The sequence below is a fragment of the Amphiura filiformis genome, chromosome 7 (genome assembly GCF_039555335.1).
Source record: "Amphiura filiformis chromosome 7, Afil_fr2py, whole genome shotgun sequence".
Taxonomy (NCBI): domain Eukaryota; kingdom Metazoa; phylum Echinodermata; class Ophiuroidea; order Amphilepidida; family Amphiuridae; genus Amphiura; species Amphiura filiformis.
This window is the reverse complement of record NC_092634.1, coordinates 8,663,557-8,807,735: the sequence shown is the minus strand read 5'-3', so window position 1 is coordinate 8,807,735 and position 144,179 is coordinate 8,663,557. Positions and strand designations below refer to the sequence as shown.

Here is a 144,179-nt window from a genome sequence, read left to right as displayed (position 1 = left end):
GGTCTCATACACTTGAAAATACGTGTTGAACAGATATGATGGTCGCTAGAATGCGCTTTGAAAATTGGCCGTGCGCTTTGAACTCAAAATCGGACCAAAACTCTAATTTTATATTGTGTTGGTCCTGTATGGACTACATCGTGTAGTACAGCTGCACTAGTACTAGGCAGTATAAAAGTCGATGACTATTGACTTCAATGGGGTATACAAGCTTATTCACGCACAACCAAGATCAATAACCCGGCTATTGTGAGTAGCCTTAGTCATGTCCCTCGACTAATTATTCGTCTCAAAGAGCTTCAAAGGTCTGAACCAAATGGCCAATCGTGGCTGTGGATTCAACCTACCATGGTGATTTCTCCCATGAAGATATAGGGTCGATGACACTGTGTGGCAATCGCAGCACAAGATATCAACTAGCCTAATTCATCCAGGCTAAGTAAATACCACCCTCGTTTGAATGTTGGTGAAACACAAAATGATTATAGCTTTTCTTTTATTGTTGGCGATATTTTCTCTCCTTTTGATTTGTACACTTTCATGACATTTATGTTGAATTTGAGGTGTTAGTCTGTTACAATATCTTCACATACGCCACTGGTTCTCCTAGTTTCTATGGGTAAGTTATTGAATGATTTATTGCAGTAACTACATTTTAGATACGGCACGATTTTAGGGTCGAAAAAAAGCGGACATGTTTTGAAAAGAAACCCTAATACCTCATACTCATTTGAGACACTAAACAATATACCGTATATATAGGATAATGCGGGATAAAGTAAAAGACAATACACAAAACATAAGATATAAAGATCTTACTTTTCAATAAATTTTCAATTCTCATATTTTTATTTAGATTTACAAACCCTAATAAAACAAAGTCAAACATAAGAATCACATTTTTCTAGATGCTTCTTTTCAATTCTATAATTTTCCTCATAATTCAATGAAAAAAGAAAAGAAATAGATTTTCAAACACTAATAAAACAAAGTCAAGCATAAGAATAACTTTTTAGATGCTTATTTTCAATTCTTATAATTTTCCTCATAATACAATGAAAAACAAAAGAAATATATCTACATATCCTAATAAAACAAAGTCAAAAATTAGATTTTTTTTTCTAGATGCTTATTTTCAATTCTCATAATTTCACTCAAATCTATTGCTTTTGTTTTTCATTGTATTATGAGGAAAATTTTGAAAGTTGAAAATAAGCATCTAGAAAGAAGTTATTTTTATGTTTGACTTTGTTTTTATTAGGGGTTGTAAATCTAAATTCTTATAATTTTCCTCATAATACACTGAAAAACAAAAGAAATATATTAACAAATCCTAATAAAACAAAGTCAAACATAAGAATACCTTTTTTTCTAGATGCTTATTTTTACTTCTCATAATTTTCCTCATAATACAATGAAAAACAAAAGAAATAGATTTACAAGTCCTAATAAAACAAAGTCGAACATAAGAATAATTTTTTTTCTCTAGATGCTTATTTTCGATTCTCATAATATTCCTCATAATACACTGAAAAACAAAAGAAATATATTTTCAAACCCTTATAAAATAAAGTCAAACATAAGAATAACTTTTGTAGATGCTTCTTTTCATTTCTCATAAATCCCTGATAATACAATGAAAAACAAGAGAAATAGATTTGTATTCTTTTTAAATTATTATGTTTGGCTTTGTTTTACTATGGTTTGTAAATCTATTGCTTTTGTTTTCATTGTATTATGAGGAAAATTGTGAGAATTGAAAATAAGGATCTAGAAAGAAGTAATTTGTATGTTTGACTTTGTTTTATTAGGGTTTGTAAATCTATTGCTTTTTTTCATTGTATTATGAGGAAAATTGTGAGAATTGAAAGTAAGCATCTAGAAAGAAGTAATTTGTATGTTTGACTTTGTTTTTATTAGGGGTTGTAAATCTAAATTTTCATTATTTTCCTCGTAATACAATGAAAAAAAACCAGATTTTCAAACCCTAATAAAACGAAGTCAAACATAAGAATAATTTTTTGCTAGTCGCTCATTTTCAATTCTCATAATTTTCTTCATAATGCAATGAAAAACAAAAGAAATATATACAGATCCTAATAAAATAAAGTCAAACATAAGAATCACATTTTTCTAGATGTTTATTTTCAATTCTTATAATTTTCCTCATAATACAATAAAAAAACAAAAGAAATAGATTTTCAAACCATAATAAAACAAAGCCAAACATAAGAATAACTTTTTAGATGCTTATTTTCAATTCTCATAATTTTCCTCATAATACAATGAAAAAACAGAAATATATTTACAGATCCTAATAAAACAAAGTCAAAAGTAATAAAAGTCAAACATAAGAATTTTTTCCTAGATGCTTATTTTCGATTCTCATAATATTCCTCATCAGTCAGACGGCAGGACACGATCTATGCATTACGAGGTCACAGTTTCTATGCTCGCAATTTCTCAACCCAGTCACCGCGCTGATTTTTCCGAAGTTTGCCGAAGTAAAGGCCCATCTTAAAACCATTTTCTGATAGTTATGGAGTAGTCATCAGTTGTGTTAAAAGCCTCAAAAGTATGTTTGTAGGTTTTTCCTTGTCTAATCATATAAACAACTGGTATTCATAAAATATTTCTGGAAAATAATTGCGTTAAGATTATGTTAAATTTGAAGGTTTCATGAACTGTGCCCAAATAAACCGTGGACCTGACCGTTTACAACCTCCCCCTAGAAAATAACCAAAGGTAAATTGCTCATAAAACATTGATCTGACAGTTAATAACAAAATCAGAAGTGTTCAACGGTTTTCATTAAGACAAAATTGGAAGTGAAAGTATTTAAAATTACGACTAGCTCGGCTTTTTACGCCATAGAATATTATGGAATCTGCACCCTCATAAACATGACAAAGTCGGGCAGTATCACAATGGATTTTAGTCTAATAAAGCCATTGCGACTTTATTCATGTTTTGTTGTAGCAGGTCTGATATTACACAGTTTTCCGAATACCACGAGTCAATCCGATCGGTTGAATTCACGCGCCTGTATAAACTCCACGCACGATTGGTTCTATGTCCTTGTCTACTACAAAAGCAATAGGCCTATATGATTGATTCCGTGGCTTCCACACAGACGAATTTTGACAAAATATTTTATATGCGTTTTTTGGACCATTTTCAACAGGGATTTATCTCAACACGGACTTAAAAAATCCACTTTTTTCTTAAATTAAAAAAGGGGGAAAATGGAGAAGAAAAAAACATCTGCAAATTGCAACAGATTTTGATGATTTAGGCTACTAGGTCTAGAGTTCTGGCTATAAGACATAAGGTTAGGGTTTGAAATTATGATTTAGGGTTAGGGTTTAGATTTAGGGTTATGTCAGAAAGTTAGAGTGTAGGATTATGATTTAGGTTAGGGTTTAGATTTAGGGCTCAATGCTCTAGAGTTAGGATTACACCCCCCCCCTGTATAAAACATATTGTTCCATGCATCTCACAGGTACATGTATGCATGGCTGGCTATGTAAACAATGACATGTATCTGTGTGTTGACACTGCACGAAAAGGTGTGAAGTGGCTAGAGTTCATGTTGGCTATTACATAACAAAGCTAATACTGATATAAATTATGGGAAAGTCAATGACTTTGAAATGTAAAATTTTAAACTTAGAACAATTTTGTTGGTTTTCATTTTGTGGCAAATTTGCACTCATTTTTAAATAATTGTCACTCTGACTGTGTGTGTTTTTGTTGTAAATCCACAGGCCTTTTTTTGCCAATGACTGGTACGTCAATGTTTTCCGAGTCGTAACATTATGCGGCATGTTGAACCGTAAAATTGTGCGTATTTTCTACAGAATGGCGCAGCACCTTTAAACGAGTCGTAACATTACGCGGCATGTTGAACCGTAAAATTGTGCGTATTTTGTACAGAATGACGCAGCACCTTTAAATGAGTCGTAACATTACGCGGCATGTTAGACCGTAAAATTGCGCTTATTTTCTACAGAATGACGCGGCACATTTAAAAGAGTCGTAACATTACGCGGCATGTTGAACCGTAAAATTGTGCGTATTTTCTACAGAATGACGCAGCACCTTTGAAATCGAGTCGTAACATTACGCGGCATGTTGAGCCGTAAAATTGTGCGTGTTTTCTACAGAATGACGCAGCACATTTTTTGATTTGCAACATTACGCGCGGCATGTTGAACCCTTGAATTGTGCGTATTTAGCAGATATGCTCATTAATATGCACTTACTCGATTTCACATTGCTATGGCAAGCTATTAATAGCATTTATAAGGGGGGGTCAGAAACCTATAAGCTTACCAAATATGTGTGTTCAGCCCTGTCATACCCCTACACGATCCTAGTTTATAATACTCACATGCCTATAGCAGACTTCCAAATGTCCATAAATCCATCATGAACATGGAATTAAACAGGCTTTTATAAATATAATGGTTATCCTATCTGATATCACGTCCATGTTCATACACTTTGTCATGGAGCTGAATTCGGCAGCCGCGACATCCACAACCGTATCAAAATAAATTTTAATTTTCCAACTGAAAAATATTATGTCAGTCTGATCGCAAATACCGTAATTATAATCATGCATTATAATTAAAAGCAAAACAAAATCACCAAAATGCAGATTGTGCTTCAATTCAATGAGTTTAAATTCTGCACTATAACGAGTTGCACAACTTTTGCATTTCCGGTGTGGAAGCTTGCCCATTTCACCCCCCCCCCCCCTTCACTTGCTTTTTAAATACGCTACGCACACCATTAAATTCTTTAGAGTAATTGCACAGATTTGTGCCAAGTCTACATATTTTACAATAAGCAATGAACTTTTTAGACTGCAACAAGCCTGTTTTAGGCTGATTACATGTCTGTCCTTTAAAAATATAAACTTTTTTTCATTTTTTATATGATCAAAATAAATTGCAATTTTTAGGTAATTTTTTTGTTTCGATTTCAAATCTGGACATTTTTGAGTCCGTGTTGAGAATAAATTCTGTTTTTCGTGGATTTGACCGTTTGCAACGTTAATATCATATGATTTTCATGGCTTTTGGAAGTCAATGATGTAAAGTTTGTACACTGAATAAACCAGAAGTATCTGTCTGCTGCAGGTATTCTTTAAGACAAAAAAACTACCCGACTTTGTACCAAAAATTCAGCAATCTGTTTTGTTCCAAAGATAGATTGGACCCTTTACAACCAGAAAACCTTTATTATTTGTCATTCCAAAATTAATAGCATTGCAAAATTAAATAAATACAAGGTTATCTCCACATAATTTGAACAATTTCACAGAGGATAGACCAAGTCAGATGCACTCAGAAAAAAGAAACCAAGGCCTGTATCTGTGACCGGCCGGTTGACTGTCATAAAACAATGAAAAATCAAACCCTAATAAAATAAAGTCAAACATAAGAAAAACTTTTGTAGATGCTTCTTTTCATTTCTCATAATTTTCCTCATAAGGCCGTATAAAATTAATGTTTTGGTTCTCGTCCAGAGGATTTTCATGAATTGATGAGGGAGGGAGGTGTTTGTTTTTTTTTTTCCATTGTAAAATTAGCATTGTCAGTAGTTTTCGGTCTTCTTCAACAGTGCTCGAGGAAACGATGAGGCCCTTTTTTTTTTTTCAAATGTGAGATTCTGAGGATAAACCCCTAGAGTACCACAAAAAGACTTGGAAGTGATGCTTGTTCTCTAATAAACTTATTTATATGTATGAAGATTTCATAAATCATTCCAAAGTCTAAAAAATTGAAAAATCTAAAAAAAAAAAAAAAAAATCTGACAAATCCCAGAAATTGAGGAGGAGGGGACGAGAACCAAAATATTAATTTTACACGGCCTAATACAATGAAAAACAAAAGAAATAGATTTTAAAACCCTAAAATTTTAAGAAATTCAATAGAGGGCGTGAATGTGAGTGAGGCTTGCAAACCTCATCGTGCCATAGTTGCTACATTTGTGAAGTTTCTCTCGTGATTTTTTTCATGCCTGGTTTTGCTTCTCAAAATCCTGAATGATTTGTTACAATGGCTACATTTGTGGGGTTTCTCTCCTGTATGAATCATTTCATGTTGTTTTTTGCCTCCCAATTGTATGAATGATTTACTGCAGTAGCTGCATTTGTGTCGTTTCTCTCCTGTATGAATTTTTTCATGCTGCTTTTTGTTTCCCAATTGGCTGAATGATTTATTGCAGTAGCTACATTTGTGAGGTTTCTCTCCTGTGTGAATCTTTTCATGCTGCTTTTTGTGATCCAAATGGTTGAATGATTTGTTACAATAGCTACATTGATGTGGTTTCTCTCCTGTATGAATCATTTCATGTTGTTTTTTGCCTCCCAATTGTATGAATGATTTACTGCAGTAGCTGCATTTGTGATGTTTCTCTCCTGTATGAATGTCTTCGTGCTCCTTTTTGTATCCCAATTGGCTGAATGATTTGTTACAGTAGCTACATTTATGAGGTTTCTCTCCTGTATGAGTTAGTTCGTGCCGTTTTTTGGTTTCCAATTGGCTGAATGCTTTACTACAGTGATTACATTTGTGAGGTTTCTCTCCTGTATGAATTTTTTCATGTGTCTTCTTGTTTCCCAAACTATTGAATGATTTATTACAGTAGCTACATTTGGGACGGTTCTCTCCTGTATGATTTTGTTCATGCCGCTTTTTTTGCACCAATGTGATGAATGATTTGTTGCAATAGCTACATTTGTGGGGTTTCTCTCCTGTATGAATCATTTCATGTTTTTTTTTGTCTCCCAATTGTATGAATGATTTACTGCAGTAGCTGCATTTATGAGGTTTCTCTCCTGTATGAATCATTTCATGTGTCTTCTTGTGACCCAACTGGCTGAATGTTTTGTTACAATAGCTACATTTGTGAGGTTTCTCTCCTGTGTGAATCTTTTCATGCTGCTTTTTGCGTGCCAAGTCGCTGAATGATTTGCTACAGTAGCTACATTTGTGACGCTTCTCTCCTGTATGAATCTTTTCATGTATCTTTAAGTTTCCCAAATGGCGGAATGATTTACTGCAGTAGCTGCATTTGTGAAGTTTCTCTCCTGTATGAATTTGTTCATGCTGCTTTTTGTGTCCCAAATGACTGAATGATTTGCTACAGTAGCTACATATATGAGGTTTCTCTCCTGTATGGATCTTTTCATGTGTCTTCTTGTGACCCAACTGGCTGAATGATTTACTGCAGTGGCTACATTTGTGAGGTTTTTGTCCTGTATGGATTTTTTCATGCTGCTTTTTGTGTGCCAATTGGCGGAATGATATATCACAGTAGCTACATTTGTGAGGTTTTTCTCCGGTATGTGTCATTTCATGTAACTTTTTGCTACTCATGTTTCTAAAGGCCTTATTACAGTATCTACATAAGAGTTTATCTCTTGTATGAATACATTCATGTTGGCACTTTGCTGATGAGGATGTAAACTTCTTTCCACAAAACTTACACGAAAACATATGGTCAGTAACAATGGTAGTATTTTGCCTTTTAGAGTCGCGATCACCTGGATAACATTTGGGAGGTTCTTCTGATCTTCTCTTCTGGATCCTGTTTTGTAGATCCACACAGCCAGCCTTTGGTGGTAACTTTGGATTGGTATACCAATAAGGCTTAATACACAACTCATGGTTGCGGAGATGGGACATGTAACGAGGAATGTTTCCAATAAATCTTCTTGTGCAATACTTGCATACAGGATCCATTAGTATATCCCATTGGCGCTTGGGTCGAATCATGGTGTCTGAAAGTGAAAAACAAAACAAAAAAACATTGTTGACAAATACGATGACTATACATGTAGGTTCTTTTACTATAAGCTGGAAGACGCACATACCACCATGTTGGGCGGGTAATGAAAGAATAGGCAAAAAGCAAACAAATTATCAGTAAATGCTAGCAAAACTAATTACATGATATTAGGAACGCCCCATATGACAACAGTTAAAGTGCAGTCTGATTTAAATATTATTTTAGATGATACAAGTTTGGACAGAGTGAAACAAACCAAATTCCTAGGTATCATAATAGACGAATGTCTCACTTGGAAACATCATGTTGATTGTGTTTCCAAAACACTAGCACGAAATATTGGTGTCATGAACAAATTAAAACATTATGTTCCAGAACGTATTTTACACACTCTTTATTGTACTCTAGTAATGCCTTACCTCAACTATGGAATACTTATTTGGGGAAGCACCTGTAAAACCTATCTTGATAAACTTGTTAAATTACAAAAGTGGGCAATTGGAACAGTGTCAAATAGTCATTACAGAAGTCATTCAGGACCCTTATTTGCAAAATATAACCTACTAACTGTTAAAGATATGTACTCACTCGAACTGGGCGTATTTATGTATAGATATTCTATGAATGATTTGCCTGATTTATTTAATGGTTATTTTACAAAGCGCTCTGACATACACGGCTACCAGACAATACATGTAAATGATCTCAACTTGACGAATAATAAAAAAGCATTCTCTGATCATTCCATCCGAGCTACTGGACCCACTTTTTGGAACAGTATAAATAAAAAAGCAAAGACTTGCAAATCCGTTAAACATTTTCTTAATCAGCTTAAACGAACTATGATTTCAGTTTACGAATAACTTTTTCTTTTATTTTTTTCTGGGCACTGTCCGTCTTGTCTTATTGGCCTTGCATGGTAGGTCTCATGTTGATTTTGTTTTTGTTATTTTTGCAACGAATTTTGTTTAGGGGTTGGCTTATTCAGGCCTCATTGGCCTTCCGGTCAGCTCCTCCATATTGTCTTTTTTTGTTTGCTGTTTGTTTTGATGTACAATTTTTTAGATATGTATAATGTATATGTATAATGTATATGGAAATAAATAAATTTGATTTGATTTGATAGGCCTGATGTGACCTTGTTTGTGGTGACATTGGACAAGAACCAAGGGGAAAATGAATCAGTAAACTAAAGAAATAATAGATAAATGGAGGATGGGGGCACTACCCATCCAACTCATTATTGTTTTATGCATGTCATTGTCTCAATATTTGTATCACCCGTGCTGCATTACAAGTTGTCAGGGGAGGTAGTGTTCTGCGGCTGATCTGATAAGGAATCTCCGTGTTGTCTACTGAAGATAGCAGAAAAATAACAAATATCATTAATCAGTTTTCTTCCATTTCTTGAATCAACCGATGATGCGAGGGGAAATTATAGGCGGGTGGAGAAGGAAGAAACGGTGACTATAAGTCATATTGATTGTTGAAGAAAAATTACTGGCTAAATACGTGCCCTAAGTGGGTCATCATATGGGGGGGGGGGGGGCGGGCGGCACCGACCATGTGGGGGTCGGGTCTGAATCGACATTTTCCTATGGGATTTTCTATTTTGCAATCCACGTGCCCCTATGACGCTACGTCACTGTAGATGCCTGCAAAGTATAGAAATGCGCTTTCTCTAATTCTGTGGAAATGCGTCCAAAAACCTCGAAAATAGGGTTTTAAGGCTTGATAGACATTGTTACTGTGCATTAAGCAGTTTTGCTTCAATAAAGCAAAGTTCAAAGCAAAGTTAACACTGAAACGTGAGGAGGCTGATTATAGATTTTGGCCTACTTCAGACTACTCTCTAAATTCTAAAGAGTGAAAAAGGCAATCCTCCTCGGAGTGACTCTTCGGGTCAATCGAATACAATCTACCAGGAGTGAAAATCACATATTTTTCTCCATACGAGTACAATTTTCACTCTGCAAAGAGTAAAATTTCAATCTTTTTAGAGTGAAATTTTCAATCTTTTCACAGAGTGTTCCCTCAGCACAATCTCTCTCAATTGAAGTTTATTTATGTTTAATAGAGACATTGCGATTTTCGTGGCACGTACGTTTTCGCGTACGTTAATACGGTGTTGAATATGGCTAGTCTCTGTTCCAGACTGGATTGTGCTCATTCGTCACGATGGAGAACAAGAAAGTCAGAATAAAGACTATAATATTTGCTCAATATCTAACAGCTTCTAATCTAGGTCGATAGAGGGCATAGTGATTGAAAAAATAACAGTGAGCTGAGACTATGCCTAAATTCAAACAGACCGCTTTTGATTTTGATTAAAATTTTGACCTACATGCTGATTAAACCTAATTGTTTTTTGTGCTCCCCAAATATTATAGTTGCCCCAAAACATATATTTTGGTAGATTAAAGATCACTACATACATACATCATGACTTTACTTTCAAAATGAGACTTTTTCGTCCTGAAAATTAGGCGCGTTACATGGACTTAGACATGAGGTAAAATCAGCATATTTCAACGTAGCATCTGCGTTTTTATTCTACGTTGGAATCCAAGATGGAAATCGCATTGTAATTTTTTAACGCAAAGTATCACACACATTTCAATGGGCAATCTCTGCGTGTGAATATTGCGTTTAAATTTAGTCCATTTTTAACACATCGCTGTACCTTTATTATAATGATTTGTTACAAACAAAAAGGATCATAATAATGATTAGACTTTCCTTCATATGTTCGTTATCTTTGACTGTCTTTAATATATTGGGAAATGGACAAATTTTGCGAATTTTCAACGATGTATCTACGTCGATTTCGCACGTGAAATATCTTCAAAAATAGCTAAATACGTGACCTCACATCGATACAGGAGAGTGGTTTTGAATAGATCAACGTACGTCCGATGTCTACATTTGGAAATCGCAATGTCTCTAAGCTGAGGGAACACTCTGTGAAAAGATTGAAAATATTTACTTGTATGGAGAAAAATATGTGATTTTCACTCTTGGAAGATTGAAATGTCAATCTTTTCGATTGACCCGAAGAGTCACTCCGAGGAGGATTGACTTTTCACTCTTTAGAATTTAGAGAGTAAGTAGGCCTACTAAATTATATCCAAAAAAATACCACTTATAATATAAAAAGAAATTAAACTTGATTTAAATACATGCTAAAATTCTTGAAAGTCTCTTTAATGAGTTCTCTAAATATTAAATTCGCATATAGTTGGAAATGTCGACTCGAAATGTGCATAATTCTGCATTTCGGTTGATCTTTAAAAGGAAAAGTCGAAGAGACATTGAATCTCAGTTCGGAGTAGAACTTAACTTAGGAACGCGTTGTTTTTACAGTTTACGTGCAAAATAAAAAATGCGTTTCATCAGATAGGGGTGCTAACCTTTTACCGGAATACGCTTCACATACTGATTTGGTGTCCCGGTTTGGTGTGGTATGAACAAAAAAGCGCTACAATAGGGCCTAAGCCTAATCGCCAAATGTTGTAACCTCCGGTTTTTGAGAGCACTTTTGGGACACTTTGACCTCTGACATATTAACAATATTTTAAATCATTAATCTATATCACATTCATATTTTTAATACTTAAAAAATTATTCATTATTTAATAATTGTCCCAAAACTGCAAAAACTGTCCCACAATGCATTTCAAAATTTCAATGCCGATTTGGCTTTATTCAACCGCTGATTCTGGATGACGCTAAAAGTGCGCGGTTTCCCCCCAAAAAGAGTGAAAAAAACCAATTATCGGTCGTCTATCAAACTGTTATCTGGTTCAGGTGCAGTTCTGTCGAAAATAAAGTGGAACAGACCAGATAAACTCTTCCCAGGAGTGAATATGAAAGTGATCATAGGGTAAGATGGGGTAAGTGGGACACTTAAGGATATTATTGGATATAAAACTCAAGTAAGTGAATAAAGATTGGACTTATGTTGTTATAATTAAAGTATAATTCTAGGACAATGTCTGGTGTTAGTTTTTGGGGCGATACTCCAATTAATTCAGTACAGAATGGCAGGGCCAATTATGTAATGACTCAACTGTCCCACTTACCCCAACACTTTGGGGTAAGTGGGACACATAATGGGTAGGGGTAAATTTGACACATATATTTATAATATTATTACATTAAAAGAACATATTTTACAGCAATACATATTTATATTGGAGCAAAAAAATAGTAATATTATTCTGTTTATTGATTTCATCTGAATACATGAGGCAGATCTTTTTTCTTGGTTTTTGGTGACAAAATCCCCCAAAACCGATTTTCAGCCACAAAATCAACAATCAAGTCATTCAATAGGTGTTTTCAGTATTAATTTAATTTTTAATCGTCATGTCTGCAAAGGATATTATCTCTAAGAATACAGTGGACTTCTTATAGGACATAAAGAGTTGTCTGACTTCACTTTAATAATTAGCGGCAACAAACTTCAATTTCAAATGGAACGGGACACTGAGCATGAGAGATACAGTGGTGGAGGAGTATCGCGGATTCCGTTATTAGTAACCGTCAAGTTTATAGAAAGCATCTCAACTAGCTTCAACTTCCTAGCCCGGGCTTCCTAGACATCTTTTAAAGTTATAACTGAATTTATATTAAATAAAATTGAAGCGGCCTCCAAAAAAAGGCAGCGATAGAGGACGAGAAACATGTTTTATTTTTTACTCGAACAAAATCCGCGGACATAAATACTTGAAGTGGTGTTATTAGTATGATTAGTGGTCGCTGACCGTCAAGAAATTCATTCTTTAGGCTATTTATATGATACTTTGTACAACTGTCATGTACACTAGTATATATTTTAAACATGGAATAACGAAACTTTAAATGAAAACTCACCTTTATTAATAATTATTAACTTCAACTTGACTTCTGACGGTGCAGTCGATAGTCTGCGTTGGTCCAACTAACTTTTAATAGTACTCCTTACAATCGATGAATTCAGTGATGTGATATCATTGCCAGTAAATAGCCGCAGCAGTGTAATGTGTAAAGCTAAAACCACAGATAAGCAGCAAATACCAATATCTTCAATTCCAAGACAAAGCAAACCATAAGGTTAAAGGTTAACTTGTTCACACCAAGGTGCAATATATATAAAATTTATATGAGAGATAAGACGGAACTTGCCAGTTGAAGTTATCAATAGCTATCAATTAAGCCAATTAAAGGCCCATTCAGTTGCTCATCTGGGAGCTAGGAATGAGAGCAAAAAGTAGGAAGTCACCACGGTACTTTCCATGGAAACTTTTACCAAACCGACAAAGTCTCCACGGAAGAAAAATCAAGAAGCACAAAGTCACCACGGATATCGATCGTGAAGGACGCTATGGTGTCTTTTGAAATGTCCACGGAAACTATTACCAAACAGGCAAAGTCACCACGCTGATCGATCGCTATTTGCATAACAATGAAACAGGAAACGGGGGTGCTGGATGAGCTGACCTTTGACTGTTGTCTTGTCACAAGCAAGCTAAAGCTTAATCAAGTTAATTAGTCGGGTGGTGGAGGAAGTGGAGGAGCTCTGTGTAATTCCAATGGGAAGTTGGTGTGCATAAAGAATTTCTGCACTTTGGTGCATCTAACTTAGTACAACTGCATTTTCATAGTGTTAATCTTAATTTTAAACTTAAGCAATTAAGAATTTAACATTAAGCTTTTAATTTATGCAGTGGAATATGTGTGTCATGCAATTCCGTAGGGTTTAAACAACTTTTAAGGCATAAAAGGGAAAACTTGAAGACTGTAACATGTATAAAAATAAATTGCATGATTTATTATAAGGTTGTTTTTGTTTGATGTTCAAAGTACTTAATAAAATAAGAAATTAGAAAAAACCTTGGAAAATCAATATTATTTGATATCAGAAGAATTCAATTTGATATGTCTGATGTTCTCTCATGTCACACAAAAAATATTGTCAAAACGTTCATACCAGAGCACTTAATGTAAAATTTCCTTTGGCTAAAACTGGCATTAGGCCTACTTTTATACATATAAATATCTAATTCACATATAGGGTGTTCAAAAAAAATCTGGCATGAGTACGGGTCCGGGGACATTGGAAATTGGGACCCAAGTACGGGTACTATACAAGTTCTGCCTTGAAGTAAACTTTATATTAAATCTAATGATATGTACTTAAAGTATATGAAGCTGGGATGAAAAGCCGATCAATTGAAAATTGTGAACTTTCAAATATACATTTTTTTCCCGAAAAGACCTAATTTTTTTGTGTGTTTTTTTAAAAAAAAAAAAATCCATACGGTATATCTTCAATATGTGATGTCATAATTTTCAATTGATTGTCTGCTTTTCTTCCCAGCTACATACACTTAAAAGAACATATCATAATCATTAGCTTTATAAAGTTTACTTTACAATCCTGTGTTCTACACAGTGCATTTATCTAATTCCAATCCTGAGGGTGGTGTAACTCAAAGCTCGTACGTATTGGTCTGTGTGAGAAGGTTTTCTAACTTAGACTTTTATCTTCACACTGCCACCACTAACAACGCGATATAAATGCGCTATAATTTTTGAGAAAAATGCAAAAATAGGCACAAAGCTGGCCAGCGGTGTAGTACCCGCTTAAGCATTTCAGTCCAAAGAAAATATGCGATAGCACAAAATTTAATACAACATTTAAAACATGCTCCAAATTCACTAAAAACATCAAAATCTTCGTCTGGGCCTAAAGATCACAAAATGTAAGTAACACTGCACATAGAACATAATAATAGTTACTAAGTTATGAAGCTCAGCATGTCTAAGATCAGTTCAATTTGCATGTTGTACAGGCCGGTTGAAAAATGAAAGTTGCTCCGTTTTTTGTTAAAGTGGGGGCAAACTGTTCCTCAAGTTCAAGTGATTCAGGGAAAGAATAGTTACTATGTAAAGTTCAGAAGAGAGATGATAAATAAATATTTAATCCTATTTAATCCAACATTATTTAACTCTTTGCCGTGTACATACTAACTAGACATGGTAGATGGTGCAAACTTTTCATTTTCTGAAGCCTCTAAGCTAGATGAACAATTTGTCTTGATTTTTACTAAAGTTGGAGCAACTTTGGACCCATTCACAACAAGCAATTCGAACTTGGACCTTTTGTGTCCCATAACTTCTTAACTGTAGATTGTATGCGCACAAACATTTCTGGGATCCTTGGGATGGATGAATAATTTGACATCTTGGAAAGTGTTCTTGGTATCAAATTTGCCCCCCTATATACTATCCTATTGGGTCTTTTTGAAGGTCACAGTCTCAAAATTCTGCCTGGCAGACAATTGAATCAAATTCAGTATACCCAATAAAAAAAATTAAAAAAAGCTGGTTGTCAACTTTTACGCAAACTTGCTGGTTGGAACACGGTCTAGTAGGCCAATCAAATTAAGATGAGTAAGGGGTTAACCCATCACTAATTGCAACAGGATCCATTTAATCACCATTCATTTCAAAAAACATTATTATTAAAGAAGTCCCCGAAAATCCAAGTAGTGGAACAGTACCTAATTTGCATAAATCCAAAATGGCTGCTTATACAGGGGTGGAATTTCAAAGTTGATCAAATCCTGTTACTTGCTGTTAAAGTAAATTCACACCAAACCTCAATCCTTTGTGCATCCTTTTAAGGTTGGTCTGAACCCTGGAATTATGGAAACTTTTGGGCCTCATAACAGGGCTGTCAACTTTTTTTTTTTTTTGGCGTGAGACAGAGACGCACCGGGATTTGGCGACTCTAATGTTCATTTTGACCCATGATTATTTGAGCCTAGTACACTACCCAACAAACACACTTTTACAAAAAACGTTAAAATGTCCGGTTTTATAAAGGGTATAAAATCGTTTAAATAACACTCAAAACATTTTTGAAAACGTTTTTAAATCAAGTTATGTTATGTTTATTAATGTTTTTTTTTTCTAATGATTTAGTAATGTCCACATCTCACATTGTATTACATTTTCATGTCATAATTTGTATTATTATATATTATATCATATTTTATTATATTATTTTATATTATATTATATTGTATTATATATTATATTATATTATATTATATTATATTATATATATATTATATTATATTATATTATATTATATTATATTATATTATATTATATTATATATTATATATTATATTATATTATATTATATTATATTTTATTATATTATATTATATTATATTATATTATATTATATTATATTGTATAGTATTATAATTATTCTTATTATATGTCTATTATAGCATATGGAGGATAAAGTGGTCGGTGGTCACAATCAAGAAAGTGTGACGTGATTCAGTATGCAAATTTTATATAAACAATAGCAACAATCATTCATTCTGTTAACACTAGAGGTAGTGTAAATGCCGATTTATATGTTCCAAAGTGCAATACAAATTATGGTAAAAGCTCTTTCCAATACAAAGGTAGCGTATTATGGAATGTTATTTCGAAAGATATTCGTCAAGTCAACTCACTAATGCAATTCAAAAAGAAACTCAAAGAAGACCTGAAATTGTAGCACAACTAATTCTGCAGCTCATACATGTCAAATGTTTTTAAATACTTCGTGTTTCTCTTTCAATTATTATTAATTACAAAAACTTGGTTTTCATGCTGTATAATATTTATATAAGGTATTTTAATGCTGTGTAATGTTTATGTAAGCTCAATTTCTTATGGTTTTTAATAATGTATATTCTACGTGTATTTAATGCTTTTATATGTTTGTCTCAGGGCCCTACTGAAAATCAACATTGTAATATTTGTTGAGTAGGTTACCCTGCTTAAATATGGTTAATAAATAAATAAATAAATAAACAATAGGAGGATATAATTCGATTATCAATAATATATATTGTTTGGTTCATATCTACTGATATAAGAGCTTTTAACTATAGAGTATCATGATTTGAAGTGGTCGGAAACCAGGAAATTTGATCAACTTGACCAAGGTATCAGCTCATATGCAAATGCCGCACTGTATGCATAAACAATAGCAACAATAGCGGGGTATTATTCTATTATCAATAATATTCAATAATATTGTTTGGTTCATATCTACTTAAATAAGAACTTATGACTAAATAATAGAGGATAATTATTTGAAGTGGTCGGAATCCAGGAAGTATGATCAACTTGACCAATGTGATCGGCTCATATGCAAATATCCTATTGTACACGCAAACAATAGGAACAATTGGGGGATATAATTCTATGTTATTCACTATAGGCCCTACTACTTGATACTATACTACTGCAAAAATATTTGTTTGCTTAAAATTGTATTATGGTAAATTAAGATGGGTTCTTTGTTTATTTATTTATGTTTATGTGTATATTCGTTGTTTTGATTAAATTATAATTATTTGTTAATTAAAAGGTGGTACATCGTTATCAGGCCTCGGCTTTGTGATGTACCTACCTTCATCAAATCTTGTTAATACACAATAATTGTATATAATAATGCTATAATGTTTGTATGAGATTGATAAAAATAAAGATTGATTGATTGATTGATGAAGATAATTAGGCCTATAGGCCTATGATATGATAATATGCAAAATATAGGATAGGCTTTTACGACATCTAATTATTAAAATATGCACTGCATACATTAATAGAAAATAATGATTTACAATATCTTGGTGTAGATTATTCATCCAGTAGTTCAAAACATTATTTTATAATTATATTCAATCTAGGCCTAGGCCTATATAGTAATAATATTGGAACTAAAATTTGCAACTCGCTTTGCTACGTTGCTTCCGATCAGATGCCTGATGAAATCCGAAGTTTTCGGACGCAACACGAGCAAAGTGAGTTGCAAATTTTATAGTTCCAGTATGGCAGTATTAGATTGAATTTATAAAATAATGATTTACAATCTTATAAAGATTATAAGATGTGTATCTTTAATGAATGAAGGAGTGAATGAATGAATCTGAGACGAATATATGAATGAATGTATTGTTGAACGAGCGGATGGATGAATGAACGAATGAACTTGTATATGAATGATAGACTATCACCACACCACCACCCCCAAAAACCCAAACACCCCCACACACACACACGTGACCACCACCACCAAACACTATCAACATTATAAACAGCAATGATAAAATATAATGTATAATTATCGTCGCACAAAACAGTAGTTTCGAGGATTCGAATAGTGCACTGTGCAACCAGCATTACGATTTTCAACAAGCGTTTCAAAGCGACTGGATTGATAGACTACCGTGGCTACTTTTACAAAAATAGAGAAGTCACCATGTCTACTTTTACCAAAATGACAAAGTCGCCATGGGTGTAAAATAATGTAAAGTGAGCTCAAACTCTATTTTTCTGAATTCTGCGCTCAAAATCAAAAGCTATAAATTAGGCCCTATATACATTGAAGATATAGTTGATGAACGTGGGGTCTGCAGGTATACATGTGTGGGGTGTGTGGGTTTTTGTTGTTAGTGTGAATATACGCTTTACATGCTTACTCCAAAAAAGTTGAGACCATTGTATACTGTACCACCAGAAACCCTCATCGGTGCTATCTACTGTAGATAGCAAGCTACATAATCTTACATGTGCTATCTCAGTAGAGATGGTATTAATTATGTATCATGCTGTGTTCCATATGTATAGAAAATTATAATATACGAGTGTGTATAATTATGCCCTTATAGTCCCAGTATCTACAGTATGCAGTTCAATTGCGGTACCTCTTCAGGTTCGTATATAATTTATAGGTCTTTTGGTGTCAAGTTGATCGCTAATCTTAAGGGGCACTTCGTATAATCAACATCATCATCCCCCATCATCATCTTGCTCCAAGGCCATAAGATGGTATATAGCCAGTTTTAATTATCATATCAAAACCTTTAGTAACATTTCAGAATCAGTGAATCCACGGCAGACTTGCGCTATACAAAACGTAATAGAAAACTGGTTTAAAATGGCCCAATTTTTTTTTAAATCGCCGTCAAATTCGAACTAGTGAACGCAGAATTTTTGCGTCCAAGTCTATATGACCGTGAGATATTCCTTATCCCTAAAATTATTTTTTTGAAGCTGTAGGTGCTTCCATGAACCCGCCGTGAATTTTTATTTATTCTGTCTTTTCACTATATTTGGTTTCCTTCCTGCGTGCAATCAAGTTTTTCTGTGTTTTTGTGTCAAACCTGCCCTGTTCCCACAGTCACTCTACGAAATAGCGCTACGTTATTAAAAATGTCCTCGGGTTTATCGACTGTATAGACATTTTCCCTAATGGTCATCTAAAAATGGTTATGATATACCTAAATTTGGTGTCGCAGCATACAAAAAACTATGGGTACCCCTTAATCAGAAGTCAATTCCAGTCCCTTCGATAACTGGCCGGGTCGTCTAGTCTTAGTCACAGCCAATATGCCACAGCATAATTCGCATTACAGTGAAATGCGACCAAGCGTAGACTTTGCGTAGGCTACGTTTTTTTCGCTCAGGTTACACGATCTATTTTTAGCATGACTCCACAGAGCTCGCGTTGATCAAGGTCATGCTCGCTTTTCATTGTATAGCGAATATTATTTTGGGTAAAAAACATGTTACTTTTCACATAGAAAGGTTTTGATATGGTATGACATGGTATGTAGGCCCTACTATCATGCTTTTTAATATAGAAAATTAGGCTATAATATGCGAGTGTATAGGCCCTAGACCCAGCAGTGTTCACGTCACAGCATGCATTTTAAGTGTTCAATTGCGGTATAGGCCTACCACTCTAGTCTAAGTTCACTATATGATTTATAGGTCTTTTGGTGTCAAGTTAATAGCCAATCTTAATCTTCGTAATCACTGACATCATCCCCACCCGTCTTGCTCCACAAAACTTATAATATTATACCATCAGAAATCTGGGAGTCATAGTTTTGTGCATGGGCTTGTTTAGCATAGTCATGACTTTGAGTACAACTTTGTAAACAAGCGATCTGCTAGACACTAGGCATACAGTCATGGAGTTATGTGAGCAAAGTCATGGAGTTATGTGAGTCATGATAATACGGTGCTATCAACTGCATGCGGTATGATAATAATCATTTAGGCCTACAAAGCGGTTTAATAGCCATATTTGGCGGTTCTCGGCCGGGCGCGATTACCTGGCTGATGGTGACTGTACCCACTAAGTTTCATGCCCAATATGACAGTTTTTACTAATTTGACCTCAGAGACCCCTGGTGACCCCAAAATGACCTTCCAGAAATTTGGCTCTAAATGTTGACTGTAGGGCCTACCCACCAAGTTCCATGCCCATACGACAGTTTTTACTAATTTGTGACCTTCCAAAAATGGGCTTTAAATGTTGACTGTACCTACCAAGTTTCATATCCACACGACACTTTTAGTAATTTGACCTGAGATGACCACTGGGAGGTGGCCTGGGGTCAGATGACTTAGTGAACATAAACTTCTTCTTGCCAGTACAGAACTACGACTTAACGAACATAAACTTCTTCTTGCCAGGACAGAACTACACCCACCCAAAAAATGTAAATGATTTGATCATAAGGATATTCTTCGTATTCAGAATGCAATTGTTTTGGTGTGTCTGATGGCTCCACAAAAACACCATACAAACGTTGTTGTCCAATTAGCTCCAATTCCTTAAGCCTATTTCAATATTATATAGGCCATATGGCCCTACTTTATACTGAGTCGGTTTATACTTTTTTTTATAGTCTTGCATGCTATATATCACGCATCTTACGTAGGCCTATAATTAGGCGTATTATAGCACTAACCGATTCGTCACGAAGACAAAGCATGAGGATAATTATTAAGTATAGGCTATATTGTGTGCAATGTAAACGACAGGAGGATAAAATTCGATAAATATAATTATATTGTTCGCTTCATATCTACTCAAATACGAGTATATCCCTTTCAAGTTGAAAAATGTTGCCAAAAAAAAATTAACACAAGTCCCTTCAGTTTATACATGAATTAACTTAACAAGTTTTGTCAATTAGGCCTATACTATTTATCTTCAGGCCCGGCTTATCTACGGCCCTGCTTCAGTCAATTTTTTTAATAACACATTATTTTCTTGAATGTTGAAGACTATAATGAGCAACCAGTATTAATACGATTTTAATACGTTTTAAGCGACTGGGTCAATAGACTACCGTGTCTACTTTTACAAAAATGACAAAGTCACCACGGCGTAAAATAAAATGGACTTGTTATACCGCCCTCATACACGTGATCACTCTCGTGGCGACTTAGCTATTTCTGTAGGAGTTTCCATGGCGTCTTTGCCATTTCTGTTCTATATTCCGTGGAAGCTTTTATGGAGACTATGTCATTTTAGTTAAATTTACTACCTGCATCTGGACGATCGATCGTAAAAATTACCTTTGTCATTGTCATAATGTGTTAACATAGCCTGTTATAATATTACTGGTGGTTCAGCTAAAAGCCGTAAATTTGCATGAATCTGTAATTTATATACTGACAGTAGGCCTATTATAAATTAGCTATATATATTTGAATGGGGCTTCACCTTCGTCAATACTGCTGTTTTCTTCGTTTTTTGCCAACTTTTACACTTTCGCTGTGATCACTGAATGGGTCTTTAAGCCGCGGCTTATATAGTACGTCAGTGCAAGCATGGAAATAGTAGATGCAAGTAGCTCCAGAAATCCCGACCCAGTCCTTTGAATTTGGTGTTTCTTAGATATATACTGCGCCAATAAAGTATCCTTACACTTGGAAAAATAATCACAATTTCAAAACTGAACAATATTGCATTGGGGTAAATTTATTTTTTTAGTAGATCCACTATCTAATCCTGCACATTATGACACCATATCATGATATTGAATCTAATGTGACCTCAAGAAGTAAAGTTACAAGCACTTGAATAGACGAAGGTCCAGTTTTAAAAGGCGCAAAAAGATTCCAACAAGCGCAACAAAGAGACAACACAGTTTCTTCGATGAAGGGTTATTTAAAGCAGTTTTTATTTCAGCATTTACTTCTCTGTACTTTTATAACTTTCATTATATTTGTCAGTTCTTTTGTTTCAGATTTCTTGTGTTAGGGTAGGTGCAGGTAATATGGGACAGCAGGTAATATGGGACACCTGTTTTCATTTTAACAAAAAGTAGCTTAGAGAAGGTACACACTTTAGGTTGATTTGTTAAGTGTTTAGAGACATCAATTGTGCTTCTAGAAATGCAGTTTTGGAGTCTGTGTATCAAACTCTTGGAAATCAATGCCAAAAGAGTGAAATTGCCCAAAAATTTACGTCGTTTTTTGGCCTGATATAAAATCAATGACGCCACATTTTATGATTGTGTATCCAAATACTCTGGTACTGAGGGTGCATTTGTCACTTTTTATGATCTTTAGGTGATGGGTTAAGCTTATCAGCAGGTAAAATTCCACTGAAAAGTGGCACTTTCCTTTATAAATGATTATTTTCTCTGATTTTCAACTGAATGAGTGCAGGTAATATGGGACACATAGGAAATTGTGTGCATTGTCAATGCGAAAAGCAAAACTATTTAGAAAATTGAATTTTCTTGTTGAAATTTGCATTTAACATTCAAAATCATGTAACAAAAATGTTTTTAGAACAAAAGAGTGATTTTCTGAACATTTTGATTTTCACCATAGAGATAACACAGTGTCCCATATTACCTGCACATGCAGGTAATATGGGACACTTGACGATGACGTCATTTTGACGTCATAGCGTCCAAACAAACATAAAAACAAGATAACATTGCCTGTTTTATTAATCTTAAAGGACAGGTTGTTCATCATAACAATCTCTTTTGGGCATGTCTTCTATAGTTTTTATGCACATAAGCTAAACGTCCTTAATGGTCCCATATTACCTGCAGGTACCCTACTTTTGTTTTAAATTAAAGCCAACCGCATAAATTAGCCATTCACCCGGGCATTCACCACTCTCAAACCAGATGTCTAGTCTGTGGAGTTTTGAATAGGAGCTAATAGGTCAGTTTGTCGCTTTTAAAACTGGACCGTCACCTTCGTCTAATCAAATGCTTGTAACTTTGCTTCTTGAAGTCACATTGGATTCAATGTGGTGTCATAATGTGCAGGATTAGATAGTACATCTATTAAAAAACAAATTTACCCCAATATTGTTCAGTTTGGAAATTGTGATTATTTTTGCAAGTGTAAGGATACTTTATTGGCGCAGTATATTAGAGAGCACTTTATTTGATTTGATACCTGTTCTCAGTGACTTCTGGTTTTTATGTGCCTATCCACAGACTTATCGCTTTTGTTTGCCAATCACGTTTGCAATTTCCTATGGGAACAAATATTTTATTGCCGCATCGAATTCTTAATTTTTTTTATCACCAATCGATATATTGTATTCGAGCTCTTAAATTATTAATAATAGGCTATATTATAATAGACCTAGCCTATGGATACATTACAACCTACTTGATGGGGATGGAAAGGTAGTTTTTGGTGGGAAAAGGTCAACAGTGGTCTAAATTCAAAATTGCTTCAATCTTTTTAAGAGCGGCTACTGCACCATAGCTGAATCATGGAGCTTTAGCAGTAGCCTATATTGTAGTAAACCACTATTACATCTTTCTGACATGAGGAGTGTCACCCCCGCGGTGGGGAACACATTTTCATTATATTCTGTACTTAGGCTCTTTCATTTGACACCACCCGAGGGTCATACCTTCTTAACATTTTGATATATAGGCTATGAAAAGGACCCAAAATAACACTATTGACCCGGGTGGCCGGGTCTTATTAGGAGTGTCACCCCTGGTAGGGAAAATATTTTTATTATATTCTTTACTTTGTTCTCTACCATTTGACACCACTTAGGGGTCACCTTCTTGGCATTTCGAGATATGAAAGGGAGCCAAAAATATGAATATTGACCGGGTCTTAAGAGTAGTGTCAGCCCCCCCCCGGTTGGGTTTTTTTTTTCATATTTTTGACTTTTTCTCTTTCATTTCACACGACTCATCTCCAGGGGGTCATATCTTCTTGGTATTATGAGTGTGAAAAAGGACCCATATGAATATGACCCGAGACTTATGATGAGTGTCACCCCGGGTGGGAAAATATTTCTATATTCTCTTTCATTTCACACCACCCGGGTGGTCATACCTTTTTGGCATATGCCCATTTTAAACCAAAAAGCGAGCAAGTAAGTTAGATTGAAACCATTACATGGCACACCGACATCGCCTGGCTAATAATTACTTTGTTAGCAGAGATACTAAAATAAATACCCGGGATCGATACACGTGAAAGTGCTATGCACGAGTTTGATATCAGACGACAATCTTTGGATACCGGGGTAGAAAATGATGAATATCTCCCGTAAATGATTTCGTATAAAGAAACCAGATGTGGTTCCTTGCACTTGAATATATATTTTGAACAGATATGATAGTCGTTAGCTTGCGTCTTGAGTCAAAAACTGACAATAATTCTGATTTATATGTGCCGAATTATATAGCGCAATGTATAGGCCAATCGTGGTGGTAGTCTAAAAGCATATGACCTATGGAGGTACCATGGTCACTCACACACTAGCGAGGTCAGTCACCGGGCTAATCGGGGCTATTGTCAGTAGCCTAAGTCAGATGTCCTTCGGCCCATTATGCGACTCAAAACTATTATACAGGTCGATACAAAATGGCCATGCGTGGTGGTGGATTCAACCTACCATGGCGATTTCTGCCATGAAGATATCGGGGCGATGACACTGTGCATGGTTCAGCAAAAACTATATACCCACTGTGAACTATACCATGATACCAAAGCAAAGGATTCAGAAAAAGTATACTTTATTATATCTGTTAGCAACCATTCTCAAGTTAAAAGCAAAAAGGTCAAAGGTCATATTTTGGGCTCCACGTGGATCAACTTTGAAAAAAATGCTCTGATTTGTTCATTCTGGAAAACCCACTCCAAGAATAGTTTGCCATATTTTGGATGTTTCGTTACCTCGGTAGAGCAGGGTAAAAGAAGTCAATGACCATTTAACTTATTTGACCCGACCTATTTTTTGATGTTAGGCCTACCTACTTGATTGAACAGTGCAAAAAATCATTGATGAATTGTGTTTGCAAGAGAAACAATTTGAGACTATTTTGGTGAAAATCAGACAATTTTTAGTTTTTGACCTTTGCTGTACCCAACATTCGAAACATACATCACAGATAGGGTAAACTATACTTTTTTTTAAATCCTTTAATACTAGAGGAATAATTTGGTATAGTTTTTAAAATGGTTGGGAGCAATTTTGAAATTTGACCCCTGTATGACCTTTTCCCACGCCAAAAATACCTTTCTACCAAGTATAATTTAATATACTTTTTTGTATGCTGTTCATGGGACATCTCTCAAAATAATATCAGTGAAAACAATTTGTTGCAATTACTTTGACTGGACTACTTGAGGGGGTCAGCCTCCTAAGCACTTTCATTTTAATAATGTCATCAAACTTTTGGTTTGTTCACTTGCTGCAAAAAGGGAAATTTTTGGTGGGGGTTTAATTTTCGCGAATTTCGCGATTGGAGCTTCAACCGCGAAAATAACACCTTGCGAATATATGCAACAATGTATTACAAGTATAGGGCAGGACTTAGCAATCACAAAAATAACATTTGTGAAAATGTGTCTCTTACTCTAAATCACGAAAATAACTGCTCGCGAAAATATCCCCTTTTACAGTAGTACAGGTATACTATTACAAGTGCTAAGCAAATTACTGATTAGTGGCAATCAATTAGATTTACCAATATATGAAATCACAATCTAGGCACTGGTCATTTATCTCATTTATAGTTAAAATGAAAACGGCACATGTTTGATATCTCATTAATCTTTTTGTGAAATAAATGTCAGAAAGTTTATAATATTTCATTCAATAAAAAAGGTGCGATATGGGTTTTGCACAAAATAACATAACTTTTCGTTTGTTTTATGACACGCATTGTCTTTGATATTGGATCTTTCCATTTATTATATTAAGAAACAGTGTTTTTATGTTACACATAAATTACTACATTATTTTAACTAGTAAAATATATTGCTTTGATAGTACAAGTGGAATGTATAATACATAATGAACAGTGGCGGCGCTACGGGGGCAAGGGGGCATTTGGCCCCAAAAATTTTTATTGCCCCCCCACTTTTGAGGCAAAACCCCCAAAATCATGTCAATTTCCACTTTTTGCGGAAATTTTGCGCAAAATTTGCCAATTTTGCCCCCCCTGAAATTCACTTTGCCCCCCTAATGCCCCCGAAAAAAATTTCCTGGCGCCGCCACTGATAATGAATAAGCACATCCCAAAAAGTTACCTCCCTTCATTACATCAAAATGACCCCCCTTCATTACAAGATAATAACGCAAAATCTATGCCTCAAATTTTAAAACTGAAATAGCAAAAAGATACCATGCTTTGTTCTGCAACCACATCTCCACTTTTTTGAGATTTTGGCATAAATGAAAAAAGCCCATATTTTTCTTGTTGGTCCTCTTGATATTATTAGGGTTGAAATATATTTTGTTGAACTTGAAATGTGAACTTGAAAATGGGTTAAAACCTTCCAATTCAAATAACATTTTTGGCTCTCGTATCAAAAGCCCGGATCAAAACCAAATGAAACACTGGGAAGAAATTCAAAGAATCACAGTCATGTAGAAGTAGCATGTGATGAAAACAGACTATCCTCCTTTTATCTGACAACACTGAAGTGTGCTGAGCCCAGGGATGGGTTCTTGATGTTGGATAGATGAGGATTCTGAAAACTCGCCCCAAAATTATACCACATTTAATAGGATACCACGATTTGAGCTAGATTTTAATTATAGGTTAATAAATGTGTTTCACTTGTTGGGAGTGAAATTGTACAAAATAATGGACACACTGAGATACTTATGCATTTAATACACAAGCCCCGAAGGGGGGGAGTGCATTAAACACATCAACATCACAGTACAAGTGCATTATTTTGAACAATTCCTTGAGCAACAAGTTATACCCATAACCTATTTCATACACAAGAAAAAAATCCTGTGATTTTTATAACACAATTGAATACCTGAGTGGAAGAAGGGCCCAACTCCAATTTTTAACAAAAATGAGTTAGACCCAGCATGTTATTGCCAGCAGACTGTTCTTCCTTGTGTGTGAAAGATGAGCCAAAATCCACTCTCTAAATAGTCTTCCACGTACACTTAATCATGGTTTTCATGGAAGAAAGGCCCAACTCCATGGAGTTGGGCCCTTCTTCCACAAATATTGGGTTAAAGAGGAATTTTTGTTCCTCCATGAAATCTGCTTTTCACTACAATAAACTTTCTTGCTAACATACGGTATTACATGTTTCTACTTGTGCAATTAATGGATAATTACCAAATTTCTGTAGCTATTTATAACACATCTGCTTACGGAACTACCGCTTGCAGCATATTAGTGGAAGAAGGGCCCAACTCCAGCTCAGATTAAGACATGTACCGTTGCCATGGAAACATCATATATGATTTTGAATGTATGTAATAATGTATGGCCATGTATTAAAGGTTCCCTGAAGATGAAAACATTCTGTCTATAAAACTTTTCCAAATATTAAGTTTTTTCTTAATATCTCAAAAAACAGTTTTGATGGAGTTGGGCCCTTCTTCCACTCAGGTATTCAATTGTCACTACAAATGTTGGAAAATGCAAACATAGTGCGCGCCCGTGCAATTATACAATATTTATGCATGGCTAGTAATTTACTAATGTGTGCTCTGATTGGTTCTCACTATCTAGAAGTGTATGAATACGAAAATAATAATCCATCAGTTGGTTATATCATGGAGGTATATAAATAAATGGAGAATGATCGCCAGAATTTTAATCTCCTAAGTGGAGATTATCCCGTTACCTCTATTCAATGAGTCACCAAACTTCAATTGACCAGCCACTTCAGCCAAGCTATTGATCTCCACGATGGTTATGAGCCTCTACCATGGTTCATTGATTGTCACTCCCAAAATTTCCTCATAGGAATTGACCCTACATTGACCCGCATGCGGAAGCCTTGTAAAAGAGGCTGTATAATGACGTCAGCTAGTCAATCAGCTAGTTCAAAGTCACCAGTTTTGATAGCTTATAGTTTCAATGTATGATCGTACGAAAACCCGAAGAAATTCGGATGTTCTGTTCTCAAGTTATGAAACTGTTTTTCTACACTAGTTGTGCCGTAACTTGACAAATATACTTAGTTTTCATGTTCATATATTAAGCTTTTAAGGGGGTCTGAGGGAGTTCAAATATAGTGCAAATGAAAGCAAAACGTTTTTACTTTCCGATTGTGAAAAAATTATGTTGGGCCAATTTGGGCCATTTGAGTTACTGAAAGCGAGCAAAATTTACGGAAGTACTTCGAATTCAAGCAAAAGTGATGATCAGACAATCTTTTCTAGAGAGAAATTGATATACGGAATGTATAGGCCCTACATACTTTGTTTAAACAGTTTCTCATAGTTTAGTGTATGATAACCGTGATTTTGGTTGAAGCTTGGGTCAAATTGATTGAGTGCCATGACGGATGACTTTTAATTCTGTATTGTCATGAAATCGTATAGGCCGCATAAATCATCATCATTAAACGTCTCATTGTATAATAAATAATTATCAGTATTTAGGCCTAAATGATTATTAATATTATTAGGAGGCTAGGCTATCATTTTCTTTGGAGGAGGGGTTCCAAATATACGGGGGTCATAACTTTTGGAAAAAAAAAAAGTCATAATTCAATTTTTCATGACCAAAATGTAGGGAGTCACAAGATGACAACAGATAATATAAGGTGTTTCTTTTTTCAAAAAGACTGATTTCTTGATGCAATTTAAGCACTCAATTTTTGGCGAAAATGGGATTTTGATATCAAATAAGTATAAACTTCATTTTACCCTATTGAAATCAATGGCCAGTGAAACAGACTTCACAATGTAATCAGCTTAGCATAATCAATATAAACCTGAAATTGCCTATTCAACAATAATTGGTCATAACCAACGTAGTACAAAAGAGGCTTGGCTGGATCATTCTCCATTTATTTATATACCTCCATGGTTATATACTTTGAAAAATCACTACATCTCTAAACCAGTTTACTGCCATTTTACAACCCATTAATGTTATACCTGCATGTAACCTTCCAAGCTGCAAATCCCTGTTCAACAACTGCCCCCATTTGGGGTGAATCCTTACACTATACAATAAATTCTATTTGAATGAACACAGCCCCGAGGGGGTACTCAGTACAAATGACCATACGGGACGTGCATAAACATGGGTAGCATTTTCAGCCTTCTGGTATGTCAATGACCCCTTTTTCAAAGCCTATTTTGGTATATGAATGGGTCCTTTTTTCACAATTTTCTCAATTTTTTCGGAAAACAGCCCAATTTTTCTTTAATCTGGCCAAAATTTTCCCAAAATTTTGGGAAAATTAGTAAAAACTAAGACAATTTCGGTAAATCGGCCGAAAATTTTGACTTTTGGTATATCAATGGGTCCAAATTTCTTGAAAAATTGGTATATTTATGGGTCTACTTCCAAAATCTCAGCGGCACGTCCCTACCAAAACCAAACTTGAGTACCCCCGGGACACAGCCTGACATAGCGTGACAATTTTTCGCGTACACTGTGCGATGTACACATACAGCTGTTGAAAGCCGTGTTCATTCAATTGAAATATCTAGTATAATTTTCTCTTGATAGTGAGTAATTTAAAGGGAACTGTCCCACCACCACCCACATAAATGTACACATCCATTACAATTTTGATCTAATTGCACTCAAAAATATTGATTATATACAAATTATTTTATAAAGATATTACCTCAGCTGCATGTACATAATTATACATATCCTAAAGCTTTTATGGCAGGTACCTCTTTAGAAACTAACAATATTATTACTATATGCCAATTGCACCTAGAGAATGAAACTACCACCTTTTTTGGCAAAACAAGCTTACAGAATTGCATTGAGATTTGCATTATTGTTATCACCATAGTTATCTAAGAATTTAGAAGACATAAAACAAAATAACAAATATATTGCATTCAATTGCTTTCTTTCAAATATCATTCAAACATTATTTAACATTTTCTAGTCTGCAGCATTTGATTTTCATAAATTTTCATGGTGTATTTATTTCTTATGTCATTTTATATTTCGTATTTGACTTTGGTGAGACATTCAATGTCAGAGACTGTTCTCTCATAATTAGGGGTGTGAGTGACCACATAATTATTTTAAAAATGGTAAGTATGAAAAGTATGAAAAGCTCTGCATTTTGGAAAGCTCCTATACTTTTTACAGAGAAAGTGCAGAAAAAGAACTGAAAATCAAATTAAAAAGTTCTCTCTCTTATATAAATCTCTCAAATTGTAAACACATAATCTTTATATACCCTACTCTCTATACATACATAAGAATTTGTTAATATCCCAGCAAACACAAAATGTTTTGTAATAATTAAACATCAGGTTATGTAAAGGGTATAAAACGTTTTTAATAACATAATGTTATTAAGTGTTGACAAAAATATTTTGCCAACAGGTTTGCCAAAAAATATTTTGCAATAATGTTTTTACAGGATTTTTAAAAATTAATGTTGTTGTAGTTTGTTTTTTTTTTTTTTTTCATATATAAAACGTTTTAAAATGTTTTCATGACCTTCATATATAACCCAACATTTAATTGTTTTGACCAAAACCAAAATGCTTTTATAACACGATTATAACGTTTGAAAACCATTTTTGTATTTGCTGGGTATGGCACCTTGGCATGCCTACCATACTTTATAAAACATTTCTTTATAAAAACATTAAGTACTTTAAATTATCAGATTTACTTTATAATATCTTTGGTTCAAAATGGTTTGGGTCACTGAAAACTTCCTGACAATAATTATAGATTTGAATGTTGCTCACACTACAGCAATCTACTCCAGAAAGCAGACCTGCATTACAGCAATATGTGATGTAATTTGTGAAAACCTTATGTCACATTATCCAATTTTGTTTTATAAAGATAATAAAGGCTAAACTCTTGAACTATTTCTTTATTTTTTCAGGTTGCTCATAACTTTTGATGTTGAAGTCAGAGGTACAAAATGAAAACAGTTCTAAAAAAAGAGTTTCCATGTTTTTTCTACAAAACTCAAGAATTAAAAATGTGACCATGTGCAGGGTTTCCACAGATCACATCACATATTGTAACATATGCTGAAAAGGACTCTGATCGCCAGACTGAAGCAATCACATCAGCATACACTGGACGCCGATCATTTGTGATACCATATATGCAATGTAATATCAAACTAAAACATCAACAAATATAATCTTATTTTTAAGTTTATAAAGACTACACCTAACTATTTTAGAAAAAAGTATTTAATTTTCAGTATGATTTTAAGTTTTTCTATATGAAATAAATCTGTAACTTTTGATTTGTGCAAATGAGGCCACTGTGGTCTGATTGGTAACAGTACAAAAATGTGATAACATGATCATTTGTAATTCAATAATTACTCTCAATCCCAGAGGCTTGTGACTTCTATGTCATCAAACTGGGTGATGAAGGAGTCACAAACCATCTGCAGATCAATAATAAAATTGTCTTAAAATCTCTAAAAAATCATATGGAATGTCCTGCATGGGTCTGATCAGATCAGTCCACATTTCATTATGTGATGTGATCTGTGAAAACCCTTCACATGTTGACATTTTTAATTTCTGAGTTTTTTAGACGTCAAAGTTATGAAAAAGTTATAAAATGATATGTGAAGGGTTTTCACTGGTCACATCACATATGTGTACATCCATATCAAAACGATGCACTTGTCGGCTGCTACATGTGTCTCATTTCACATAATAGCTAGGAATAAATACCAGACTCATATCAAGTGTAGGTCACTTCAAATCATCCCCAAGTCAAATTGTATAAGGAATGTTCTCTGTATTCCTACACAATGTGACTTGGGATGATTTGAAGTGACCTCCACTTTGAAGATGAGTCTGGTTTTATTCCTTGCTATTATGTGAAATGAGACACATGTAGCAGCCAAAAGTGCATCGCTTTTGATATGGATGTACACATATTACCTCCTTCAATGACCTAGTAATAAAAAATATCCCAGTTTTCATCATTACCTACAATACCTGGATCCTGGATTTCTTTACTAGAAGTCAGTTTGACTGAAATTCCACCCCACAATACAATAAGCCTTTTTGAAGTATGGTGGGCACAAAAGGAGAGGGCATACTTTGGAGTGATTAAACTTTTGTATGATTTCTCAGTTGACAAAAGTTTACTCACTCCAAAGTACGCCCTCTCCTTTTGTGCCCGCCATACTTCAAAAAGGCTTATATGATGGATGCTAACAGCGCACCCGTTTACTCCATTAGCACTCCACACATATGGTCACCAGTCCAGGATGCGAATTTTTTTTCCACGACAAGGATGCGTAATAGGACTCTCATACACAGTTATATATCATACGCTCTACATAGTTGAGTGACCTGGCTGTACGCATATTATTTGTACAAGAGACTCACCATGCTCGCAGCTATACCAGTGGTAATAGCATGCAAGTGAAGGGGAACCCACGCTTTGAGTCGTTTTACCTTCGTTATTTCCCTTCTTTTGCCAACTGGGTCTTCAACCTGTTGAGTTGAGTTGAGTTTATTTATCGACATTACCAAACATGTAGGTACATATACACCCCAACAATCACAACAACAAGGTACACAAAGTCCTATAGCTACATGTAAATAGCAGGTCTACGTAGCTCACTGAAAGCATTAATTTAGGAAGAATACCATGACATTAAATCTGTAACACTTATCAAGATTGTATAGACCTACAGCTGGACCTAGGCCCTGGTATTCTGAAATATTTAACGGAAACATTTTAAGATCTGAATAAAACCTCATTTAATTTTCAAAGTACATACACAACACAAATGCTTCGGCCTGTGTGTGAGTACGTAAAACAAATAGTAGCATGTGTGATCTTGTGTGATACATACTGTAGTCACAGTGGTGTTGATACGTGGTAGCGCGTTGAATCGCTGTGACTGTGAGCATGGTGAGTCTCTTGTACAAATACTATGCGTACAGTGGTGGTCAGTCAACTATGTAGAGCGTATAATATATAACTGTGTATGAGAGTCCTATTACGCATCCTTGTCGTGGAAAAAAAAATCGCGTCCAGGATATGCAACAGGTAATTTCTGTCAAACTGACTTCGGTAGCGAAACACAGGATCCACATAATCAATTCTTGGAAGCTTGTATCTTCTTCACACACTTAATCATGGAATCTGTTAATGCGATCCACCTGGGGTCATCACCAGCTGTAAAAAAGCCCCTATTCCTGGTCAGGTAGGTGTGGGTCAGGTTCAATGTAGGATGTGCTAACGACATCTGACCACCAGATCCCGCATGGCCAAAGGCTATATCTATTGATTTCTGCAAGGATTGAAAAAATATGCACAAGTTGGAATTCATGTTTAATGTACTATGGATATCTTTTACTAAAAGTTTAAACTGATATTCAAGTATCGATATCTTGTTCATCATTAAATCCAGCCTAACTAATAGAGGCCCTGCATGAAATTATTGATTGGCTCCAAACAAAGGATTTGAGCCGGTGTCCTTCACCGTAGTTATGGCGGAGTGCAGTCCATTCAATCAAATGTTGTCATCAACCTATTTGATCGTAGTGCAGGGTTATGTGTGTGAGACGAACTGTCACGGTAGATTGCAATCATGCTTTTGTTGAATGCATTTGAGTAGTCCGCCATATTTACGGGATGATACGTCACATGCAAGGCCTCTATTGGAGCTACACCATCATCCATTGGCACTAGTTGGGTGACTTTATAATGTATCAGTGTGAGTATTTACAGTTTCTAGTTAATTTATACAAATTTCTATGTACTATAGAATTGCAAAATATGAGCATTGACCCTTTGCATGGTCATCTCAAAATGAGAATTTTTAAAGCATTTTGGCACCTTGGGTTCATTATGCATGGACTCAACAACATCTCCATCATATATCACTGAACTCATTCAGCCTTACATTCCCAGTAGAAGTGGGTTACGCTCTGCCCAGGACACCAGGCTTCTCATTGTTCCGCATACATGCACTCTAACTGGTGATAAAGCCTTCTTTGTAGCAGGACCTTTTCTTTGGAACAAACTCCCTCGTCATATCCGCCACTCTCCAACGCTGGCAACCTTCCGGTCTAATCTAAAGACTCATTTATTTGATATTTGATTTGTTGTTTGTTCTTGTTTGTTTTTTTTTCTTCTTTATTTTCTTTTGTAAAGCGCTGTGATACATGGTTTTCTTTGTAAGAGCGCTATATAAGTGCCTGCATAGCATAGCATAGCATGGGTTAATTTGTGCAAAGAAAAGCATGCTTATGTCTAGCAAAACTACACTTTTGCCAGGCATGAGACTGCACTTTCCTAAAAAAAACTGAAAAAACTGAAAATGCGCGTGAAATTGGGCAAAAAGTACCAAAAACAGGCTGAAATTAAATAAAGTTGCGGAAATTTTGACTATAAAAAAACTGAATTCAGTTTTTAAACTGAAAATTCTCATGCCTGTTTTGCGCATACATTTGCACAGAGAACCATGTTTTGGTAGTAAGATGGCGGATCTATACAACGGGTCAATTCCCCATTTCTCACTAATTCCCACAATGGCCAATATTTTCTTGATGGTGTTTACTGGTCAATATCAGTACTTTCCACTTGGTACTTTTCGACAAACCCTGAAAGAAACATCATCAATATTGCTCATCTTATTTGGGTATGTAGTCAAGTTAGCTCTATCGGTAAGGCGTTAAACTCTGTTGCATTAGTGTTTGCAAGCCCCTGTCTGGCAATCTCTGTTTGTTCTTGTGAATGCAATTGAGCTAACTTGAAATTCCCCTGGGCAAGGAACTAACTGCTTAGTTTGCCTTGGTTACCAGTACAAGAACTTGATCCTGTCTGCAATATGGTTTATTGCGGTAGGAATATCCCCCGGGGGGGTACTCAAGTTTGGTTTTGGTAGGGACGTGCCGCTGAGAATTTGAAAGTGGACCCATAAATATACCAATTTTTCAATAAATTTGGACCCATTGATACACCAAAAGTCAAAATTTTCGGCCGAATTTAACCCAAATTGTCTTAGTTTTTACAAATTTTCCCAAAATTTTGGGAAAATTTTGACAATTTTGGCTAGATTATGGAAAAGTTGGGCTATTTTCGAAAAAATTGAGAAAATTTTGAAAAAGGACCCATTCATATACCAAAATAGGCTTTGAAAAAGGGGTCATTGATATACCAAAAGGCTGATAATGCTACCCATGTTTATGCACGTCCCGTATGGTCATTTGTACTGAGTACCCCGGAATATCCATGGTGTCCACTTCTTAGCTGCAAATCCCGGATTGTTGTTTAATGGTTTATGTAAGATGTGTCTTGGGCCCCAGTGGTGAGCAAATTCCTGTGAAGTGTGCTGAGGCTTGTTGGTTTATGCCTGAGCCTTGCACACTGTGAATCATTATTTATTTATTTATTTATTTATTGCATCGTATTTGTGCTTTTGTTTTTTTGCAAATCCAACATTAAATCTTGTTCAGAATGAAAGATATTGGCTGAGAGCACCCCTTAGCTAGAGTGCTGTGCCACCAATTACTCACCATATTTGGGTATATTCCAAATCCAACATTAAACTTTGTAGGGAATCCATTCACCATGTCAAACTTGGCTTCCCAATTAGAGGCATCATATAATGAGTGTACAGTTTTCTGAGATAGGAGGGGTTTTCCATCAGGTCCTTTGACACTATATAATATGATGTCATATAATTTGGCTAAAGCACGAGCTGTTCCTATTCCTAGTGATGAGGGCTTCTCAACAGCTCTCACATCAGGATTATTCATTGATCCAAACTGTTGAGGCAAAAAAAAAATTGTTACTTTACTTACTTATAATTGTTTGGCTGTAAAAGGTCCAAAATCGTTGGCCTGGTCAACTGGTAGGTTTGTGCAGGAACTAAATACCAAGGATTTGGGCAGGTAACCTTGTCCTTACATATCGCAATGTCATTTAAGATGGTCAGGACCTTGGCGAGTTGAATGGACACTTTATTATCATGGATTATGTTATGCCATAAAATGCTAAACTTGTGTAACACTTTATGAATAAATGCAGATGTGCTGTTAACTCTTTAACTTAAATAACCTCTTTACTTTGTTACTTTTGTATACTGGCTAAACTTTAGCTTCAATTTCATAGTTTGCATTGATATTTCAGAAAAATTACAAAGCAACCAGGAAGTAAAATTGCATTCCTGCAGTAGGTTTCCAATTTCTAAAAAGATAAACTTTCAAGACGGCATAATCTCTGCAGTCGCAGGAATGGAAAGACAAATTCCTGGTGATCAAATGCTGATATGGATTGTGAAAATGCCATTCACCAGCGGAGATACAAAATGTAACCTGGGAATGTTGAATCTGACATCAGGGCATAGACGCATTGTCAATGAACTATAGAGTACCGAAGTGATGATGTCACAAAAAACCTTTTTTTGCATTTCAGCGTTTTGAATACCATGTATCGATTGGAGCATGATGAAAAACATCCACAGTCAAATTTGGTGGGAATCAGATCATGAGGGCCGAGATATGGCGCATGAATACCTAATTAGCCCCATTGAAATCAGTGTAAAGATTGGCCTGGTTCCAAACAGTTATGAACCGGCCAATTTACCACCAAATTTGGACTGTGGATGTTTTTCATCATGTTCTACTGAAATATGGTCATGAAAATGCTGAAATGCAAAAAAGAAAATTTTATGATGTCACACTTCGGTACTCTATAGCCACTGTGATTTATTTTGCTTCCAAGTTGACTTGAGTTAAACTGATAGCAACTTCTAATCAATATATCGGCTAATCACTCTTCTGATAGAGCTGATAGACTCAATGTAGATGCGGAATATATCACAAAACTTGACAATTCATAGTGACTGCATAGTATGATACGACCAGCATACTTACATGGCATATAGTTCCACAATTGTTGTACACACCGGTCCAGAATGTTGTCCCTGATACTATTCCCCATAACACTCTACTTGATCTATATGTTGTCAGGATAGGTTTAATAAAACTCCACAGTCTATCATCATGTGTAAATCTAGCTGTCCGGTAGTTTAGCTCAAGTGGAAGCCCAATATAAAAGTCTATATCTGTAAGAAAATGATTGAAAAGTTATTTTAATGCTCTGCATGCTTGTTATAGCCTTCAACATAAAAAAGTCCAAACTGGGAGATATTTTCTAGAAATACCAAGAGCTATCTTAAGTTGGAATGACATCACCAAAAGGGTCACAACGGGTCAGTCATGACTCATAGACAACAAGACGACAATCTCAAGAAGCAATGAACCAAATACTAGGTTTGTTTGAACATATTTTGATGCATTTTTCATGCTGATTCCAAATATGGTCGCGTAAATGTACAATTCTAAAATTTTTGAAACTTGTTGTCTGCAGTCGACACCAGCGTGGAGAGCGAATTTCAAGCCTGGACATTAATGGGAACAAATGCTATAAGGTAAGTGATCAATGCCAAATGAGTGGATCAGAAATGTCATCACTTTGGCATTTTGTTTTCGTATCCTACACATACAGTCAGCATTGTAATATTGCATATAATGTCAACAGCGGAAAATGATAATAATATTGATTATTATCAATGAAATATGGATAATTTTGTTCTGCATACATTTATTTACCACTGAGGTGAAACAATGAATAGTGCATCATTTTATTTACCAAATGGTTCAGCAACCTCTTCTCTGAAGTGCTCCCCAACTGTTCTATTTTTAGAATCCACACGGGACAGTAACTGACTGGCTATCTCCGCCATTACCACCATGTGGTACCCACGAGCTGTGCCTGGTTTCCATACAGGGGTAGACTCGGCAAACACTTTACCTAGCTCTTCGTAATTACTGAATAACTCTGTGCTCAGTTGCCTGGATACTATGGGAAGACCAGCCTGGAAAAAGGACAAATTTACAAATCATATATTGCTTTGCGTGCTAGACAATGGCTTCAACATAAAAAGTCAGTTTGAAATATTTTCTAATAATAAAGCTATCTTAAGTACCCCTGAACCAATACTGGGCTTGTTTATACTCATTTTAATGCATTTTTCATGCTGATTCTAAATAAGGTCAGGAACAGTTACAATTCTGAACAGTGGCATAGCATGGGTCATCACATTGGGGGGTGGGGGGGGGGGGGGGGGGGGGGGGCACCGACCGTTATTTTCCTATGGGATTTTTAAAAATTTCAGATCGATCTGCATATACCCTCATGGAAAGAGTAAATGCGCATGAAGGAAATAAGGATTGAGAGATATCCCATTGACATGGCTTGGAAGTTGTAATGTGAATGGATCAGGAATTTCAAAATGGGTTTAGACTAGAGTCCGAAGTTTACCGTTTTCTAAAATCCATTTTCCGTGTTGTAATCCGTGTTGTAATCCGTGTTGTAAAATTTGTACATCCATGTTTTATGAATAAAGCTTAAAATGTATAAACAATGATCATGAATGATATTAATGTCGCAATAAAGTGTTCAATATCGCAATCAATATGCTCTGATTGGAATATATTCTCACGATAATGGGCTGACTGTTATGATGTTTGGATGGATAGGGGGTTCATGCCTTGGTAATATTAACCAATATAGGTCCTACCGTTATTTCGGTATTATTAAACAGTATTTTTATCATAAAAGTTGACACACACAACTCAAGATTATTTTTAACATTTATTTCTCTTATCTTTTAACAATTATTGTCACGTCATACAAAAATTTCATTTTCCGTGTTGTACCTCCGATTCCGTGATTTTTTTCCGTTTTCCGTAAAACGGAAAACTTCAGACTCTAGTTTAGACATTCAGAATGGCAAGTCTTGCTGGAGACTCACCTCATGATTCAACAGCATTCTCACTGTGATATTTTCCTTGCCATTTTGTGCAAACTCTGGCCAGTAATGGGACACCTTGTCATCATACTTCAACTGCCCTCTCTCCACCAACATTGCCATGCATAGAGCTGCCAGTGCTAGGAAAGTAAATTGATACATTTGGTTGCTGTTAATTTTGTGCCCATAACCATTCATCAAGATGTCATTGTTGTACAATTGTATTCACTACTACTTGTACATGAAAACTGCGAGTAAATGAGAGGAATGAGTATGATTATGCGCCTTCAAAATAAAAGTACTGATATATGTTTGCAACAAAAGCAGTTTTTGGCGGGATGCTTGATTAGGATGAGCATCCAGCCAAAAACTGCTTTTGTTGAAAACTCCCTTATATCAGTGATTTTTTTGATGATTTCTTGATGTATTCTCAAAATTGCTCAAGTGGATGTAAGGGATTTTGCAACAAAGCTCTTCAAATACAGAAAAAACAAAAAACTTATTTGGAAGGGCACCATTTTGACCTCCAAACTGAAATTGGCAAAAGGCAGCAGAATAAGAAGAGATAGAAAAAGAAATAATGAAAAAAGATGGAAAGATAAATTCTGCCCATTTTGATACCTGATTTGTGTCAATTGTTAAAGTTCTTATAACATAGTTACCATGGTGACTGACCAGAGAGATGCATATGCATATTCAAAGTCCATGAATGCAAGTATATGCATTATGCAGCATGGCGCATGAGTGGTTGTGGATGCAAATGCTCAAACAAGAAAAGCAAAAACTTTCCATTCAGAGGGCACTCAAAATGAGGTACCAATATGGGCAACAAAATTAAGATTTCGCTCTAGGGAAAGATTAAAATTTGTTTTAAAATCCTATCAACCCAGAGAACTAAGTATAACAACTTTCAAAATCAAGATTCTTTTCAGGATTTCAGTATGAACATTAATGCACACTATATTATATAATGTGGTCTTCAAAATAAAGGAATAAGGTTATGGTTATTTTGTGATTTTGTGGCATTTTCCAAAAATAGTTTGAGGCACTTGATTTCTAACTTAACATGGAGGTATCAAGAACAGGGAATAAAAAAAATTAAAAAAAAACATGGAGGCATGTGCAGCACGGTGGCACCAGCACCTTCCTCATCTACAAGTGCATATTAACTCCTTCCTGGTGGTTTCCTTCTTACCTTTTGTACATGACATAGCAGCTGTTAAGGTGTCCTCTTTCCAGGGTTGAAGGGCTTCATGGTCTGCATATCCTCCCCATAGATCTATCACCTTCTCTCCATTGTAGTAAGCTGCAAACGCAGAACCACTCCCTAAAGGCTCTAAACCAGATTCAAAATTATCCCTAGAAAAAAAAAGTTATAAATTAGGTTTTAAAAACACAAGTATATGTTTCCAAAATAAGTGGCCTGAAAACCTAATGCGAAATGTGTGTTTGTTGTTTACCTGTTATTATTTTTAGGACATAGCGAACAGTACAAACCTAATTTCAATTCGCACATGTATAGTAAACCCTCTGGTATAGGAAAAATACCAGCTGGACATAGCGAACCTATGACATAATACGGGCATAAAATGGGTTGAATTTTGTTATACAGTACATAGCTATGTGTGCAGGCTTCAGAGGCAAAAATGGTTTGTCCTTGGCCCTCCGGCCTGTGAACACAGGTCCATCCTCTACATAACATGCATACATACGTACCTAAACACTTTTGCTACATCCTCAAAACCAGGTGCCACAGTTCCATTGATCAACACTGGTAGTTCTGTCTCAAATAGCAAGGGTATGTATTGCAGCAATACAGCAACAACTATGATGATGCACGATGTTTTGAGAATGCCCATGTCACCAGACTATATCATTAGTGAAAGAAAAAATCACAACAAATCACAGGAGTTTTTATACAGTTCTGAGGTTCAAACTTCTACATACTATCTTTTATCCATTCCACACAGTAAGGGGCTGTGCAATAATTATGAGCCTGGGGGGTACAATTTCCAAATGGCTCACCAAAAATTGCTTGCCCCCTCCTCTCGCCCACCAAAAATAGCTTGCCCCCTCTCAGCCTGCCAAAAATTCTTTGCCCCCCCCCCTCTTAAGCATGCCAAATTTTTGGGATCCCAACTTACAAACCTTAAATGGTCTAGTGTTGCGAGCGCAGCGAGCAGGAAAATTTGCATATTTTAAGCGTTTCCGTACTGTTTTCCTAAGCCTCTTTAGAGCGTATTATTTAAAAGGCGCCCCATGAATGTGTGCCAAAAATCGCTTGCCCCCTCGGCTTGCCAAAATTGCTCCCCCCCTTTTCGACTTGCCAAAATTTTCTGGCCCCCCCAATTTTACCCTCCCCAGGGCTCATAATTATTGCACATCAGCCCCTAACTATAATTGTGTCGTCGTGGATAGTACTAGTACTAGATAAATACTCGATCAAGTATAACAAACCGCTGGGTCTGGGAGTGAACCCTTTCTGAATTTTATATTGATATTAGTAGGCATCCACTAAAAATTGAAGTACTTTTAAATTGATTCAGACCTAACTTATTGGCTGGGAATTGATGAAAGAAACATTTTGGCGTTTAAATAATCTTAATCGGACATTTCATTTCAGATATATGGCCTTTTGAGTGTCATGGTTTTATATAGGGCTGCTAGACTAGAACATGTTAAAAAGTTGAAGTCCAAAAAGGAATACTAATAACTGAAAGTGCAATTTTAAGGTACTTTTTCTTAATGTATTTATTAACTAGCGTTATCTGGAACATTATATTTGCTTAGTTATAACAACATGAAAATAAGATTATCCTGAAAATTAAATCGATTTTGTTGACATACAACAAAAATATAAGACCTCAAAAACCCATAGTTTGTTTGGTGAAACTGCAATCATGATCATATATGGCTGCCATGGAAAATATGTCCATAGAGGAGATGAACAATAAGTGCATTATTTCAAATGAATAGCGGTAGTCTTAAACATTGTTCAATCTTTTAAGGTCAGCACATTTTATCTTCAAAAATTATTATATTTCATCATGGCATAAGTTTGGTAACATTAATCACTACCAATTTTGAGAAATTTGCTCCAACTCAAAGGTTATCTTTACTACATTGAGCAATACACTGTGTGTGCATGGAAGCCATGATGGATAGCATATGAAATGGACATGGTAGTGAGAAGTGCATGATTTGAGATGGGCCACAAGGTAGGCTTAAACATTCTTAAATTTCTTAACATCCTGTACATTTTGTCTTCAAAAATAGTTACATTTTATGACTATGTAAGTTTGCTTGTCTGATTCACTCCAAATTCGGAGATAATTGCGTTTGAACACCTGATGCACGGAATGGTGTCACTTCAACCTGTTGTAGTTCACATCTCATTAAATTTTTCATTAAAAAAAGTTGATCTCTTCATGAAGGAAGGTCCTCTCTATTTGCTGACCAATCAGGAAAAAGTTTGGTTAATGTTTTCTGGTGGAATCAGGAATTTCTTGAAACACCCTGATATAGGCCTACATTTGGATCAAAACAAGTATGTACGCCATTTAACAGGCCCGGGATTTCTTGTATCGATCAGTTTCTCCATAGACAATACGTATGTGAGTGCACGCACACAGTAAATGAAAAATCGTTCTAGTGGAAACTGTATTGACAGTGGGCATCCCTAATATTAGCATAGCGATAGCAAACCTATAGCGACCGAACTTCAGAGATAGCAGTCGCTGCCTGTCTTACATACACATCATGCATAGCAATGCATAGTGACATACCATTAACCATACTGTAAGCTTACATTAGCTTATTAGCTTTAGCATGCATTGCAAAGAAATAATAAATCTGATAAAATTATAATAAGCTTATCTCATCTGATTCCACACAAGCATGCAATACGTGGTGAGTGCTGCTGGTTGTAGTAAAAAGTATTTTTGCAACTTTCCTGATATAACTTATATTATAATATACAAAAATTACTTACTGTTTTTCAGTGAAATGCAAATTCTGGTACATTTCTGCAGCTTCTCAGCTCTCTTCTATTTACAATTCCCGGAAGTGTTTGTGAACAGCTAAATACAACCCGTAGTACGTATCCTCACACAGGTGTTTGGCGGGGTTTTTAAAATAAAAAAAAGAAGGGGTCATAGAATTGGGGTACAAAACCCAGGCAAAACCCTAACCGGTCCCGATATGAGCAAAAAATCCCTAAACATGCGTCCCAATTTGAAAAAAAAGGGTAAAAACTGTCAAATCAGCCATATAGCAGTGTAACTTGAACCGGGGCCATATTGGGGGGGGCACTGGCATGTATAAAAGTTGTGTCCGCGTGAATTGACCCTTTTACAACTTTTATACACAAGTGGCTGGGGCTATATAAGGGGCTGTGCAATAAATATGAGCCCCCCCCCCGGGTTAAATTTCCAAACGGCTCAACAAAAATCGCTTTCCCCCCCTCTGGGCCGCCAAAATCGGCTTGCCCCACCCCTCTCAGCCTGCCAAAAATCTTTGCCCCCCCCTTGCACACGTGCCAAATTTTTGGGATCACAATTTGCCAACCTTAATGGTCTAGATACATGTTGTGAGTGCAACAAGCAGGAAAAATTGCATAGGCCCCCCCCACAATTTTACCCTCCCAGGCTCCCACCAGGGCTCATAATTATTGCACATCCCCTAATGCTGGTCATTTCTGAATAGAAAGTTGCTTCCCTTTGAATTTACTACAAATGGGAAAAGGTGAATTGATGTCGTAGAAACCAGCAGTTTCAATTCATTATGGTATACCCGTCACTGGCGTTTGGCCAGGTGTTTAAGTATATCCCTGATTTAATATTATGGCTTAAAATTGACAGAAAACCTTCCCGACAGTTATCGCTCCTTTTATTGCATCATTTTTGGTAAAGAACTACAAAATTAGAATTTGATTGAAACCACATCAATGGCTGTAATTACACTTCATGGCCGTTTTCACAAATATAATGTTGCTGCGCAATAACTATCTTGCTATTTGGACACAATGGAATAAACATGCATTTATATATATTTGCATGCTTTAAATTTTGTGTGGCATTTTTTGAGCACTATTGAGCACTTTTGTATATTTTTTCTTTTTGATGGGAAAATGAACTTTTGACAATTGTTGTCTTTGTCCATACGTTGAATGGACAAGTTATTATTGTGATAGAAGACTGATCAATGCTGATGGTGGCGGGACGTTTTTCTGTGCACTTCTACGTGTCTTCATGTTAAATGGACATTTGCATTTTGAAACAGACACAGCTGTATACTGTGGTGCGCCTGTATTAAAGGCGGAAAATCCTACCAACCAACCAACCAACCAACCAACATGGCTACCTGTATCTTCACATGCCTTGCTACGTGTTGTGCATTCACTTCCATGACGGTACCGGCTGTATCAAAATGATTGGTACCCATCAACTTCCAGTGATTATGGACAAGATTACCACATCAAAATGCAACATAGGAGCTACCTTAGATTAATGTTATGAATGGTCATAATACTGTATAAATCCTGCCCTTTCAAGAGTTGTATATTGAAGTAAGCTCATCAGGCCAGATTTACCTTTTTAGGGCCCTGGGCAAGATCAAAATTTTTTAGTTTCCCAACCTCACCATAAGGTGATGTTGAAGTGGGTAGGGCAAAAATTTGTGGGCCCTGTGCCCAGGCCCAATGTTAAATCTGCCCCGATTAGGCCTGTCAATATACACTAAAAACTAACAGTACCAAATACTTGATACAGCCTGTAACTTGGGTGGAAAATAGATTCTGGAAAAATTGGAAACACTATAAAAATACTACAGCAGGCACAAAAAGAAACTCGTCAGTTATATTCATCCTTTTTTTTACCATTATAGATTGTTTTATTCCACTCTTATAGGGGACACATATAAGAAAGACAATAACCTCTACATAATTATCTGGATTTAGCCTATCAGCATAGTTGTGTTTTTGTTGGACAGATTTAAATATCAGGTACTAAAAAATTATATTTTCAACTACGGTACTATAAATTCACTTTGGTGCTTATTTTAAGTTGTATAACTTAAATTTTCAACTGCTATAAGACACAACAAACTTGTTTTACTGACCATGTTTTACTCACTACGAGAATGTGCAAGATGTACTTCGACTTTGTTGTAGTTGTGTATATCTTATTTTCAACACAGTTTTTATATCAATGTAATAAATTTTATGACGTTATTTTAACATTACATGACTTTGTCGACTAAGTTGATGATTGGTGTGTACTCTATGTGCACAATTTCCCCACTCTTATCGAAATCCACACTTTCCAACTTTGTAAGTGTATCACAAATGCAAGCTAACAGATGACCTGCAGGTCAAATGTCATTCAGAGGTCATGACCCACAAAATTACTATGGTTACACAAAGGTGGGAGTAATAAGCACAGAGCACATAATAATTTACATTCAAGGTGGAAGTTCTACATAAAAGTATCCAATACAGTCATCATTTGGTAACTAGTGTCACTAACTCGTATAAGTGCTGCTTGATCAGAATTGGTAGGTTCTCGAGTTTGCTTATTAAATTTCAAATTGGTGAACAGATTTATCCTTCATGTATGTCTACACCAAATTAGCCTATGTTCAAGACTTCATCGAGTTATTATAGCTTTATTCAGAATGTTGTATAATCTCTGTCTTGATACTAGGCTAACTCTGGTAGGCTTATTAACATAATGGTAATGCCCATTAATGAACCTACCTGATGCAAGTGAAACTGAAGGCTGCTATTAATTGTAGAAGAAAATGCCTTTTTTTGCATGAACAGGTGCCAAAAAAAAGCATGAGAAAATGCCTTTAGTTATTAACAAACCCACTAAATGAAAATAAACTTGCTTGATCCGACGCAAACATGATTACCATTACAACTAAATTCCCAAGTATTGACAGAAATATGCACACATTTCATGGCAAACGATAGTAAAAAATCTTTCTCATTGAAGTCACACAGTTATTTTGGATTAATAGTCATGCAAAAATAGGGGATGAAACTCTTGTGAAATGGTGTTTCGCGGCTTTCGACCCCGGTCTGTTTCACTCTGTGGTCCCATCAACAAATTCAGCAACCAATTTTTAGTTTTCTTGCACCCATTACCGAGTAGATACTTTATTAAGCAATGGCAAGCCACAGATTATGAGATATCATGACACTACAACGGCCAGTACTGCTGTGTTCCACAACTATTTACATACATCAGTCAATTCGATTAGCTTAGCAATTGAAGAAACTGAAGAAAAACTAGAAACACCATTGCCCAAGAGTTTCGATTCCAACTACATATATTCTAAATGACTTAATATTTTCTCATCAATATTATTCATATCTATATTTGTTTAGGTGGTTAAAATGTTTTTACTGCTTGGCCATGTGAAGGATGAGGTCAATCACTCTGAAGCTGTAACCAAATTCATTGTCATACCTGTGATAAAAAGAAAGAGAGAAAATGTAAAAATTTGTTAATTCTAATTCAAGAACTCATAAACTTTGAATTACACTTTACTGTTATGATAGTCTGTTCACTAGCAATGAGATGCTTATCAGTTTTGCATTATTTTGAAACCTGTTTGAGTCTTGGCACCAAGACCTGCCATCAACAGTCTATTCTATGGATGACATGGCTGTAATCTCCCACACAGTTGTGTAGATTCCAAATACAGTTACCACCTATTCAGGTAACCCCATTTGAAATTCACATTCCCTGTGTAGGAGATTAAGGCCTTATCTTCTATAGGGGGTAATATGGATTTCAACTGGAATGGCCCATTGTATAAACACTGGAATGGAGATCTGATTGATTGGCAAGTCAGTGACGTCAATGCATTGAGGAAGCTGTTTGCGCACATCTTTCGTACGCCAGAACCTTGACAGAACGCTCACAATTTAAAGCCACACCCAATGAAATACTGGCTGATTCGATGAGATGAAATGTACTTTTGGTGCTAATTGTACTTACCATGATACAAGCTTGACGAAGTTTTCATTGAGTGAAATACCTGCACCTGCATCAAAAATACTGGATTGCCTATCGCCACGGAAGTCCTGAGACACAACCTGTTAGCCAATAAATGAGATCCAAGGTAATCACTGATTTATCAAAGTTTGTTTTCACTTGCCCGGGGGGAAACCATCACTCCAAAGACCTGTTACTCAGAAGGCCCACTATTCAGAAAACTTGTCACATTATTAAAAGCGGACTTGTTTTAATTTAAAATGACCTGCTGACCAAAAGAACCGCTAATCAGAAAACCCTTTAATCAGAAGGCACGCTACTCAGAAAATACGTGACGTGATCAAGGGGAATGAGTCACATGTCCGCAATTTTCAATTAGAAGTTTTTTACATCATTTTCTTGCCGTTTACGAATACTTCATTTTGATGCAAACCCCATCAGAATATTTGATATCTCGTTACTGAGTTATGAGCAATTTATCAATGGCTGAAAACAATATAAAACAAAAGCATTTGAACACTGTTTTTGCCAATATCTCAAAAACAATATTAGCGACATCAGACTCATTCCCCTTGATCATGTCACATATCTTCTGAGTAACAGGTATTTTCTGAGTAGCGGGCCTTCTGATTAACGGGCCCTTTTCAGTAGCAGGACTTTTACATAAAATTCAACAAAAAGCTCACTATTCAGGAAGTCAGTTATTCAGAAGGCCCGCTACTCAGAAAATTCTGACTAGCGGGCCTTCTGAATAATGGGTTTTCTGAATAGCGGATTTTCTAACGACCCGGTCTTCTTAGTAACGGGCTGCACCCCACTTGCCCACTTTTTTTTTTTTAATAAGGGCTCCAATTACAATAAATTTGCATAAATGTTTAAAGGTGCAAAATTTTAAATATGAAAATTGCGATTTATATACATTGTAGCACCTTACATGCAAGGTCCAATCTCCTCTTTTAATAAAATTATAACAACTTCAAGCGGATTCCCCTTGATCATGTCACATATCTTCTGAGTAACAGGTATTTTCTGAGTAGCGGGCCTTCTGATTAACGGGCCCTTTTCAGTAGCAGGACTTTTACATAAAATTCAACAAAAAGCTCACTATTCAGGAAGTCAGTTATTCAGAAGGCCCGCTACTCAGAAAATTCTGACTAGCGGGCCTTCTGAATAATGGGTTTTCTGAATAGCGGATTTTCTAACGACCCGGTCTTCTTAGTAACGGGCTGCACCCCACTTGCCCACTTTTTTTTAATAAGGGGCTCCAATTACAATAAATTTGCATAAATGTTTAAAGGTGCAAAATTTTAAATATGAAAATTGCGATTTATATACATTGTAGCACCTTACATGCAAGGTCCAATCTCCTCTTTTAATAAAATTATAACAACTTCAAGCGGATTGTAGTGGAGCATGAATGTAGGGTAAATTGTACTTTTAAATTTATCTTGTGAAAATGTCAATTTTACTATTTAGGGTACAAGGTTTATGCCTTTTTTTTATGTGAAAATTGAGTTTTCTTAGTTATGATGGCACAACATTTTAAGACTTTTATCTGATATTTTTACCATGTGTACGTAAACTGATTTTACTACTGATTATGTAAAATGTGTAGTATGTTAGAGCCTTTGTTCATGCTGTAATCGTAAGTCTTTTTGATGTGTTTTATTTATATTGTTGCTGGCCTAGCTGGGCCATGTATGGAAGAACAGAGTGATACTTAAATTTCCCCCTGAATATGGACCCAGGGTAAAGAAGAAATAAACAAACCTAGCGGTATTTGCACTTGAATATTGAGACCAATAAAGGTGACGCACAAAAGGAATATTAATGGCATGGGTTCTATAAAGGAGATCCAAAGACTTGATATACTATGGGAGCTTATTATGAGGCATGGACTAATTCCTTACCTGATCCTCTGTATAACCCAAGATGCCCTTAAGAGGGCCTTCAGCTGCCTTCTTTACAGTTGCTTTGATAGTATCATAGCTGGCTGCTTTATCCAGACGCACTGTGAGATCAACGACTGACACATCTGGTACAGGGACCCTGAAAGCCATACCTGTCAATTTGCTGTTGGTAAAATAAATAAGTTGACAAAATTATTTTAAAGCAAATTTAAACGAATGAAAAAAGTAAAGAGAGTACAACAAATGTAAGGACATTTGATATATCGATAATAATCAATAAATCGATTATCCAATAAAATCAATATCGCCGATATTACTATCTGAAGAAAATCGTCATATCGAAGTCGCAGATAATGAAAAAAGTATTGAAAAATCAGGCGTATGCAGTGTGTTCGCTATTGCACCAGAACTGACAAATTTTGATGACAAAACCTCTGTAATCAATAAGTGTACGATGTTGCTTTACTTTACAGCAGTTGGAAGTTTATATTCCATATTCTATTTTTTTGAAGCTTTTAGTTACTTGAATTTTCAGATCACATAACTTGGGAGGAAAATCCCATGCTAAAGAATATATCTAAAGTTACACATTTTGAGAGGCACCAATGCAAAGGCATGGGGCACCCAAGGCAATTGCCTTTGTTGCATTTGGTTATTTTTTTTCTGCTGTATCTCACTGTGATGTTTGCATCACATATAATTTACTTAAAGGTATGATGAAGTAACCTACCCGTTAAGTGCTGGAATAACTTTGCCTACAGCCTTGGCTGCTCCAGTTGAGGCTGGGATGATATTCTGATGTGCACCACGGCCATCACGCCATGCCTGGAAACATACAAAAACCCAAATGTTGATTAAGTAGGAACATTTAAAACAAACATCAGATTTGATCTGGGATACCTACAGTTTAAGAGATAATTATTACAATAACCTTTCATATAATACCTAGTTTGTTAAAATTGGACCACAGTTAGCTGGTAATTAAGTGTTTCTATGAGAGAAAAAAAAGTACCAACATTTCTTTTAAATAAACTTCAGTAGCGCTAAGGTAGAGAAAAACTTTGCTTGTAGTCAGGGTTGTAGCTAGGACATTTTTAGTGCTGGGTGGCATTTGCTGAAAGTCTTGCATATTTGGCCATTTGTTGTCATTCTTGACTAATTCAACAAAATTGTGCAATTTTTGATTCTGAGTGGTGGGCTCCAATGCCAAAATTGCAGCTGAGTGGTGGGCTCTGTCACCCACCACCGCCCACTGGAGCTACAACTCTGCTTAATAGTAGTTATTCAGTGATATATTAGCAGCAGCATAAACAAAATCCACTTGTCCATACAGTGGATACACAGTAGTAAAACAAACTGTTTATTTTCATTTTAAGTTTGGCTATTTTGTGAAATTTAAAAAGCGCCTAAAACATTTCCCCGTACCATTTCAATGGAGTCAACAAATGCTTTTTTAGCAAAATTATAACATCGCAGGGAAGATTTTCTTATCAACATAACATCCTGTATCATTTTAGAGCAATTCTGTGCAAGACACCCTAGTCAAGTTTGCTACTTATATGACTTGATATGCCAGCACAAAGAAACTGTGTTACATCACTGGTCATAAGCTCCTAAAAGTGTACATACCTTTGCGCTGGGGCCATCTACTGTCTTTTGTGTTGCTGTGTATGCATGTATTGTAGTCATAAGCCCCTCCTTGATACCAAATGCATCATCAATTACTTTAGCAAGTGGCGCTAGACAGTTTGTTGTGCAGGATGCATTGCTATGGGAGAAATTACAAACAGAAAAAAAAAGATGAGAATTATTTGCATCTTCTACGGCAACATGGTGAAACAAACTATAGATTTAGGGGATGTGCCCGCGTTGCGATCAACTTTTTAAAGGGAAAGTGAAAAAGTGAAAATTACATCTTGTTTTCCAAAATAATATGATAATATGTGACATGATCAAGGGGATTTGAATTTTTACATCATTTTCTGGCAGTTTACGAATACTACAGTTTGATGCAAACCCCATCAAAATTGGAAATCTGGTTACCGAGTTATAAGCAATTAATCAATGGCTGAAAACAAAAGAATTTGAAAACTGTTTTTGCCAATATCTTTAGTGACAACCAACTCATTCCCCTTGATCATGACACATACTAAAACAAACAAATTGTATATTGATGGTAATGAATACATCAGTTATTGTTCTGGCATCACTCTTCTAATCTGTTTTAATGAAATTTTACATCACATCGTGAAATTGGATTAATAATCAGGAGACCACAAGCACCTGGCCTGGTTTAGATGAATGTTTAATTAAATAAAATTAATCTACAATGGGTCATCTCAGCTTATAATAAGAGGTGTACAAAATGTAGCAACAACTGTTATTTTTCATTTCAAAATTGTGGAAGGAGATTTCATCTTCCATTTCAGAAAATACTTTTTTCAAATTTTAATTTTGTTATTCTTTACTCAAACAAATAATCTGAAATAATCTAAGTAATAACTGTCAGAGTGGAGTTCTATATGGGTGACTTAATGTTTGGAAATATCTTCCACTGGGGGAGTATGAATTCAATTACACTATTCACAAAACTATTGCCAACCTACCTGACAATGTTCATATCCTTCTTGTACTCTTTCTCGTTGACACCCATGACAAACATGGGTGCATCTGCTGAAGGGGCCGAGATGACGACTTTCTTTGCTCCTCCTGCTATATGTGCCTTGGCCTTTTCAATGGTTGTGAACACACCAGTAGATTCTACTACATACTCGGCCTCATGTTTGGACCATGGGATGGCTCCTGGATTTGTCCTGGAATCAAATTTTAATATAAATTTTGATTTCAAAGATCAAATGCACATAGAATGTTTTTTCAGCCCAACAACAAACTATACAAATGGGTGTTTTGTACTTGAATTATTGTCATTAAACAAGTACGGCCACATTCTATGACCTGGCTTTTCAATACACATTCAGACCTGAAACTGACTATTTGTAAAAAAAAGAGGAAAATGCTTTAAAAAAGAGGAAAATAGTGCAAAATCATGCTAAAAAAAGCTCAAATTAGGCTGAAAATAACAAATAATGCATACATTTCAGAATAAAAAAAAGAGGAAATCAGGTAAAAAGAGAAAGGTTTCAGGTCTACACATTGGTAATTGTGTGGTGTTAGAGGTATTTTGCTGTATTGTTCATTTCGCCAAAAATACATTAATTACAATTTGCCTTTCCCCGAGTTTCCTATTGGGATTTCTGCACGTTACATATGTCAAAACTGGTAACTTCAGGAAACCAACTGCTATGCATGTTTGCCTATATCTTTACTGTATTGCTTCCTCTTTCATTCACAGATCCGTTCCACAATGCATTTTATGAAGCATAGCGAGGTCAAAGAAGGTGTCCTACAAACATCTGTCAATATATTTCCCATTTTGGGATCACAGTGTCCATTCAATCTCTTAGCTTTCATTTTTCAGTCATGAAAACTCTTAACATGACTCCTAAAAATACTATTTTGCTTCTTTTTTTTAACAACCAGTTCCTCATTCACAAAGGGGATAGTCAATGGGTTTAGTTCCAGTTCAAAAAGACATTGCCAAATGTCATGCTCTCAAGTACCATATTTATTTTACAATGCAAGGGCAAATGCAATGGGCTTAATCAGTGACCATTTTCAATTGCCAATAAACACCATGGCACAATTAGGGATTCAATCATGTTTCACCGTTGTTCATCACCGTTTAACAACGATGCGGCCGCGTCGTCTGCGTGGTTTACTTCGCGAGGGCAGCTTTAGCTGCCCGAGCAACGATGAAACATGATTGAATCCCTTTCAACAACGAAAAGAAGCTAAATATCGTATAATTCACGATTATTTTACGAGGAATGTCAGTTAATCATTGCCACTCAGCCTTACAAAAACTTTGATGATTTCTCTTTTGATATCAGCAATAAAACTACAGAATCAAAACAGCAATGTTTAGCCGCTACCTGAAAAATACTGAATTCAACTTGTAAGCTGGCATACGCACAAAGGTTCCAGGCATGACGAATTTTACGCCCTCTCGCGTAACGCGTAGTCTCTCTCGCAACGCGTAGTCTCTCTCGCGTAACGCGTAGTCTCGCTCGCGTTCGCGTATACGCTACAGTAAAAGTGTGGGTTCATCACGGTTTAACAACGGTTGGCTCCAGTACAAAGGTATAGGAAGAGTTGTTGAAACATATATCATCTTTGTAACTGTCAATTTGATAGTTCAGTAAACCAGGCAATAACCTTGGTACCTGCTTTACAACAATTCCATTATTCATTTCTTGACAATACAAAGTTTGCAACCATTTATTTCCAAATGCTTTTGTTCTGGTGCACAATGGGCTATTCCACTTGAAATCCATACACCCCTAAGACATGTTCTTAATCTTCCACACAGAGAGTGTGAATTTCAAATGGGGGTTACCTGAACGGGCAAATCCATTTGAAATCTACACCCCTGTGTAGGAGATTAAGGTCATGTTTTCCACAGGGGGTGTATGGATTTCAACTGGAATAGCGGAATAGCCCATTCCTGGCTACTTACTCTGCATAGACAGCAATACCCTTGCCGTTGACAAACAATTGACCGTTTTCTGCCTTGATTTCTCCATCGAATGTGCCGTGTGTGGAATCATACTTGAACATGTACACCTGGTAGGAAGAATGAGATCACAAAATGTAACATAAATATTGGTAAAAATGTGTTTTAAAAGAAATTCTTTGAAGAATTACGTGATTATTCTTTAAATTAGTGAAATGTTAATGTATGAAGAAAAAGTTTTGAAAGCTTTAACCATCTCAAGCTTAATTTAACCAAGTTTGAGTCAGGGGGAAAAGGGAAAATCGTGTTCTACATTGGATTTTTTAAATCTTCGCAAGTTCTGTGACCGAGAGATACTTGTTTCTTTTATTTCCCCATGAAAAAACTGCACAGAACTTTGTTGGTTTGTATTATTTCACAAACATCTAGGCTGGAACTCACTTTCTAGTGCCAAAAGGTAGAAGAGTTGGATAATTTCAAGTGAGTTGTGCAATATATATAGATACGAGCCCCAAATATGTCACAAGCTAACTTTTTAAGACACATGTACATGTGCATACCAAGAACATTTCAGTGAACAACAGTCATTTTTGTATGAGCAATAAAGGTTTGTCAGAAAATGAATAGGAACTATCTGAAAGAATTGCCATAATTTAGGATGATAAAAGAGGCACTGCAGAACAAAATGTCCAAGCCACTGGCACTGCAACTAAATCACCAAATTATTTTTCCTGTTTTTTAAAATTCAATTAGTCTAAAGTACCTGGTACTTTTAAACAAATGGTAAGAACATGCCAAAGGGGTTCAGAACTCCCTAAAGAAGGGACACAAAGTTGATTGTGATTCAACTCTCATTCAACCCTTCCTCTAGAACTAATATATTTATCACACTGACTCACCATGTAATCCAAATTGATGAATGGATCATTGATGGCCACCACCTCTACCGCTGGTGTTCCGAGGGCTGCACGCAGGACAAGACGACCGATACGGCCAAATCTGAAAAACATCAAAAGAACACAACACTTCAATTCTAATGTATTGCATTTAGGCAAGCTAGATAATAATGTGAAGAGACCGACGGCAGAAAAGGCTACGATATTGTTCTAACTGATTTCATATTCAAATCCTTTATTCACATTTGCCTGTAAGTACTACTATATATGCCGTCACCCTCTGACACCCACCATTGTTTAGAAACACGTCAAGAAAGCACTCCATTTTGTTTCCAGAATTAGGCCTTAGATTAAGCTTTGGTGACTTTGTCTGGGTTTTATCGGAGCAGGTCTCATTTATAGTGCTTTTTAGCCTTTCAAATATGTACTTACCCGTTGATTCCAACCTTAACCATGTTGAGTTTTGATGTGGGTTGTTGTAGCTAGGAATCTGAAAAGAAACATAACAGTTCCAAACATTTATATGAAATGGATTAACCTCCGAACTGTATCTATTGTTACGCAATACACATATTGGATTGTGGGATGGAATTTTGGCTCAAATTGAAAGAGAAACCCAATATCTGCATGTGTGAAGTCATTTCAAAATGAAAGTATGTAGTGCAAGCATGCTTACATTTCAAAGTTTTAATCACGATTTTGCACTGCACTTTGACGGTTGTATAGCAACAGGGATATTTTGGGAGTGCAAACTAAATGGCTAATTTGAGATCAGAAAGGAAGCAAAATTTCCTACATTGCCCCTTTATTTTTTAGGAGCTCATATCACTCCCCAAGCTCCTTGACTTGCTCAATGTAACACTATTTGAAAGTTATTTATTGAGCACCTTGCTCTTTCTTGTTCCTGTGATTTTGATGCTGACAATTTCTAATTGAGCTCCTTGAGCTCCTAGACAAGTCCAGGAGTGTAAAAAGATAGCTCCATCAAATTATAGATGAAGCCCTGCAAAAACATTTTTCATAAGAATGATATTCTCCCAAATGTCAACTCTACACATGAAAAATAAGAACCCACAATTAAGTTAGGCATGTTGAATTACCGGTTAACTCATGTAGAGCACAGCCTGCTCAGATTCCAACCATGGAGCACATTGTGTAAAACAATATCCACGTGCAATGTAACTCATAGTCATACCAAATATTCTACAACAACATATCTTGCTTTTATGGATCAATCAAAGCACCTCATTAACAAATATTACAAAATTGATATAGCTCTCTTTCTCTCTCCTCACATATCGTTGATCTTTTTGCTAGATAACTTTCAACCTTTACGTATTGTGAAATATACTGCTGGGTGTATGTGTACAATGCTTTGACCCAGGGCAATGTAGCTTATTGCACGTGCCAGCATGCTGTCAGTCTTTAGTCTGTCTGGTGACCTCAATCACAGTTATGAATATTAGATCATGCAAATCGAATTGGGTGCAAAACCCTGGGTGCAAACTTATTTTTAATACTGGTACCAGATTTTAGCTTCCAAGTCGGTTTACTTCCTTATGAACCTATGAGGTAAATTCTGATTTCTTTTAAAAAAGAAGTTTAATTTCCTGAAAAAATGCACATGTTTTTAGTCCAAACTATAGGCCCTATATAACATAATTTTATAAAACCGAAAAAAAAAAAAAAAAAAATCAAAAACTTTTGCTGAGTATTTCAAATCCAATTTCACTGCCATCCACCGATCTAGCCTATGTGCACGTGCAGATTGCAGAGGCATCCCCATCCTAGCTGGCTGGCATGCCAGGAATTAAAACATGACCTGCAATTGTTAATGTCACACTGAGGCACAAAACCAGTTGCCATATTGAGGGGATGTCTCATCTAAATATAGCATGCCCTTCTGTTCAACACACGGCCAAGTGATTGCAGATTGCACATGTGTAACTTTATGTAGTTCAGTAAAATTGGATGCAATCTGATCTTAAATAGCCAAAGGCGATAATTGTGAAATTGATATCAAAGGCAAAAACAGGGAGCAAATTAAAATTGGCATTATAAAAGCTCATAACGTTAACTAAGTATGCAAAGCATCATTTTGTAAATTAAAAAAATATGCAATGGATCTTGATGGTCTTCCACAATAGGTACCTCACAATTGGTAACCGTGCAAATTAATTTCAATATTGCCTAATATGGCTTGGTTGCAGCAGATCATGTCACAAATAATTTCAAAGAACAAGGGTGTGAGTAGCCACAGATAAAAAAAATCTGAAAAAATCTGAAAAAGTCTGAAATTGGAAAGCTCCTATACTTTTGTACAGAGGAAGTGCAGAAAAAGAGATAAAAATCAAGATCAAAAAATCTGAATTCAGATTTTAATCTGAAGTCTCACACCCCTGAAAGAAGTACTTTAAAAAAAGCCAGTGAATGGGTACCAAACTGTATTCACTTCATAAATTACGAACCATTCAATCAAAACTTTGGTAAAACTACTGATTTTTTAATATGAGTAACAGAACAGAAGATGAAACCATTTGGATTTGTGACCTACATGTGTTGAAAAAATATCCTGGGAAAACATTTATAATTATATAACATAGAAAAGTAAAATAATGTGAACTAATTAATTAGTGATCACCAATGCCAATAATAATATGCTCTTACAAGCCTGCTTTAATGCTTTACTACTTACAATTTATGGACAAAGACAAAAATATTTAGTGAAAGAAACCCACCATCAAAATAAAACATTATTAACACATCTAACTGAGCTGCAGGCTGGCAACACATCACATCACAGATATTCTGACTGAGCTTAACCCAGATTTGGCATACGTGTAGAAGTGATACCCATTTGACATTTACATTTAGCCATACATTGTATAATATAGGTGTATGAATCATTGCTGCCTTATGTCCAGGGCCAAACCAAGGCTCCCGTTGGACGCAAATTCTTGCGTCCAGGCGTATTTTTGTATTGCTGGACGCAATGTTCAACAATTTTCATCAACCCGTTGCGTCCAGTCGGACGCAAGTTGATTCAGCCCAAAAATGAGTGATTATAAGCTTACCAACTTCATCATCATAAATATCTCCTAATAAAGCTTAATTAATATTCATAACCAATGGACCAATCAGTAAACGAGTTATTGACCTTTCATATTTAACCACTCCCATTTTTCAACACTTCCGGGTCACCAGTCAATGAAAGAAATTCTTACGGCAGCGAGACGTGATAAGCTTTCAAAGATGAGAGCAAAATTACAACTTTCTAAACTATCGTACATTGTCAGCAAGTTTCATTCACGTAATTTGTTATTGACAATAATATTAACATAAAATAAATCTTTAAAATCTCATCAGGAATCTGAAAGGAAATAGTCAAATATTTGCCTCAAACTTCGATGCAATACCAGCAATCGGGGCTTTGTAAAATTGTATTCCCTGTTGCCCAACACATTAACATACATATACGGACGCTTTAAAAATTTTGTGGGACGCACATTTCCGACCAGGTTTTACAGTTGTGCGTCCAATTGGGCCCGAGAGTTTTTGAAGGCTAGCGGGAGCCTTTGTGGTGTGAAATTCTGTGACATTTTTCTGATTTAAATGTCCACTTCGGTAACTGAAGACATTATTAATCTAGATGTACCGTATACTCATTCCAATTCCAGGGTATTGTCAATTTGATAAAAGGTTCCACTAATGTTGAAGTGACAGACAGATGTCGATAAAGTGAAATAGCTGGGAGATTAGAAGTCCTGTGTAAACTTGCAATATTTAGTTACATTTTCTGCATTCATAACATACATAAATTCGTCTCTAATAAACACCCCTTACGGAAAAATTAGGTAAAAAATAAGCGCCCTGGCAACCGGACTCCATCATGGACGGACGTGGGTAATTTTTTCTCGGCCACCGAGCCTACTTAAATTATCAAAAAAATAGTATGCAGGGGAACAAAATCAATCTGAATCGTACATACAATCTTCGAAGTGGAAAGCCAAATCAGTTGAAACACGGGACATCGAATTTTGACTCAACTGAGATACAAAAACAGCGAGGACAGAAACCAGGCAGTACGTGTATACAGTACGTGAGTAGAAACATGGCGGGCAATACAAAGGATGGACCCGATACCGTGTCCAACACCGAACTAAAGACTATAATGTTACGGTTAGCGAGCACGCTGAATAAACGAATGGATAAACTACAGTCACAAGTAAACAAGCTGAATGAATCTGTTTCAATGAATGAAGAAACAATACGAAACCTAGAAGAAAAGGTAACAAGGGACTCAGAACAAACAAATGAGCTAGCACATGAAACAGTTCCAAATATAGAAAAAAGGCTTACGGATCTAAAACAAGACATTGAGAAAAAACTCTTACTCAGTGAAATCCACGACAGAAAACTTAATCTTCTGTTCTATGGAGCTGAAGAATAGAAAGACAAAACTATTTATGAAGTGGTTAGAAATTTCCTAATCACAGATTTTTATGTACCACAGATGTTTATGTTTCTATATTGTCAATGCCCATCGTTTGCCTCGAAGAAATTATGGTGGTCAAAGAAAGGGCCCGGACTCCATAATTGTCAGGTTTGGACATCTTCCAGACAGGAACTGGATCCTGGAACAATAAAAAAACAGAGGGTATGTGCCTGAACGGAAAGTGATGGTATATACAGATTTACCCGCAGAAATGAAGAGAAAGAGGGGAATGTTGGCAGCAGAAGCGAAGAAGTTAAGAAGAGAAGGTAGAGTAACACAAATCAAAGTCATAGGCACAGAAGTCACTTGTACTGAGATGTTGATGCGTACTGAGATGCGTACTGAAATGTTGATGCGTCTAATGCACTCCCCCCTCCGGGGCTCGTGCATTAGACGCATCAACAGGGTTTCAAATCCGACGCGAACCCGCGAACCGGTTCGCGTGAAGGTTCTCGCCGGGTTGCAACTGGGCGAACCAAAATTGGTTCGCGCACAAGCTTGAAATCTAAGATCACATTTTGTGTTATTTTTACCTTTTTTTTTTTTTTACTGCAACGGAAATGTGATTTAATAATCTCATTAATCCATGAATATAATTCTGAAATGTTGGGGAAAAAAGGCAAAGTTTTCATCATTTTAGCTGTTGATTACTTGCTCTGATCACGAACAGAGCGTGAAAGTTTCGTCCTGGCCTGTTGCATGCCTGTGTTTACAACCCACCATCCCATAATAATAGATATGACCTCGCTAGTAATAAAAGCGTCTATGTCATTGGTTAAATCACTTTCATCTCACGTATTTCCACCAATCATGACAACTCTTTCTTACCAAAGAGTCAGGTCATATAAATAATTAATCATGACATGAATAATTAATCGTAAATGGCATCGTCAATTTAAAGCTTATTATATAAATTACACGCATGTGCTCACCTTAATAACATCATTAGTGCATAAAAAAATATAATTCTGAAATGTTTGGGGGAAAAGGCAAAGATTTCATCATTTTAGCTGTCAATTTATTGTACGATCACGAACAGAAAGCACAGTGAGCATGAAATCCATGGCCCATGTCATTTTAGTGTTTACAACCGATCACCCCCATAATAATAGCTGTGACCTCGCTAGTAATGAAAGCGTCTTCTTCATTGGTTTGTATCACTTTCACCATGACCTTGCCTATTTTCACCAACCACAGCACCTCTTTCTTACGAAAGTGTCTGGTAAAAATGAATAATTAATCGTAACATGAATAATTAATCGTTTATTAAACACACATGCTCACCCTGTACCTGATGTACAAAATAATGCGTGGAATAAATTTAATTTAATTTAATTTGCATTTCATTTGAAAAGATATGGTTTAAAATTGCGAATCATATAACAGTACATACAAAAGCTATTTTAAGCAATTTTCAGCGAACATTTCAGGAAATTTGTAATAAATTTAGGTATGAATAGATGTAAATAGATATCGAGTGAAATAAGGGGTATTGCGGTATATGGTATATTTTCATGTTTTGACATCTCTCTTCATCGCGTAGCTAGCACTCAGTAGCAGATTGTCATCCGTGGCCTCAAATTCTCCAAAATTAGAACTCATACAGGTGTAAAACCTTTTAAACTGCACTATATTTAATACATGAATGTTATGTTGAGGTCTCATTAATGCATGATAGGTACATGTAAGTCACAGCGATAGTCGAAGTTTAATAAGCTTAAAGAAAGTTGCTGAGCTTGCTGTGTAATCAGTGCAGTGTAGACAGTCACAGTGTACAAAATAATATTGTACTATGCTGTAGTAAATTAGTGTATACCATGTCTGAATCATCTGAGTCATCATCTGCCCCTAATGACTTCACTTTTTTGCATGGTTATTAAAAAGTTTTAAAATTAGTCTGGTGAGTAGTTTATTTTTGAATGATTCTCAATTGTTTTGTTGTCCAAATCAATACTCCATAAATTCCTTGTAAATTTTACGTTCGGTAAACTAAAAATTACTTTCAGGATTCAAAGTTGAAACAGCTGCTTTTAACAAAAAAACTTAAAGATAATCAATTTGGTTTTGTTATTAATAATGTTATAGTAAGTTGCATACAAATTCCCACCTATTTTTATAGGGTATTATGATTTTACCTGTTTTTTTTTTTTCCTCAATATTTTGTGGGAATCGAAAGCCTGGTTCTGATGAGAACCAAAGGTTCTCGCAAAAGCCATTTGGGAGAACCTAAACTGGTTCCCGCAATTGATTGCGAATTTGAACCCCTGATCAACATCTCAGTACGTGTGCATTATTTTGTACAATTTCACTCCTAAAAAGTAATACACGTTTATTAACCTATAAATATTCTAGTGTTGGCCGATCCAACCCAAGATCGGATCTGCCGATCTCCGATCTGAAAATTAGCAGATCGGGCCGATCCGATCCCGATTCAGATTCCTTAAATGTTATTCTACAACCAGTACAAGTTCATTCAAGTCGGGCCCCAGTAATGTTAACGGTAGACACTTTTTTGGGAAGGTAAAATGAGGTTCGAGAACAATCAGCCCATGACATTTCCCTGTTTGAAGAGCTCTAATTTCTTTATTTTAACACGAAAAATTATCACTCTCTCAAATTAGCATTCCAAACTAGTAAACTTGCATGTCACAAAAAAAAAAGAAGGAAATCAAAGATTATTTAGATGAAAAATGTGTGTTTTGAACTAAACAATTTCAGTAAAAAGTTGGGAAAAAAAGCATCATACTTAAACTTAATTTTGTATTTGTAATTTAAATAACACAATCGTAAAAATCACAAATATGAAAGATAAAACGGTTTTGTACACAAATGCTACGAAAATGTTGTACAAATTGATGGAAATCACCCGGGAGGTAGACAGTTATCGGCGAAGATGAAATGAGCATTGAAAATATTCAGGTATTTTAAAACTTTTTGTTTACTTATTTATGCTGTGGCGAATTTAAACGTGTATCACACTGTACACCACTTGCATAGCGCGAAAGCGTCACGCAAAAGTTAACTTACATGGCGCCGGCGCGTATTTGTGTTAGGGCGCGTACAACCCGAATGTTGATTGATAGGTGACGCAAAAAATACCACAAGGAAGGCCTGCAATTTGTGTGTTGGTGATAATCCTGACTGAACTTTCCTGACTTGTGTACTTTATGAGCCAAATATAAATTGCTCCGTAAAACTTGCTGAACAAACCTGGGCACTGGATTTGCCCTTGGGCCAGCTGAATGCCTGGAAACTTTCGCAGATGGCCCACATGGCCAGGCCCATAGCCAGGGGTGCGACGCACTTCCCTAATTTGCAAAGGTAAATAAAAAGTCCCAAAATTTATGAGCGTAGCAAAGCAAGCCAAAAAATCAAATAAAGTCCACTTTTCACAAAATTGCCCCCGGTAAAAAGTCCACTTTTTCAAGATCCTGGCTAAGGGGCACTGGGGCAGCTGATTATCCACTGCTTATGTCTACCCCTGCCTGTCTACTAGAGAGAGAATATCTTACACTTCCCACGATGCATTTCTTCCCTGGACAGATTTCCTATTCAGTTCAATATGGGTAGATATAGTGACAAAAAATACTGCTATGAATAAACAATTCTCAGTTTTGGCTTTCTTTACTCTTGAAAGGCAAGGGCTTTAATTTAAAAATGATGCAAAAGGCAAGTTTGAATTTGCCTCATTTTAACTATTATACTAAGCTAAGCATAGGGAAAATGCTGTTTTTAGATTAAAATGCGCGCAACAGTTTTTGAAAATGCGCAAATTTGCATTGCACATTTTTGTAAAAAGCACATTTGCATTGCATAAATGTGTGATTTTTCTCCCCAGGAAGTTCAAATACCGTACTGACGCGAGTATAATCTCACCCAGTTTTTGGGTGAACATTTTTCAAAATTTCAACAAAAAAAAATTCTTTTTTATATTTAAGTTTTTATTTTGTCGGTTTTGTAGTGTCCCTGGACCTAGACCTGGACCTAGACCTAAATGCTAGGTTCATTCATGGATGAATTTGAATGCATTTTGAAATCATCAATAGAGTACCGTATGACATGAATACAAATTATCAATTTTCAATTTAAAAATACAAAACATCTTGAAATTTCTTTTTTTTTAGGTCAACCATGAATGACCCTAGCATTTAGGTCTAGGTCCTGGGACACTCCAAAGCCGAAAAAATAAATAACTTTAATAAATAATTTCAATTTCTGAAATTTTTCGAAAATTTGGAGGTGGGACTTTACTCGAACGAAGGTGGGACTATACTCGTGTCAGTACGGTATATGCAATTAAAGAAATTTTGCTGTTTTTCTTTTAGATACGGTACATATTTCTTTCTGCCTATTTTCTATACCGGTACTTTTTTTTAAAATATAGATTCACTCGGTCAGACATCCGGGAACATTGTCCCCTTCGCACAAGTGCGCGCATAGCCATAGCAACCAGCTCGAGAAAGGGGAACTGCACATGCGCACACTGGTTTTACAAGGTCAAGGTCATTTCCCCTTGTGACGTCAGCCCGACCAAGAGAATTGCGTTGCGCATTGCAGATCATTAATATTATGGATTCTTTGATTTTAGTAAAAACTTTTGGTTTTTGGAAAATGAGTATCCGGGGTACTTGAAAAATGGTTATTTAACTAAGTCTAAGGCAAATCTTAAAATTCACGGTCAGACATAAAATGCGCGATTGTACCAAAAATTTGCAATTTTCGACGTTTTTTGCACATCGCGCATATTCCCTGTCCTTATCAGTCAGTCGTGAGCACGCTCAAACGCTGCTCTGTGTGAAAGTAAATATGCATAACAACCAGTGCGCGTAATGCTCCGTGGCCAATTATGCATACTAATTAGCTCATGACATTTCCCTGTTTGGAGAGCTCTCATTTCTTTGTTTTAACACAAAAATTACGAAACTTTCAAATTATCATGCCAACCCAATGAACTTGCACTTTGCTTGCACGTTGCAAAAAAAGAAGTAGATCCCAGTTTATTTGGATGAATAAATAGCGTGTGCTTTGAACTGGCACATTTCAGTAAAAATGTCGGAAAAAACACAGTATTAAAGTCCATTTTTCTGCGGTAATTGAAATAACACATTCAGTATAATTCAAAAATCTGACCAATACAAAGGTTTTGAATACAAATACCTCGAAAAATCCGTGCAATTGGCGTAAATCGACCAGGAGGTAGACACTTTTTGGGAAGGTAAAATGAGGTTCGAGAACAATCAGCCCATGACATTTCCCTGTTTGAAGAGCTCTAATTTCTTTATTTTAACACGAAAAATTATCACTCTCTCAAATTAGCATTCCAAACTAGTAAACTTGCATGTCACAAAAAAAAGAAGGAAATCAAAGATTATTTAGATGAAAAATAGTATGTGTGTTTTGAACTAAACAATTTCAGTAAAAAGTTGGGAAAAAAAGCATCATACTTAAACTTAATTTTGTATTTGTAATTTAAATAACACAATCGTAAAAATCACAAATATGAAAGATAAAACGGTTTTGTACACAAATGCTACGAAAATGTTGTACAAATTGACGGAAATCACCCGGGAGGTAGACAGTTATCGGCGAAGATGAAATGAGCTTTGAAAATATGCAGGTATTTTAAAACTTTTTGTTTACTTATTTATGCTGTGGCGAATTTAAACGTGTATCACACTGTACACCACTTGCATAGCGCGAAAGGCACGCAAAAGTTAACATGGCCGGCGCGCCGTATTTGTTTAGATAAGGCGCATACAACCCGAATGTTGATTGATAGGTGACGCAAAAAATACCACAAGGAAGGCCTGCAATTCGGTAAAATTCGCATTTTTCCATCATTTTTGAAGAACAATTAGACACTTAATCTAAATAACACATACCTATAAATATACCAAAACGAAGCGGAATTATGTGAACTACGTGAAAATGAAGTCAAAAAAGTTCATTAGGTAAATCGGATGGGAGGTAGACGAATGTCGCCTAAGGTTTTCAATTTGGAAAAATTGAACAAAAAGTTAGTGTCATTTTTAAAAATGATCAAAAACAACAAAAATAAAGCAAACTTGGTCTCGTTTTTTGTCACAGAATTAAATGTACATGCCTCCTTAGCAATTTGGAAGCAATTTTGAAATGTTTTTCAGAAAACAGGTGACAGTAGGGGAGATTGGGGTTAGTTGAAACATTTTTCACAAAATCGTCTTTTTAACGCAAACCGATTACTTTCAAGAAACACTAACCATATCAGTATAAACACATACATACATGCTACAAAATAATACAGCCTTAAACTTTATTGGACCTGTTTATGATTATTCATATAATCCAATTTGAAAATTTGAAAAAAAGTGTTTCAACTAACCCCACCCCTGGGGTAAGTTGAAACATAGGGTGGGGTTAGTTGAAACATGGCTTGTAAGAATTTCAAAATAATTATTATTGTGTTGTTAGGGTTATACTTCCCTTGAAGGCACCCTTTAACATACAATCAGTGTGAAAAAATAAATATGTGGGAATGCGGGTCAATACTTTGGACACAAGGTGACGAGTATCACCATGGACCAAAATATGAGAAGCCTAAAATATTATAAAATGTACTTTCTGTGTGCTCTTTTTGCTTTTATTATTGCTTTTTAACCATATTAAAGCAATATTGAAGAAATGGTAAACATGTTACAAATTTTTTTAAAGTCAAATTTTTAACCATATTTTTCTATGCAATTTTCATGTGTCAACTAACCCCACCGCAAAAGTTTCAACTAACCCCGATGCCTATTTTTACATTTCAAAGTTCATTACACAAAATAAGAAATACAATAAAACTTTTATTTAACATTATTCTGGGACTTACTACTAGTGCTTATGATACTCAAAAAATAATCCCCTGAATCTTCAAACAACATGGAGATAACGCATCTTTTCTGAGGGCAGGGGTGGAATTTCGTAAAGTGCCACAGGAGTCCAAGTGGATTCTCGCAAGAGAGTTTTGCGAGAGTCCATGGATTCTCGTAAATGGATTCTCGTTGTACAATCTTGCGGGAGTCCAAAAGGTAGGCCATGTAGGCCTACGTAAAATGCATTCAAACAAACAAACTAACAAATAAACTGACAAAGTTAAGTTTTTAATATATGGCCACGCGTTTTGAACTCGCCACCCAAAAATGGTGGTTTTGTTACGCTTTTCCAAATCGAGACTCGTTCAAATTGTTATATCTCTGCTTAAACAAAAGGTATTGTAGTGTGCTTGGTGTCATTTTGTAGCTAAATGAGTGCCCTAACAGATCTCCAAAGGAGAATTGTTTATCAGCTAAGATAGTGAAGGTACAGTTGTTGAGTTCAGAATGGCCGCGGTGGTTGTTGAGGCGGTGGCGGTTGAGGCGGTGGCGGTATGTGCAAAGTCTATGGGAAATAAAGATTTTGTGTGTGCACGTTGAATCAACTGATCATATCTTTGCATCCATATGGGCTACAGACATGGTTAAGAGCTCTTTTGAAAGATTATTAATTCTGCTAATTGTTTTTAATCATTTTGAACACTTTCTGATTGGTTTAATCTATAAAATACAAACTTTTACGTACAAAACTAACCGTTTTCATATTAAACACTGTAGTAAGTGATGCGGATGTCTTCAAAATCTGAAAGTTGCTGTAAATTTTTAATTACTTACCCTATCATAGTCAAAATATACATTTTCTGAGAGGAAATTTGATGAGGAATCTAAATATGGACTTACTTTTTCTGTATGGGTTAGGGGTAAAATGTTTCAGTTCAAAATATGTTGAATTGTAAAAAAAATTGAACATATTTTGGGACACCCTGTATTCCGAGATTACCAAACAGCTGTGATTTTTTTTCTTCCAAAGTCAGTAGGCTCCCCCTAACCTCTAACCAAATCAATGTTGTTTACTTTCAGTTTACAACTGCAAGTTAGTAATAGGCAATGCATTAAGTGACCCATTTTTTATTTGGAATTTTTTTATTCCACCCTGTATAACTTCAAGGTCACCCTGTACAATGAGTTGCAATGTGTATATTTGAATTGCTTTTGCCTTCAGCTTTCCAAAAATGTATACTTTTGTTAGTTTAGGGTTGATAGTTGTGGAGATATTCTAATTGAAACTTGATTGGTGTAAAAAATCATAATATTTGTGATGTAACGCTAAGGGTGGCGAGTTCAAAACACACAGCCACATGGTTGTGCGTCATGAATTGGGGGCCAAATGCGTTACATACTAAAAAATTGAACAATTTACATGTTTTTGTACTTAGACTTATCTAATTCATAAACTGTTCATCAAAACCCTATAAAATTATATATCACTGTCAAGCTTAGAGTACCAGGAATACACACATACAAACAATTGGTCAATATACAGGGTGCCACAAATGTCATATAGGGTGGAAAAGTTAAATTTTGGTTCAAAAAGTATATAATTTTGTTCCTCTCTTATATACTAACATAAACACCTGTTCTGCTAAAACCTTTTTAGATGTGCTAATAACATTGTAGGCTTTCAAAAAAAGCAAACTTGTAATGATGAGTTATGTTGCCCAACTGAGATACAGGGTGTTCAAAAGTTGTACATAATTTTTATGATTTTTATTACATAATCAATCAAAACTTTTTTCCTTCATGACCTACACAAAAACCAATGGCATATTTGAATTCCTCATCAAATTTCCATCCAAAAAATGTTAACTTTTACAGCAGTAGGGTAACTCCTTCAAGTAAATATGACCTTCAGAACATGTCGGAGCATAAATGAATACTTAACACAGTAACGTACATGTATAGGAAAAGCCTAGAAACCATGACACAGAATGCAGCACACTTGCAACAAACCAACTTAGCTTGGAGTAAAACTGGTCAAATTTCAAACTAGACATAAATGGTCGCATGTCACGAGGTGGTCCATTTTGTGTTACATGGTCAAAATGGTCAAAAAAATTTTTTTTTAATATGTTATAGAAATTGTAAAACTGCAACATCTCATACCATTTTTACCTCAAAAATGTTTATCGTTTTGGCGTAATTGCCTAATTAATAACTAATTAGCCCATAGGCCGCAATGTAAATCAAAATTTTCAAATGCGTTTTTCTCAAATTGGACCTTATTCACATAAAATACCCCACAACAAATATCTGAAGTTGGATTTTGTCCAATGTGCTAGGATATGTTCACAACATAGTGATGCATCAGTCTCACCCGATATACAGGGTGTGCCAAAAAAAGTTGATATTTTTAAATTAAAATTTAATTAATCATTCATATTTTCCCAACACTACGTCCTACCATTTTTATAATGCAAAAATTAGTTTCCTTGTGCAATTTCCTTTCAGAAAATACATACATTTATCATGATAGAGTGAATATTAAAGGAGATATGGACCTTTGCAGTTTTTGCACGTGATTGCATTGACTTCTGTGCATTTAGAGGCAACCCGTGGTACAAAATGTAATGAGAAACTAATATGGAATATGAAATTGATCAATTTTGAAGTCAATCTTGTTTCTTTGAGTAATTGGCTCTAAAATGAGACATTTTAAAAAAGCTCAATATGACAAGGAGTTATGAAGATACAATTTATTCAAACCAACACTATGGAAATCTTACATTTTCCTAGATGCTAATACATTACTCCTGACCCACCTGCTCCTGACCCACCTGCTCCTCCACCCCGTCAATTTTCAATTCCAGCTGATGCCATTTATTTAGTTTGACTCACTTTTCAGTACTAGTTTACACAGTTTTAGCCCTGTTCTTTAGCTTTAAAATGAGACCCAAAGTAGCTCAATAGGACAAGGGGTTGGTTCACTATGACATTTTTCATTCGCCCTACATTCAAAAAATTGTAACACCTCCACCTTTTTTTAGGGTAAAAACTTGTGACATGCGACCAAATACCAAAACAATGGTACATAATCCTTGCTGGGTTATGAAGTTACAGTAAAAAAATATATTTGTGAGGCGCTAAAAATCAACATTCCCTATACTTTAACACATGCCTCAACCGTAGGATCCTCAACCGTAGGATCCTCCACCCCTGACTTCACATCGTTTGAATTGCAATATCTCAAGAAGTAAATAAAGTGTGAAGTTCTTTCTTTCCTCAATTTGAGCTAGATAGATAAGCAACAAAATGAGACCAAAACTAGTTCAGTACCCCTCTCCATTCTTGAGATCTAGGACAAAACGTCCTGAATAAAATGAAAAAATGTAACGCCTCCACCTTTTCCAATACCCCAATTCATAACGCACGACCATATGTGTCATCATACTCTCACTTCCATGTCATTGCAGCTATTGACTAATTGGTAGTATTGATTAAAATCGGAAACTGCTCTTGTTGTAAACATGGAAAAACGTAAGTTCGCTGAGCCGATAATTTCCAGCGGGAGTCCACATGGACTCTCGCAATAGGACTTTTACGGGAGTCTCTGCGAGAGTCGACTCTCGGACTCTCGCCGAAATTCCACCCCTGTGAGGGGTATAAAAATTAGTCTGTAAGTCAAAAAACAGATATTCCTTTCCCAAGCCAACACTGGTGGGGCATCAGTGCTGTTGCTAATTTGGTGGATGACCCTTACTAATACCTATTACTATGTGCCAGTATTTTACCAAATTAATTTTTTGTGTCAGAAAAAATACAATGTAGAATGCCAGGTGAATTCAAATTTGCCATCAAACTGCATCATTTTATATGGGTAAAGTCAAAAATAATGGCACCGTTTGGTTTTTGATGCCTGCTGTGCAAATGAAAAAGACCAGCAAAAAAATTCATCTTTCAAAAAGTGTGTTATGATTTTCTCTTTAACCACAGCAATTTGTAGTGTCATAGCTGCCATGTAAAAAATAATATGCCCAATTTTCTTCCCCATAGGGTCAGGAGTGTTACACTTTAGCGTGACAAGAAAAGAGGTACTTGTTTTTTAATCATGCACTGTAAAAAATATACAAGTTGCAAAGTGTTGCATGGGTTTTCATGGCATTTTGTGAAGTGTCTGCTATTAGTAAGTACCAAATTCTTTCATATTAGTCGCTTATAGTCTACTTAGGCACATGTGAAGACTACATGGTGCGAAAAATAAAACATGTTCCAAAAATCACTTCTCGCCAGATTGTGTAGCATTGTAAGGTTATGATGACAGTAATAATCTATTTCAGTCTGTTTAAAGTAAAAGCAACATTTAGGCCAAACTTGGAAAAAATAAAACTTGCATGATATCAAAACCGTTTTCTTTTTAGAGCGGGTTGAAAAGAGAAATTCTGTCTCGTCAGGAGTGTTACATCAGAATTCAATGTGATTTTTTTCATACACCAAGTTGGCAATATTCATACATTACTTTTTATTTTATTAGTGCATTGGGATAGGAACTCAAAAACAACATAAATATTTGCCATTGCTTGAACATGTTTGCTACAGCTATCTAAATAGTCAATGTCAGGAGTGTTACACAGAATTAATTAATTGGCAATAATTCAAATTTCTGAAGAAATTACCAGTCTGTTGGTGTTCTTTTAGCCCTGAAACTATATTCCTGAAGCCAAACTGCTGCAATCATGATGTAAAGACCTTCATATTCAAGAAATATGTACATAAAAACATGGTTTTCATAGCTCGACCAAAATGTTACACTCCTGACAATCAATTGTAAGTAAAATCTGAGGAAGCACCTTGACAGTTTTTTTTCATTATGAAAAACGTTACGGACGTTACATTTGAGATAAAATGTAACGTCCGTAACACTAAATTAACAGTGTAGGACGATACAGGAGTATTAATTTCAAACTTGCTTTTCATGTTTACATAGAACATGTAGAATGGAGTCAGGGCTTGCTGAGTATAGTTAACAGAAAAAAATAAAACACAGAACTGAATGGAGATTTAAGCTTAAGGATATGTACCATCTGTCAAAATGGCAGGCACTTTCGCGTAACGTCCGTAACGCTCGTTTCTAATTTCTGTAGCTAATTAACTAAGAAAGCCAAAACAAAATTGCTTCATTATATTGAACATTTATAGAGTGTGCACTAAAGCATACAAAGAAATAAAGTGTTATCCTAACAGCAAACATGTGTGCTATTCACTTAAAAGTTGCAAGTTGCATGTATCTGTAACGTCCGTAACGGTGGAATTGGCCAGTACTAAAGACAAAGTCAAAGTCACATTCAGTCTTGGGGGGTGGTATTTAGACTCGCTGAGTCTCATGGACGCCGCTCCTATGTCCATCAGACTCGTATTTCCCATTTTGGATGTCAATGGGAAATACACACTAACGATTCTTGCCGTTAGAAACTTGAAAAAAAATCTTTAAAATTTTATCAATGTATATAAAAGTGGTACCAACCTTATTGTGCTTGCTAATTTAAGACTCGGTTGAAACAAAATTAAGGATCGAATGCATTTTAGTGTCCAAAAACGCAAAATTATCGTCAAAGTTCTGCGAAATCGGCACCCTTGCGAAGGGTTCAGAATTGAATCGAACGAAAATATCCGATCTTTGCGATCAAAACACAAAATTACAACTTTAAACATACTATTGGCAAAAGACATTATTACCAAACAATATAGAATAGAAAATTTGACATCATTTTCTCAAAATATTGAAAAATTTGCTCACTAGACATCGAAAAAGTACGCAATCCAATTCCCGTTCAAACGCGTGGGAAACTGAAAGTGCATAATCGTGACTAGGTGGTATTACATGATTTTTAAAAATAACTTCTCCAGCTCCAGGCTGACCAGCTCACCAGCAGAGGAGGTTCAGGAGCATTTCAGTAGTTCTTTAACCATTATTTTAAAACAGTGGCCGTTGCACATAATTATTGTGTAATTAAGCATGCAAGTTTATACAACATCAACTTCAACAGTCATAGGCTATAGCATTAATGTACGGTGGTGCATGCACAACATGCATGCATGTACTGCACGCACTCATGCTACTGCATGTATTACACATGCATGTACAATCGGCAATTTACTGAACTGCAAGGCAAAATCGGATCCAAATTTAAAGCATTTTCCGTCAATTTCCATCGTTTGTAAAAAAATGCCAAGTGCAGTTTCAATAAAAGACAACGTTAGTTACTTTAAATAAATGAAAAATGCACTAGTTTTACCAGAAATGAGAAATTATTTTACCTGCAAATCCTCACGTAAGCCGGGTCTTCAGCGTGTAAGAACGGAGAGAACAAGTGTTGCTATTTCTTACAATTATTAAGTGCGGAAGTGGGGTGCAAAAGTAGCCCAACGGTGTGTGCCGGAAGTAAACCATGTCAGAAATAATTCAAACCACAAGCCCAAAACGCGCATTGCAAGCCATTAGGGGGCTGACATTTTCTTCGGAAGGGGGGTGTGTCATGAATATACTGGGGGCATAGAATTTTTAGACCAAATGTAGTGGGGTTATAATTTTTAACATCCAAAATAGGGGGGTTATGGCTAGATGCATAAATTTGTACTGTGCAGGCGGAAGGAAGGGGGTTCATAAAAAATTTCGACCCAAGATAGGGGGGTCGTAAAAAATTTTGCTCGCGATTCATGGAGGGTCATAAAAAATTTACTCCGGTCACCGACATATTCATGACAGCTCATGACCACCCCCCCACCGAAGAAAATGACATCCCCCTTACAAACCAGCGCATTCCCATCTCTCCCGCCAAAGTTAGGGAGGTTAGAAGTAGATTAGGGTTATGCTGGTTTCATACTTTCCTGCCGCTTGCCGCTCCAGGCGATTTTGCTAGCGGGTGCACAATCGCACCATCGTGGCATCAATTTCTTTTTGACATTAGGGAATGGAGTTGGAAAAATTTTTGGAGTACCGGTATATAATGAATCCAGCCCCCTTTGGTGACAGAATAAGTTTATGGTTCAAATGCGCGCGAAAATTTATGCCATATTGAAGCTAAACTGATGAAAATATGTGGTGCAAAAGTGGTGAAAATGGTCAAATATGAATGATATTAGTTTGGTCAAAACCCCACGTACATGCATCAACGTTGGGGGATGATCTGGACCATCCCCCTGGCAAAATATTGGGGGGTGGTCATTTGAGTAAATTTAACATAATGGGAAAAAAATGGGAGATAGCAGGAAATGAGAAATCATTACCTGAATTATTTTAAAAGGGGTTTGTCTAATGCTACAAAAAGGACTGAGTGTTGGCGTCTAGCCTATTTACCAGGCATTATTTTATAACCGTGTTTCTAACCGTTGGCGAAATTGGCGTTCATAGTACACCGTACATGAGGAAACGAGGAACATCACTTTTTACATCACTCGCCCAATTGGGCGTTATATCCCAGAGTTAATAATGAGCCGTCGATAGTCTCCTACACAGCCAGTTTGCGTCGGTCTGACACTCGTCGATCCTCCTAACAAACATGTTTGTTCGTGATAGCCACATACAGTCTGGCCGCGAGACTAAGCCGTCGAGGGTTGTCTATAATGTGCGCATGTGCAAATCAATTAGCGATGCATGACGTCATGAACATGCGCCTGACAGGTGCAATCTCGGTGTCCTACTTTGTCCCGTTATATGGTAATTAGAGGAATGTCCCATCCCATCGCGTCCCGGATACCGTTCTGTTATGGAAATCTGAAGTGAAAATAGTGGTGTAGGCCAATTGTAATAGCATTTCTTCTCATCTTCTCTGGTAATAGCTATCCAGATTCCCGGACCAGATTTCCGAATTCCGACCATAGAGGGGGTGGGGCTCGGGGCCGCGGGTAGTGCCAGTGGGGCGGGGTAGGGCCGGGGGTAGGGCCTAGTAGTTTTACCCAGGAGTTTCTTTGAAGGAAAAAAGTTTTTTTCAGACCAGAAAATTTATTTAAAAAATAGATTTTTATGTCAAGAGTGGTAATTAATGTGTGACAGATAGTGAAGGAAAAAATAACCTCGTAGGCTTATCATTATTTTGACTACTAGGCCTATACTTTGAAGCAGATCTTAGTTAGTGCATGAAGGTACTACCTTCATGGTTAGAGTTGGGCCCGTCCGAAGATATGGGTAGTGAATTGATGAACATCACGCATAGTACAGTAAATATTCATGTAAAAAAAAAAATTTCTACATTTTTGTGATCACTTTTTGTTCATTTTCATTTTACAAGTTGATATGTGACCTTGAAAACCAACATTTTATTATTTTTATTATTATTATTATTATATTAACGGCATCTTTATAGAGGGTAGCCCAGATCAGTGAACAAAGCACTGCTTTCCACTGGGGCCCTCTTTACATATTAAACTGATACAAAGTTATAAAAAAATATACAAATATTGAAAAATAAAATTTCCTTAATCTTAAATTACAAAGCTCTTAAAATACCAAGAGAAAACTTTAAAAATTTAGGGCCTACCCATGAAAGTTCCCATATAATGCAGCTTTTGCTCAAGTTTACATGGTTGACTCGGCCTTGAATTGTTCATGTGCCAGACTAGATTTTAATGAGTTCAGCCTTCCGTCGGGGGTGGGGGCCCGGGGGTGGGGGCACCGTAAGAAGTGATGGGTAAAAAAAAGGCGGGGGGGGGTAAATACAAAGAAAATGAAAAAGGGGGTCATTGGGTACTAGTATATGTCAAAAATCGGTCACTCGTAGAAAATTTTGAAAATGGAGCACAATTTTTATATTTCTTGTCCAAAGTTTCCCGAATTGTTTGTAATAGGCCCTACAAATATGAGAATGGATGCATGGACCCCGGGGCATGGACTTGTTTATTATAATTACAAGGTTCCATCACACAACATGTGGGTATTAACATTGCACTGTAAAATAATTCAATTCCTCATTTTCAACAATAGTGACATTTAGGCCTACAAATCATAACTGCATGCTGCTGGATCTGCTGGAGCACTTTACCGGTTTGGAATGCTGCCCTCAATTTGATTTAATTTCTGAGCGCAAATACGGCCTAAATTGGCTGCCGTAATTTTTAAACTCTTTAACTAACATTCTAATTATTCGCTTAGATCACAATACTATGCGCGGTGATTGGGTAATCAGAGTCATGTATCCGAGTCTGCTATATGAACGACCTTAGAGACCGGAAGTACCTCTACAGTGCAGCGATGGTATTGAATTGTCATACTGTGGTGTAAATTTGACAATAAAGTTTCTCTGTTTATAAAAATGTTACAGACGTGCTGCTGTGCTACACAGTTGACGCCATACGTGTAGTTGTTTTCCCCAAGTTTGCACAGTTTGTAAAGAGGTAAGAGTTACTAAAACAGTGTTTTTAGCTAGGATTGTTTGGTGTTTTGATTTTGAATGCACAAAATGTACAGCAACAGGACCCATTCATTCATGCATGATGATCAAAAAGAATACTCTGCGCTAGTACAGGGAACCTAGCTCGTTCACGTAGCGTTTTCGTTGTCCCACTGGCCTACTACAACTAACTTAGATTGCCTGGCGATCGGAGTGTTATCGTCAGAGCACCTCGGACTACAGGGAACCGGGACAGGGAACCCATACCGTTAAAATAAAAATAGGGCAGCATCAATAACGAAAATGTCATACCGATATATATGATAAATGACACGTCTGTTTTGACTTTTTTTAAAGTTTGCATTGCGAATTAACTCTCTGCGCTGCTGGACAGCCATGACACTATTGACAGTGGCCTTGCTCTGGGTACGGTACTCGACAGTCATGACAGTTTCTTGCAGTGGCAAAGAAGAATGGCAGTTGTTTATATAAATTACAATACATTTTGAGAGTGTGCACAGTGTAAACATGGAAGTGGGCGGATTCAAATGTCTGACAGTCGTACATCACAGACTGATTTTGCGATAAACTGATTGGCCGATTCGATTATGCGAAAAACGTCCTGGTGCAGAGCAGTGCTCTTCAATGAAAGGAACCAAAATGAGCTAGAGCTCCTTGTGTCCATGTGTCGATCATCGTTATTCATTAACAGGGTGCTCGCGTCATGAGCAAGGGACTGCTGTTCTTCTCCAGTTGTAGTATTAACTACAAATTTTGAACATTTGAGGAGTACTTGTTCTCAAGTTGCAGAACCTTCGGTAGGGTGTCCTATAGTATAGTGTTAATTTGTTGGCAAGCTTTATTGCTTTTTAATAAATTTTAAGTACCGGTACCAGTATCTAGTGAAATACTCACTTAGGAACCTGTGTCACTGATTGCTGTCATCTGTGATTGCTCAACTTGTTCTGCACATCAGATTTTGTCCAAAGAAATACTTTTTAAGATGATTGTTTTAGTGATTTTTACAAACTCTTGTACCGTAGCAAAAAGTCCATTCTGTGACTGTGTCAAGGTAGACCAGTTTTCGACCCACTAACTGAGCTACATGTACAATCATCAACATCATCAGTCGGCTACGGAGCAGGCGACTACAAGGTTTCTCCAACTATTGCGATCTTGGGCAAGTGAAACAATTTTGTTTGGCTGCAACATCCCTTCAGTATCTCCCAGGAGGTGCTGGACATACTGTAAGTACAGTGTGCGTGGCCGTCCCGGTTTCCTCTTCCCATGTGGTAGTATAAAGGGCATATATATTCTTTCACAGGCTCGTCGTCTTCAAGACGCAGTATATGGCCGAGAAATTTGAGTTGATGAATCTTTACTCTGGCAACCAGTGGAGTGGTGTTGGTCAGATTGTAGATGGTTTCATTTGGAATCCGATCCACACGCTTGATGTTTAACATGTACAATAGCTTGAGCTTAAACTGGTCAGGAGATTAATATATTAGTGCATCAACTAGCTAAGCATTTGCGGTCGGTCACTGGAAATTATATAACACCACTACGCCAGGTTGATGAATTCTTAGAAACATTTGAAGAAAAAAATTTTAAATGTGGTGGATGAATTTCTCAAACTCAACCCACTTAAACTTTTAGTTTTAAAGGTTTTTATTGTTTTGAAAATATTCTAACTAAAACCATTCATTTCTGTGTAAAATTGAAATTTGCAACTTGAAATTGAAATTTGCTTTGTCAACACTATCATAAAAATTGGAAGGCCCCTAAATATTATATTGTTGTTTTCTTAAAGCCCTACCCCTATTGAAGAAACAATTTATGTTTTTGCCCACTAGTCACAGCCATTTAAGAAACAAAGGGAGCAAATAAGAAAAATAAGAAAAATATTTGACATCCATAGTGTTTTCATACTGTTTTCCTTTAAAGGGGCATTTCGTGATCCACAGCCTCATCCCCCCACTTTTCTCAAAAAAAGTTGAGATTTTTATATCGCTGGAAATCTCTGGCTACATACATAATGTTTATGTACAAAATATCTCTTGCAGATTAATTCGTTTAGCTAAGATATCGTGAAATTTGAATTTCGTTCTGGTGCACCAGAACGAAATTACAACGCATTGTCTATGGAGCAGTGTAATACACATAATCATGCAAAACTCACAAACGCAAAATCGGAATCAACTGAAATTTTGGGAATAGGCTTTTTTTGTGGATATGTACTGAAACATGTCATAAAAAGAGGATGCTAGGATCACAAAATCCTCCTTTAAAGCATTTTTGGAGCATTTTATTTTAAAATTTTAGGCACCCCATGAATGTGTGCCAAAAATTGCTTACCCCTCCCCCTCGACTTGCCAAAAATTGCTTGCCCCTCCCCTTTTGGCTAGCCAAAAATTTCTCCCCAATTTAACCTCATCCCCCCTTTAACCCAAATTGCGCTTTTGATTGATAATTTTTTTGGCTCGAAACTTTTATACTCCCTCCATGGACCGCTATGGATTTGAAGGTACACGCAAAGTGTGTGAACGCGTACACTATGTGCATTTTAAGAAAACCCTGGTCGTACAAATCAACATTGTTGTTATATCATGATACTGATCAATACGTCATGGGCTTTTTACTTGTAAACAGAACCTATCTTATTCAGTGGCATCAATTTCTTTTTGACATATTGGGGAGGGGGAGGGGGTTGGACAAATTTCTTGGAAGTACTGGTGTGTAGTGAAACCAGCACCATTTGGCTGTCAGAATAAGTTTTGTCATATTGAAGGCTGAAGCTAAACTGATGAAATATGGTGTAAAATTTGAATAAACCTGTGCAAAGCACACCAAAAATGGCACTAATGGGGCTAAAATGGTCAATGAGGTTAATTCGGTCAGAAAACCACATACAGGTGTCAACATCACATGTCCACCAAGTTTCACAATGTTCAATCTAACAATCTATATTCAGACGACCCAACTATCTATTATCAGTAACTGTTAACCTTGATATGACCTTGGTTTTGACACTTAATTGTGATTACATTCACCATGTTTTATGGCAATCTGACAAATCAATCAATACTCAGTTGACATCAAATGACCTTGACAAGACTCAAAACATTCTGACACTCCAACAATATACTTGGTCGACCTCAAATGACCTTTAACAATTTTGGCGCAGAAATTCACCTAGGATGACCTTGACCTGACCATCAACATTTCCGTGCGTAAACACCCATCATGTCCATTTTTGTCCATAACAATCTACATGTAACTCCTACAACTTCCTGTCAACTCTCTAATTCATAACTCCAAACTTCTGTCTTTATGGAGGTTCTACAATGTACTTGCCCTTAAAATTTTCAGTTGTCCCAAAAATGTGTCATATTAATTTTTTGGATGTAAAAAATTTAATTTGTTTGCTAGAAGCTAGGTCTCTGTAGAATTTGAAAACCTTGATGGAAACTTCCCCTCCCAATGCCAACAATTCCAGGGAAGGAGAGTATTCCAGGCTTGAATGCAATTAAAGAACTCCAGAACTTGAACCCTTAACAGTCCTTACAAAATAGCTTCCATCATTCATAACAGGCAACAAGACTTGAAATAAGCGGGCGCAGGGAGCAAATTTGCTCTCATAAAACCACCAATTGCTCCTGGTCCTTGTAAAATTCACATGAACCAGGAGCAATTTTCGAGAATAAATTGCTCCTGGTTACAGTTTTGCACTTGATGCAATCGTGCTGGTATGCTGTATTGTAATTTGTATATGCAGAAAAGAATTTAATATTTGACAATTGCTCCTGTTTCTTCAGAAATTGCTCCTGGTTCTTGTAAAATCCCAGTGAACCAGGAGCAATGTTCGAAACAAATTGCTCCTGGTTTCAGTCTGCTTATTTCAAGGCTTGACAGGCAAACAGCTTGATAACCAGCCACAAACTGGAATATCTACCATATCTAAACAAGGACATTTTGCACACCCAACTGTCCATATGCTGCAACCCACTTACGAAGACATTTTGTACTTCAACCAAAGATAATTATAATTACATAATATTATTATATAATTTATTTTAAAATAGTCAGAACAGGCATGATGTGAGAAATCATACACTAAATTTAGAAGCATGTTTAGTCACAAGTGACGTTCTTAATTAAACTGATCCATAGTTGACAATGAAATGATGTATTGAATAAAAGGAAATGACATCACAGTGTTGTATTGATAGTAACAGTGTAGGAAGGTAAAATGATAGCACTTGGGAAGTATGTGTTTGGATTACAGTTGAGAAATTGTTAACATTGTGGAAATATTTTGTATTCTGAAACTTGTAAGTACAAATATATTTAAGCAAAGTACTCTTTCTTTACAGGCATGTCAATCAATTGCATGCAGTTGGGTAAATTGTGAAACATTCATTTGGTGTTTGTAAAGATTTTGAGCGTATAATTACAATCTAGCCATTTTTTAACTGTTCATTCGCTTGTTAGTTTTAAAAAAGTTTTCAGTGATTTCCCTATATTCTTGAATCTTTTCTTATTGTGATATACTTGGTCTTGTTGAGCATGATAAACTTCAAAATTGTTGGTCTGTGTCTAGGAGTGTCGCTGTCTTTCAGTGGTAAGTCGCAGGCATCCAAGATGATGGAACAATTAAAGTAATCCACTGTAAGATGATGGACAAATGATGGACATTTACATGTGGTATTCTCAACATGGGCCTCTGGGATGTAGCTTGCAGTTCCTACAGCTATATTGCTCTTGTGCCGAGATTCAAGTCATCGTTTTTCTAAGGCTCTGAACACTTGCTCATTGAAAGGCTCAATGTGATGAGATACATTTTGATGCATTTGTAAACAGATTGCTTGATATTGGATTCAATCTTTGTGGTAATCCAGATCCTCTCTATGACAGCATCAATTGAAGACATCAGGAGTACTGTACTTAGGAGACTCTTTTACACAGATTTGACTTGGCGGTTGCTGAATATTTGTGTCATTTAGAACAACTTACAGAGAGTCTGCAATATATATTATCGTCACATTCCATGGGTATGGGTGGGGCACCTGCAGGTGATGTTTCTGTATAGGGTGTGGAATTATGTTCGTCATGGTGTCGCCCGTTCTTGTTGGATCTAAGGTATTTTGTGGGGAGCTTTCCCTCTTGCATTTACATGGTTCTGGTCTGCATGGATTGGTTTGCAGATTTGAGTCAATTCTGTCAAATGAAGGGGGAGAGGGTGGATCTTGGCCAGATAAATATATCATAAATTCTACAGAAAGGTGTTGGGGAAACTTAATTGACCTGCACAGTTATATGACAGATCATTGTGAAGGGAAACCATATTGAGGGATGGGCATCTTGTACCTCGTGCTGGGCCTGCCCCTTATGATTCCCCCAGTGCAAAGCAACACATCATATACATTATGGTCATGACCAAACCACAGACCAAACCACTTTGTTATGCCATCTTGTGATTTACAAGTCTCAAAATTGTGAAATGGACTAATGAAGCCATACTGAGGGATGGAGCATTTCATACCTCCTGGTGCCCAGCCTGCCCCTTGTGGTTCCCCCCTGTGCAAAGCAACATGTCTAAATCATAGTCATGACCAAACCACAGACCAAACCACATTGCTATGTCATCTTGTGATTTACAAGTCTTAAAGTTCCTCATTAAGAACTACTTCATTTTTAGTCTGAGCTTATTAGTACACCTTATTAATATACTGGTACGCTAGCCGCACACACAACCAATGATGCACATTATAATTGGCAAAGGTAACTCAGACTTGCCTGGAAACATGGTTGAATGAATGACTGACTCTATGAATGCATACACCAGCTGGGGGATACCATGCATACGTAATGGTCTGCGAGAGATAGATGGATAGATACAGGACAAGTCCACATAGGATTTAGCAGGTTAATAGCACCAGCATACATTAAAAGCATCATTTGGTACCTTTGAAACTATAAATCTTAACCATGTAACTTAAAAATGTGATTTTCACTGATCTTTTTTATTTTATAAAAAGAGGGCTTTGTGAAAAGTGTTAAAAATGAAGTTGTACGAGAAGAGGAAGGTAACCCAGAGGGCGAGACTGGGCGAGAGAGAATATATAGTCATACAGACAGACTGATATAAAAGAGAAGAAGAAGAAAGAGAGGTAGAGAAGGAGGAAACCTCAGAATAGGTTTTTTAGGCCAAGGGCATGGCAGTACTAGCTCTTAAATACAGTAAAATATTCAGAAGTAGAAGGTTTTATTTCAAACTCTAATGGTGACCCGCAGGTCAAATTGCTAGAATTGTACATTAAACACAACTAAACAGACACAATGCAATTTGCAGGCAGCAGCTTAATCAGCGCCAATATTGCAACGTTGAAACAAACAACTATACAAACATCCAATCCAACCCAACCCCATCCCCCAGTAGGCAATGAGGATAAAGTGCCTTGCCCAAGGACACAACACGCTGGCACGAAAGGGACTCGAACTCGCAACCTATGGATTATGAGTCGGGCGCCTTATCCACTCGGCCACACGTGCTCACATACAATTGTATTATTGCTCTCTTTAACATGGCAGAACATCATGACCAGCAGAAAAAACACAACAAACAAATGTTATGATCATATTACTATATTTTAAAATTCATGCTTTTTTCTGAAATCAAGCTAGTACCATCGCAATTCCAATTTGTGGTTCCTCCCATTTTTCACCCCAATTACAGGTGTGTCATCATGAGTGACGATGAGAGTCTACAATGGTTGGAGGAGCTCCTCCAAGAAACACAGCTGCAGAAATTCTTCAGCCGTATCCATGATGACCTGCAGGTATCACGGCTCGACCACTTTGACTTTGTTAAAGCCGATGACCTCGAAAAGATTGGGATGGGCCGACCAGCTGCCAGACGACTTCTGGATGCGGTCAAGAGGAAACGGAGGAAGTCCATCATTGGCAGGGTGAGTTGGTGCATTGCATATATGTATGCTGTGTGTTTTAGTGCATTCATAAAAGGAGCTGGTGGATGATTGCTGACAAATTTGGTGCTATTTTTTGTGTTTATTTTGAACAATTGAATATGAAATACGATAACTGGTAGTCAGGGTTCGAATTTGTTAAAAAAATTTTGCATAGCAGTTTTTGGCCAATTCATCATAATCAGAATACTTTCATATAATAAAGCACTATAAAAATTGCTATACAAATGCAAAATTGGGTAGCAGTTACTTCAAAATGTGGAGCAAACTGCTATGCGATACAGCCGAATTCGAACCCTGCTGGTAGTGCTTGCTGATCAATGGGTTTTTTTTCTCGTCAGTAAAATGTTATAAAGTGTATACCTACTTTTTCATTTTGACTTACAAGGCTTTAAAGTGTATGTAGCTGGGAGGAAAAGCCATCCATCATATGAAAATTTTGACCTTTTATATTGAAGATGTTCATTTTTCCTCCAAACCTAAACATTTGAGGTCTTTTGGGGAAAAATGAACATCTTCATTACGAAAGGTCAAAATTTTCGTATGAAATGATTCAGATCGGGTCAGGACTCTGCATCAAAGTCTTCCTTCAGTGGATCTTTGAACCTGCTCTGTGTCTGGTTTTCATAATTAAAAAATTTCATATGAAATTTTCATGAAATAAGCATCAGGCAGGAACTCAAGCAACAGATTACATTTTTATGCAGGTAGTTATTATCTGTATAAACTATAATATTTTTGAAACACAGCTGCAGATGAGTTATAAATTAAAAAAACAAAAAATAATTAAATTATGTTTGAGACCCCAGTGTTGTAGATGAGTTGACACAAGATCACATGTTTACATCTAGAATGTTTTCTGTTATTTCTTCAAGGCAAAATGCCTAGTGACTATGGCAAACCACATAAAATCTTTTCAAAACCAAACTTGCCAGTTGTTGTTATAATTTTGTGATATTATTATGTAGCTTTTAGCATGGAACCTGTAAGTTTGATAACATTGATCTGCTATTATTAGGCCCAATGCAAACAAATCAACTTCCCCCATGTAGACTTCAGGATGTTTTGCATGGCACATTTTATCTCAGACCCAAGCCTTGAAATCAGCGGACTGAAACCAGGAGCATTTTTTTTTAAACATTGCTCCTAGTGAACTGGGATTTTACAAGAACCTGGACTAATTTCTGAGGAAACAGGAGCAATTTTCAAATAGTAAATCCTTTTTCTACATTATGCAATATACCATACCGTACCAGCACTACTGCATCAAGTGCAAAACTGGAACTAGAAGCGATTTGTTTTAGAAAATTGCTCCCGGTTCATATGAATTTTACAAGGACCAGGAGCAGGGTTCGATTTAACTTGTGTCGTGGAGCAAAATGCTCCCCATTTTGGACAACCTGCTACACAAATTTCAGCTTGTATAGCAATTTTTTACAATGTAAACAATACATATGCTAATTCTAAGAACATCACACTAAAATAAGGTTTTCTCTAAAAAATTGCTACGCACATTTTTCAAAGTAAATCAAACCCTGACCAGGAGCAATTGGTGGCCTTTTTTCCCAGTGCCCGCTTATTTCAAGGCTTGCTCAGACCTACATGTACAGAGGGCGTTCCAAATGTAAACACATACATGTATGTATGTACATCATTTTCAACTTCTACATGAAGCTTGAATAACTTTTCCATTATCTTTGGATCCTAATATTTTGAACGGAGGAATTCAGGAAAATGTTGGGGTTTAATGCAACAAAGTTATAACAAGATTTTTGGGAAATAGTTAAAATTAGTGTCAGAGAGGATCTGTCACACTGGACTACTGCAAGATGATCTAGTCGTAGCTCCTTCTAATTTATCATCCCTGCAATATGGCCATCCCCTCTCTGCTCTGAAAACTATAAATCTTTAACATTGGTGGCTCCCTTTGAAAACCGCTCAACCCGGAGAACCGTTACACCCCCCCAATAAAGAAACTCAGGTGGCGCAGTTCTCAGGGTTGAGGAGTTTTCGGAGTGAACCACCAGCATTGAAGAAATAGTTGTCAGGTCAGAGGGGGAAGGTCGGATTGCAGCAGGGATGATAAATTAGAATGGGCAGTAGGAAGTAGACTATTGATAGATGTTAAGAGTGGACAACTGGTGTGATACGAGGGGTACCTTTTTAACATGTATTATCTGCAGAAGCCAAATGCCATACGTAAAAAAGAACTTTAGTGGCTTTTACCACATCCACATGTCCACAGGAAAACATGGTTTTGAACAGAAACTGGTGTATTGAAATGAACCCTGAGGATGGAGTTAGATACTGTATAGATCTCATTACAAGTTTGGTATTCCGGATTCCAACTTAAAAAAAAAAATTTAAAACAGTTCTGATTTGCTTTAATAAGTAACCACTAATTGGCAGTGTCACATAGTCCATGATTAGTGTGCACTTAATTGTAAACTTAAACGTGGCATAGCGTGCTGCATTGGATGACCCCGAAAATACCCCTGGTATATGGATGTAGGCTGTTACTAAAGTAATGAAATAAATCAGGAGAAATGTGAACGCAATATGGCCTTATATAACGCCTTATAGGCCTTACCATAACTATTGGTCCGATGAGATGCACCTGTTAGTCAAATTGTAATGCTTTCCGATGCGTGCAGTGCACTGCGCCCGTCGGTACTCCGCGCACACGCCCGTTGATACTCCGCGATAGCGCTCCGCGGGCACACGAACAACAGACACCCTGTAAATAGTATTATGATATAATATGTGTTGCTAATTTTATAATATGCTACAGAATAAATTGAACATTTTAAAACAATGTGTAACAGCAGCTTCATCTGTAGTGTGTGAAATAAACTTACTGGAGAGGAGACTAAGTCAAATGTTTGCAATTTATGGGCAAAAAACATGCAATTTTGCCATTACAAATGCAGTCACAAAATGCAAATACTGCAGTGAGCAGGAAAATTTGCATAAATGTTAAGCATTTATTTATTATGAATGTATGCCAAAAATCGCTTTCCCCCATCTCAGCTTGCCAAAAATTGCTTGCCCTCCCCCCTTTTCGGCTCACCAAAAATTTCTTTCCCCCACCCAATTTTACCCTCCCACCAGGGCTCATAATTTATTGCACAGCCTCTATGTAAGTAGATTTAATTTAGGAATCAATTCACATAAATTTGGACATTGCTTATAGTTTTTACCACATCCACAGGAAACCACATAACATTTTGTATTTTTATAATGCTCCTTATTTTGTATATAATGCTCCCTATTTTGCCCAGCTGCCCTGATTCTCGAACTGGAAGAGTTCAAACAGTCATTCTGAATACAGAGTCTGTCTCAGCCATGAAGCAGGCTGTACATTACATGAAAATTATATACGGTACTTAGTTTTCTGGATTGAAACATGTAGGATGAACAAATTTTAATCTTTACCCAGAGCAGCCAGCGCACATAAACGTGCATCATCTGGCGGGATTCTAACCGGCGACCTTCATATTATTTGCACCACTCTCTGCCAATTGAGCGACAGAGACAAACTGGAGAAGAGCGGAAGATTATAATTATATATACTGTATTAGGTTCAAATGGTGTTCTTCGCATTCCTAGCGGAAGGCATCAGAACTGCATTTTTTTTTAAAGAAACATGCAAAGTCAGGGATGAAAATTAGATACTTATGGTGTTCCTCGCATTCTGTTTTGACAGTACTTATCAAGGACATTTGATATTTGTTTTGATAAAAACAAGAAGTATTTCCATTTAAATTAAGTCCAAAAGCACACAATTTTTTACCGTAAAATGTTCAAGCACTTGTCAATACTAGCCTTTTCAAAATGGAGGAAGAGCCCATGAAAAAAAGAAAGGATCAACCTACCGACCCTCCATTTTTTTTTTGTCTTGGAAGGGCAATCAAACAATTTTTTTTATTGCAGTTCCTCCTTTCAAATAAATACATTGTGTAGACTTGTCTGTAGGAGTGACCTATTTATTCACAGCTCCATTTGAAAATAGATCTAATGTCTGTCTGCTCTTACATATGTCTACTCTACGTTTGTATCATGCATTTCCTTCAAAAGGAAGAGACAATTAAAGGGAATCAAAATGTACATCTCCTGTTGCCAAGATACAGGGAGGGGAGGGGGAGATATAAATCTCCTGTTGCCATGATACAGGGAGGGGGAGATATAATCTCCTGTTGCCAATATACAGGGAGGGGGAGATATAATCTCCTGTTGCCATGATACAGGGAGGGGAGATATAATCTCCTGTTGCCAATATACAGGGAGGGGAGATATAAATCTCCTGTTGCCAAGATACAGGGAGGGAGAGGAGGGAAGTGAACAGGAACAGCCACATATAAAATATCAGTTTTTATATTTTTTGTAAATGTACAGGGTGTCCCAACAAATTTACATAATAATTTACATAATCTAGTGAGTGTTCTGTTGTTTGTTTGTTTTTTGTTTTTTAATTTGAATGAAGATTTCATGATGAATTTTAATGTTTTAGCCTTGTACATTGATTGTAGCCTATACAATGTACATTACCAAACTCATTGTGGAGATTTAAGCAGAATTTTGTGATTTCTTTTACAAATTTGAGTGCCCTCAGAAGGCAGTTACAAATTATGCACAATTCACACAATTTTTGATGCAAAATGCCCCCTCCCCCCCAAAAAAAACCCCAACTAGTTTGTGTCCTGTATGCCTCACACATTTTATTTCTATATTGGCAATTTTATAGCACATTTCTTACTGTTTTTATTTGAGAAATCTAGAAAAAATGATAATTTCAAGCAAAAATAGAATGACAAAATTGTTCAAAAGATTTTTTTCTCACACATAGTCCCACCTTCGAGTAAAGTCCCACCCCCGAATTTTCGAAATTAAAAATTTAATTTCAGAAATTAAAAAAAAATAAATAAATAAAAATTTCAGTGAATTTGAATGCATTTTGATATTATTAATAGAGTATGACATGAAAACAAAGTATCAATTTTCATATTAAAAACACAAAACTTCGTGCAAAATTCAATATTTTTTTAAAAATTAGTATAGTCCCACCCCCAATTTTGAAAAATGTTCACCCAAAATGGGGTGGGACTATACTTGAGTCAGTACGGTAATAAATCAATCTATAATTTTCCATGTCTAACCTACTCTGCACTGATTTGACAATAAGTATTTGTGATTTGATTATACAATGAACCCTGAATCTAGGTCATTCTAAAAATTAAAAAAATATATAAAACTATAACTTGGGCATTTTGGTGTCAGGCAACAGGGAAACAAACTGGTTTTATTTGCCCAATCACTGTCAGTACTCTGATCTTTTTGGCTCTGCATTTGAAGCTTTTGAATTGTATCAAGGGTCCTGCCATTTTCATCTTTGTTTGAAAATTCAAATATTCAAAGCAATAAATTATTATCAATTCTGAAGGGAAACACTGAAATATTTTCAGATTTTCAATACATCCCAGCAGTCAGGCTCAGAATACAATGTACATGAATAGAAAAGGTGTCAAGCCATGGCTGATGCATGATGGCTCCCATGGCTTTCAAGTCACTTTAAGGGGGTACTACACCCCTCGATAAATTTGTGTCTATTTTTGCATTTTTCTCAAAAGGTAATAACACAGTGGTAACCAAAGTTATGTATATTATAGGGGCAAGGAATCCAGTTATTACAGTGGAATTTCAGTGACCCAAGACAGGCGGTTCGTTATTTATGATGAGAAATAAGGTACAGCTTGGATGTACCTCATTTTCTATCATAAATAATGAACCGCTTGTCCTGAGTCACTGAAATTTCAGTGTAGTAATTGGATTCCTTGCCCCAATAATATACGTAACCTTTGTTACCAGTGTGCTATTATTTTTTGAGAAAAATGCAAAAATAGTCACAAATTTACCACATGGGTGTAGTACCCCCTTAAAAGAATGATATCTGGTGGGGTTAAAATCACAATTTCTCATACTGACATCAAATGTTAAAACTTGGGTTAAGAAAAGATTTGAGAAATGTGTTGCATAACATAACTTGAAATCTGACACGCATGTAGCTCCAATGTTTAGAAATGGAGAATAAATAAACAGGGTCAAAGTATCAAAAATAAACCCCCTTAAATATTTCCAAGTGATTGTTCAGTTAAGACCCACAATGCCTCCACTAGTGCATTTGCTATTGTGTTGATGTGTACTTGATGCTATCATATATCGTCATTCAAGTCTGGACGTCATACCATTTCACAGAAAGGCTTCGTACTTGCCACTTGACTGACGATGTGTTGCACTTAATTTCTTCATATGTTTTGTCTGATGATATTTTACGAGTTGCGTTTTCTGAGTAACATGCGCCATGTTAAATGAGATTCCTATAATTGGCCGTGACATTTTGTTTACCGTGTGTGCATTCTTCTTTGCTTAATGCCAGTTGGTAAACACAATAATATCTTTATTCTAACTACTGCTACTTGTAGTCTGCTAGTAGAGATTCAAAAGTGCTTGAAATTCAAATTTTTAGGACAAACAGAAAACATGTTTTGAGTGAAAGAAAACTATATTTCATGGAAACAAGATTTTCTCATTGATTTTATTTTTTGCAGAAGTGCGACAATTTTTAAAATATAGGCCTACTGGATCTTTTTCCAAACTAAATTTGCTTACATGTAAAAGTGGATAATTTACCCTCTAGAAGTTGCTTTTTTTAACAGTTTAGTTTAAAAAGTAGTTCCTTTGCTCTTTTTTCTTAAAATTAATGGTACAATCGTTCACTTGTCATTTTAATGCATGCTGCCAACGTTCTGAAATGTATGCATTTCTCACCATTTCTCCAATGTCAAAAATTAATTAATCTAGTCTTTAGATTTAAATTTATACCAGTCTTCCTTTTATATGTTTTATATTAAATCTTTTAACTTGGGTTTTCTTTCTAACATTTGGTATCCACAGGCTACTTCAAGTTGAAGTAGCAGGGTTTTTAAACTCTGTTTATATATTTTGTGTTACTCCCCCATTAAATGTTGTGTCATATTTCCCTGTTTTTAATTTTAGCCATTGTTAGTGTGACACTGTTGTATTCTTTTGGATCCATTCTTTGGTTCCCTACTGGTCAGTTGGAACAGATTTTCCCTGTTTTTATACTTCAAGTTGGTTACCACCAAACAAATAATACTGTTTACAGTAAACACCATGATGCATTCAATGTAAACAAGAGAAATTATTTGTGTGGGTTCAACTATCTATTCAATTTTCATATTTACACCTGATAATTACAGAAAGTTTCTCAGATTTTCAAACCCCCGTAGAGCGTTTTGTACTGTTGTAAGTTGCTAGGTAACTGTGTGAAATATTTCAAAACCTCAAATTTAACAATTAAGTGCTGGTGACACCAACTCAGGTGAGGTAGGTATTGTATAAAACAATACATTTATGAATGGAATTTTTGTGCTGGTAATTTAGACTGGAATTTGGTTTTTGAAAAAATACTTCCTAAATCACAGACCCTAGATGTACCTACATATATTTATACATCATGAGACAAATTTTGGAGTATCAGTTTTTAGGAATATGTGCTTAAATCAAACATATTATTTGAACAACAAATTAGTCTTTGACAAAAAACTTTCCAAAAATGCAAATATGCAGCAACTTGAACATAAATTATGACAAATTCAATTTAACCTCCGATATTGTTACATGTAGTTTAAAATAAAATATGTTGGAGAAATGCTGTGAAAAATATAGGCCTATATAAATCATCAAGATGAAAATAAAACTGGCAAAAATTTCCTTTCTAAAAATTCTAATAGTAACTGATCAGCCAAGTGTGAAAGGCTAAACCACTCATCGGAAGTGGTCCTTAGGTGGAAACAAGTTCCACTGCCTGGAGCGCTAAAATAAACTTACACAGTTGCAGACCACTGGTGAAGAAGGAAGTTGTTGGTACATAATACACACCCCCATGCGAATAGTGGTGGTTTCCTCCAATGGAGAAGAATACTTGGTGTTATGAATCAGAATTTGATAGACCATAGTGGATCATGAATCAATGTGGACTGATACTCTCCTGACCAGTGAACCACAGTTTGGAGCTGAAATATCAGAGTACAGAGAGGTGTACATGTACATCTATCTTGTTGATACTCATAGCAGAGGAGCACCTCAAAAAATTTTACAGATTTTGTGACTTTTTTACATTTTTAATTATATTACCTTCTACATTTGTATATATTCTGAAGTGTTCAGTAACAAAATTGCTTACATAGTAAATTTCAACAGAATGCAACATTTGTTATTAGTGTTGATCCATTGAATTTGTGGAAAATGTATCAATTTGGAGGCCAAAATACATGGCAAATTAATTACTAAGACTGTGCTGTTCTTGGTGTTAATCAACTTTGGTTGTGCGGAAATAGCTATCTTCAGTTAGATCTGCAATTTGTCAACTTTTTCCTGTAGTTTTTTCTGTACTTTTGGAGAACCATGAAGGAGAGAATGCAAGTTTGTGTGAGTATATAATATTTGGTAATTTAGCAAAGATGATATTGTCGATATTTTGTGACCAATAACTTTTACAGGCATTGGGTCACTGTATTCTGTATGCAATGTGTAGCTGTGTACAACATGTTTTATACTAATTGGGATGGATTTTCATAAACTTGTACATTTTTTGTACAAATGACCATAGGGCGATGTGCCATTGGTACCAATTTTGGCTTTCTGGTATAAAAATGGTCTCCTCACAGTCAATTTTGGTAATTGGTGATTTGTTTCCTCAAATGTTTCTAAAATAAAATATATAGGCCCTACCCCTATCTGAAGCCCAATTTGTATTTTAAAATACTTAAAGTTCGCCCCAAAATCTGTTCTGTTAAAATTGGTGTAATCTTTTTGGAATTAATAGGGGTCCACTTGCAGGTTCTCTGAGGCACATCCCTACTCAAATAGCACTTGTTCAGTGCATAAGGGACCATGACAAGCCCTCTCTGAAATTACAAAATTGCTTGTAGGCCGCTTCATGGCTGTGTGAGCTTACGTGCACACCCCCCTTGCTCAACCCCTTACCCCCATCTCACTGTTCTGTCCATATTGTGGGTATTTTCTTATTTCTATTCTGAAATATGTATGCAAAAGGATTGGAAAAGTACATTAGAGACTTGATTAGGCATTTCAGATTTTTTTGGCAATATCAAGTCTTATCTCTGGCCAAGATATTTGCAGCAGATTCATACATTTTGACCACCCTCTAAATAATTCAGCATAGAAAACAACTAAAAAGGAACAATATTTTTTATACATTTACCGCAATAAGCACCTTGTTGGAAAATGTATGACATCTGCCAATTATCGAAAACTGTACTTTCAAGAAGTCATATTTTGTCATTCTTGTTTACGCAAGCAAAAATATGAAGGAAGAATTCAAAGGGACCCTATGTTGAAAACATGTTTACAAGATGCCAATGGGATTACTGATCCTATTATGGGTACACCTTTGATTTGCTAAGTCAAGCATAGATGTTATAACATGGCATAGGATTGCAAATAGTTCAGGCAGAAATTTAGATGTCAAGAAAACAAAAACAAGCTTGAAAACTTTGAAAATTCAATTTATTAGAAAAGTAGAGAAGTGTAGGCCAAAATAAACATTTTAACCTATGCATGACAGGCGATAAGAGGCAACAAATGTTTTGGAAAAAAAAAATTAAATTAGGCTATTAAAAACCCAAGCAAAGTAAAGGTGCAATTTGTAATCCTGAATTGATTCCCTTCTTTTCTGATTTGTAGTACCAGTTTTGAAATTGGAAGGCTTTTTAAAATAATGTAGAATTCAGGGTGCTAAGAGATTAGGGTTGTGTTTTAAGGTTAGAATTAGGGTTATGTTTTGAGGTTAGGATTAGGTTTGACCAGGGTTGTAGCTAGGCCAATTTCTATGCCAGGTGGCAAATTATTGCTTGAAGCCGAGCGCGTGCGCGTGGAGCTCTCGCACTTCACGGCCGGGGTCCAGGGGCCCGCTTAAGGGTATCACCCCCTAAAAAAAATTTTTGTTGCTCCTCTTATGATGAAAAAATCATTTTTTTTTTTTTGGTGCCGGGTGCCGGGCCGGTGCCCGGCGGCCCCGCCCGCAGCGCCAGCGTAGCTACAACCCTGGGTTTGACAGTGGTGGTCATTATTCTAAAACTTCCCTCAAATTGCAAATTATACAATGTGGCACATTTGTACAAAATATCTTGGCCTTCCATCTCACATTTTGGATATAAATATAAAGCTAAAAATAAAGTACAGGAAAAAAAGCAAGATTTGTTTTTTGATTTATTTGTGTTTGTGCAAAGATTATATAAAGTATGCTGTAAATACCAAATTTTGTCAAATCAGTTGCACAGTAGGTTTTTCACCATGCTTACGCCAACAAATTTAGTATCTCTCAAAGCTGCTGCACAATTATTTTTGTTACACAAATACTCAAAATTATTGGTATAAAATATGTTGTAGAAGCATTTGTTGCATGTTTTCAATTATGTGTGTAAGAATATAAGTTTTGAAAGTTGCAGGTATCTCAAGCTTATTTTGACTGAGTTTGAGTCACAGGGAAAAACACATTCCATATTGGATTTTTGAATCTTTACAAGCTTTGAAACATACGTGTTGTTTTTGGCCTTATGACAAACTCTATGAGAACAATATTGTGATAATATTTTATGAGGCATTTTATACGTGGAAATGTTACTTTTTCTGGGTTTCTGGAATAGAAAATTAAATACATTAAAATTGCTACTCAAAACAAAATATTGGCATCCACAGGAAACAAAAGTTATTTAATTTTAGAAATGATGAAATGAAGAAATAAAGGAAAAGTAAGGTTGAAGCAAGATGATGACAAATGAAGGATGTGGATCATAAATGCACAAAATGAAAGTTGGTTTTGGATTTTTTTTTCACATCCACTCCAATTTAGGAAACCTCAATTTGCGCAATGATTCAGAACTATGAAAAGAAATGGTCAGAAGAAATGTAATGTAATCATGGTAATGTTTCTACCAAGGGAGATATTTGATATACATCATTAAACTAAAATTTCAAAATGTATGGATCATGAGTTGCTCACATGATTATTGAGAAAAGATGTGGTAGAGATGAGAAAGTGACAGGAAGTTTGTTCTGAAACTGTATATTTGTACTGTTTTCCCAGAAATGGCACTTTTTCAGTGATTTCAAGCTAATTTTGGTTGTCTAAGTTGACTACAGTGAAGGGAATGTGAAGTTTAGTTTGTTTATTGTGGCTTTTCCTATTGAAATCTGTCAAAGCTGTGTGGAAGATTAAAGAAAAATCTTCCACATCTAGGGAGTATGTTTTTCAAATGGAATTGACAAAGGTTAAGCCATACTCCCCCTTTATATGGCTTTACCTACATCTAGAACTACAACGTCAGTATCAATCAATTGACTTCTTTTTGAAACCCATACTCCTCCCTCTGTGGAAGACTTAAGCTAAATCTTCCACAGGGAATGTGGCTTCAAATATAATAGCCCATTGTGTGTCAGGTGTTTGTGACAAAAAATGAAAGGTTTGTGTGTGATTCATACAATATTCAATGTACAGGTTATTGGTTTGGAATGTTTGGAAAAAAGTGATTCAAATTCAAATTTTCCAAAAGTTGTTTTTGTGTAAAAGTTATTAAAATTGATAATATTTCTGTTATCGAGCATAACACACCTGGGTTACTTGGATTATTTTTTAACAGGGATGTGCGGCTTGAGCTTCTGAACCCTTACTTATTTCCAAGGGTAATTTTACCCTTTTTCAGAAAATAAGGACCCATATCTAAGGATTTGAGCTTGAAAATAGTATTAAAAAGTAATATGTTTTTTTTTGCGTTTAGCACAGAAATATTTTTAAAAATCCAATTTTTGTGTTCAAAACATAGCTAGATTCATCATTCATGTCTAGAGATCCTGTGTGAAAAACCTATCCATTGAAGTGGCACATTCCTGTATGCATGCCATTACTATGTGAGTAGTACCCCCATTACACAATGGGATCTGTGATACGGGATATTGGTCACTATTTAGAACTTGCAATTGTATCAAATGTGACATAATTTTCACTTTGTTTTGAAAATGAACAAATTCTAATATCTATAATCATCATCAGGCATGATAATGACCTTAACTTGAACTTTTTACCAGGACCCAGTTGAAATCCATAGGAAACTATGAGGCAGTGGGCTATATAAACAGAAACATAGGATGGATCATAACTTTGCCTACTTCCATAGTGATTAGGCCAACAGAGTGGTGCTATATATTTCCTTTCATAAATCCCAATTTTAAATTATGTGGGAACAGTGGTCAACCACACACTGTATGCAATACCAGGATCTGTAGTAAAGGGAAATTGTTTTAGTGAAGTGTCATCCAGTCCTTAGGGTTATTCTGGTAAAACATGATGTATGACAGATCTGTATGTATTTGCATAGACTTTTTGTCCCGGTGGGGGGGGGGGGTCTCAACTTTGATTTGGGTGGATGCGGGCTGGGACCCAGAAATACTACCTGACTTTACACCAAATTTGACGAAAAACAGAAATTATATCAAATTTTTTAAGATTTTCAGAAATTTTGCTAAAAATGATGAAAAATTCGGGTTTTTTCAAGAACACTTTGAAAAGACAACATTACCAAATTTTCATGAAAATTGAGGACCATCAGTAACCATATATAACCAATAATCAATAACTGTAAAGGCACCCCAAGTCTAAAAATTAAATGGCTGCAAATGCACCCTGAATCTGGTCATCCCTTCACCCTCACTTCCACTTAGAACCACCCCACTATGAAGACCCCCCTGTCTTGGTTTTGTCATTTACCCACTAAATACAATTTGAATGAAATACAGTAACAGTGACAAAAGGGAAATTGAGAGATAATTTGTGAGTTTAATTTTCTTTTCTTTTTTTATTTTGGCATGTCACATGGTTCATTTTGTCATCAGGTAAATTACTCTGTTTATTATTCCTCCTTATAATATTTTCATCGTAACTATCAACATTTTTATCCTAACTTTAAGTAACAAAGTCAATCTAAAAATTAGTCAGACATTCTGGTTTCTTTGAAAATTTACTAAACCAATTCAATTACACTTGTACCTTTAAAGCTTCAATGACTATTCATGAATGTGGCCAGACTTAGACAGCATTAAAGTCAAAGCCTGTGGCAAGTTAAGGTTTCAGTTCTTGCAATTGCATTATATCACATCTCAATCTAAAATACAGCTTTTGGATTTTTTACGTAGATTTAAGTTCAGATTTGCCACATAATCTTAGATTCATATGTTTGTGCTGTTTTCCTGACACTTCTGTGGGCTGTGGAATTGGTAATTTTTGGCCATCAAACTTTGCCTGTTTTTGTGCCTACATTTGTTGTTTGGTTTATTGTGTCTGCTCAAAGATACTTATTGAGTTTCTCTCAAACATGCTCAATGAGTATCTTAGGTCTGCTTATGTGCACAGTGATGTTAATCATTTGTTCCAGTGCACTTTTGTATTCCCATTGATCCCACTTGCCTTGGAATTGGTAACTTTTGACTATCGAACTTTACCTACTTCTGTGCTTCTGCGTACCGTCTAGTCTGTATTTTACTTGTTTCCCCATGTCAAGTTGGTATACCTTCCCCCTTTTCTTTATTGATAGTTTGTAAGCTCCAAAATGTATAATTTGTTTTGTCCATAAATATTTTATCACACTCTAAGTCATTTGCATTTTACTCAAAGTTTTCAAAACCTTCAAATCATTGCCTGATACATCAGTCTGAAAGACAGGCAATCAAGGCTATCCTTGACAACTGACAATGTCTTGAATAAATACTTGAACATCTACTCAAAACATTCCACACCTTACACAAAACGGAAATCCGAAAATCCCTCTCAACTTGTCACAATAATCAACATACCATGAAAACACTGCAATTTCTCAAGTTGTTAGCCAAGTAAAATAGGGAACAATTACCAACAATAACCCCTGAGGGTTGTACTTCTATTTGAATAATTTAAGTAAGAACAATAGGGTTTAGGAGTTGTTACAGAAGGATGTGGCATTTACCTTGTACAGAGAAGAATGGCACAATTGTAAGTCGTGGTGTGTCCTCTACAACGTTGAGTACATGCTTTATAGGGTTTACATGTTTAACGATTTGATTGACAGGCATAATATTAAATTTTACTTAATTCTGCAAACTAAATTTTCAATTTTGGTGATACCGTTGTAACTATAAATTGGCCATACCACAACTTACTTTTCACTTTTCAATCAAGGCGGTGGTGGTGATGACAGCAGTGTGGCAGCAAACTGGGAAACCTTTTCAAGTAGGGCATAATTAGACATTGTGCTGCATTCCCCCTCCCAAAGTCACTTTATCAGGACAAATGTGTGTATTTTTTACACAAATTTGATCCAAATAAGGTTAATTTGGGTCTATTGGTTTATTATGCTGTGAAAATGTAATAATTTATTCCAACTTTCAAAATGCATTTACCCTCATATTACAGGATTTAAATAGATGAAGAGAAACTCAAAACCAGGGCAACCCAATGTTGGGCAATCCCAAAGGTCCAGTGGATACCATGTCTGAGCATTGTCTTAGAATAGGACCATAACTAAGGCGACATTACCCTGAAATATGTAATAATTTAAACAACTTTTTAATGAATACCTTTATTTTTACATCATCAGGTTTTAAACAGACGAGGGGACACTCAACCGCGGGTCAAACCCAAAGGTCCAGGGGGTACCATGTCAGAGCCAGTGACCCCTAAGAAGATCTCTACCCTGACTTGTTTGATAGGTGAAGCAGAGCTGAGTCTGGCGGAAAAAATAGGAGATGGATCATTTGGGTTGGTACGCAAAGGAGTATGGACCACACCACAGGGCAGCAAGGTAGGGTTGACATCCATACACCCCTAAATCGAAGACATGGCCTTAATCTTCAACAGAATGAGTGTGAATTTCATGTGAGGTTACCTGAATGGGTGACTCCATTTGAAATTTATACCACTGTGTAAGATATTAAGATCATGTCTTTCATAGGGGTTGTATGGATTCCAACTAGAATAGCACATTCCAGTCCAGGGAGGACGAGGTAGTGTAGTGGTTGTCTCACTCACTTCTCACCGCTGTGGCCTGGGTTCAATTCCCGGCGTTGCCACATGTGAGTTTGGTTGCGGATCCATGCTTGTCCTGACAGGTTTTTCTCCGAGTGGTCTGGTTTTCCCCCTGCTTCTAAAATTGGACCTCTTCCCATATCCCTGTCCCATCATATTCGGTTGGCATCCTTTTAATTCAGTAGCTGCTGAGCACTATTGGGCTTTGCCTGGCTTTGACCAAATGTTATAAAGAAAATAAACCATTGCCTCTAGGATATTTCTGAATTCTAACCAAAATCATTAATTTTAAGCCATTACAGATTCAATCATCTCCTCATATAATTTTTTTTTTTTACATTTCTGGAGTTGGATGATGATATTTCATCATAAAAAGAACAAATACATTTGTTAGGGAGGGAGTGATATCCCTGGCCTATCCCCCGGACAAACTCCTATAAATGTTTGATGTCACACACAAGCGCTCTGCCATATGGCCAAGGGCCAGTTCCATTTTCAGGAAATGTATCAATTACCTGTATCCCTGAGTTGTCCAAACAAGTCTAATTTGTTTCAGACAGTTGGTTATTTGTTTCATTGACCAATCCAATATTTTCACATTTTGAGCTTTTGATGACAGATTATGTCATAGAGTAATCACAAGGAGATCAAGAGGACAGGTTATGTCATCTTGAAAAATGATAGGTTATCTCATCTTGATCACAAAATCAACAACTCCTCCTATACCTTTGTACAGGAGCCAACCGTTGTTAATCCGTGATGAATCCACACTTTTACTGTAGCGTATACGCTTGAACGCGAGCGAGACTACGCGTTACTATCTTTAGCTTCTTTTCTTTGTTGAAAGGGAAAAGCTGCCCTCGCAAAGTAAACCACGCAGACGACGCGGCCGCATCGTTGTTAAACGGTGATGAACAACGGTGAAACATGATTGAATCCCTAAATCAAATTGGTTTTCAAGAACCACTTACCTAACAGCAGTGCTGTACGGTGCCAATGGCTCCTAACTTTATAAATTTAGGCGCCCAAATTTTGCTCCCATCAGGTAAAAAATCTGAGGTGCAGCCATGTGCGTTGAATTTGATAGCTGCTGTACTCAATCTACATATTCCAATTGAACACTACATACATGTACTCTATACAGCATGTACAGTGTAGGCCTATATGTTTTCCAGGAAGTCCCCATTGAGACATGACAAATGCATATATTCATAGCATACATTCATACTCTTGAATGCTACATACGTACATTTTTGCATTTGCTGGTGATTAAAAGCTTCAATAGTTGGTCGCCATTGGCGCCAGGGATTGAATATTTAGTCGCCATCAGAAAAAATCTAGTCGCCAATGCGCCTAAAATGGTCGCACCGTACAGCACTGCCTAACAGAATTATATGACCAACTTTTCAGAAAAGGTTTAAAACATACATACTTCTTGACTTAAAAACCATATGGAGGAAATGTACAAATGAAATGTTTTCAAGGGATGCACCGGAGGGATGTTAGTTTTCCTGCAATTACAGGATTGATTTCAGGCATTCTATTGTTTTCAGGCAATGTGCTGCAACACTAATGTGATACACACTGGTTTTGACAGATTTCAGGCATTTTACATCCCTGGACCCTGGTTAATGTATGTATAAGGAACAACTTCAAAACTTTGATGACGTCCTACATGTATAAATGAAAGTCCTTTCGTTAGGGAGAGGGATCAAAAAGTCTGATTATGTTTATAAAAAAATAGTTAAAATATCTGTTAAAGTTGATCTTTTGAGGTTAGAATTTTCAATATATTTCACACTTAACTTACAGTGAGGGAAGGAGAAGGTCAACCTCCTAACGAAAGCACTTTTGTTTAATTAGGACGTCATTAAACTTTTGAGTTGTTACCTAATTGTAGCTATTATAATAACAAGAAAGTGTTTTCTTTTGCAGGTGAATGTAGCAGTGAAGTGTCTGCGTAGTGATACTGTTAGACAACCAGGTTTCTTTGAAGACTTTGTGAAGGAAATCAACTCTATGCATCTATTAGACCATACCAACCTGGTTAGATTGTATGGAGTGGTGTTATCTGCCCCTCTTATGATGGTAAGAAACACATAGAAATTATTATTTTTTTATCATATTAAAGTTGTGTGATCTTACTGTAACACACTGGATTTTTTCCCTGCCAATGAGGCCCATCACCCAAACATTCTTATATCAAGCTTTAATTCCAAGAGTTAAATTGCTCCAGCAATTCAGATTTTGGAAGCAAAATTGTGACCAGCTCCAACAAAACCCGGAACAAGTCGCCAGACATGTTTTTGAGTTGTAGGCCATTAATGATGACATTCACATAAAAACAATCAAATTTTGGAATTCCCAATTTCATGGTATTTGACTGTGGGACAAAGTGGACTTTCAAAATCTTGAAAGTAGTTATTAAAATGAGGTTTATAAATCAATAATTAACAGTTGAACTATAATAATCCCTATTAAATCTTGTGTTAGGCAGGAAACTAATAGGCCCATTAGCAATTAGCATTAGCCCATAGCAATTTGGCAAAAAATATCATTTACAAAATTATCCATATCTTGCAAAGTATTGATGCTATTTATATAATTTTGGTATTATTTTCAAGCTTATCGTCAAATGCGTACATTTGTATTCAAATCATGAAATGTCAAAAATGCGACTTGTTCCTGGTTTTGTCAGAACAGGTCACAAATGTGTAGGCCTACATCACAGCACTTGGACCATAGAACAACAGTACACATCTTCTGGGGTTCCATAAATGAACCACAAAACACTGTCTTTTCCAAATTTGGAACTCCTTAAAGTGATATTTGAGTTGTGGATACTAAACAAGGCATATGATAGGTGACAGATATTGCAACATATTAGTCAAGTGGATATCAGATAAATGGCTTCATTTCTGCAGGATATTGCCGTCTTTTATGATAAGAAATTAGTTCAGCATGAGATTCAAGTCGCTTATCAATGTCATTGTACTATGCTATGATTATATTTTGATATTCAAGCTGAAAGTGACTTTGTGGTTAGAATTCTGGAAGTTATTTGTTGCAATTTCACAAAGTCAGTCTGTGTTTGTAGGCATAGTAGGTATACATGGAAGGAAGTAGGCAGAAATAGGCTATTCCAGTTGAAATCCATATACCCCCCTATGGAAGACATGACCTTAATCTCCCACACAGGGAGTGTAGATTTCAAATGGGGTAACCCATTCAGGTAACCCCATTTGAAATTCACACTTCATGTGTGGGAGAGTAATATTATATCTTCCATAGCGGGTGTTGGGATTTCAACTGGAATACAGGGCATAATATAAAGGGGGAGGGGATAGCAGATTGAATGGCAAGTTAAATTACCCAAAATAACCCAAAAATTTCCCTTTGCCATTGGTTTGTATGAGATAGGAAACTACCGTATTTAGTCAAATAGTCGCCCCCCCTCAAATAAACGCCCCCACCACTTTTTTCAACCAAGATGTTTCAAAAATGCCGATATTTCCATCCTATCTTGTGTAGTAAGCTTACCAAGTTGCTCACATGGTTGATAATAGCGTCAATAATCTGCATCCGAAACCCGGAAGTGAACCAAAAGTCAGTGTCAAAAGGTCATAGTGCGTCATTTTAGCGTGACTTTTAAGCTTACCTAATGATTTTAACGGGAATTGTCATGCTAAAAATGACCTCTAATAAACGCCCCCCCCCCCCTTGGGAAAATGTAACGCCCCGGGGGGCGTTTATTTGACGAAATACGGTATTTAACATCGATTATGATGAAGCGTGTCGAAAAAGTCACCAATATTTTTTTCTAACCATTGGTTGCTACAATTATTTGGAACTGGAAATTGGTACTTTTTCTGAAAATGGTAAATTGGTTTGTAAACTTAATGTATAAAGAATTCACAATTTTAAAGTCTGCTTGACATGTCCCAAAACAAAATGTTTTGAACACCCCTCAAATGTGGTGTTCAGTTGGTTGATCATTTACAGAAAACCATTTATATATCAAAGTCCCATGGTGTCATAGAAAGAGCAATACGTATAGGATTGTTTGCACTCCTCTGCCAGTATCTTCTAGTCAGGATTTGAGGTAAAATCGTATCACAGATGTGTTGTAATAGGAAGTCTATTACAGGATCTTGTGCTGATCAAGTGTGATGAACAGAATGAGTCAGAAGTGTAGAATTAGTTAGGTAATTCCCGCATCCCATCACTGCCAAATGCTGCTATGTTACCGGAAAATTGCATTTAATTTGTACTTCTATAAATTGGAGCATCAAAAGCGTAATCTTAGCCAGATTCAACCGGCTGTTGAATTATTGTCAAAGATAGAAACAAATTGTTAATTGAGCAGAAAATTGGCAATTTTAAATTGCATTGAGATCATATATGTGTTGACCCTTGAACAGCAAAGAAGTCCAAACTTATTTCCTTTTTTCCTTTGCAATGAGCTTATGTTGTGTCAAACTAAGCACAAATGTATTTCTTCTTCTTCTTCTTCTTCCGGTACTGTGCAAAACCTCAAAAGAGTATCGACGCACATTGGTTGATTTGTAGACATACAGGTGCAAAACATGCTCCACTTGAACAGCATATATGTACAGGATAAAAAAGTTTGATGTGGAAGAGCGTGGAGCTGGAAGGTGCAGTGACAATTATATACAGGAATAAAATATTGTTGTGGATGGCTGCGCTAGTAGAAGGTGACATCTCCAGCTCTGGCCTTGAAGACGTCTGTGGATGGAGAGTCGACTACATGTTTAGTATACATGTCAGAATATTATTATTATTATTTGGGGTTAGTTTCAGTGAGGATTAATGAAATGTAACCTTAAGGTTATTAACTATTTTAAACTGTTGTGATTTGGTAGTTCACAGTATCTTAGGAATGGTAGTGAGCTTTGGCAAAAACTGCATTGCTCAATTCATAGCGAGCGTGTAGAAGAATTAAAATATCACAGATATACTTTTATAGGTGCTGCGGTTCTTGAGTTACGTTGTATAGAGGGCTGAAACAACAACACTTTTGTAAAACGTACATAACTCATTAACAACAATAAATTAAGCAAGTTTGCAAGGTATATGATTTGTAGAATGAACTTTTGCAAAACATCAAGGTGTTATTTTTCAATAAAACATCAATTGATGTACATAATGTAAATCGATTTTTAGGTTGCTTCGACCAACAACACCTCGTCTACCCTTAAATCCTTACAATGGCAAATCAGTTGCAGATATTGATTTGATTCTCGGAAAACTAAAGATGGATTTTCATGGAATTCATATCCTTAACTTTGTTCAGGCTGGAAGTGGCAAGTCTCATTATGATTACATTGTGTATTGATGACTTTGGATGCTGCACCTGTACACTAATTGGGCTTCTACAAGTAATTTGTGATTGGTGGTAGCTTTATGCAAGAGTAAAGTGGAACATTATTGATGGGGGCAGCACAGTAACAAAACCTAAGTTGTTTTACCACTTATATGTTGAACAAGGTATCTAGTCTACATGTATAAGAAGTATTTACAAAGAGGCATTTTTATAACACTTTTTTTAAATCTAAAATAACAATTTAAGAGAAAAAAGTTCAACCGAAATGCTACAATTGACCTACAGGTAATGTGTTGTGCATATGGCCAACAGGGAAACAAACTTTCTTTTGATTGTCACATATTTCTAATTTTAACATTGACCAATTGACCTTCATGTTGTATGAAATGCTGCACAATTTACACACATAGAGTGTGGTATTGCCAACTCAGCTATTTTGCAGCCCAATTGGGCTACTTTAAAACATTTTCCCTGTCACTTGATCATTTCCTATCCCATATAAACCAATGGTTAAGAAAAGAATTGGGTGACTTGTCAACATTGTTGCAGGTGATTTTCAGTAGTTACCTGTCCCATAAAAACCAAAGTTTAATGCTCTTTGTGCTAGCTGTAGGCTTCAACGTAGAAAGTCAAAGTTTTGAAGTATTTTCTAAAAATATCAAGAGTTATCTTAAGAACCACTGAACCAATACTAGGTTTAATAGTTTGTATTCATTTTAATGCATTTTTCATGCTGATTTCAAATATGTTCAAGAAAATTTACTATTTTGGAATTTTTGAATGAAAAAAATTGAAACTTATCGTCTGCAGTCGACATTCTCATGTAGAGAGTTAAGAGGCAAAACAGTGTCAGAAATTCGGAATCAAGTGCGAGAATCCTTTTTGTTTCTCCCAGTGGAATTTTGCAAGAATCCATGGATTCTCACCATATAACTTTGTATGATGAACTGAAATATTTACGAGAATCCATTTAGAATCTTTGCGAGAATGGATGCTCGGATTCTCGCCAAATTTCTGATCCTGCAAAATGTGCAGCTTTTTGTTGATATGACAGACCAGTGATTTGGGCTTAGAGCTTTTTGCACGTCGCCTGGTAGAATGTAACAATAAGATGAAACAAAAGGGGAATTGATACACCAATGTGGAAGTAGTTGGATAAACAAGGAAGTTTGGTGTTTCCCTTGCTATATCCACATCCATAAGATAAAGGACAACATGCCACTAGTGTACGTAAAATCACTATGAACTAGCTAGTATAGCTGCCATTGATACTATGAGTTGGGATGTGTGTGTTTGGTTTTCCTGTGCCTTGGTGGAAAAGTACATCCATATGATAATGCTGTTATTAGTTTGTTTGGTACTTTTTCCCTAAATACTCTGTATATTATTAGAATAAATTTCTATTTAGTGCTTGCACTCAAAGCACAGGATCAGTCAGTTTAGATCACTTCTGTGGTTAATCAGTGATAGAAGATTGCAACATTCCTCATGCATATCTACATAATCACACTCCCTTAAACTTGGATAAGCGATTGAAAAAAAACCCTCTGTTTTACAGACTTTTGCGTTTGGGGATTTTTTTTTTAATTTGCTAAAATCATGTATGATATTGACTGTAAATTTGTGAAAAAAAAATCAGAACATTTTCAAAATATGTTCGCAACAAATCAAATTTTTGCCAGATTGTTCAAGCTTTCTGTGTCATTATAGCCTCCAGAAAAAAATTTTGACCGACCAACTCTACTCGAAAAGTCTGTCCGCCCATCAAAGGACTGTATTAGTTTCTGAATACATTAACCGATTACAAATTTATGTGATTGATATTGTATTTTCATACTCCTATGCAGTACATATCACATTGTATATAAACTAGGCCATTTTACACTGAGATCAGAGTATGGAACTAATTAGTCTGTAGCATATTATATTTTGTGACATTTAGGGAGGCCCAACTAATTGACAATCTTGTGGCGTGAAACAGGTCACATATGTGCCCATCCACCACAAACTGGTCGTAAAGTCGGCATTTTCCATTTTGAGATACAATCAAAAACAGTATATGGATTTTTATGTAAAGTATATTAGGAATTTGACCTCTGATGAACCATAACTTCATTTCCAGATGTCAGATGAAGCTGGTTGAGGTGTCATTTTAAAGCTGAAAGTGAATTCTTTCAAAATCTGCAATAAACAGAAAATGACTTAGAGCCGACTTTACTACCACTTCATGGTGGATGGTCACATATAGTGTTCTGGGTAGGGATGGATGGCATATGATCTTGTGTGAACGATATATGACATTAGTAATTGGATGTTTATTACGTAGAGTCTAGTAATGAGCAGTTCATGGAAATAAGTCTGCAATGATGCAAGTACAGTACATACAACTAATATGATATTATATAATGATATTGAAGCATATTTCTGTGTGCTAGCTGTTCTTAAAATTAAGATGGATACTTTTAAGGAAATTTACAGGAAGCTCGCAAATTGATTAGATTATGAATTATGGTGAATTTATATGTCATAACATAAGATTGTTTTCTGTGTTATATTCAATATATTGGCCTAAGAAAATAAATATTATTTTGTACTTTGAAAGAATTCAACAATGTTTTTAACTTGTCTGTAAATTGCTATATATTGTGCAACTACTAGGGCTGAGGCTGAATTTTAGTGGAGAGGCAAGCAAAGGGTGGAGGAACACTTTTTTATGCATGTAATTTTGGCTTATGTTTGAAAATGCTCAAAAGTATTCACATTCAAACCATCAAAGGTTTGAAATTTTGGATTTGACATATATTTACTGTACAGGCAAGGTAAATTTGGCAGGCTAAGAGAAGAGGGGAGGCAAGAATAGTAGGTAAAAAAGACTAAATGTGTTCTGAAATAATGCAGAACAGGTTACCTAATATTTGTCAATGGGATGCATGCATACATGTAGGTTTTAGTTTGCATCAAGTTTGACATAATGACCTAGAAATTAAAAATGGAACTGTTCAGTTCCAAATCATTTACACTCTAATTATCCTATGTTTATTCATGTTATTATCTCTAATTATATTATCTTTATTCATGTTATTAAAAACATATACCTGCTGTGTGGATCTTCAAATGTAGTTTTAATTAATATAATTAACTTGACTTGAGTCGTGATATTTGCATAGTGTATTTGCCCTGTATGGTGTATAGTTTGTTTGGCATGATGAGCCATATGTCTATAAGGTCATCTGTAATAATTGCTATCACTAAAATATTATGAGTGATTGCTATACACTTGAACCTTAATTAAAGTGCGATTGAATTAACTCTGATACTCTGTATCAGTGTAATTTATGCTGAATAGAGTGCAATTATGCATCAGTTACTATTATAAAATGAACAGATGTTTAAGCGACAACATGTTGTCACATAATAAATCTAAATAGAGAACAAGTTTAATCTAATTCCATAATTAATCATTTAATTCTGCTCATAGGTTTCAGATTTTTAGCATATAATTTAGTCTGGCAAATTTATGATGTCCTTTTTCTGTAACACCTTATCACTGTTGTTCAGAATAACATTCACTCTATGTTATTGGTAAATTGTGTTTACAAGTCCAATAAATTAAATAAGTTAATTGTTGGACTTTTAAACACAATTTACCAATAGTATGATACCAAACAGTCCTGATGAACTTATTCAGGGATTCACTCTATGTACCAAAATGGTCACCATGCCATCAGTTAGTTCATTGAGTTTTGCTGATCCAAATTTCAGTTTTTAATTCTTGAGATCTTTGTTGATCATGAAGGTCCAAGTTGTTGCCAGCCTTCCTCTTAGTCTGTTGGTGAGTATGAATGCTTCAGGTAGGAATTAACGTGCTGGTGTAATGATGTGGAGTTATTGTTAAATATGAAGTTCCTATGTACAATAATATACAAAATGAAATTAAATGAAAAAAAAATCCTTTTTTGTTTTCTTCCTTTCTTCCGTCCTCTCTGTTTCTCTCTCTAATCTTCATTTTCTGTTTTCTGTTTTCTTCTTTCACTCATCATTCCTTCCTTCCATTCTTCCTTTCTTTTCTCAGGTGACAGAGCTAGCATCACTTGGAGCGTTAGTGGATCGTATCAGATCAGAACCAGAGCGGTTTCTCTTAGGGACACTATGTGATTACACAATACAGATAGCCAATGGTATGAACTACTTGGAATCCAAACGATGCATACACAGGGACTTGGCTGCTAGAAATATACTACTGGCATCAATGGAAAAAGTAAGTTTGTGTGACAGCTTTTCATTTTCCTGTGATTACTGTCTTATTTGTGAGTCATTTTTGACAAATCTGAATGCATTGTAATGCTTCAGCACAGGATACTAATAATAGAATTAGTAAGGGTCAAAATCATTGAAACTGGAATCCCAGACCATTCTTCCTGTGATTTCATTTTCCTGTGATTTCATTTAGGGATTCAATCATGATACATAGTGGTTCATCAGAAATTAATAACAATGCACCCACTTGTCTGCATATTTGTATATTGGGCTATTCCAGTTGAAATCCACACTACCCCTGTGGATGATTTTGGAAATATCTACCACAGGGGGAGTATGTTTTTCAAATGTAATTGGTCAGAGTTATTCATTTTGAAACCCATACTCCCTCTGTATTGTGGCTTTACCTATATCTTCCACAACTGGAGTGAGTATTTCAAATAGAAGTTACCCAATTGTGTTTTCTATTCAAAATTGATACTCCCTCTGTGGAAGACTTTAGCTAAATCTTCCACAGGGGGAGTGTGGATTTTTAATGGAATAGTCCATTGCGAGGGCAGCTAAATGAGGGCAGCTTTCTGCCAGAGTGGTATAAAAATATGGAGATGCGTCAAGTGCAGAGTTGTTCATTTCTGTTGAGCCAAGGTGTAACATTATTGAACCCCTTTCAACAATGAAAACAAGCTAAAATTATCTAATTCACATGATTTTTGGTTTATGTATAGCCCATTTGACTTACTCAAAAGAGTGTCTTTCTCTATGTGCCATATCCAGTGATGTTGGTGACCGCAGAATGTCTGTTCTTTGTTAATCTCAACAGCTTGATGTTATTCACACCAGTCCTGGCTGCTATGCTTTGAAGATATGTTGTCCTCTGTCTCCTTCTGTCTCTCCTTCCATTAATCTTCCCCGTAAGAAACAAACAATCCTAGATCTTCTTTCCTCATACAGTGGCCAAGGAAATTGGGTTGCAGTTTCTGGATCTTCATCAAGAGCATATGTGGACTGCAAGTTTTATGTATTATTGACTTTCTCATTAAGTGACTTGTCAATATTTCAGTTGCCACATTTCATTTGCTTGCAATCGATCTTCCATTATCTTTTAAACTAACCAGTTCTCGTACCCATATTTCAGAATTGGTACATTTTGTAGTACATAGCAATCCAAGACCCTGAGTCTTGTACTCATGGTGATCTTCAAATAACAAAGGAGGGTGCTCATACTTGTGAAAAATTCTTTTCAAAAGAGTATACACCATCTTTAATTGTGTATCACATACGAATGCTACTGTCTTGAGGAAATCAAATGGAATGGACTTTTGAAAAAACAGATTTATGTAGCTCCATCCATGTTACGATACTCTCTGGACTTTCTTTAAAAATAAATATAGTAGCCATTCTTATATTACCAACTCAATTTCGTTTGCCAAATTTTGTCTTCTCTCCATGCAGATTAAGATAGGTGACTTTGGTTTGATGAGAGCATTACCTTCCACAGAAAACTACTATGTCATGACAGAACATAAGAAAGTGCCATATGCATGGTGAGTACAACAGTATACACGGTTGCTTGAAAACCAGAGAAGATATTGTACCTTCCCAGAATCCCTTGCAATGCGATACATCACCTCATTTCATCAAATGACACTCCTATTACTTTATACAGGTTCCCTTTGTTTTCATTTTGAGAATAGACTGCCTAAACATGGGTGGATAGAAAGAAATAAACATATTTTGCAAGATCTGGATGTGCTATGTTTATTAAGGAACATTTCGTCACTATCGACCCATGTTGCACTAGATAGCAAATCAGAACAGGAACTTGAAATGGGAGAACTGCATTGTGGGAAATGCATGATGAATGTGCAATGGAATAGAAACACTGTAAAATGTATTTGATGCCAAGTTCCCCTTTCATACATGTAGGTACCAAACTGGTTCTTATTGCCATTATGAAAAATATTGGCCAGTCCATCCATAATGACACAATATTGGATAGGCAAAAGACAAAATCCAATCATTCTCTAAATCTGAGATTGCAACTTGGTGAAACTGCTTTTGCTTTGAATGGATCTATAAGGGTCACTAAAAAGTGCCTCCCCCTCATATCTCAGCTTCTGCAAGTAGTAGCCTTTTCATTTGTATATTCTTTAAAAGGAAGGTTTTATTTCAAACTCTAATGGTGACCCGCAGGTCAAATTGCTAGAATTGTACATTAAACACACCTAAACAGACACAATGCAATTTGCAGGCAGCAGCTTACTCAGCGCCAATATTGCAACATTGAAACAAACAACTATACAAACATCCAATCCAACCCAACCCCACCCTACTCCCAAAGGCTATGAGGATAAAGTGCCTTGCCCAAGGACACAACACGTTAGCACGAGCGGGGCTCGAACTCGCAACCTATGGATTATGAGTCGGGCGCCTTATCCACTCGGCCACACGTGCTCCCGTGTGGCCGATTCCTAGAACTTATTGTTTTATGAAACACTTTATGAAACACTTGATTTTCTAAGCAGCATTATTTTGCATCTGATTTATGACCATAGAGCGCTTTGGAATCTTCAGAATGCAGCAAAAGTCAAAATAATTGCAGAAGGCACTAAAACTGTAATATTGTAGCGATGATCAGTAATATATTCAAATATCAAAGGTAAATTACCCAACCTTGCAAAGAAGCTATAAAATAGCAATGACAACTTTTTGTCATCCAAACTACAGAAGGTAATAATTCACACTTACGATTGCTGCTAAAATTGACAAATAGAGTAAAGTCCTTTTGATTTATGGTCTAATTAACCTTGACCATGCATGGAATATTACAGTTTCCCAAGGCTAATGGTCACACCACGTTGGTAATTACTTCCAAGATTGGCTCATTTGGCACCGAGCAGGCTAAGTATCCGGTAGGGAAAGTTATCTGGTCGGTCGGTTAGCAGATAGCTATTTCATGCCCTTGTGTTTTGTGATATTACACTAAATTGGAAATAAATGGAAGTAAAAGTGGTTTAATTATGTCAATATATAGGATTTGTGTGGGTTATATGTCATGTTTAAGTGGCATCACATGATTGACAATATCATCCCACTGATTTCCTGAATTTGAGCTGAAAGTGTCAAATTTATAACCACAAAAAGGATACTAAAAAACCAGCATCAATTGATCAGTGCATTTTTGCCAGTGTAGCATATATATAGGTGTGAAGGCACAAAGGTGCTACCTGATTGGCTGATTGAAATAGGTTATGATATATTGTGGCATCCCATTGGCTGATCTTCTGTGTTACTAGTTCACAGATTTTAGAAGTGTATACAAAATCGACACCATGTTTTACAGGTTGACAGAAAGATGGGGAATTTTTCTGATGTAGGAACATTTTTCATACATATTTTTAAATATGTACATATTATTAAAATAATACTAACTGTTTAAAATGCATCATATTTTCTATGGTTTTTGCTTGTATCTAAATCTTAATATTATAACTTTGTATGTGACATTGATTGGGTCAGATCCGGTCACATTGGGCTATTCCAACTGAAATACATACACCCCCTATGGAAGACATGACCTTAATCTTCCACACAGGGGGTGTAGATTTCAAATAGAATCACCCATATCAGGTAACCCCATTTAAAAATCACACTCCCTGTGTGGAGACTAAGGTCATATCTTTCATAGGGGGTGTATGGATTTCAACTGGAATAGCCCATTCATTAACCAACTTCACAGTGGTTGAATACACATCTGGAATAAGAATTACCTTCTACTGGAAAGGGGAAATAAGGGATAACCCCTATATATGATTCATATCAGAGATATATTACATAAACACTAATCAAAGATGGACAGTCAATCAGTATACCATATGATTAGTTCTGAAGCACGGCCGTAACCAGAGAATTGGTGCAGAGCAGGGGTAGCGCAAGCACAAAAAACCAAGGGGTCCAATTTAATTTTTCTGGACCCTTTGGTACCTGCAAAACCAACATTTAAGGGGTCCGATGAGAATTTAAGGAGTCCATCTGTCCGAAATTCTAAACTTCAGAGCTTGTCAAATATTCCAGTGAAATTATTAGTGTTGTTGGCCTATGGTGATTCAAATGATTTACTGATCTTTTTATTTTTTTATTTTTAATTGATGATTTATGCCTCCGTGCATCGTGAAATTCAGGAGTCCATACAGTTTTTATCGGACCCTTTGGTCACTTGAGATTTAAGGAGTCCAAAATGGACAAAATCAAAAAATAAGGAGTCCCTGGATGCGCAAACTCCATAAATGCGACCCCTGGTGCAGAGTGATTTTCACAAGTTTGTCAAAAATATATTGGTAACCACCCCAACCTTCTCCTTTTGTTTTGATAATGAATTTAAACTTTGCAGTTTGCAATGTACCAAACTGATTAATTGATTTTGTTGTACTTGTATTTAGTGTACTAGTCTTTGTTCTCAAAATGATTGATTTAGTGATTTAAGTATATATATATATATATATATGTGATGCGGTCAAGCAAAATCAGTCGGAACTCGGAAATATTGATTTTGAAATACGACCAAACACAGGAATCATTTCCTTTTGTTTCCTCTTGTTTTTGACACTCTTTAATTACTCATATCTTTAGAACTGGTTGTTCAAATTAAATAGGGTTTTCTGCAAAAAGCAGCTTTGTAAATGTTTTTTACTCTCATAAAAGAAACTCAAAATTTCTTATTTCCGAGTTCCGACTGATTTTGCTTGATCGCATCACATATGTGTATAATAAAGGCTGATAACTCGTCAAAAAAAATATGAAATTTTCAAAATTTAATAACATTGTAATGTTATTATCATTTACAATTTTTCCAAATGTTTGCCTAATATTGTCACAAGTACAACTTGTTGTTGTTTCTTAGAATATTTTACACAATTGGTCACACAATTAAGAATAGTGCAAATAATGACAAACCAGATCATTAGACCACCATTCCCATTATTTTGTGATGTGACTTTTGTCTGCCATAACTAAATAGCTATTATAAAATAAATAAACTTTGAAAGTGCATATGAGAGTACACACCTGGTTCATGGTTTATAAAATGTTATTTAAAAAATAATTGTTGGAGTCATTTGGAAGGGTATGTTTTCATTTAAAATGTAAATCTTTCTAATTGACTTGTCATAAGTTAATGGTATTACGTTTAAAATACGAATAAAAACTCTAAAAATATATTGTAACCTTGTGATCAGTGTTTACTCAGTGGCTGTATGTTGCCATTTTGGCCCAGTGAAAATTAGATTTGGTACACTAAAATTGTTTAATTCTGTGTTACAATTTGACATCAATTTGACGAATTATTGAGCCAAAATTGGAACAATTTAGGAGGACGGGTTAGTGTAGAGGTCATCTCAATTGCTTCTCACCACTGTGGCCCGAGTTCAATTTCCCGCGGTGCTACATGTGAGTTTGGTTGCTGATCCATGCTTGTCCTCAGAGGTTCTCAGGGTACTCCGTTTTTCCTCCTGCTTCTAAAATTGGACCTCTTCCTATATCCCTGTCCCATCACATTTGGTTGTCATCCCTTTATTAAGTAGCCTCTAAGCACTATTGGGCTTTGCCTGGCTTCGGCCAAATGTTATAATAAATAATTTTTTCAATGCTTGATTTGGCACATCCAGAGAGAGTATACACTGTTGTCGATATATCAAAATAAAAGTTACAAAAATAATATATAAAATCTTGTCAAAAAAGCTACTTCTTTTTATTAAAATAAAGTTACAAAAACAATATAATACACAAAACTTAATAGTCAAAAAGCCACACACTTTTCTTATTAATGTTTTTGTTTTGTCATTGTCATGTTTAAAACAGTTTTACTTAAACCAGTATGCATACATTTGATACAATACTCGGAAGTTCAAGTAAAGGCTGCTTTAGTCCTACATGATGGAACATATTTCTATCCTCACCTTGCTAACCTTTATTCTTCAGAATGCAAAATCTGTAAAAGTGTACTTTATGTTTTTTAAACTGCTGTGCACAAGTGATTCTTTTGAATGAGCTAGGTATGCAGAAAGGATGAGAAAGGTTCTATCATATCAGACTAGTATAATAAAACATTGTAAAATGTAACATGGCTATTTGTTGACAGACGAGTGCCTTCATTTTATGTGCCTTTTAATTTGACAAATCGTTTTTTGAGAGATCACATCCTAAATAGTTCTGATATTTGCAATATTTCTGCAATATACCGGAAGATCAAGCTACTTTCTGGGCTATGAAATGAATAGATATTCCAGATTTTGCGAAATAAAATCAGTGTGAAAATAGAGTTTAGAATATTTATTTATATTATAACATCATGATGGAAGGACACCTGTTTTATAAATACTAATATGAGCTAGCCAAGTTGGTATGCATGATAATATATTGCATCCCTATTTCACCTGTTATAGTCATTTATATAGTGCTGCTTTATTTCTTGATCTCTAGGTGTGCTCCAGAAAGCTTAAAGACTCGTCAGTTTTCACATGCCAGTGATGTATGGATGTTTGGTGTGACTCTATGGGAGATATTCAGCGGTGGTGAAGAACCATGGTTGGGATATAATGGTGCTCAGGTAGGGTGTACATTGTTACAACATCTGTTAAGGTGTACTACACCCCTGGCCAATTTTGTGCCTATTTTTTTGCATTATTCTCAAAAATTATATAGCGCATTGGTGACAAGTAAGATATGTATATTATAGGGCAAGGACTACAACTACTGCACTGAAAATTCAGCAACTCAAGGTAAGTAGTTATTGATTTATTGATCAAATATTGGTTTTCCCTCATTTTTGACTGTAACTCCACAACTGTTGTCTGTGCTGAAATAAAATTTCCACTGCAGTAGTTGTAGTCCTTGCCCCTATAATACATATCTTACTTGTCACCAATGCGCTATAATTTTTGAGAAAAATGCAAAAATAGGCACACAATTGGCCAGGGGTGTAGTACCCCCTTAAGAACATGGAGTATTTAAATATTGAAGGAATATAGATATTATGATCAGGCCAATGTGTGTAGCTATACATGATCAGGAGTTATATCAAGCAACTGCAGGGGTTCAATGATTAGGGAATCAATACATGTACTGAATCTCACACAACTGATTTGCTGCTCCTATTATTTTATATACTTCAAAACGCAAATTACAATGTTGGGCATTTATGAAATGAATTTCACAAACAACACTCTCATGATGCGATCACATTGGATGTTCTACATTTTCTTAATCATGAAATGAAAGGAGTTGAAATTATTGATTCAAGATATTTCGATTATGTATATTTGGAAATGATAATAAACAGCAAAATGAAAGAAGTCAGTTAAATCTGTTTCTCTCAAAATTTGTTGTGCAAGTATATATTGCTGTTGAATAATAAATAATATTTATAATAAGTTAAAGAATGTATATTTTTAAACACAATTGGGTCTTTCTATGCAAAGTTTCAAGCTTCGGCTTATACAGACTTGACATTTAATATGGAATATTTTTTTGCAAAATTCCAAGACTGGTCTGGTAGGGGTCTGCGTAAACCGCATGGGCTAAATACTAATTGGGGTGTGTCGGGAGATGGTGTAAAATAATTGTTTTACAGAAAATGTACTTTCCATTAGTTTACATTATGGCGCTCATAATTTAGTGAATTGGCGGATTTCAGGAGAGTGAATTTGATTTTTGTGGGCGTAAAATTTCTGAATTTGAACAACATTATTCTGATACTATCAAATTTATTGAGGTTTGAGGCGATATATACTGAGCCTAAATACCAATAAGTGTTCGTCAGAACTGAAATGCGCTTGTAATCTACCAGTTTTGAAAGTGGGAGGAGCTTTAAAAATATGGCTCGAAAAGTGGTACGCACTCAGGAAGTCTGAATGGCCCCCTGGGACCAAATGTTATAAACGTACTGTAAATAAAGAAACAGCGTGAGTTCATTGGACAACAAGGAATCTGCGCAGTTGTCTTGTACCGTAAGTTTATAACATTTGACCCCAGAGTGGGGCCATTCAAACTTTCTGAGCACGTACCACTTTTAAGAGCCCAATTTTTAAGCTCCTCCCATGTTCAAAAAATTGGTACATTGCAAGTGTATTTCAGGTGTGATGAATGCCAATTGCTGACGAAGTTTAAGAAATATCACCCCAAACCCCTATAAACTTGATAATAACTGAAAAATGTTTCATAAAGTCCGAAATTGTGTCCACCACAAAGCTCAAATTCAGCCTCCCTAAATCCGCCATTTTAGGCAAATTCACTACATTATGAGCACCATTATGTAAACTTATGGAAAGCTCATTATCTATCAAACAATTATTTTACACCATCTCCCGACACACCCTAATTAATATTTAGCCTGTGCGGTTTATGCAGACTCCGTCCAGATCAGTCTTTGAATTTTGTGAAAAAATATTCCATATTAAATGTCAAGTCTGTACTATGGTATACTTATAAGCCCCATGTTTTTGGTTAAATGTCGATATACTTTGATGATTCACATCAATGCTTTTTTGTGGTTGCGCTGCAAGTGTTCGGACAAACAGCCTGTGTGCATGTACGTTCTTAGTGAAAGAATTTTATTGCATAATTTGAAACTGCGACCAGTGAAATACTTACCTACGTCAATTTCAAACTTGATGTGAACCAAAGTATATAAATTGGTGTGTTCTGGCCAATCAAGGGTTTGTTTTGTTCCCTGGTAGTGTACAATCTTATTAGGCACAACACTATAGTCTGTCACGACTCAAGTTGGAAGTAATGCCATGTTGGATTTTGCAGTGGCAGATTCGAATCGGTACATTTATGCGGTTACGTTGCCAGCGTACCGACAAATCACCCTTCTACGTATGAGTACACGCCCTGCGGGATTAGGTAGCACACACAATTTGAATCTGCCACTGCAAAATCCAATGTGGCGTTACTCTCAATTTGAGACAAGAGACACTATTATAGACCTTGTGTTATTTTGCACCTATATAACTCTATATAATCATACTGATTTCATCCTGACAGATTCTTCAGAAGATAGGTAAAGAAGGAGAGCGTCTTCCGCGGCCAGATAATTGCCCTCCTCCTATCTATTCATTATTGCAACAATGCTGGCAACAAGAACCTCATGACAGACCAAAGTTTGATACTATTAGACAACAACTCTGTAAGGTAGGTGGCAAAGTTTTCTCATAATTGCAAAGATTTATCATTCCATAACTTCTTATGACCTCGAGAATTACCTCCAGTCAAGTTCGCTCGATCAGTATGGCGTTAGACTCTATAAATGTGTAATGGTGTGAGTTTGAGCCCCACCGCAGTCATTGTTTATTCTTGTGGAATAATTGAGCTAACTTGAAATACCTTGGGCAAGGAACTACTTGCTTAACTGTCTTGGCTACCCTCATACAAGAACTTGGGGCTGATCCTGGCTGCAGTAGTTTATTGTTATTTGAATTGGGTGTGCGGTTCTTAGCTACAAGTCTTTGATTGTTGCTAAATGATTTATATGTTGTGTCTTGGGCAACAGTAGTAAGCATATTCCTGTAAAGTGTGCTGGGGCCTGTGGGTTTATGCCTGTGTGTATATATAGCGCACTATGAATCACTGGGCTTTTTTAATAGGGCCATATTATAACAATACTCCTAGGCAGAAGTGCTCAGATTTCTATAAAAACTGTGAATCAGGGTTATTTGGCAAATTTTGCAGTTTGTATTTTTGAACAAGATACACTTCACCAAAGTACCATGTGAAATTTATTGTCCACAGATTTTTGTACAGGTAGTTCCCTTTTCACTGGCATACATCAATAGGGAGCTGATCCTGGCTGCCGTAGTTTATTGTTATTTGAATAGATTATGGGGTTCTTTTCTGCAAGTCCCTGATTGTTGCTAAATGATTTATATTATAGTCATAGTGCAGGTTTCTTTAGATAATTGAATGCTTTTCAGTGAACATGACCTCAAATCTCTGTAGCTGTCCATCAACAAAAACTAGTTAGCAGATATGGGTGAAAGTATATCAGTATTTATTATGTATTCCTTTGATTTTGTGATGACTAAATTTTGAAGAACTTTCTAACAATAGATAATAGAAACATGGGATTTTCAGTGAAACCAAGCTTACAAATTTCTAAATTTAGGAATATAAAAGTGCGGAATTTGATTTTATCCGACTTCAGACTGATTTTGCTTGATTACATCACATAATTCAGAACAGCATTGCCACCTGAGTATTGCACTTTCAGACTCACCCTGTATTGACATTGGTGGCGTGAAATATTTGCATGTTTCCGTTTAGACTTCTATGGGTATTTTGTAATTTATGAATTCTAAACAGAATGAAATGATTAGTGTTATTGAAAGATGAACAAAATCAGCCAATCCAACAAGTGTTAATTGCCTATTAACAGGTAGCCAGGGTTCGAAATAAGGAGGGTCCTCGCTTCAAATCCATCAAAAGTAAGCAAGGACCCTCAACTTTCCTATCATAAGGGTCCCTAGGACCTACAAAGATTTGAGCAGGGACAGTACATTATGTACTATATTTGTTGTTCCATACTTATTTTGGCCAAAAAAACATCCCAATTTCACCAAGACTACTTTTACTTTCACCTGGTGTGTAATACTTGTTAACATGAACTGTTGAAGTTGTTTACATTTTGTAACCTGTTCAAAATAATAATACATTTTGTAATTAAAACCAGGAAAAAGTGTCATGTTATTTTTGGACCCTTGGAATAAGTGAGGACCCCCAGAGTTTCAGAGGCAGGGGTCCAAAAGACCCCTTTGATTTTTTTTCTTATTTCGAAGCCTGCAGGTCGCCAAAGCTAGACATCTAATCATGCTCATTTCTGCACCAGCACTTCTTCCTGATGAAGTATGTATGGTTGCAATATAACCCCAGCACTGTATGATATATCATCCCATCGTGGCTATATATACTTCCTCATTCATATTGGATAACATCCAACTGAAGCCATTAAATGAATCGGTGCCATACATGCATTATGCTTGGACAGTGTTAATATTGCCCTAGTTCCTGTCTTCTGCATTATATCAATGAAATAATATAAGCTTCTTTAAGGGGATACTGATTGGGATTATTTTTGAAAAAATGAAAATGATATGGGTGGATAGCCAAATGTTTCATCTATTCACAGGTTTTTGAATTTTTTTAAATCTTCAAAATCAGTTTGAATATGCAGCCAAATGTTTTTGTAATTTTAAAAGGGGGATTTTTTAACCCTTTATAAATAGTATTAATGTACATGCACCATGAAAACTTTATTATAAATTTGTTCACTGTATGTGTCGCTACATTTGAATTTGATGCACTGGATGACAAACACTTCACTGCCAGTTCCTATCTGGATAAACCCTGGCTAAGTGTTCTTCCATCCATCCCTATACATCCCGAATGATTTATCTAGGTCAGGGTACACCCTTATGGAAAACATGACCGTAAACGTCCACACAGGGAGTGTGAATTTCAAATGGGGTTACCTGAATGGGGGATTCCATTTGCAATCTACACTCCCTGTGTGGGAGATTAAGGTCATGTCTTCCATAGGGGGTGTATAAATTTCAAAGAATAGCCCAATGTGGGGCCGTAAGACTGACTACCCAGGATTAAGCGTTAATAAGTTTATAAAAAGTAGTAGTATTTATTTTTTCTTCCAAATACAGCTTATAGTTAGTAACTTGACAGAATTGTACGAGAAATTGATTTTTTTTAACATGATCAAAATCAGTTTGATAGACAGCATCACTTTAATAGATTGGTGCCAAAGTTTGGTTATGTCTAATATCATTGTAGTTCCTGTCTTATTATATCCATGGATATATAACACACTACCAGACAAGTCAGGAAATCAACGGGCCAATAACCTACACCATGTCATAATATGGCATCATAATATGCCAAGAATATAGTCTATAAGAGTTTTGAAACATTTTTCTGGAAATTTTTGTGATCAAGTTAGGAAGTGGAATCTTGTTTCAGGATTGTATATAATAGGAATAGGAAGTGAAAAACAGGTTAATATTGGATCAGTTTCAATTTGAAATCCTAACTTGGTACATGCGTGATGTAAGAATTTGGTACTGATCAGTTTCAAATATTTGCTGAAAAGGTCAACTTGATGTGACATTGTCATTGAAACACATTGTGATTAGTGGCAGCCATTAGCAGCAATCCAGCTTGAAATGAGGGGGGGGGGCAATCAGCCTGAATTGTCAAAAAGTGGCTGAAAAGAACAAAAAAGGGGCCATTTTGCCAAAAGGGAGAGGATGCATCCCCAAAACAATTATCAGGGGACATGGGAGAGGGCAAAGTGAATTGGGGGGGGGCAAAAATCAACAAATTTTTTGCACAATTGCTGTAAAAAGTGATTATTTTGGGTATCTGAGGAGGTTCAGTGGGAGTATCTGAGGAGGGCAACAGTTCTGACCAGGGGTGCATTTGGTCCCCGTACCCCTGTGGTACTACCACTGATTGCAATACAGTAATATTTTGAGGTAAAGTGCAATATTTACCCTTCAGGGATAACCTTGTCTGTTGACTGTAAATTTGACAGAGGTGACAAAGTACTATGAAAGACATTGAGCAGTATTTTCCTGTAATTTAAAAGTGTGTTTTGTTAAGTTGTTAACAATGACCATATTTGACCACTTCAGGATATTACTTATATTATTTTACACCTTTGTTGGTTATGTATACAACTTACTTATATAGCACCACAGGCACATACTGTCATTACTAGAGGTTGCTTATTATTTACATTGTATTGAAGGTCAAATTGATCATTTACCATGTAAACAATGTTGTAAATAAATAGATGTGGGATTGTAAAATCTTGGTCATCATTACAACTCAAATGCCCAGATTTTACATCATTTCCATACTTATGGCTCACTAAAATGCTTATTAGTAAGCGGAGTCTATGGTGAGGGGGCACTAAGAGAAAGGGGTTTAATTACAATTCAACAACTCTTCCTATACCTTTGTACAGGAGCCAACCGTTGTTAATCCGTGATGAACCCACACTTTAGTACTGTAGCGTATACGCGAACGCTAGCGAGACTACGCGTTATGCGGTAGCGTAAAATTCGTCATGCCTGGAACCTTTGTGCGTATGCCAGCTTACAAGTTGAATTCAGTATTTGTCAGGTAGCGGCTAAACATTGCGGGTTTATTCTGTAGTTTTATTGCTGATATCAAAAGAGAAATCATCGAAGTTTTTGTAAGGCTGAGTGGCAATGATTGACTGACATTCCTCGTAAAATAATCGTGAATTATACGATCTTTAGCTTCTTTTCGTTGTTGAAAGGATTCAATCATGTTTCACCGTTGTTCATCACCGATTAACAACTTCGCGTCAGCGCGTCTGCGTGGTTTACTTCGCTCGGGCAGCTAAAGCTGCCCTCGCCAAGTAAACCACTCAGACGACGCAGACGCATCGTTGTTAATCGGTGATGAACAACGGTGAAACATGATTGAATCCCTAAGTAGGTTGAATATATGGTACTAGGCGTCACCATGGATGTCAAGACAAATCAAAACATTAACAGCTTCTACCATTGTGGTAAAGCTGATGGGTTGGCACCTAGATAGCTGTCACCTCTTTTTCAAGCTAGCCTGTTTCACAATTCCTGGGATGTGATGCAGGAATGCATTCTATGTGCGGGCTGTAGATAGAATGAAGGACTGTTCATGACTAACAAGGTTAGATCTTGGAATTTGAACTGCAAGGTCGTACAAAGACCAGCTTGGAGCTGGTCAGGTAGTAGTTGGCACAAGAGCTCTGGAGCATTACCATACTACAATTGATGGAACATTGTGGCGGCATCTACTGCTCTATGGTGGACCAAAGACTGATTTTGAGGGAGGAGGGTTCTTCCCCAGGGTGATATATAGTGCGTACAAATGGCATGCCTGTGGACTGCATCTAGCTTTGACAGTGACATCGGAAATGTTGGTTGTTCCATGCTATGTCGTGCTAGCATGCTCCATCTTTGATCTGACCATGCTCTTATTTGTAAATTATGGCTCTGTTAGCAGGCACCAATAATTGCTTACTGCCATGTATGTTGACTGTCAAGTCTGCTGTCTGCTCAAATGTCTTTAGGCTGTTATTGGCTATTAATTTTCTTCTTTGTTTGATTTTGGGTCTTGCTTGTATCCAAATTGAATGTCCCAAGGTTATATTCAATTGTCTATTGTACAGTAACTAGACAATGTATGTATACATGACCTAAAAGAAGTAAGGAATAGCTGTGAAATATATGGGTGACCTTCTTAAAATAAAGAAAATATTGTGCTTATGATATTGAATACAATTAAAGACTGTGTACTAGGCATGTTGGAAAAGAAAAGAAAGACAAAGCTGGAATTGGGTTTTGTGTACCATTTTTACTCCAGATTTCATACGATGCTGATGTGTTCTGTGGTACTGTGTAGTTTTGTTTTATTTTCGCACATTTCACGGTTTGACATAATTATGAAGCGCTTTGTTCCAAAACCCCTTACATCCACTTGAGCAATTTTGGAGAACACATCAAAACATTTAAAAAAATCACTGATATAAGGGGGTTTTCAACAAAAGCAGTTTTTGGCAGGATGCTCATCCTACCCAAGCATCCCACCAAAAACTGCTTTTGTTGCAAACCCCCATATATCAGTACTTTTTTTGATGTTTTTTTTTTCCTCAAAATTGCTTAAGTGGGTGTAAAAGATTTTACAACAAAGCTCTTCATATATAGGTCTGTGAAATTCAACACCCAGCAAATGTGCTTGACAATTAAGCTTAATTACAAAGCTTATTTACTAAGAAATCTACAACCTTGAAATCATCATCCTGCGAAAATATTAGTGAATCTTTCAATTGCGATAATATCTGTAAGCGAAAATATTGGCTTATTTTGGTTCTCAAGTGTGACTATCCAATATGGCAGATTGACCACGTAGGAAATGAGTCTTGATTCTCTAGTCTAACCACTTTGCTTTGTTCTTTTATTTACAGTTGCGACCATCTGAGATGCGAGCAACAACAAGCTTAGAACTGGAAGAAGGAGATAAGCTTAAGTTTGAAGAAGGAGACATTATAACAGTAATAGAGGGCAGGTGAGGAAATGAACTTTATTTTTGCCTTGTTAAAGGTGATTGAGGTTTGGAATTCGCTGGCGTAGTGCACGTTCAAAATTGACCATTCCTAGGTCAACTGGCTCTTTGTTACGAACCACTGATCGAAATGATCACAACACAAAGCCTATGGCATATCATAATTCAGAACAGGTGTATGAGCCCAGGCTTGAACCAGTAACCAATGGTTACTAACATGCACTACGGCTGCGAATTACTATATATACCCGCATGATCAGAGCTTGTAATACTGAATTTTAAATTTGAAAAAGGTGAGTTATGGAGGTGAGGATATGGAGGTTACTGGAAAGAAAATATCTTTTTGAAGATGTTAATACCAAAATCTTCTTTTTTTTTAATTGGACATGAGGCATTGTGTTTCGGAGCCCTCAAAATAATAATGATATTGCATTGTTTTGAATGTTTTACAAAAAGCATTCTTCAGATTTTTTGTAATAGTATGTTCGCAGTAAGGTAACTAATAGCCTCACCAACTTGTCAGAACTTGTTACAAGTAAATATACTGAAGGTGCTTTCCGCAGACAAGCACTGGAAGTGTTAGTTTTCCTCATTATATCCCAGGTTAGCTGTGGCCTTGTGTTAACAAGCATACCACCAGGTGGTAGAGGAAAAGAAATATCCGTTTATGACCTTTTAATGATCCAACTAATGTACACAGTTATGTTAATGTGTATAAAATTAGCCCAATTCCAAATTACAAAAGTACCGGTTTCAGTTTGATCTGTTCCTTAACTCTCTCCAAGCGGGTGTCGACTGCAGACGACAAGTTTCAAATTTTGCTTACAAAATTCAAATATTTCAAAAAAGTAAATTTACATGACCATATTTGGAATCAACATGAAAAATGCATTAAAATGAGTACAAACAAGGTTAGTATTGGTTCAGTGGATCTTAAGATAGCTCTTGATATTTTGAGAAAATATCTCAAAACTTGGACATTTTATGTAGAAGCTTATGGCTAGCACGCAGAGCATTAAACTTTGTTGTGAAATGTGTACACTGCATGTAACTTCCACTGGTGCATTTATATAATCCTCATCTTGCGGGTTTTTGTGTGGGAAGTAATGAAAATAAATTGATGTGAAAATGGCATTGTAATGTAGAAATAGAATGACAACATATATTGAAAGTATCCTTCCAGCTAGTAATGTAACGAGAAAGGGAAATCCTCTACTACAAGTATAGTGGGTGGTCAGGTGCACTCAGGGACTTTTTAGTGTTTGACTCGTATGGCACCTTGCCAATACTGAACTTTGCTCCATAAAGGTGGTACCATATTAGCAGTCACAGAGGTTTACATGTGGATGCAATCATGAGGTGCTTAATTGCTGGTAGGATTATGTGAATGTTATCCAGTGGTTGTCTCTCGGATCAGTTGTGACCGAAGTCACTTGCAACTTCAATCGACTGAATAAGTTTAGCTGTTAGCACTGCAGCCACTGCTATGCTATTATAGCTTATAACTGCTTGTCATACAGGTTAATTGCTGGTACATCAATGATAGTTAATTAAATTTGGTGATGCTTGCATGAAGACCACTTTTCCCAAATTTGTTTAGCACACCACCACCACTGGACAAGGACACAACACGTTGGCACGAGCTGGGCTCGAACTCACAACCTATGGATTATGAGTCGGGCGTCTTATCCACTCGGCCACACTGTGCTCTTCATTTTAACTTCATGTTTGATCACAATGAAACAGCCATTATTTTCATTGTGACACGAACATGCAGTTGATTGGTTCTGGAAATGGTATACTATAAAATACTATATTTTGTGACTATATTCCACAAGTTCTAAATGAAAAAAAAAAATCTTTTTTTTTGTTGTGAAATATTGGTTCGTTACCTGACAATCCTACAAAGTAAAATCATAATGGTGATGTACTCAGTGAATTTTGGTAATGCACTATATATGCTGGTCAAATTTTGTCAGGAAAAGCTGAGCCACTAGCAATCTGTTTGTATATACATGTTACCACCATAATGGACTTCCATCTCATTTGATGTTTATCATTAAATTCCACCTGCAAGTTTTTCTCCATTTTTCACCTAACAAACCTTTGTCTCATCTTATCTACACACAGCGCTGAGTTAACATGGTGGCGAGGTCAGAACAGACGGACAAGAAAGATTGGTATGTTCCCACGTAAGATGGTGATGTCGTTGACAGGGAATCTAAAACATGATGATATCAGTATGCCATTAGAAGATAGCTGTATACATACAGGTCATGGAGCTATTGATGGGAACTCATGGGGTCAACCAGATACAATAGATGAGTAAGTACAAGGACTGGGGTTCAAGTCCCCACACAGGCAGGTGTATCCACAGTTTTTTCTCTGGGCTTATCTGCCTGTGTATGTAATATAATGTACATGAATAATAGGTATTTTGAATAATTCTTGGCCAAGATGGAATACACAACACACTTGTAGCTCAGTGATAACACACATATGTATAACACGATCCAGTAGATAGATTGCATGCCCATGCCTTGCACTACGTACACACATGGTACCCAACATAGATGCAACAGGTATGTTCCAGCTTGGCTGCGAATTACTTAAAAAACCTCTAGTATGTGATACATGTTATTTCTTCCACTTGGAGATGTTTGTAAATATGTTAAGAATTGTGGGTAAGCATTATTAACTTGTGAACTATTGTGTAATGTCTCAATGTTTCAGTCTACCATGTGCAAGTCTCTTACCTGTGATTCTCAGCTGTAATTTTACCCCTAGCTTTCTTTAGGGCTTTATTCTTCTCCCAGATGTTTTGTCACTTGGGCAAAACTTACGGTGTGTTTGACACAAATTGTAAAGCAGTTAGCACACACAAAATGGCAAACTATACAGTGGACTGGGCTTTATTCTTGTGACAAATGTTTTTATAAATATAATCTGCACATGTTCAGGATTCCAAAACTTAAAATATTTCAAAACCCCTTTAAGAATAATAAGCTAGTTTAAAGGGGGCACATAACTTGGGTGTCACGTGGCTAAATGCAAAGCAAAAAATATCAAGGTTAAAAATGTGCTTACCTCAACTTGCATTGCCCCTCTTAGGTATACACCCACTTGTTATGTGCCTGCATCATGTAGCTTGCAGACCTGCCAACTGTCCCTCATTTTGAGGGACTGTGCCTCATTGGAGTTTTCCAAAGTGAAAAAGAGGGACAGTCATGCTTTCTGAAAATTTCAGTGTTGGCAAATTTAAATGTAAGAAGAACAGCAGAAAATGATGCAATTTTCACTTTAAAATTTTGCTATAGCATTTCTTAGTCTATTGTGATAAATTTTAAACCTGCAAAACCTTCCATTAATTCTGAAAGTATTGCACACCTCAAGTCTTTGAATTTGTCAGTACCTGGTTTGTGTACATGTACAAGATTTGGCCTCAATGTCCCTCTTTCTGACTTTGGTAGGTTGGCAGGTCTGAGATTGTCACTTGTCTAAATTGGTTTTGAAAAGCTGCACTTAGTAGGCTTCAAATGTGTTGAAATGACTTTTAAAAATTATTTGTTCTACTGTATCATGGTAATGAAGTAAATGTGTGTGTTATGTTTGTATTACAGGGTTTATTGTATGCCAATGCAACCACCAGATGGATATGCTATCCATCATGATGAAAAAGATCCTGAATCTAAACCATCACTTCTTCTAACTCACAGAAAACGTAAGTTGAACATGTAAGCTCTGCTGCACAGTATCAGGGATGGAAACCTTTTGGAAATTACCGGAATTCAGGAAATTTGGCCCCCAAAAAAATAAAATCTGGAAATGTAATTTGCATTTCCGATTTTTGTGTGTGTCCGAATTCCGATAATTTCCAGAAGATAGGATGATGATAATTCATCATAAAAAGAGCCAAAAAACTTTGTGGGCAGCGTATTCCCCGGAAAAACCCTATAAATGTTCAATACTGCACGCAAGCCCTCGGCCACCTCTATTTCAGGAAATGGATATGTTGCCCATTTACATCCCTGCAGTATAAAATGGATTGACACTACGTTGTGAAGACCTTTCATTAAAGTTGATTAAAGTTAACAGGAATTGTCTTATCAGGGGTGCATTTAATTAACATTTATGACAAATTGTAAGTCTTAAGGTTAGCCGAGAGTTTTTCATGCGCTTGATTTCAGAGGGGCGTAAGTTCATAACAGAAACAGGCATGCAGAAAATGAACAAGCGTACCGGGACGTAGGCCTACTTACAATAGAATATCGATCCACGGTCAAGACATGAAAACGCTATGAAACTTGGCTTAGCTCGTGCCCGGAGCTTGGATGCCGGGGGTCGGTGGCACAAGCCGTTTTCGGCAATTTTCACAAGGATTTTATAAATTTTAAAATTGATTGGGGGCATTTTGAATTTATAGCCTTGATATTTTTGATGAAATCAATGCTGCTATTCCCCTGATTACAATGTAAGGGTAGGCAACAACAACAATATCAAAAAGCAATTATTTGTAAATCGAATTTGGGATGAAAATCAACAAGACAGACTTAGCAGGCCTACAAATTTCTGAATTATATAAAGTGAAAAACAATCAATCACGATTCACTGCACTCAGTGAGTCAATCAAATAAAACTAAAAAGAAAGGAGCAAGAAAGAATAAAGAAATAGTGAAAAAGAGAAAGAAAGAGAGAGAAAAAATGAACGAAAAGAAAGAAAGAAAGAAATGAAAAAAAAAGAAATGAAAAAAGAAAGGAGAAAGAAAAGAGGAAAGAAAGGAAGTAAAAATGAGAAAAGAGAAAAAAAGAAAATTCAGCCACACGGAGACTCGAACCCACAAAAATAGTTCATATTAGATTCCCAGTCCAACGCTCTATCCACTGGGCCATAGCTCAGCTTACGCAATTGACTGTTCTCAAAGCGGATGATATTACTGTAATTGGATGCAATTACATATGATTACAATCACGTCCGCATTATGGCTCTTAGAATAAACATGCATGTCGGCGCTGAAATTTTGAACGAACTGATGGAGGAAAACCTCGTTTTTTGCAAAACTAGCTTCAATTTGGAGTGAAAATCAAATGGAATAGCAATTGGCAGAATGTTGAGAAATAATGTAGGTATTCAGATGTCTAAATTAACGTCTCGTAATCAAGATATCGATAATTTCACAAACCAGCTTTTTCTCAAGCAAATTCTCCAAAATTTTCCCCCAAAACGGGCTTTTAAAATTTAATCGGTACTGTATTTGGTTCTTCCCCATGGCAACATTATTTCTTTGATCGATTTGTAATACAATCTGAAAAAAGAAAAACAATCGCCGGTGTGGATTTATACGGAGCGCACATTTGAAAAAAACCTCATGGAACGTGTTTTGATCTTGTGTACATGGTGGGTAAAAATGCTTTAAACGAAGGATTTTCAAATTTATTCTAATAATTTGTATATAACACACACAAAATGTTAAGCTACATCCAATGCACCAACATTTCACTCGCTGCGATATTTGATTACTGAGAAAACTCTGTTTTAGAGAACAACTTTATACGTCTTTTATACGTTTTTTATACGTCTCTTTGTGTAACCTTAAATCCATCTGAAGTACCAAACTGATTGTAACTCTTCTATAGCCTTTGAGATTGTTTTCCACAATCTATTGTCTCTGGATTATTGTGATGTAATTAGTTATATTTATCTTAATTATGAAGACAAAATTGTAAGCCCATTTTGGAATCATCAAATTGAATAAACAAGAAGGAAATTATGTGAACTGAAATGATTTTTTTTCTTGCATTGTCTTGATTTTCACTCATCTTGCCCATTCTTGTTCTTTTTATTGCAGGTTCATCCAAAGATCAATCCAACAAAAGCGGTGAACGGCCAAAGAGTGGAATTGTTGCCTCACTATCCAGACCAAAAAGCAAAAGTAAAACAAATGCACTTGACACAGGTGCACAGGTTCGAGCAGGTGCATCTGTGTTCTATGTCAAAGATGAGAACAATCCCCAAGGAGGACAAGAAGCACAAACAGGACTATTGATTGATTTCTCAGAGAGTGAGACAACAGCAGCAGAATCTGACAGTGCCACTGTGGACAATTTGGTGTCATTACTAGATACAAGTCTACCATCAATTCCTGCCGCTATGGGTGCTCCGCAGGCGTCTCTTTCAAATCCTTTAGTTCCACCGGTTGGGGCTAAATATGATCTGGTTCCTGATGAAGACTTCTTTGTACAAACCAGTAATGTACTTACAAGTACCAGCAATGTGAATGCAAGCTCAACAACTTCCACCACTGGTAACCCATTCACAAGCATTGCACTGCAACAGTCATCTTGGATGCCGGGTCAGAAGTCAAATGTCAGCCAAAGTCAAGAAGCCAAAAAAGTACAAAACGTCAGAACTAATCCATTTGAACGTTCTAACACAGTACCTGCACCAAGATACGATCCTGTGGCAGCAGATATGGGCACGACTGCAAACAATATAAGGGAAACACAGCTCCCAAGATATGATGATGTACCGGTTGAATCCGGTCCCGACTGGAATGCACCGACTTCTCAACCGAATCAGTGGGTAAGATTTTACGACGAGGTACCTAAGGAGAATGATAGCATCAACCAAACCAACTCGAATACAGCACCACGTTATGATGATGTTCCCAAAGAAAACACTTCAACAAATAGCAGCCAATTGAACCCTATCCAAGCAGCTTTACAAGCAGGTAAACCAGCTGCAGCTTGCGCACCACTAAGTGTGAGTAAAGTGACTCCAATTCAGCCACAACACATGTATTCCCCTGTTCCAAATGATCAGCACCAAAAGGTGGCAGATAGTTTTGATCCGTTAAAAACGTTGCCTAATAATGAACCAGTGTATGGGCAAGTGAAAAAATTTACGAGCTCAGCAAGTGCAAGTAAAACACAGAAATCACAGAATAACAGTATGTCATCGGGGAGACAGACGGGTGTTGCGCAATCAAGTGGTGTTGCGCAATCAAGTGGTGCTGCAACGAGTACAGGGACAACAGTGTCGGTGGCAGACAGAGCTAAAATGCTGAACTCAAAACTGAACTTTAACCCAATGACATATCATGTCACGCCAGCTATGTACACGGATGCACAAAGGTTTGCCTCCACAAATCATGATGACTTTACAAGCAATGATAAGGCCCCTTTAATATCGCTGAGAAGAAACTCAGCAAATGACATCAAGATTCCGAGCAAAGATATTGACTTTGAGAAGCCTAAAGATGTCCAAGCGACATTTATTGGATCCAAAAAATACAAAGATGACGAGCACTTGCTTTTGATGTCTTATCCAAAGAAAGACAAAAAAGCTGGTAATTTGATAGACTTATCCCCAATCGCAGATGGTACTCCTGGGAATACGTATGTGTTAGACCCTACAACACCCGATCTCCCACCAAGAATACCATTGTTACAACAGCCACCGAGTGTGCGAAGTGGAAGACGCACTATTCCGCGAGAGGAGAGACGATCAGATCCGCTAGCATCACGCACAGGAGCTCATGTATTCCATAAATCAGAGAACAAAAAGGAGAACAGTCAAAGTTGCCCAATCGATTTTGGACGGGAAGATACCACAGCACCCCCAATCCCACCACGGGATCCAATCACGGATACCCGACCTTCGCACCATCGACAAATGTGCGCATCCATGAACCAAAGAAGAATATAACTCGAACAAACCATACATATTGCCCATTATGAGGGACGGGCAGCAGATCAGTAACACACACTATTTCTTACTTCCTCCAAAACCAGCTCATATGTCTGATGAAAATGAAACCTTTGTCAATGTCCCCTTCAGGGAAAGAATCCACGTGAGTACGCCAGCCACGGCTCATATAAAACCCATAATGAGAGACGGTAATGATACACACTACTTAGTAACCCCGCCTCCACTTACAGCCGGAAGCAAGGACTTCTTTGCTGAATCTGTTAAAACCAATAACTTACCAGGTTATGGCACAAATCATCACACTATTGGCGGACATAAAAGTCATGTAAATCACTTACATGGGTCACCAGTGAAAGACAAGAAGTCAAACCATACCTTTGACTTGTCGTCATGGAAACCTATTTTACCGGAGGATAATTTAAGTAGCAGTTCTTCCAAATTCTCCCATACGGCGCACTTTCATAAACCTTCACATAGTCATCGTAGTAGTTCTCAACATAGTAGTCCACGTCATGAGAGTTCTCATACTTCAAGCGCAGATGATGACAACGATCTGCTTCAGTCAGAAACAGTAGCAACGGCAACAGAAAAGGTGCGTCGAGTCATGTCTCAAGTTCACGGGGTCACCAAAGATGAAAGTCGTGGTGCTCTTATAGGCAATGCATGGGACGTTGACAGAGCAGTACATGAACTAAAAACTGAAGCATTGTTTCAACTTGGTGGTGTGTCACGTGAACAGTGTGAAGATCTACTCAAGACAATGAACTGGGATCTTGAATTGGCAAGTACAGTGATGCTAGAACAAAACACACACCCAGGAACATAAAATGGCCTTATGATATTAATGTAGTGATAGATTAGGCCAGTGAAAGTCCACATCTTGTTTCCTGTTGTATACATATGGCAGACATTGGTAGCTGTGTCAAAATTCATTATTTACAGAAAAAAGTCATTATTTTATTACTTTTTTTTAATATTCTTAAATTTTCCAATTTGAATATGCCTTTCACAGGATTTCTTCCATAATTAAATGCATTTTTTTGTATAAGGGGTATATATAGCTATGATGCCATTACATAGTGTTTGTATAGGCCAAAATACTACTAATCTTTCACAAATAATTTAAAAGTGGAATATTTTGCGCTGCATTTATTTTTGCACTATTCAGGATCCAAGCTGTTACAGCGAAAATAACATAGGGCGAATATATTCCTTTTGTGCATAGGTCAGTGTAAGGAAACTTAGAATCGCAAATTTAATAACAAGGGAAACCGTTCGAAATAAGCAAAGCACAAAAAATAATCGCACAAAAAATTTCAACTTTTACAGTACTCGGCTCAATTCTCTAATATTCTACCTGCATGATTTATACTTATTTCATATAAATTCCAATCCTCGGACCTTATGTAGCTCTGAATATTGCACAAATATTCAAGTAATGTCTGTTTTGCATAAATGTAAAAAATGAAGAGACACCTCATGTCAGCCTAAATATGTGCAACAGGAAACAAATTGATGGCATTTTATTAGCCTTATTATATTTATATGCTGTATCTATTGCAAAGAGAGCTTGCCATGATAATTTATAGTCTATGCCATTTGTGGAACAAAGTTCAACCATATTATATAATCTTTTGTCCTCTTGCTGTAGAGCAATACTATTTTACTTCCAGTGATCATGACCTATATATTCACTAAAAAGATCAAATTAAGTAAAAGAATGCAACTTTAGAGTAAAAGTGGGAGTGTACAACTATATATTTATTTAGATACATGTTTAGATAGGCAAGATTGGGCTGCGTAACTGTCAACTAAAGTAGAATTCACTCCTTGCATGGTCATCATGTTGATGGTAGATCCTTAAACACAGAGAAGATATGTCACGCTTCCCATAATGCATTTCTCTTATTTAAATCTCCTATTCGCTGTTGTAGTGCACGTTAGTAACCATTGGTTACTGCTCCAAGCCTGGGCTCAAACACATGTTCCAAATTTTGATATGCCATAGGCTTTGTGTTGTGATTATTTCGATCAGTGGTTCGTAACAAAGAAAGAGTGATCCAGTTGACCTAGCAACGGTCATATTCTAACGTGCACTACGACAGCGAATACTGATTTGCTATCTAGTGCAACATGGATCGATAGTAAAATTAATGTACCTTAATGAACAGAACACATCCAGATCTAGCAAAATATGTTTATTTCTTGACTTATTTCTTTATTGATCCATGTTTAACCAGTCTAGTCTCAAAATGAAAAAAAAGGAACCTGCATAAAATAATTGGAATGTCATTCGATCAAATGAGGTGATATATCATGTTGCACAGGATTCTGGCAAAGTTAAGAAATCTTCTCTGCCCCAATATAGCGGGACTGTACCAGGGGTAAATAGAAGCCAATGTTTTAAAATAATGTTGAATGCAAAAAAAGTATCTAAATGTATACTGAAATGAAATCATGGAACCAATACCTGTTGTATATTAGGCATTCAGTGGATAAATATGTGGCGGGTTGTAATCATCATATTTGGCATATACCATATTGTTCCTAATAAGTGCCCAGTCTTGATTAAATGCCCACCCCCAAAATTTTCCAAAGTGAAAGTTGAAAAAGCAATAAAATTTACCATTATTAAGTGAAATATACATGAAAAGAATGTTAGATCATTCCTACAATCCCCGAAATATGTCTTGAAACATTAAAAGCGTCTTTAGGGAAAATTAGTCCCCCACTCCCCGTGCAATGTTGAAACGTGCAAATGTGTTCAGCGTGTCTCCAAAGTGTCGCAACATTGAATGATGGGGGTGGGGAAGGAAAAGTGTTAATTGATGGCCCAGCTTTCTTCTAATTCCAAATATTGAACATTTTTATCCACATCAAATATACACTTTGGATTTCATTCAAGATGCCTAAAGCGTTTCAACGACATTTTTCGGGGATTGTCTGAGGCAAACGCTAAAATTAACATCTGATTTTAATCTTTTGGCTATAACTTTAAAACTACTTGATAGAATCACTCCAAATTTTCAATGAATATTAGTTAGCGCATAAGCTATGATGTGGGTATAAAATAAAACAACTAATTGTATCAATTTTGACTATATCGCCCTGCACTACAAGCAGCTTGCACCCATCACCTGTGTATGTCTACAATCATAGATTGAATACAATAGCGCTCTTTTCAAACATACTAATCTTACAGATGTGAGTGATCAGCATGATATAGTTCAATGCATAGGTACCAGCGTGAAAAATTTTCCATGACTATTCATTAATAGATAGGCTATGATGTGGGCACAAAATAAAACAACTCATCTTTTATTTAGGTAGTGGTCAAATAATTCTTTTGTACTCCATCCATTTGCATATCTTCTGGAGCGTGCCTATAGAGGAGATGATTTGAACTAATGACCTTATGTGCAAGCACTCTATAAGTAAAATACTTATGAAACGTATGAAACTTGAACGGGGTGGGGGTGTGTGTGGGTGTGTGTATGTGTGTGTGTGTGTGTGGGGGGGGGGGGTATCTTACAATTGCTATAGTGCCCATATTCATGACCTTTAAAGATGTCCGGATCTATGTTTGTCTTTATTACAATTTAAAACAAAAACAATCAATTATCATGCCATAGATAAATTAGGGTTTTAAAACTTATTTTCGTGTTTCATAATGTCAATTGTCATGAATACAGAAGAATAGTTTATCTTACAATTGCTATAGTGCCCATATTCATAACCTTTAAAGATGTCCGGATCTATTTGTGACTTTATTACAATTTAAAAAAAATCAATTATCATGCCATAGATAAATTAGGGCTTTAAAACTTATTTTCGTGTTTCACAATGTCAATTGTCATGAATACAGAAGAATAGTTTACTGGTTTGAATAAGTCACACACAAAAAAAAAAAAAAAAAGGTGAAACTGTTGAGGCTCGAACCACTAGCCTTCCGTTTCACCGTCTGAAGTACTGTCCATTACACCCCGCTGTCATGTTGAAATAATTACGGGATTCCGTGATATATGGGTGCGCATTGCATTCTCGTGATTATGAAAATGGTAAATCTCGACAGACGATTTACATTTGCTAAAATCAGTAAAATGTAAATAATGTTAGAGCTCACAAAACGTAAAATAGTAAAATTAGATGTAGTTTTTAACAAGCTTTCAAACAAAACACTTTACAAATAAAAGTTGACACCAAATCGGCCTAAATTATGAATTTTGTCAACGGTTTACCATTTCTAAATTAAAGAAACTCCTTGTATTAATATTCAGTATTAGGCTAGGGTAAACCGTCAAATCACTATGTGATTCAATGGGACGATTTACAATCGCACTTTACCATTTCACGCAAATAAAATATCCATTTTAAAGATATCTCTTCATGGGTAGGCCTACTTCTTAAGCGTACTACTGCGATTTTGTTTTTGGTTCGTTTTGTTTTGTTTTTTTTGCTCGGGGGCGTTGGTCTGAAAAAGGTGAAAAAGGTCGTTTTTGACTATATTGCCCTGCACTGCAGCGTTCACGCGATACCTATGCATTGAACTATATCATGCTGATCACTCACATCTGTAAGATTAGTATGTTTGAAAAGAGCGTTATTGTATTCAATCTATGATTGTAGACATACACAGGTGGGGGTGCAACCTGCTTGTAGTGCAGGGCGATATAGTCAAAATTGATACAATTAGTTGTTTTATTTTATACCCATATCATAGCTTATGCACTAACTAATATTCATTGAAAATTTGGAGTGATTCTATCAAGTAGTTTTAAAGTTATAGCCAAAAGATTAAAATCAGATGTTAATTTTAGCGTTTGCCTCATACAATCCCCGAAATATTTCTTGAAACATTAAAGCGTCTTTAGGGAAAATTAGTCCCCCACTCCCCGTGCAATGTTGAAACGCGTGCAAATGTGTTCAGCGTGTCTCCAAAGTGTCGCAACATTGAATGATGGGGGTGGGGAAGGAAAAAATGTTAATTGATGGCCCAGCTTTCTTCTAATTCCAAATATTGAACATTTTATCCACATCAAATATACACTTTGGATTTCATTCAAGATGCCTAAAGCGTTTCAACGACATTTTTCGGGGATTGTCTGAGGCAAACGCTAAAATTAACATCTGATTTTAATCTTTTGGCTATAACTTTAAAACTACTTGATAGAATCACTCCAAATTTTCAATGAATATTAGTTAGCGCATAAGCTATGATGTGGGTATAAAATAAAACAACTAATTGTATCAATTTTGACTATATCGCCCTGCACTACAAGCAGCTTGCACCCATCACCTGTGTATGTCTACAATCATAGATTGAATACAATAGCGCTCTTTTCAAACATACTAATCTTACAGATGTGAGTGATCAGCATGATATAGTTCAATGCATAGGTACCAGCGTGAAAAATTTTCCATGACTATTCATTAATAGATAGGCTATGATGTGGGCACAAAATAAAACAACTCATCTTTTATTTAGGTAGTGGTCAAATAATTCTTTTGTACTCCATCCATTTGCATATCTTCTGGAGCGTGCCTATAGAGGAGATGATTTGAACTAATGACCTTATGTGCAAGCACTCTATAAGTAAAATACTTATGAAACGTATGAAACTTGAACGGGGAGGGGGAGTGTGTGGGTGTGTGTATGTGTGTGGGTGTGTGTGTGTGTGGGGGGGGGTTATCTTACAATTGCTATAGTGCCCATATTCATGACCTTTAAAGATGTCCGGATCTATGTTTGTCTTTATTACAATTTAAAACAAAAACAATCAATTATCATGCCATAGATAAATTAGGGTTTTAAAACTTATTTTCGTGTTTCATAATGTCAATTGTCATGAATACAGAAGAATAGTTTATCTTACAATTGCTATAGTGCCCATATTCATAACCTTTAAAGATGTCCGGATCTATTTGTGACTTTATTACAATTTAAAAAAAATCAATTATCATGCCATAGATAAATTAGGGCTTTAAAACTTATTTTCGTGTTTCACAATGTCAATTGTCATGAATACAGAAGAATAGTTTACTGGTTTGAATAAGTCACACACAAAAAAAAAAAAAAAAAAGGTGAAACTGTTGAGGCTCGAACCACTAGCCTTCCGTTTCACCGTCTGAAGTACTGTCCATTACACCACGCTGTCATGTTGAAATAATTACGGATTCCGTGATATATGGGTGCGCATTGCATTCTCGTGATTATGAAAATGGTAAATCTCGACAGACGATTTACATTTGCTAAAATCAGTAAAATGTAAATAATGTTAGAGCTAACAAAACGTAAAATAGTAAAATTAGATGTAGTTTTTAACAAGCTTTCAAACAAAACACTTTACAAATAAAAGTTGACACCAAATCGGCCTAAATTATGAATTTTGTCAACGGTTTACCATTTCTAAATTAAAGAAACTCCTTGTATTAATATTCAGTATTAGGCTAGGGTAAACCGTCAAATCACTATGTGATTCAATGGGACGATTTACAATCGCACTTTACCATTTCACGCAAAATAAAATATCCATTTTAAAGATATCTCTGCATGAGTAGGCCTACTTCATAAGCGTACTAATGCGATTTTGTTATTGGTTCGTTTTGTTTTGTTTTTTGCTCGGGGCGTTGGTCTGAAAAAAGGTGAAAAAGGTCGTTTTTGACTATATTGCCCTGCACTGCAGCGTTCACGCTTACCTATGCATTGAACTATATCATGCTGATCACTCACATCTGTAAGATTAGTATGTTTGAAAAGGCGTTATTGTATTCAATCTGATTTAACATACACAGGTATAACTTTAACCTGCTTGTAGAATCACTCAAATTTTCAATGAATATTAGTTGTTTATTTTATACCCATATGTGGGTATAAAATAAAAATAACTAATTGTATCAATTTTGACTATATCGCCTTGCACTACAAGCAGCTTGCACTCATCAAGTGTTTATGTTACAATCATTAAATTGAATACAATTTTAGCGCTTTTTTCAAACATACTAATCTTACAGATGTGAGTGATCAGCATGATATAGTTCAATGCATAGGTACCAGCGTGAAAAATTTTCCATGACTATTCATTAATAGATAGGCTATGATGTGGGCACAAAATAAAACAACTCATCTTTTATTTAGGTAGTGGTCAAATAATTCTTTTGTACTCCATCCATTTGCATATCTTCTGGAGCGTGCCTATAGAGGAGATGATTTGAACTAATGACCTTATGTGCAAGCACTCTATAAGTAAAATACTTATGAAACGTATGAAACTTGAACGGGGTGGGGGTGTGTGTGGGTGTGTGTATGTGTGTGTGTGTGTGGGGGGGGGGGTTATCTTACAATTGCTATAGTGCCCATATTCATGACCTTTAAAGATGTCCGGATCTATGTTTGTCTTTATTACAATTTAAAACAAAAACAATCAATTATCATGCCATAGATAAATTAGGGTTTTAAAACTTATTTTCGTGTTTCATAATGTCAATTGTCATGAATACAGAAGAATAGTTTATCTTACAATTGCTATAGTGCCCATATTCATAACCTTTAAAGATGTCCGGATCTATTTGTGACTTTATTACAATTTAAAAAAAATCAATTATCATGCCATAGATAAATTAGGGCTTTAAAACTTATTTTCGTGTTTCACAATGTCAATTGTCATGAATACAGAAGAATAGTTTACTGGTTTGAATAAGTCACACACAAAAAAAAAAAAAAAAAAGGTGAAACTGTTGAGGCTCGAACCACTAGCCTTCCGTTTCACCGTCTGAAGTACTGTCCATTACACCACGCTGTCATGTTGAAATAATTACGGGATTCCGTGATATATGGGTGCGCATTGCATTCTCGTGATTATGAAAATGGTAAATCTCGACAGACGATTTACATTTGCTAAAATCAGTAAAATGTAAATAATGTTAGAGCTAACAAAACGTAAAATAGTAAAATTAGATGTAGTTTTTAACAAGCTTTCAAACAAAACACTTTACAAATAAAAGTTGACACCAAATCGGCCTAAATTATGAATTTTGTCAACGGTTTACCATTTCTAAATTAAAGAAACTCCTTGTATTAATATTCAGTATTAGGCTAGGGTAAACCGTCAAATCACTATGTGATTCAATGGGACGATTTACAATCGCACTTTACCATTTCACGCAAATAAAATATCCATTTTAAAGATATCTCTGCATGAGTAGGCCTACTTCATAAGCGTACTAATGCGATTTTGTTATTGGTTCGTTTTGTTTTGTTTTTTGCTCGGGGGGGGGCGTTGGTCTGAAAAAGGTGAAAAAGGTCGTTTTTGACTATATTGCCCTGCACTGCAGCGTTCACGCGATACCTATGCATTGAACTATATCATGCTGATCACTCACATCTGTAAGATTAGTATGTTTGAAAAGAGCGTTATTGTATTCAATCTATGATTGTAGACATACACAGGTGGGGGTGCAACCTGCTTGTAGTGCAGGGCGATATAGTCAAAATTGATACAATTAGTTGTTTTATTTTATACCCATATCATAGCTTATGCACTAACTAATATTCATTGAAAATTTGGAGTGATTCTATCAAGTAGTTTTAAAGTTATAGCCAAAAGATTAAAATCAGATGTTAATTTTAGCGTTTGCCTCATACAATCCCCAAATATGTCTTGAAACATTAAAGCGTCTTTAGGGGAAAATAAGTCCCCCCACTCCCCCGTGCAATGTTGAAACGTGCAAATGTGTTCAGCGTGTCTCCAAAGTGTCGCAACATTGAATGATGGGGGTGGGGAAGGAAAAGTGTTAATTGATGGCCCAGCTTTCTTCTAATTCCAAATATTGAACATTTTTATCCACATCAAATATACACTTTGGATTTCATTCAAGATGCCTAAAGCGTTTCAACGACATTTTTCGGGGATTGTCTGAGGCAAACGCTAAAATTAACATCTGATTTTAATCTTTTGGCTATAACTTTAAAACTACTTGATAGAATCACTCCAAATTTTCAATGAATATTAGTTAGCGCATAAGCTATGATGTGGGTATAAAATAAAACAACTAATTGTATCAATTTTGACTATATCGCCCTGCACTACAAGCAGCTTGCACCCATCACCTGTGTATGTCTACAATCATAGATTGAATACAATAGCGCTCTTTTCAAACATACTAATCTTACAGATGTGAGTGATCAGCATGATATAGTTCAATGCATAGGTACCAAGCGTGAAAAATTTTCCATGACTATTCATTAATAGATAGGCTATGATGTGGGCACAAAATAAAACAACTCATCTTTTATTTAGGTAGTGGTCAAATAATTCTTTTGTACTCCATCCATTTGCATATCTTCTGGAGCGTGCCTATAGAGGAGATGATTTGAACTAATGACCTTATGTGCAAGCACTCTATAAGTAAAATACTTATGAAACGTATGAAACTTGAACGGGGTGGGGTGTGTGTGGGTGTGTGTGTGTGTGGGTGTGTGTGTGTGGGGGGGGGTTATCTTACAATTGCTATAGTGCCCATATTCATGACCTTTAAAGATGTCCGGATCTATGTTTGTCTTTATTACAATTTAAAACAAAACAATCAATTATCATGCCATAGATAAATTAGGGTTTTAAAACTTATTTTCGTGTTTCATAATGTCAATTGTCATGAATACAGAAGAATAGTTTATCTTACAATTGCTATAGTGCCCATATTCATAACCTTTAAAGATGTCCGGATCTATTTGTGACTTTATTACAATTTAAAAAAAATCAATTATCATGCCATAGATAAATTAGGGCTTTAAAACTTATTTTCGTGTTTCACAATGTCAATTGTCATGAATACAGAAGAATAGTTTACTGGTTTGAATAAGTCACACACAAAAAAAAAGAAGAAAAAAAAGGTGAAACTGTTGAGGCTCGAACCACTAGCCTTCCGTTTCACCGTCTGAAGTACTGTCCATTACACCACGCTGTCATGTTGAAATAATTACGGGATTCCGTGATATATGGGTGCGCATTGCATTCTCGTGATTATGAAAATGGTAAATCTCGACAGACGATTTACATTTGCTAAAATCAGTAAAATGTAAATAATGTTAGAGCTAACAACACGTAAAATAGTAAAATTAGATGTAGTTTTTAACAAGCTTTCAAACAAAACACTTTACAAATAAAAGTTGACACCAAATCGGCCTAAATTATGAATTTTGTCAACGGTTTACCATTTCTAAATTAAAGAAACTCCTTGTATTAATATTCAGTATTAGGCTAGGGTAAACCGTCAAATCACTATGTGATTCAATGGGACGATTTACAATCGCACTTTACCATTTCACGCAAATAAAATATCCATTTTAAAGATATCTCTGCATGAGTAGGCCTACTTCATAAGCGTACTAATGCGATTTTGTTATTGGTTCGTTTTGTTTTGTTTTTTGCTCGGGGCGTTGGTCTGAAAAAAGGTGAAAAAGGTCGTTTTTGACTATATTGCCCTGCACTGCAGCGCTCACGCGATACCTATGCATTGAACTATATCATGCTGATCACTCACATCTGTAAGATTAGTATGTTTGAAAAGAGCGTTATTGTATTCAATCTATGATTGTAGACATACACAGGTGGGGGTGCAACCTGCTTGTAGTGCAGGGCGATATAGTCAAAATTGATACAATTAGTTGTTTTATTTTATACCCATATCATAGCTTATGCACTAACTAATATTCATTGAAAATTTGGAGTGATTCTATCAAGTAGTTTTAAAGTTATAGCCAAAAGATTAAAATCAGATGTTAATTTTAGCGTTTGCCTCATACAATCCCCGAAATATGTCTTGAAACATTAAAGCGTCTTTAGGGGAAAATTAGTCCCCCCCACACCCCCGTGCAATGTTGAAACGTGCAAATGTGTTCAGCGTGTCTCCAAAGTGTCGCAACATTGAATGATGGGGGTGGGGAAGGAAAAGTGTTAATTGATGGCCCAGCTTTCTTCTAATTCCAAATATTGAACATTTTTATCCACATCAAATATACACTTTGGATTTCATTCAAGATGCCTAAAGCGTTTCAACGACATTTTTCGGGGATTGTAGGTCTGACTGCATATTATAGGAAATTCATTTCTCATGATGATAAGCCAATCCTCCTGCTAACAGACGCATTTAAAACTGGAATGGGTGGTGTTATTTTGGTCATTTAATGTAAAAACGTACACAAAAAATTGATCCCTAGTAAACGCCCAGCCTTCCTGAAATGTCACAGCCCATGGGTGCTTATTATGAACAATACGGTTGCTAAGATCATTACTCTAGCTAATTTTGGCTTATGTGATGCAGCACATCAAAAGGGAAACTTTGCAGCAAAATTTTTTCACTTCTAAAATATGAATGCCTTGATCAATTAAAGCTTATTAAGCTTGCAATATGCTTTCAAAGCAGAAATACAGAACTCAAATTGACTTCATCGGCATATTCCCCTGTTTTAATGCGCTGCATCACATATGTGTACATCCATATCAAAATGATGCACTTGTCGGCTGCTACATGTGTCTCATTTCACACAAAAGCTAAGAATAAATACCAGACTCATCTCAAGTGGAGGTCACTTCAAATCATCCCCAAGTCACATGGTTTAGGAATATGTTCTCTGTATTCCTAAATCAAGTGACTTCAGTATGATTTGAGGTGACCTCCACTTGAAATGAGTCTGGTATTTATTCCTAGGTATTATGTAAAATGAGACACATGTAGCAGCCGACAAGTGCATCGTTTTGATATGGATGTACACATATGTTCAAACTGAATCTGGACTTAGTGCAGTTACTGCTAATGTCCCAATACAGGGTATTACATTCAAGAATGACATTGCATGCTATATTGTACAATATGTTTATGGTGATGCAGGTGAAAACATAATAATAGTGAAGGTTTTGTACAACAAAGTATTTCTATTAAAAGGTCTGAATACATTAGTCTTAGTCTGCTCTGTAAAACAGGAATAACATAAAAACTTGTTTGTCACTGATATTGCTGAATTATATGACACTAGCCAAAAAAATCAAATTCTTTTATCAACTTTGGCGCTCCACAGTCACAATCTGTTGAAGTCCAATGGATGTGGTGAGGAAATAGGGCCTACCTAGTCTGACGAGTATGACCTTTTTTCTAAGTTACCAGACTATACACATTTCACACTATGATCACTATCTCAATCGCGAAAGTCCAGTGACCGCGCCGCCCCCAAAAAATCAATGGGGCAACTCTGACTGTTCTCCTTTTTTTCGGGAGGCATGGTTAGTGGATTTTTGTGGTTAATCTTGCTTGAGCGATCAGAGTTAGAGTATAGTTGGTAAATCGGGAGGCGCGGTTAGTGGATTTTTGTGGTTAATCTTTCTTGAGCGATCAGAGTTAGAATATAGTTGGTAAACTAAGAAGAAAAAAAAAGGTCCTACTCGTCAGACTAGGCCTACCCTGATCGTGCAGTGGTCTATGTGGGTTTTTATTAGAGAGAACATGTTATTTTAATATTCAGACTCTGTACATTGAAAAAAGCAGAAAACTTATATGGACCTCATCAAGAACTGTTGGTTGCCTGTTAAGTTTGTTCTGATTTAAAGGGGTATTTTGTGATACACAGATTCATCCCAAAGTTTTCACAGAAGAAGTTGAAACTAAACCACCGGAAACCTCTGGCTACATAATATTTGTGTGCAAAATATTTCAAAAGCTTCATTCGCTTGGCAAAAATATTGTCAAATTTGAATTTATGTTCTGTTAACAGAACAAAATTACAACACATTGTCTATGGAGCATTGTAATGCACATAATCATGCATAAATCACAAATGCAAAATCAGAATCAACTGAAATTTTGGGAATGAGCTTTTTTCTTGGATATATCAGGGATGGGATGGATCACAAAATACTTCATTAAGGAAATGAACAACTTTAGCTGTGCTTGATTACCTCAGAAGGTAGTGCCTGATTATAAAGAAAGTATTAACCAAAGAGATTAAATTAGAGAATGCAGACACCACCATGTATGTGTGTCACCAAAGCATGAAAATCCAATATGGCTGATGTACCATAGCTGTGACTCTCTAAATACAACCTTTTTGGTATTAACACTACAGATATGTGACACGATCTGGTCCATGGGGGCCAAAGGAGGCATTTTTGAAAATTGAGTTACTGTAATTATTACATTATACATAATAGGCTATCATTTACTAAAAACACCAAAGGTCTAGCATACTTGGTTCTAAAGTTATGAAGTTTTTTGATGCCTATTTTCTTATGTATTTTATTGTTTTTTACTCCATATTTTTACCTTAATCTCAGTTTCAAATTTGCCGCCTTTGGCCCCATGGACCAGATCGTGTCACATATGGATGTATTAAGACAGGGATTGGATTTTATCAAGAGTGTGTCTTGTGTACAGGAACTTAATTTACAGGGTATTTTCTAATTATTTCAGGATTTTTAACTCTCATTCATGTTGTTGTAACTGCAGGACTTTTGAAAAATTTATGGCCATCATGGAACATACCCATGGCATACATGTAGCGAACACAGCGTAAGACGCTGTCTTCTGGATTATGTTATCCTGGTATGATTGGTCAGGTCTGCATAGCTTTCAGCTGCACTGTACATGTAGTGTGTATTGCTGCATGTGAAGCTGCATGTATACCATGTGTTCTATGATGGACACAGAATTAGTTGAAAGATCTGTATTAGAACAATTTATTGAAGACAACCCATGAAATATACTGAGTGAACTGCCACAACTAAGGACCGCTTCCTGTCCCATAGAAACCAGTGTCATAGGAAAAACATTTGGTGATTTTTCAACATTGGCTTATGTGACCTTTGTTGGTTTCTTGTCCCATAGAAACCTAATGGTTAACCCCCTGAGCACTACCTGCTGATCTAACATTGCCTCTGATTGGTCAGTTACGTGATATCTTAACTTTAATCACCAATCAGAATGGAGCTTTGCAAATAATTCACCCCATTTTTTTTGTGTGATGAAATTATTCTAACAATGCTGCTGATTGGTCCAATTGATAATGACAACTTCTTTTTGACCAATAGGCAGGTAGTTCTCATGGGGTTAAGAGAAAAATTGGGCGACTCTTGGAATATTTGACCTGCAATTTGGGCTGAAATTATTTGGCAACTGTTAGTTAGCATATGCTCAATTTGGCTATTCCAGTTGAAGTTCTTACACCCTGTATGGAAAAGATGACCTTACTCCTGATTCCAGAAAAATACAGCACTATTTATTTTTTTAATTAAAGAAGTATTATCTTGTTTTGCCAAATCCCAATCCTGTACTTCTAACTGGTAATAACAGGAAAACAGGATAATATTTTTTTAATATTCAAAAAAGTAGTGCTGTATTTTTCTAGAATTAGGTATTTTAAACATTTTAAAAGAACATAAGGATTTAAAATGTAAACCCTCTGTCAGGATTTGAGTGTAGATCAACTTGTAATTTAAAATCAACTTCAACTGTCTCCACGCAGGTGTAGACTGCAGACAAAAGTTTCTTTTTTCTTTTTGTTTTTCTTTTTTAAATTCAAAACTTTTAGAAATGTAAATTTTC

The 144,179-nt window shown here is 36.1% G+C and overlaps 4 protein-coding genes across 4 annotated transcripts; 1 reads left to right on the top strand and 3 right to left on the bottom strand.

Moving 5' to 3' along the window:
- Positions 1-5,855: 5,855 nt before the first annotated feature.
- On the bottom strand, positions 5,856-12,935 carry LOC140156246 (uncharacterized). The gene is made up of 2 exons (XM_072179243.1): positions 12,679-12,935; positions 5,856-7,795 (listed from the first exon to the last, which is right to left on the bottom strand). Exon 2 carries the CDS (start codon positions 7,788-7,790, stop codon positions 5,976-5,978), a length of 1,815 nt encoding a protein of 604 aa, XP_072035344.1. The 5' UTR covers positions 7,791-7,795; positions 12,679-12,935; the 3' UTR covers positions 5,856-5,975.
- A 20,042-nt stretch (positions 12,936-32,977) lies between these two features.
- Positions 32,978-42,968, bottom strand: LOC140156702 (beta-lactamase domain-containing protein 2-like). Its single transcript, XM_072179636.1, has 8 exons — positions 42,905-42,968; positions 40,630-40,781; positions 40,109-40,272; positions 38,917-39,053; positions 37,752-37,977; positions 36,974-37,164; positions 35,612-35,863; positions 32,978-33,381 (listed from the first exon to the last, which is right to left on the bottom strand). Exons 2-8 carry the CDS (start codon positions 40,770-40,772, stop codon positions 33,187-33,189), a joined length of 1,308 nt encoding a protein of 435 aa, XP_072035737.1. The 5' UTR covers positions 40,773-40,781; positions 42,905-42,968; the 3' UTR covers positions 32,978-33,186.
- Positions 42,969-44,778: 1,810 nt separating this feature from the next.
- On the bottom strand, positions 44,779-72,041 carry LOC140156701 (glyceraldehyde-3-phosphate dehydrogenase-like). The gene is made up of 10 exons (XM_072179635.1): positions 71,936-72,041; positions 54,728-54,785; positions 54,299-54,398; positions 53,403-53,509; positions 51,433-51,639; positions 50,456-50,594; positions 49,557-49,651; positions 48,827-48,989; positions 46,920-47,017; positions 44,779-46,385 (listed from the first exon to the last, which is right to left on the bottom strand). The coding sequence occupies exons 2-10, from the start codon at positions 54,748-54,750 to the stop codon at positions 46,319-46,321; spliced, it is 999 nt and encodes a 332-aa protein (XP_072035736.1). The 5' UTR covers positions 54,751-54,785; positions 71,936-72,041; the 3' UTR covers positions 44,779-46,318.
- A 2,836-nt stretch (positions 72,042-74,877) lies between these two features.
- On the top strand, positions 74,878-132,136 carry LOC140156467 (uncharacterized). The gene is made up of 13 exons (XM_072179410.1): positions 74,878-75,007; positions 81,740-81,971; positions 96,716-96,919; positions 99,079-99,231; positions 106,560-106,745; positions 108,197-108,288; positions 113,222-113,348; positions 115,787-115,933; positions 121,785-121,885; positions 124,013-124,207; positions 125,503-125,603; positions 127,729-129,556; positions 129,588-132,136. Exons 2-13 carry the CDS (start codon positions 81,750-81,752, stop codon positions 130,414-130,416), a joined length of 4,185 nt encoding a protein of 1,394 aa, XP_072035511.1. The 5' UTR covers positions 74,878-75,007; positions 81,740-81,749; the 3' UTR covers positions 130,417-132,136.
- The last annotated feature ends 12,043 nt before the right edge of the window (positions 132,137-144,179 follow it).

Excerpts from the sequence above, each read along its gene's own strand:
- LOC140156702 (XM_072179636.1), bottom strand. The coding sequence starts at position 40,772 with ATGGGCATTCTCAAAACATCGTGCATCATCATAGTTGTTGCTGTATTG. Across the intron at positions 37,165-37,751 it reads AGAGGTTGCTGAACCATTTG|ATATAGACTTTTATATTGGG; the intron begins GTAAATAAAATG and ends ATTTTCTTACAG. Across the intron at positions 33,382-35,611 it reads TTGGAATATACCCAAATATG|AAATCAATAGATATAGCCTT; the intron begins GTGAGTAATTGG and ends CAATCCTTGCAG.
- LOC140156467 (XM_072179410.1), top strand. The coding sequence starts at position 81,750 with ATGAGTGACGATGAGAGTCTACAATGGTTGGAGGAGCTCCTCCAAGAA. Across the intron at positions 106,746-108,196 it reads TACTGGCATCAATGGAAAAA|ATTAAGATAGGTGACTTTGG; the intron begins GTAAGTTTGTGT and ends CTCTCCATGCAG. Across the intron at positions 124,208-125,502 it reads CAACCAGATACAATAGATGA|GGTTTATTGTATGCCAATGC; the intron begins GTAAGTACAAGG and ends TTTGTATTACAG.
- LOC140156701 (XM_072179635.1), bottom strand. The coding sequence starts at position 54,750 with ATGGTTAAGGTTGGAATCAACGG. Across the intron at positions 53,510-54,298 it reads TCATCAATTTGGATTACATG|GTGTACATGTTCAAGTATGA; the intron begins GTGAGTCAGTGT and ends TCTTCCTACCAG. Across the intron at positions 48,990-49,556 it reads GTTATTCCAGCACTTAACGG|CAAATTGACAGGTATGGCTT; the intron begins GTAGGTTACTTC and ends TTTTACCAACAG.
- LOC140156246 (XM_072179243.1), bottom strand. The coding sequence starts at position 7,790 with ATGATTCGACCCAAGCGCCAATGGGATATACTAATGGATCCTGTATGC.